General features: G+C 40.1%; 1 protein-coding gene across 1 annotated transcript; it reads right to left on the minus strand.

The window, feature by feature from the left end:
• Nucleotides 1-2,886: 2,886 nt before the first annotated feature.
• Nucleotides 2,887-60,087, minus strand: TGFBR2 (transforming growth factor beta receptor 2). Its single transcript, XM_050322043.1, has 7 exons — nucleotides 59,728-60,087; nucleotides 33,934-34,105; nucleotides 32,056-32,246; nucleotides 18,355-19,154; nucleotides 16,792-16,933; nucleotides 9,508-9,635; nucleotides 2,887-5,264 (listed from the first exon to the last, which is right to left on the minus strand). Exons 1-7 carry the CDS (start codon nucleotides 59,819-59,821, stop codon nucleotides 5,085-5,087), a joined length of 1,707 nt encoding a protein of 568 aa, XP_050178000.1. The 5' UTR covers nucleotides 59,822-60,087; the 3' UTR covers nucleotides 2,887-5,084.
• Nucleotides 60,088-126,432: the final 66,345 nt, after the last annotated feature.

Genomic DNA, 126,432 nt, shown 5'->3' on the forward strand with positions numbered 1-126,432 from the left:
CCTAATTTTTTTAAGAGTTTAGCTACCTAAATGAAACTGTCTGAAGAGATGGTTTTATCACCATTATAATTGAGCAAATAATTCACAATAGATAATTTATGAGCTGCCTTTTGCCTTTGCCTCTTCATGAAGTGATTAGATGGTGTGCAAAGTGTTCATTAGCCAAGAATTTTAAATCTATTTCCTGGGCTCGGTCCTCTCAGGAGCCTCACTATTTGGCTATATTTCAGCAATCCACTGACTGTCTCCTCAGCTTTCTGCCCATGAGCAAGGCTGTGCAGCTGCCAGAGGTCAAAAACAGGTGAGACCTGCCAATAGGTCAAGGCACGGTGAGGAAATGGGCTCAGGACAACCAGGTTGGGACACCACGGGCTCATGCCAATTTGGTCTTAAGGGTCATGCTGGGAAATGTAACCCAGTAGGACACAGCTGCCTGAAAGAAAAAAAAAAATAATCGAGCACCAAAATCCTGCAATGAGGTGCGTCACTTATACTGGCCCTGAATGAGGCTGGAATTTTTGCCATTCCCCCCAGCAAGAGCTTTCTCAACACACACATGGTGTGCACCGACTTGCAGGAGTGTTTGCCAAGTAATAAGCAGCATGAAGGCAGCCAAACTGCCATTCATGAGCAAGCAGACAGTCTGGAGCAGAATTCACTCATCATCTTTGTGGCCAGAGGGAAAAATTGCCACAGGCAGCATTTTATTAGAAACATAATGCCAAAGCAAAAAAAAAAAAAAAAAAAAGCAAGCAGGAGAGAGAGAATGAGCTAAGGATCAGGAAATAAATTAATCAATGTTCCTCTGGAAGCAAAGGAAGCCCTTGGGCCCCAACACAGCTGGCTTGACAAGAGGACAATATTGCAGGTGCTCTACATGTGGCCCAGTTTGTTTCCAGGAGCATTCAGAATAACAATGTCTTAATGCCTTTCTATTTCTTTTTTTCTCTCCTCAGGAGCTGGGTCATAATTTTTTTCTTTTTTATCATTCATGTCTATTCCAGTAGAATAAGGGGGTGAACTCCTCACTGTGCTGGAAGTTACATGAACTGGTAACACAGAGGCAGCCTACACTGGGAAACTTCGCTATCCAGTATAGACCACTGGTTGGTAGTAAACCCAAGGACTGCCTTCTGCATTGCACAGCTGGAGCCTCCTTGCTGTGAACCCTGGTGATAAAATGCTGACTGACAGGCTAATCAAGAGCTACTTACAGCAGGATGTTGAATACAATATTTAGGATAAGAAAGGTGGGCAAAAGCCTTAAGTGAAAAACAAAATTTATTTAAAGTATATAGTGTACTTAATTTCAAGGATATTGTGTACTTCAAGTCTAAAAGATCTGTGGAGTTTGCCCGCTGCATTTTTAAAATTCATTTTATACTTGGTTTTGCAACACTTGCTGTGTTATGCCAAAAGGACTCAGACTTTGAGCCAGTGTAAACAGAATGTCAGGGCTTGAAGATCTTTGCCAATACGTGGCCAGTGGTGAGCACATGCTGGGGCTGACCACAGTGATGCTGGGCTTGCCTAGGCCTCAGAAGGGCACTGTTGAGAACACAGAGGCGTGGTCACTGAGGCTTTGCGTGCCTCTAGGGAAGCTGAGAGCTGTTTCATACCTGGCAGAGGGCAGCTGACTTGAAGAAAGAGCTGGTCACCTGCAGCTGTCTGCTTGAGGGGCACCAGTCAGGGCCTTCTTCACAAAGTCCACATTTCGACAATTATAGGCTGGATGTGGCCACTGTGCTTTGCACCACACCTGACACTGGCTATGTGTGTTGCTCTGTTCAGAGCATCAGGTGCCCAGGGAGAAATCATTAGCATTGAACACGCTCAAAATTCCACAAGGTCTTAAGCAACCTGATTTAAGCTTCGTGTTTTGAATATGACCCTGGACCACAGGACTGGCAAGGACAGTAACTGAACTGGATATCCTTGTCAGCCTCAGTTATTCTGTGATTTTGCTTGACTCATGAGCAAAGACATGTGGGTGCCTGTTTGAGGCAGCCTCACTTGAAGGCTCAAAAGAAGGTATTCAGTGCAGCCAAACATGAATGCTGATGGAGGTTTTGGCACCAAAATACAATCTGTGAAAAAAATGGTGTTGTCCAGAGTATCTCAGACGCCCGCATCAGAGTATCTCAGATGGCCACTGGTGAATTGCACTCTATGTAAAAGGCAGAGATTCAACCTGTCACACTCGAGGCAATCTGAAGAGGGCAGGAGGAGGTATCTTGCTCTTTGTTTATGTGGTGCTTGTGTTCAGCACATCTTCCATGGGAGGAGTAACAGCTTAAAAAGGTGAAAGCTCTGAGTAGAGAGCAGAAGCTGTAAGGCACAAACACATTAATCATACACTTCTCAGTGACACAGATATAGTGGGCTGTCTTCTGGCTCATTTTAACATTAGCATCAAAATGACTGAGGTCTAACTATGGCCCCATCACAGAAGCACAGAATTCATTAGGTTAGAAAAGACCTTTAAGATCATTGAGTCCAACTGTTAACCCAAAACTGCCAAGTCCACCACTAAACCATGTCCCTAAGGGCCACCTCCACACTGAGAACTGAGCAATCTGCACACAGGAGAGCATCAGCTGTAAATACTTTTCTCCCTCCCCTTCTTTGAGACTAGTGAAGGTATAGCAGTGTAGGGGCTAAGGGGGCAGCAAGCTTGGATATCTGCTACTTCTGTTCTGCTGAAGGGCAGTATGGTGACTTGGAGAAGGAGTCATTAGCAAAGCAAGATATATGCACATTGGACACACTTAAGAATGACATTCAGGCCCCTGGTAGGAAGGAATAGATTTTAATCACTTTAGGATAGGGTTCATTTTAGGAAGAACCCTCTCCCTATTCTGGATGCTTCAGAGATGAGAGACAAGCTTGAGTTGGTGTTATTTTATTTGTTCCAATAAACATTTGATTTATACAAAACAAATCAAGACAGAAAAACCCCTCAAACAGTTTACAAATCAAGTGTTTGAAACTTTTGATATACAAGAGTATATATTGCTCACGTTCCTATTTCATACATGACGTACAGGTGAAATATTCCTTAAAAGAATAAAAATTTCCCTTTACATGTAGTGTTAAAAAACCCCATAAAAATGTCAGTATTGTCAGGAACTTCCACATGCCATTCCTTGACCTTCAGCACGGATGGAGGAAGAGAAACAGGCCCTGACATTCTACCTGCCTGGATATGCCCCCCTCCTACAGACCCCACTGTTGCCTGTGGCCCTGTGAGTTTACAAGAACATTTCCCCCCTATAAAATTTGACATAGTATCCATAGTATCCTCTGAATTCCACTGTAGATGTGGACATTTTGCCCTGCACTGTTAAGATACTTCTGAGTAGTTTGGTTAAAATGAAAAAAAAAAAAAAAAAGCAGTTACAAAACCATTTCAAATAAAATAAAATATTTTCCATCATAAATCTTAAGTCCTATTTGAATAAGCATGATTCCTATTGACTTGCAATGCAACATCTTTTAGTGACATATTGATGTTTATCTGTCAAATGTCTTTAATAAATCACACCAGATACATCTGCCCAGGACTGGTTTGTGCTGGCTGAATTTCTAACTTCCATGGTCTAATGACATCCCGTGGGGAAAAATGGATAAATCAATGCAAAACACCTAAAGACAAAGTTTTTAGCGCTTATTAAAAGCATTGCTGTCATTTATATAGGCCCAATGTGATGGGCCAACTGTCTTAAACATTTTGGGGAACTGAAAGAATGTAAACAACGTCCAAGGGATCCTGCTGAAAAAAGTCCTTCTTGGTTTTCGGTTGTGGGTTTTTTTTTTATTTTTCTTCTGTGAATTGCTGACTTGCTGAGGCAGCCCTAAATGCTGTGGGCAGGATATGCCATTAACCTATGGCTACAGAGCTTTCCCTCACCTCCCAGGTCTTTTTGCAAAAATAAAGGCACCAGCTGTTGTCTCTTACTTTAGAAAGTATGGAACAGAGTCAGACTGTGGTGTGTCAAGCAATTGGACACGCAGTACAGGGGAAAAAGGAAAAATTTGTTCTTACAGCAACACAATCAAGGTAAAAGGAAGGGGAAAAAAACAGTCCTGCCCACACTCAGAATGCACAGCAAATATAAAACATCTGCTTGGATTGTTGCTGGCCTTGTTGTGTTCTGTATGGCTTGGACATGGATGGGAGGAGGGGAAAACTCATCCTGCTCATATTTTGCAACCTGCTTACAAACAGCATGAATTCAAGGCAAAAAAAAAAAAAATCAAACCAACATTAATGACCTCTGTATCAAAACACATGTGGGAAGGACCAAACTTCCTCGCACTCCTGTTCTGGGGCACTGTGAGGACACTGGGGTTAAGGTGAGAGGGAAAAGGCATCCCAGAACTTTCCACAATGTGCTGCAGACAGGACCATGTAGGTACAATTGCAGAGTCAAATTAGCCTGTCTGCTGTGAGACTGTTCCTGTAACTGTGAACTGCAGGGCCACAGCCAGGTGGTCACAGCACATGCTTTGAAAGTCGTCTTCTTATTGCATATTATTCCTATATTTTTGGCAGAGCGCTTAGTGCACAATTGCTGATGTGGTGCTATACCAGTCTCCCCAGGCTCCTTCCCTAAGGGGAGGGATTTCTAATGCACTGGTAATTTCCTGGAAGCACTTCTTTCTTTCAGAGCATGGCTGTTTATAGATATATAGATAGATATATATATATACATACACACACATTTTTTAGATATATATGTATATATATATATATAAAAATAGCAATTTCGTAGTTATATACAGGCATTAATAAAGTGCATAATGTTATTGGCTATTTTCAAATCTCATTTCCTGAGGAAGTGCTAACATACATAGCTCCTCCTGTGACATGATGCCGGCTGCCAGTGCTAGGGTATGACAGCTACTCCCCAGCTTTTAATTCACAGAATACATCTCCCTGTCCAGAGTTGCAGCCTAAAGGGAGTAGTGACAGCCTCAGTCCTCCAGGAAGCAAGCCAAGGCACTGATCAAGACTTCTTCCTCTGCCAAGGCGAACATGTCTAGGAGCGACTTCCCTCCATTTTGGACCTTTCAGCTACATACTACTTTGCAGTGGTCACAGAGCCATCTTCAGCGATCTTCTCCTCCGAACAGCTCCTTCCCGACAGCCTGTCGTGGTGCTTGAGCTCGCTGAAGCGCTCTGCAACACACTGTGCTGTCAGTCGGGCCTCGGGGTCATGGTCCCAGCACTCAATAAGGGTTTCACACACCATCTGGATGCCCTGCAGGAAGCACAGAGAGAACAGCCATGACGGGGCCAGTCACCACCAAAGCCTGTGTGTGAGCTGCTTTAGTGCCCTCAGAAGTTCGGGGGGTTACTCATGTGTGTCCTGGAGGTGCTCTGATACACTATAACAAGCACAATGATGCTTTGGACTAGTGCTATAGAATCAAGTAGGAGGTTTTCTTAATAAATATAATCAGAATTCTTTGACAACATGACTTCCTGCTTAACCCATGCCTTTGAGTGCCTGAATTCTGTTTGGGTTTTTCATACAAAGTTCTGATTGCCAGCAATTTCAGGTCGTACATCAGCTTTTTATGAATTCCTTGTGGACTAGCTAAATCTATGTGCAAATACGGGCCACAGTCCCACAAACACTTAAACACGTTACTCACAGTTATAACTATTTAACCTTCATTTCAATTCTGATTCACATGTTTACAGGAGAAAAAACCCAGTTGCATCTGTAATGCATTTTATAAACATGAAGTATTTGCCAGGAAACTGTGTGTTTTGCTTTATGACACTAAAAGCCCATTAAGTAGGATTTATCTTAAATTTCTCATTTAAAAAACCCCAAAACATTTCACAACACTGCATTAATTGCATAATTTACCTAATTGGTGATGTTGACTGATGTCAGTGTTAATAGCAGAATGTTATTGTCTGTATACAAATAACATTAGTTTTATGCTGTCATTGAAATTACTAGCAGTAAATTAAATTAAATATTAAACATTAACTTGAAATCAATAGTGCAGCAAATCTCATTAAGGGAGGGGTGGGGGTAATTGTAATATGTAAATCCGTTCCAGAATTTTATCATGATGAATAATGAGTTCATTACAAAAACAACACTGCAGAGGAAGGAAATGAATATGGAAGAGCTACTACAGTAAGAACAACTTCTGTGGAGTTCAAAGCAGATCCTCAGCTGCTGCAAACTGTCACAGCCCTGAGGAAACTGATGCATCACTGCATTTTAGATAGTGCAATGTGAAACACTGAAAGGATTCAGGCAAAGGGGAATTAAACCCACTTTCCTTAAATGTCCTCTGCATGTGTTATTAGGCATCCATTCCCTGCCTTCAGCTCTTAGCTGAATTCTGTTGGAGCCAGTTGTGCCCACCTTGGTGACACACAAGCACAGGTTGATGCGATGCCTTGTACTGGGGGCAGACTGAGGTCTCGGTTTTATATAGGGAAGAAATCTCTGAAGTCAAATGCAGGATACCTAGGTCCGAACCCACCATCTTTTTACTTGTTATATAAACCCAGAGGTGATGAAAAGCACAGTGTCTCTTACAGTTCTACTCCAGTACCTCGAGCTGCAGCCCTCCACACACTCAGCCTTGTTGCCATGAGAGCAGCCACGAGCCTGCCCTGTGCCTGAGCACCATGGGATCCTGAGCCCCGTGTTTCTCTGGCCAGGTGCCCCGGGTAGGCTGGCACACCTGAGGCTGCCATTACAGCTGGCTGTGCATGCAGTGAGCTCCTGGACACTTCTCTCCTAACCAGCCTAACCAGCAAAGCAGTATTGCCTGGCTCTACTGCTGCGAAGCGCAGTGCCCTGCAGTGCCTGCAGGAGTAGCCCTGTCCCCAATCTAGACAAATCTCTGAGCCACTTAACACTGCCCCAGGCCTGCTTTAGGTTCAAACGACTTTTACTTTTAGGGGCCTTCCTCACCTTCTATTAGACGTACATCATCTGGCTCTTACCAAACACAGAACAGAAATATCTGCTGACCATTTCTGCCCTTGCATTAGCATACGCAATATCTCTCTTTTATATCCAGCAGCAGATCAGTACTAAGCTAGATTTCTTTTTGCTCTTGAGAAAACTCTGATTATCCTTGAGTTTGCTGACCACAGATCTTCCTGTTGTTCTTCTGTTTCCTTGAGCAGTTCTTTAACCCTCTTTACTTCTATTTTTTTCACAGGTGACACCATGTCTTTTGAATATCCTGAGAAATGTCTCACACTGTTCCTAATTTTAAGCATTTTCTAATATTTAATTTTTTTACTCCCAAATGAAAGGCTCAGTTAATTGCTTTGTTAATTGGGCTCTTCTAAAGTACTATACATGTATTATTAGTTTGGACTTTGTTTTGCCTTCGTGGAAAAAAAATAACTGCAGTCAACTCATGATCCCTTTTACTAGCTTATTGACAATTTTAATACAATTTCTGCAAAAAGTTATTTTTTCTGAAGATGAACAGCAGTATAATCTCTCCTTCCCAGCTAAACTTGTAATTTAGAAGACAGTTGTACCTATGGCTTCTAAAAATGTCAAGGGCTTTTAGTACTGGTAGTATCAGATATCCAGGTGTCCCTCAAAATACAGTTTACTCCCTCATTAAAAACCCTTCCTCAATAACCCTACTCTTCACAGCTGAGTACATAAGGAGCAAGACCCTGGAGTCAGGAAGGGATCACACTCTGCCACAGTCATCAAGTGGCAGGTGTTCATGGCTAGAAAGGTAATTGATTTTGGCCACTCAGTTGGCCATTTTTAAGTAGATGTTAGACTATGATTTTAAGTTCCCAACTGGAAAGAAAAAGGGAGTGTTACATTGCTCCTGATAGAAATACCAGATGATCTTGCTTGCCTGGGCTTTTATAAATGTTTGTAATACTTTTCTTTTGTCTGCATAGACCACTCAGCATATTTTATTGACAAGTGGAATGACCAAGCCTCATTTCCCTGATATGATTCACATTTTATCTCTACCGATAAAACTGCTGAGAGCAAAGGTGAAGATATGCATGCCTTTGGCTTGTTTCCATTCAGTTTCATCTACTGAGGAATCTACTGTTGCCTAGGAAGTGCAACCATGGTGCTTGTGAAGGGAGAAGGCTGACAAAGTGCTTCATGCTACACAAGGGAAATGGACTGCTAATGCATAACCTGAATAAAACCAGACTGGCTTGCTGAAGACTAATTTCCTATTTTCTTAAACCTGTCAACAGTTGGAATAAACTATGACTGATCTCCATAATAACGTTATCTCTGTAAATAGGGCACTCTTCAAGTTGTTTTACGCCATTCCAAGCAGAGCATCCTGCTAAAGACTCCTCAGCAAAGTTACCGGTGGTGAATAGAGAAGGGGGTCATGCTGCTCTTGGTGTTGAATAATGCTGAAACCAGTCTGACTCAAAGTTAAACATTCTGGTAGTGAGATGAAGGTGTGGTAGACCTGGTAAACTACCCAATAAAGGAACAAACTAGTGATGCTACTAGTAACTTATCTAAAGCTGCTGAGCTGACACAGCTGGCTTGGAAATACCTGACTGACAGTCAATCACTTTATGCTATAAAAGCCCAGTTGCACTTTTTAATGGTAGAGTCTTCTGACATATCCCTTCTTGGAGTGTATGTGGATATTCCTTCCCATATTGCCATTCCTGAACGCTACTCCTTGAGACTGAGTGGAAGACATTTGCCTGTGGTTGTTGGTATGGATGGGTAACATCAGTCTCTACTTAATTGTTTTTGATAGCTATAATATAATTGCTTTAATGTAGTTGCTTCAATATTGCTTCATAATGCCTCATACTAGTGCTTCTATTTTGTGTAATAAATAATTCTAAGATCTTTTTGTCTAGTCATTATCATAATAAATAATTACATTTATATAAATATACCTGGTTTACCATCCTTGATCCTGTGGGACAAAGTTGTATAAGGGTTCAATTACACCTACAGAATCCTTTAAACATAAACTGTTGACAAAATTTGTGGCTAAGACTGGATATAGCCACACCTACACTCCTCTCTGAGAAGGAGTTTGGAAAGCAAGGGGACCCTTTCTCTCCCCCTGACTCAATGGGAGGGTTTCTTTAATAAATTTTGTCTGAAGCTCTCACTCTGCCCGCAACAGAGGCCCATGTATGAAGTTGTTCTCTTTGACCTTTTAGAGCCTACACAGTGTGCTTTAAGGGTTTGATTATCCTGTGGCTCTCTGGATGATTGCTGAATTTCAGGCTTGCAATGTTTCTCTTTTAATCACTTTTAGATTACACTGGTGGGCAAGCAGGAATCCCAGGGCTTCGGGGCAGGCATGGTGCAGAGCACTGTGGTGCCTGAACCAAGGCAGCACCTGTGTCACCATGTGACAGAGGCTCTACCCGTGCAAAAGTGAGGTCCAGCCTTTGGGCAAGACACTGAGTTAAGGCTCAGGCTTCAGGCAGTTGCTAAATGTACAGTGTAGCTCCCAGTCACTCACACGGGGTGCTCTTACCTGATGGTTAAGCCAGGAGCTGGGGATCTCAGGCCGCCCTCTGTCTCTTAGGACGTTGTCCTTCATGCTTTCTACACAAGGGTGTTCTCGCACTTTGGAGCCGAATGGGGGCTCGTATTCTTTCACTTCTGACAAGAGAAAAAGAAAACACAAGGGTATTCAGCTGGGCTGTGCTGGTGCCAAGAGTGAAGAGAGCTGGCTGTTCTCTGGAGGAGTAGCAGCTACTGATTAGCTGCTCAGTGCCACTGTTCTGCTTGACCAGCTCCAAAGCAAAGCCAGTTGGCATTTTCAAAAATGTTTCAAATGTGTTTCTCCCACACTCCCCCTCCCTCCTCTTCTGTTTCCTAGCCAACAAAACAATTTTCATTTAAACCCTTTAGCACATAATCATATTAGCAACAGTTCAAGCAGCAGAGTAACCTATAATGGTTTGTGAGCCTTTCGATCTGTGCTGAAGTAAAACGCATAGGATTTTTAAGGTGAGTTTTGCTTGAGCCAGGCTTGCAAGAATTGGTCACCCTTAGGTCTCCTGGAGTCCACACACACTTACCAGGTGAAATATAAACTGAAATCTGTCTAGCTCATGATAGAGGCTAATGTGCAGATTGCTAGGATGAAATAGTTGCTTGAAAAGGACAAAGATACAGTATGGAGCAGTGCTGGAAGCTGGCACACTACTCTTGTTTATTCCTGAGCCACATTCCTTTGTAAAAAGTAGTAGTCTGCTCTTATTTTAGGCCTCTTTCCCAAAATAGGTCAGTTTTGGCTCATGATGCAGGGGACACAGCTTCCTGAAGGCACTGATGCCATTCTAGTTTTTGTTTGCATGTTGCATATTTTCTTTGCTTTTCTTTGGAGAGAGAAAGGAAGGGGAGACATATGGGACCTTTGGAGAAAACTCAAGAAATCTCTGAGAGCGGAAATATTATAGTAGATGCTGACACAGTGTAGAAAATGCTGTGGTTTCTTTGGGAACAGATGGAGACTTTACTCCCAGGCCTAATGACTTGCTGGTATTAGATAAAGATTTATGAAGTTGGCCTGTTCTGCTGCCTCTTATTTCTTTCTAGGAATTAATTGAGGGCAAGAAAAACTGAAGTGTAATCTACAAAGTAGTCCAGAGAATGCATGTGAGTGCCCAGATGATGTGTGAAGAGAGAGGAACGAGCTGGGAGATGCAGTACTGTTGCATAATGTTACAACCAAACTTCAACTGCAGTGTCCAGTGTTGCTCACTCCTCTCAAGGCATAAAAAGAAGGTCTGAAAAAGGTGATAATGATGATTAAAGGTCCAGAAGAAATGGAAAGGACTACTAAAGCTTGGCTTTGTTTACTTTGAAGAGAAAGGTAAGGATGGGATCATATAATACATTACTAAAAATAACTAATGATCAAGATACATGTCAGATCCTTCTGTCATGTCCATGATAAAAGCAAGACTGTACTGAAGATAATTAACTTTAGACTTTTCCCCAAAACCTTAGAGTCAGGCTTAGATCTCACTTCTATGTGATGGCCACGAGATGAAGACTTTATCAGCTATAATTTCTAATGCTGAAAAAGAATAGCCAACTTACAATAACAAACATTTTGGAAGGGATATTAAACCTTGTGCTTCAAATGTTCAGTGTTTAGAGATTCAGCTGCAAACAACAATGTGTGCAGTGCAGCAGATCACTCCACAGATGCCTCCTGCAGAGCTCTCCTTCCTTCTCCCTAACTATCTGGTGCTGACCACTGTCCACACAATGCTCTGAAGAATGGCTATAGTCCCAACACACAACTCCTATCTTCTCATACATAAATCACTTTCTTTAAGAATCAAGGGCCAAAGTCTGCTTTGTTTTCTTTCCTGCACAGAAAGGCATATCAGTTTCACCCACATTAATCTGAGTTTGAGATTACTTGGCCAAAGTAAATTTACAAGACTTTATCCCTAGAAGTAAATTGGGAAATTGCCATCTTGCTGGTCAGACCTCAGTTACCATGCAGTGGATGCACAATGATTACAGCGCAGATACCTCTACTTTCAGAGCTAACCAAAATATTAAAGCTTGCTGGGAAAATTTAAACAGCATTATCTAGACAGCCATTCCCTACACCATCTCCATCAGTTGTGGTTTAATTGTGTTAGTGGTCACGGACACCAGCCAAGGCTCTGAGATATTGCAATGTAAGAAGTCAGAGGAGTCTATATGTCCAACAGAGGGAAGCTGGTGCTGTGGTGCTGACCAGTGCCCACCCATTGACTTAAATCTGAAGGTTGCTCAGGTTCATGAGATGATTCAAGTGGGGGAAGGGAAAGCCTTTCCTGGAAATTGACATGTTCATAATAACATTTTCCCTGCCTGAGAAATTGTTTATATATTATGAACACTCCTTTCCAAATATAAAGATTGAATAGGTTTTTCACATTTGGACTTTTTATTTTGTTGTTGTTTAGTTTTTGTTTATGGTAAATAAAGAGAAATTTAGGCCAGATGCCAATTCACTGTAATGACTTTCTACTAATACAGTTCTGCCTTCCTTCAGTTTGAAAAGCATGAGGCACCTTCTTGCTATTTATTACTTCTTCTTTGCCTTGGAAAGAAAAAAAAAAGCCCACTAAATCCTCACACAGTAACTCATCCTTATGTTGTGGAATCCCAGGTGTCAGACACATTTTGCAATAATATCTGGGGTTGTTCATGGATCATGTTTATGTGCTACAGTAGATGTAAGAGATGTCAGTTTGAGGTAGGTTAAGATGTTTGGGCCTAGCTGCCTGTGACTGGCTGTATACAGATGCTGATTCTATTTTTCTTGCCTTATATATTTCTTTTGATTGGTTTTAGACCAGTTGGGCACTAAAAATGACAACTGGATGAAGCACCGTAAATACGTCAGGTACCATGAACTACAGCACCTTTAGCATTCAATATTGACAGAGGTTCTTCAACCTTAACTTCCAGCATTTAATGTTTATGGCTGAGAGCTGCCTTGCACTACTAACTGCTCTACCTCTAGTTTTCTTTGACACTGGCCTGGCTGAAACTCTCAGAAAGGCTGGAACTGGATTTTTAGCCCCAGAGACATTACTGAAAATCTATTTGTTTTATGTGAGGAATGCTTGGAAAGTTTGGCTCTGTCGTGGGGTCTTTTTCTACTGCAAGCTTTTTGCAGTGAAATTCTCTTCCTTTGGGTGATTTGTCTTACTGATTTCTGTGGGACCACCTCTCATGCTGGATGATGAAGAATCAAAGCAGGAGTGAGGTAAAAGGCCAGCTAAAATCAACTGTGAGGCACCGCCCACAGTCATGAGCTTTTGTTCAGGAACATCACAACCCTTTGAAATGCCCCTCCCTTTAGAATTAAGAGGGGACAGAAGGGAAAAATTAATCGATGGTGGAGCTATTGTGACAGCTCATGCACACACACAGGTCGTGTTCTTCAGATAGTGTCTTTCTTCATACTAGAGCAATTTGAGTGTTGGATCTACTAGCTTGCACTGGTTGCACAAAGGGAAAATAATGCCTAAAGCAGAGGCTCAAAAGCTGTTTCAAGGCCAAGTTCAAGGAGCTGTCAAATGCTTACTTCACAAATTTCCCTAGGTTTCCCTCTTGAGGTGAAGGATGCAATGGGATGGGTGAACTCACTGTACTGTTTCCCTCCCACAGACATATTTTAAGTGACTTCATATCTGATGATCAAAGACACAAGCACCCTTCTAAAGGTTTGGGAGTGCACGAGCTCTGCCACCAGTGTAGGGTTACAGGCTGCTTAGTCACTGTGTGTTGAATCCTGAGGTGGGAAAGTAGTGTAACACAGAGCACACTGGTGCTCGACATGAACTGTGGTAACCTTATCTACTGCTACATGGGCTTGTTGAAGGATAGCACTTGCTACCTTACACGTAGTACTGTGGTGACACTGAGAACTTCTAGGACCTGGGTGACTGTCATGGGGTGAGGCTGCACTGTGTGGATCTACAGCTGGGGCCCTAGTTGGTCTCCACTTCACAGAAGGAGAAATTTAAATCAGGCCCCAGCTGCAGCAACCTCAGGGCCCACTGTGCAGGCAGAACCCTACTGTACTGGTATCTAATTGCTCCCTGCTGCCAGAAATGTTACGTCTCCGCATCAATAGGATGAAAGCTAAACATTTCATGAGATACAGGGTGCACAGATGCCAAACTGTGGCTCTTGGCTGACTCTTTCCAAGTAAGCATAAGACTAATCCTGGTTTTATTCACACGAAACACAGCTCTGGTAAAGCAGCACTGCCATTTCAAAAAAAGCCCTGCTACTATACTGAAACCAGCCAGCACTCCAGGCAGTACAATAGTGCACGAGCAACACCACCATTTTCTGAAGGGTTTCTCTTCTCCCTCTTCACCAGACCTGTGTATCCAGAAGTTCCCTTTCCTCCCTTTCTCCCTTGCCACCCCCAACAGTCCCTCACCCATAGCAGTTGAGATACAAAACAGATGGTTTTCTTTTCTTTCTAGGAGGCTGTCAGAGAAATTACACTTGTCTCAGTCACCAAAGCCGTGTCACTCTGAAAGCAAGTGGTTGAGATGAAAATTATATTTCTTGCAACGTGCAGCATCTGGTGCACAGCTGTTGTGCTGAATGAAATACCAAGTTAACAGCAGCGTGGAGCAGTCAAAGTTCTCCCCATAGTAGTATTGCTGAGTTTCTAAATATGCCTCTTAAATTATACTCTGGTGAAAAATCAGTCAAACTCGATCTTTGCCTGTCTCCCTTTCCCTCGTGCCCCATTTCTGCTTCTCCATATTTAGCACAACAAAGTAACAATGAGCAGCACGGCCTTTCTCAAAAGCTGATCCCCACCTGCTTATTTACTACAGCAGCCTCACAGTACGGATTGTGCTGCTGGGTATTTTTGTTTAAATGTCTGCTGACTGAAAAGGCCTGGCACAGCATGGAGACTGTGTTTGGCAAAGCTGCTGTAGTGAAAGGACCTGCCTCCATCACCTCCCACACTCACTGAGCACCTGCATGCTGACAAACGAATCCCAAGAGCTCCCTTTGTAAAAGAAATAAGTCACTGTACCTTTACCTGGCTGAATGGCAATTAACCCCCCTTCCCTGCATGCTTCCCTCCCTAACTAAAATTGCTAATGCTGCTGCCTCTGCTTAGACTGCCCCTCTTGCCTTTTAAATTGCATCCAAGCCTGCCCTGCAAAGATGGTGCCTAGATCTTTTAGGCTCCTTTGGAAAGGCTGTCTGTAATCAGGTCAGCCTACTCCAGCGTGTATGCAAAGTCATTTCTCTCGTAGCCTGATAGTTTAGGAATTAAAGAGGGGTTTGTGCGAGCAGAGGCAGCTCCTTGGGAAGGCTGAGAGGAGAGGAGGTAGTCTCACAAGTGACAGATGGGAGAGAGAAAGCAGAGGGGGAGCTGCAGTCATGAATCACTGTAAGGGTATTTCACCAGCTGGCTGCAAAGATAGCCAGACTGCACGAACCAGGGGAAAATCTAAGAAGGAAATGAGAGAAATGGTGCAATGCTGTTGCAGCTCAGTACCACTGGCAAGTCAAGGGAGCTACACCCTGGGAGTTGTATATAACTGCTCTAGATGGAGATGCTAAGCCCAAGTTCCACTCCTTACAGATCTGCCCAAGTACTCCTCCTGGGGTTTTGCTGGGGAACTCACCTCTGAAAAGATGACTAAAATAGGGAAACAAAATTCAAGACATGTGATTCTGGAGATGAGAATGACTGAATGATGAAATGAATAGGGAAAATCAGGATGTAGGTGGGGGTTAACTATCACTTTGAAAGCAAAGGGGGTGCTGGGTAAGAGAAATCTTCACTTTTCCTGAAATAACTTCAGCTCTTCTTCTCAAGGTTAAAGTGGGTCAGTCTCTTCTAACTAAACATGCTGGTGATTTTCCTTCCTTATGAAACTCCCTTTATATCCTCTTTTAGGCAGTTGCCTTCTGAGAACAGCAGCAACAAGGTTTGTTTTTGCCACAATCTCCATTTCACCACACTCAGCAAATATGAACAGGGACTCAGGCATCATCAAAGATAAAAGATTCACAGTGAACAGCTCATATTTATATTAATAAGGTGAGTTCCTAAATGCAAGAAACAGAGAGAGCTCAAGAGGCAGAGCAAAGTTCCTTTTTCTCAGGTTTTAAATCTCCTCAGCCACATTTACAAAGTGCTAATGAAAGGCTGAGACTGTGCCAATGCTCTTAGAAACAGGCACGATCACGACTGTTAAATATGGATAGGTTTGCCTTGGAATATGTCAGACTGAGGTTCAGTTCCCGAAGCACCATATGTTTTTTCACTGAAATGTTTGACTAGAAAAGATTTTTTTTTTTCCCCCATGCTTTTAGGCTAGTGTTTTCTGCACACATACTCGCTTTGTAGCTTTCCTGGCAGGGTGCAAACAGGGGCAAATCTGTTGCCCACAATACAGCCCACCCAGCATGACCAAACGCTGGTCAGGCATAGCAGGAGACTGAGATGGATGCATTCCTCCCTCCTGGCACATGGACATCATGGTGCAGCCACACAGTCGTTGTGCAGAGTGGCTTCAGAGACCTCCCTTGTGGTATCCCACAGATGTTGGTAGAGAAACAGCTATGCACTTCTTCCCTTGGGATATTGGTTTCCCTCCTGTACACTGTGTTCCTCACAGCATACTGCTCTGGCCTGCAAGATTGTCCTGTCTCTGCGTTTATGGCAGCCCTTCAAGGTGGAACCGAGCCAAGCCCCATGAAAAGCGAGCCTTTGTGGTTTTGGAAGAAGGCTGATGTGCAGCAGCTGGTGATTTTCGGAAAGCAGGAAGTTTCTGTATCACTTTGATGGCTCTTACTGAAGTTATCAATTAGTAATTGTGACACTTAACTGGCCCTTACTACATTTGAGAATTAACATTCTATGACCGTAAATGGGAGGCAGTTATCGCTTCTTGGTTTAAATACTTCCTATTGACCTATGTTTCAAATCATTTTGGGTGATATCAACCATGGCTACTCAAGATATCAGAGGAAAACCAGACTTTAATAATCCTTAAAAGTGATTTACCTAACAGCAGATTTATCCTTACATCAACTGAGGAGCAATTTTCTCGTGTGCTCAGGTGCTTGGCCTTCAAGCCTGCTCATGCACGTGTACATCTCATACTGCTGAAGGATTGTTTATTTACAGCATCCAGATACACTAGAAAAACTGGTCAGAGTTCAAAAGAATCACCCTCTGCCAGACAACCACAAGAGCATGTCTGTCTCAACATACTTTTAGAGATAAGAAAACAGAGGCACTTACCTCCAACAGCATTACAGCGAGATGTCATTTCCCAGAGGACCAAAGCCATGGAGTACACATCTGTTTGTTTGAAGGACTCCATGTTCTCCAGGTTCATCCTGGACTCCAAAACCTCAGGGGCCATATACCTTGCTGTGCCAACCTATAGAAGAAGAGATCAAGGAGAGCTCATGAGCTGAAACTGTAGTTCATGTTTTGGGTTCTGCTGAGATTTAACTTCAGCTTTCATGAAAATGGTGCCATTTGACATGTATCCAAAAATTCAGGCCATAGTTGGCACAGGCCACGTTTTCTATTGCCAGGGGAATCTGGCATTGTCCTGACTACCAACTTACTTGCACCTCTCTTGGTAAGGAAAAACAGAAAGCAGTCAATTTTAGTTTCTTAATCAAATAATTTTGACACTGACAAGTTTTCTCACTCTTTGGCTATTCACAGATAAACTCTGCCCTTTGGGCCTGAGGCAATTGCTTCTGACCAAGTGCCTTTCAGATGAGCAATAAACATGCTGTATTGTTTTGCACTGCATATTACAGTGTTAGCTGTTTCTTTTCACGGTAGGCTTTAAAGGAAAGAACATGCAGGTCTGGGAGAAGAAACACACAGATACTGAATGCAGAAGCTGTTTTCAATTTGAATCGAAACCAGACTGAAGAGTTGTCCCTGAAACCATTCTAAACCAAAATATTAGTTCAATATGAGGCAAAAGTCAGTGTAAATGGACAGGCTTTTATGTGACCCATGTATAAAAATATAAATATAAAAATACACATACAAATATATGTAAAATTAAATAATTTGGAATTAATTAAGTTAACAAAAGGTCTGAATGTATACTACAGAAGTTTTCTTTTTTAGAAGAGACAATATTTAGAGATATACTTGAAATATGTAGTCTTGCAAGCATTCACAAACATCCCCCTGGCATCCCTGTCAAGTAGTTGAGTGTTATCCACGCTACTCAGTTGAAAAAACACAATAGGTAACTATTTTCACTTGACATTCTTAAATTTGCTTGCATGTAGAGAATGTACGATAAGCTTAAAGAGGTTTATTGTTGTTGTTTGTTTTTTTAACTTTTAAAATTATCATCTAATACTACTTACCTGCTTATACCTTTTGAGGGTAGAAGACTGACTTCACATATACTAGGGTACACCAGGAGTGGGTCTATTCACACAAAAGTATAATGCCATCAGGCATGAAAACTGTGTCAAAACCTCACAACGTGAAGCAGATCCTGAGTGTGTGTGCGTGTGTGTGTGCATATGCACTGCAGCAGCACCCTGAACAGTTACTAACAAGCTCACATGTGCTCACTACAAGTGGGAGGATGGTTGCATCATATGCGGCTCTCCAATCATAACAAAACCTACACTGCGCTTCTCTCAGTGTTGCTTTAATGTTTAGAGCCTCTTTGTTTATAAACCTATTCACATTAATTTTTAATGATTTTAAATGAAAGTTGCCATAGCAGCTTATGGTTTCTTTCATCTTTTCATCCCAGGAACTGGCATACCAACTGGTACAATACCCTCCCACCCCTTCAAACTTCTAACTTACCTGCCCACTGTTAGCCAGGTCATCCACAGACAGAGAAGGGTCCAGCCTCAGGGATAACCCAAAGTCACAGAGACAGCAGGTTAAATCATTTTTCACCAGGATATTGGAACTCTTTAGGTCTCTGTGTACAATAGGTGTTTTGGGACGACCACAGGGTGTGTGATCACTATGCAGATGGGCAATCCCTCGGGCCAAGGACCCACCCAGTTTCCAGAGGTCCTCCCAGCTGATAATGTGCCGTGTGAGATATTCCTGCAAGTTTCCTTTAGCGTGGAAGGCAGTGATCAACCAATACTGTTTACCAAGATCTGTCTTACGCTCCTCTGCTGTCAAGAACTGGAGGATGTTCTCGTGCTTGAGGTTTACATCTGAAAAAATGTCTTTCTCCGTTTTCCAGGAGGCATATTCTTCATAGGGGAAAATCTTGACTGCCACAGTTTCATACTGTTCTGATGTGTTTTGCTTCAATTTGGCTTTATACACTTCAGCAAACCTTCCTTTGCCAACAACTATGTCCAACTCAATGGGCAGCAGCTCTGTGTTGTGGTTGATGTTGTTGGCACAGGTAGAGCTGATGTCTGAGCGGTCATCATCTAACATAATGGCACAAACATCACTGCAGTCCTTATGTTTCCTGGGCTTAACATTTTTTTCCCATGCCTTGTTGAGTTTCCTCTTCTTATGAGTGCGGTAGGCATAAAAGATAACAATCACAGCAACAGAAATCACCAGTAATGGGACGAGACTTATGATTGTGACTTTGGAAATTTCATCTTTCTCCTCTGGCTCACGAGGGTCATCTGTAAAGAACATAAGGGAGGCACACATTAAATTATAACAGTTTTATATATAGAGGAGGCTGACAATAATTATAATTTTTATCCAGAATGCAATACATTATCTTCTCCACTAGCAATAAGAAATAAAAATTGTCACTGCCTTCTTGCTTCAAAATGTTATTTTGTATATAGGTCCCTGCTTACCAGGACTTGCTGTCTGCTTATTTTACAAAAAGCCGGAACTGAATGAGCAAGAACCTAATGTAATTTAGTAGCTTAGTTCTTCTCTGAGGCTTTTAATGCATTATGGATGAAACCACCACTTTCTTGAATACAATAGACTAAGCTTCTTGCACTTACTCTGTCAATGTATTCCTGAAAGATCTGCTCATTTAACTAGTCATTACTAGAACACGCTAATTTTTCTAAGATAAATAAATAGCAAATGCAGCCTGTGAACTCCCACTTTCCCAGTCATCACTCCGGATCCAGTACATTTTAATATATTTTAGTAGGTTCCATGTAAAGCCATCTTCAGGAAGCCTGTTCGCACACAACCTGCCAATATGTATGGCAATATTCAGACACAGTATGTATGCTTAGTTGAAAAGAAAAAGCTCATTCTCATACTTTGATGTATGTGAAAGAGTGTTGCTAGAACAAACTCAAATGCCTGCATGTAAACAGGTATGTCCAGAACTGTCACCACCACCCCCCTCCATGTACTTTTGCATGGATTTATGTATCTGAACACTTCCTCTGTCTGTCACTTGCTGATTGTACACTGGCTGTCCTGCTGTAAAGCAGTAGATGGTTCACTCCAAATTCCAAGCCTGGTGCAGTGCACACACTAACACATTCTGGGGTGTAACATATAGAAAAGAGAAGAAAACAGGGACCTATTCCAGAACAGGGAGATGTTCCAGGAAAAGTATGGATCATTATCCTAGAGATGGGAACTGCCCTGTCGCCTCTAAAAATTACCTTCTAGTTCAATATCTCTTATGAAAGATAAACAGTTCAAAAGGGAACAGTTTTATTCCAAAAATAGATTAAAAGTGGGTCAGAATTTATCCGAACCTGATTTGATCAAACGCATGGAAATGTACTCTCTCAGTCGATTTCTTCCTTTTGAGTTGGATAAAATGTACTATATTATCTTTGCATGAGGGAGGAGATTGATTGGAAGAAGTCCCAATGAAGTTGAATGGACTAAAACAACTGAAGCTGCAACCGCAGTAAAGCAAGGGGCTTGTGTTGGCAGCACGGTGCTCTGGTGGATTCATATGGCCATACCACTGACTCAGGTTCTCTGCATCAGGTCAGGTAAGTCAGTATGAAAAGGAAAAGCTCAATAAGCTCTGAAGGGAAGCTGTCACTAACTACATTAGCCACAAGCCTCTATTTCCCCTTCTTGGTGCCTCTCAAAACGAAGGTGAGCAGTGCTAAAAGGGGAAAACAGTTTACAATTAGAGCAAGTGGTACCTCTGACCCTCCAATTTCACTTGTAATCACTTTTCTGTTGTAAACCCAGTTGGCTAGCAGCAGGAAATGTGAGCTGTTCAAAGGCAGGTGACAGGACATCTGAAGAGTGTATTCTTTTTTCATTTGGAAAAAAGCCTGAATCCTGAACCAGGATGTGCTTCCTCTGTTTAAAAGGTTCTCCAGCCAGAATGCAGATCAAGTAATTAAATCCTAACCTCTCTCATAGGATTTCAGGGAAGAGGAAGTGCCTTTCTAACCCTGGCATTCCCAGTCTAGCACAGGTCAATGGCAGGCACTAGCAGCACCTACAAACAACATATTTCCTCCATTTATGCAAAAGATAATTTTAAGTCAATCTCTCCTTCCAGATCTATGCAAACCACAAATCCTTATTCTCCAGTGATTTCTAATGTCAATAAGATATTAATAAATTTTAAAATTATTAAATTTAAAATTAAAAAAAACCCCAAACCTAAAAGTTCATTGTAAGTTACAGGTACCATTTCTGCTTTTCAACATGTTGCAGAAGGGGAAAAAACCCTCATTTTTTTATGGCCCTTACAGGAGGAATCTATTTAGAAAGTTCAGTGTCACTGTCAGTGAACAGAAGATTTGCATTGCTTATTCCCATGTGCATTCTTTGTTTTCAGAAAATCTGCTTTATAAAGAACTTGGGAAACACCCCAGTGGAGTAGAACAGACTGCTGCGTGGGACAGCGGTTTTGGAGTTTTGGCTGCAAGCAGGTCACAATTGCATGACACAACTGCTCTGTAACAATGAGAGAAAATTATTTTATTGAACACTTAGGGTTCTGTTTTGTTGGTTTTGGTCTGGTTTTGTTTTTCATTGACCACAGAAAAACATGCTTGAAGTCTGGGCTCTGCTCTTGGGACAGAGTAATATGTCACCTATATTATGTGGTATACTCTTTTACAGAGATGAACATGTCTCTTTAGGGCCTTTCACACCCTTTTTCTTAGCCCCAGGGCTGCAATATGTAGACCAGATATTTGAAATACAAATGTCTTTCTAAATGAGTGAGAAAACCCCCAAGACGTGTTAGTTCTCTTCCAAATTTCTCCCCATGAGTCCAAGCAGTTGGGGGTAGCTGGAAGCATTTTCAGATTTGAGAAGCAACTCACCCAAAACCCTCACTCCTTGATTGTTATGGCTACCTGAATGAGGATCTCCGATAGTTACTATAAGGCCCTACAGCAGGCTGCGTTATTTTGGCCTACATCTGAGAACTCTCCAGCAGACTTCACAGCCTCTTCATCCCTTTCTCTTTTTACACAAGAGAAAGCTCTGCTTGTGGTGCAGGGTGATTTTTGGGTGGAAGGGAAAAAAACTGTTGATGTTGCAAATCTTACGTGAAAAAGAATGTGAAAAAAATTTAATCAAAGCAGAAGCTAAGCAGTTTGACCACTTCCCCTGAGCACTGTATCATGATGCACCCCTGCTGCAAAGTGACACATCCGCTTTGGCACGGTCCCTTGGAGGAAGCAGGGGGTGAAAAGCACACAGCTGCACATCCCCACCTAAAGCAGCAGGCTCTGCTAATTTTCTGCATTTAAGACAGTAGGCAAGTCCCACTCAAGGCTTGGGAAGTGCAAGAATGAGCACCCATCAGGGTATCAGGACCGACAAGGCTGAAGTCTGAGCTTAGGAAGGGACTGAGCTTCCTGACAGCAGAATTAAAGGGGATAGCAGGAGCAAAGAGCTGGTGGCACTGAGGTGTGGCCTGAGCAAGACAATTCCGGAACTACCTTTGATTTTGACTGATGATATGAGAAGAATCAAGTCAGCCATTCCAGCACAAGCTAAGGATGGGGTACTTCTCTGTTGAATTTGTGTACAAAATCAGGATAGGATCAAAATTCAGAGCATAGCTGTATGTTTTCACAGTGGCTAGCCAATATTTTCTGGCTTGACTACAGGAATCTAAGAATAAATACGTTCATTTGCTTATAAATAAATACACATGACTCAGACCCCATAATTTAAAAAATGGGTGTGCAGCTTCCTCTTTCTGAGCATGGAATGAGCAAAACCCAGCTGCACAGGCAGGCAAGGAACTGGTTAAATGAAGCAGCCTTTCATGTTTTGCAAACATGCTCCTAAATAACTTTCCCCACCCAGAACTATTATTTAGTCAGATCAGTCCTTTCTTAAGCTTCAAAAGAGCCTATTAATACCGCATAACAATAGAGAAGTTGAGCTAAAAGAAAGCTTCCTGTATGTGGTTTAAACTAAGCAGGAGCCATCTGCACAACCCTTAATGCTACCTAAGCCTCCAGGGAACAGAACTCAGGTGCCAAGGAAAATGGAAGCACTGTATAGCCCCTATTCAGTCAGGAAGCTTCAAAGCACAAGAGCCTGCAAATTCTTTAGGTTGGATTGGGTGCCTTTGATTGAGCTTTAGTGCCACTGAACTTGGGAAACAAGAAATAAAACAATGGCAATGAAATGAGGACAGGCACTTGAATGCTCGGGGCAGCAGAATGCCCAGCCAGTACTGACAGAACTACTTCCTTGCTGTCTGCTGCTCCTGTAAGTTCTAAGGTTGCTGCCTATTCAACTGCTAGTTAAAGCCACACAGTGGGGAAAGAATGTATTTCATATTAGCAGAATTCAGGTTCTACATATTGACACTGATGTATTGCAAGCTTGTCCAGTGCCTAAAAAGTCCCCAGAAGCACAAAGTCACAAAACTTGGTCCCAGACGCAGGACTGTGATCTAGTTATTTTGCAAGCTCCCAAGACACAAAGCAGCCCTTTGAGCTGACTGGAGGACAACTCCATTTTGTGGCAATTCTGAGGTTTCAAAGTTTGGTTTGAATTCCGCACTGGAATGAAAACTAACACTTTTTGAATGTTTTTGCTTAAACAGAATTTCTGTTCAAATGTTGCAATTTGGCAAGAGGTGTATGTGAGTGCTGAATCCCCTCCAGTGAGGGAACTGCTATGGGGTACAGGAGCTTCAAGTTCAAGACATGCTCTATTTGGTTCAGGAGAGAGCTTTTCATCCCTGAGTATTCTGAATTAGACAAAATGCAAGTTTGAATCTTAAGTGTGTACTGATTTCTGAGCAAGGCACAAAGCAATAAAATATGGAAAAGCCTGCCCATCTCTTTAGTGTTTCTAGATGAAAGCTAGTTCCACAAAATGCCTCATTTTCAGTGAAATGAAATTTACTCTGAGCAGCTGTTTGGGATAACTTAATTTATCTCTATTGAAGAATCCTCAAGTGAAAATGAAATTCTATAGCTGTCTCCTGTACCTTCCTGATTTTGGTGGGTTTAGAATTAAAATAGCTTGGAAATCTTCAGCAAAACATTTTTCGATGGAAAATGCTGATTTTAAGACAGAAACTCTGCTTCTGACATTCCTGTACTTTTCCCAGAAAACCCTATCTTCATGAAGAAATTAGTCCAAAAGTTGATATTTAAAAAACTTCTGCTAGTTTTACAGGCATTGTTTTGGAGGCTTTGTGAATGGGGTTGGGGAGTTGTGTAGGGATTTGAGAGGGTCTTTCCTTAGGAAAATCATTGATCCTGAATTAAAATACTTGGTAATAATCAAACTCAAATGCTGCATCTCAAACTAACCTGCAATTCTTTATCTTGATAGTTTCTTGGAAACATTTTAGTTTTCCATACTTGCTGGAGATGTTGTTTTTTAATTTAACAATTTTGTTGGGCAGGAAATCGGTTCCACCCCTCCCTCAGCTCTATGCTGAACCAACTATTGGCAGAAGACAGAGATTACTAAATTTGAAAATCAGAGTGGGCTCTATCTTGCTATCCAATGGAATATAAAACCTGACATTTCTTTTAGTCTTTCTTGAAAGTTAAATTCCTTCAGCAAATTACTGAATTTTACAAGACCTTTTTTTGGATTAGGTAAACCAAGTCTATCAAGGCCAGTAACTTGTGCTTGAGCTGTATGCCTTCATCTTTTAGTGTAAAAGGAATATTACCAGGTTATCCAAAACAGTATCTGTCTTCTGCAGTGGCGCTACCTCTGGTAGTTGATAGGTCTGCCTGGCCTGCTACAGAATCATAGAATTGTTTAGGTTGGAAAAGAACTCTAAGATCATAGAGTCCAACTCTTAATCCAGCACTGCCAAGTCCATCAGTAAACCACCTCCCTAATTGCCACATCTACAATCTTTTAAATATCTCCAGATATGGTCACTCAACCACTTCCTTGGGCAATCTGTTCAAATGCTTAACAACCCTTTCGGTGAAGAATTTTTCCCAGATATCCAACCTAAACCTCCACTGCTGCAACTTGAGACCATTTCCTCTTGTTCTGTTCCTTCTTAACTGGGAGAAGAGGCTGACCCCCACCTCACTACAACCTCTTTTCAGGTAGTTGTAGAGAGTGATATGGTCATCCCTGAGCCTCCTTTCCCCCAGGATAAAATACCCCAGTTTCCTCAGCTGCTCCTCATGTGACTTGTTCTCCAGATCCTTCACCAGCTTCGTTGCCCTTCTCTGGACATGCTGCAACACCTCAATGTCTTTCTTGTGAAACAACAGAAAACAGGACTCGAGCTGTGGCTTTACCAGTGCTGAGCACAGAGGGACAATCCTTTTCCCCCAGGCAACTTTCCAGCTACTCTTCCCCAAGCCTGCAGCACTGCAGGGGGCTGCTGTGATCCAAGTGCAGGACCTGTCACTTCACCTTGTTGAACATCATACAATTGACCTTGGCCCATTGATCCAGCCTGTCCACATCCCTCTGTAGAGTCTTCCTAACCTCCAATAGTTCAAAACTCCCACCCAAACTGGTGTCATCTGCAAACTGGTTGAGGGTTGACTCACTCCCCTTGTCCAGGTCAATGATACAGATATTAAACAGGACTGTCCCCAGTATGGAGCCCTGAGGAACACGAGTTGTGACTGACCATCAGCTGGATGTAACTCCATTCACCCACACTCTCTGGGTTTGGCCATCCAGAAAGTTTTCTACCCAGCAAAAAGTGCACTTGTCTAAATCATAAGCAGCCAGTTTCTCCAGGAGAAATGGTGTCAAAATTTTCTAGAGTCTAGGTAGACAGCATGTATAGCCATTCCCTCAAAGACAGTAGAAGTAGCAAGGTAAAGCAATCTCTAGAGCCTGTTTCTAAAGCTATCTTTCTAAAGTACTGTCATCCACATGGTTCAAAATTTTTGCCCTAAGGAGTTTACTAAAAGGTGTGGGAACTCATTCACTTGATCTTTCAGATGTTTGGCCACCTGAATGTTGCTCTGCAGTCAATAAATGGCTGGCAAACCAGACCCAGTTCTCAGAGCACTTAATGCACGTCCTTGCCCAATGCGACCACCAACCTCTTTTCCTGAGAAGTAGTAAGGCAAAAGCATGAGCAGTTTTGGAGACCTGTGGTGCACTCACTGCTGCTCTCCCCTGCAGGCCAGCAGTTTTGCCCTTGGCACATGACTAACGGAGCAGGATTCAAGACTTCTCTGTAACACCCAGGGAAAATCCCCAGTTACATGACCCAGTTATACGTGTTACATGTTGGAAGAGTCATGCATATCCATCTGTCACCTGACGGGAATTGCTGCGTCTTAGTCACAGGGGTGGGAGGCAGGCAACTTGATTGCCTCTGGGTGGCTTACTTCAGCAAAAAGGCTGGGCAGCGATGATGTAATGGATATTTCATCTATTGTAAGCAGAATTTCGTTTTTCAACTGATTGCCAAGCATGCTATTCAGCACCCAGGAGGTTTAAGAAACTCTTAAGCTCTAAGACAGAACAAATAGTTTGTTGCTGTTTTTGTTCCCTCACTGCTGGCTAGGAAGTGTAATTCCTGGATTTGCTGGCACAGCACTCCTTTGCTTAAAATCTCCCACCCCCAGATGCATTCCCTGCTTATCTCTCCCATTCTAACAGGTCACTTCACTGTGTCTACATGGCATCTCTCACATGTTTTGACTTTTGTAGCTGAGCTTTTCTACTCAGTTATATGAGAGCCAACATATTCTAAATTTACATGATGTGACTTTTTCTGTGATACATGGCTCAGTTATACAGCTTCGGTGCCTGCTGCTGTTTGCTGGTGGTTTTCTGGAACAAATCAATCTCTCCAGTTTCAATATGTTCCAACAGATGCCACACATTAACCACTATTTTTATTCTCAGCCTGAGTTTCACCCCTCCAACCTTTCCCAAAATATTATGTTGCCAGTGTTAGTTACAGTTTGTTTCTGTCTGTAATTATTAAGTCTCTTCCATGACAACCTGATAAAAGGTTGGCCACATTCCCACACTTATTAAGCTCTCAAGTAATGCAAATTGTAACAAATATGCCAACCAAACTGGAAGAGCGCTGCCTAGTTTGTTTTTATACAAATTTGTAACCAGGCTGGAATGGTTATTTTCCTAGGAAGCAAACAATATAAATAATACCGAGCAACCCAAAATTTTGGCTTCTTTAGCCTCTTTCCATTCTATTTCCTTTCTATCCCTCTAAGTGATTCAGACATGCAGCATTAGACAGCCTCTCCTTTGGTTACACACAGCTGCAGGCACTAGGTGGGACTCCTGTGCCTGCAAATACCTAAGAGGAAACATAGAGAACAAAGCCAATATACAAGCGGTGAGAGGCTGTGTGACACGTTATGTAATGCTACTGACCTCTTTTATGGGGCAGTTGGAAGACAGTTACCTTCTGAACATGTTAGTTGGATAACAAAAAAAGAAATTAATGAAAGCCTTTGTTAAAATCCACTTGGAAGCAGTCCAGCTGTAATCATCTCCCTTCTGTTGTTCCTTGAGCACCGGACAACTCATCACATAAGTATTTATGGTCTGGTGACTGTGCACAGATCTTAAGTCTGATCTTAAGTCTGAGATCCTCCTATGTAGTCAAGTAAAATCACTAACACTTTGACTCTAGTAAGGAGAGGAAGAGGAGAAAAAGAAAGGAAAAGACAGGGGTAACATGTTAGAGACAAGTGAGATACCAAGTTAAGGAAACTCTAAAACATTATCCGTATCTCCTGCGGTCTGGGCACAGGACAAGGCATTGCACAGGCATGCTTGCTGTGGTTCAGGCAGCAGAAAAATACTAGCTCTCCCAGGTAACAATCATACACAGTGAGCAATCACAGCACTTGACACACTGCAAATCCATAGACTGTAATTCGTTCAGGCAAATGACTCACCCACAATTGATTAATCAAATACTTACCTCTCCTACACTCTCAATTAGCCAACTTTGTGAAACCATGATCAATGTGAAGATTGTTAGCAGCAGAACTCTCTCCCTCCCTTGGCACACTTTCCCAATTAGCTTCATCATTCTCGTAAACTCTTGTTGACCTGCTATCCATGTCTATCACGGAAGTTTTGATACTTCAAGGCAAGTATTTGGATGACTCAGAATTTGTACACACTGTTGCTGCTAAAGATTTCTCCCATATTTGGGTGGGGTGGGAATGCCCAAAATAATGACCTCATCTTGCAGGACATGAGCAATAAACACAATAATCCCACAGACACTTTGGTTAGAAGTTGCATGAAGATCTGCATACCATGGCAAGATAGGTGATGATAAAAAATTACCACCATGTAAGTTATTAGAATGAAACAACTATAAACCAAACAGAGATGTGTTAAAATCCTGTTTCCAGATTTTGACTTCTCTGCATTGTTGTTTGGATTTGAATTTGATGCCCAGGATAACACCTGCATATATACTGACAACAGTACTTAAAGGATTTGTTTTCCTGTTTACAATCTCTACTGCTGTGTCACCCTTTTGCACTTCACTGAATGAAAGTGCCTGAATGAGCTGCATAAGAGGAAGAAGTTGCATGGCATAGCAGGTAGGTCATACATTTAAATAATATGCAGAAATCCCATTTCCTTGGCTACAATGAGTGCCTGGTCATCTCCACCCATGGAAAATGGGTGAGATGTGGGAGTGGAAAGGGCCCAGTCCTGCTTGGTCCTTTTGGGTAAACAAGCCTTGACCTCAGTCAAGGAACTCAGGATTGTTAATAAAACCCAGCTTTGTTAGAGAGTTGTCATGCTCGCACTGGCTGATGAATAGAGGCTGGAAGATGGTGTGGCAAAGGGAAGGCTGAGGAACAGAGCTTCCTAAACATCAAGGGAGGACTGAGACTGTGCAAACAACTACAGACAGACATGGTTCATCACAGTAGGTCAAAGCATAAGAAGGTAAAGCAAGATGTAGAAGATCCACTAGACACAACCAGACATCAAGGAGGAAAAAAACTCTGGTAGTCTAGCACTCATTTTTTCCATGACAGTAGGGCCAGGCCTCTGTCTGCTGCCTAGTCAACTTCTAGCCACACAGGGCCTTTTCACCCTGATTTTGGTTAATCTTTTCCAGTGGTTTTGCTCCCTGGCTTTGCCTTCTGGTAACACTGACATTAGACTTTTGAATAAATAATAATTACAACACATTGGCATTGAGTTTTGCTGTGAGAAGCATTTTTCCACCACAGGGGTGTAAGTTGCTTGCCAGTCACCCACAATTTTTTTTGGCAAAAAGGAGACATATTAACAAATGAACACAGAGTAGTCAGATTTACAGTGGTTACCTGTCTCCTGTATATTATTTCTCCAAGAACATTGTTTGCAGTGACTCTGCACACAGTATTTTCCATGAGGTGCCTGTGGCCTGAAAAACCAGGGATCTGAATCAGGGTCAGCCCCTAATACAGCAGAACTACAGGCATGTTTAGGTGTATGTCTGACTGTGTCTTCCTTGTTTTGCAAACTGACCATTTAAATGAAAGTCCATACAAGGAAAGGGATTTGATTTGAAAGTAACTATTTAAAACATTTCTAAAGCCACACATGGATGAGTCACAACACCTCCCAGTACCCAAAACCTTTAGGTGATTGTGTCTAAAAATCGAGTCAGGAAATTTGCCCTTCACGTTCAAGACTGATATGAGCCAACAGTGCTATAAACCAATTCTTCCATAAGCAGTAAGAGCCCAGCTGTGAATCACTGGAACATAGTGACTAACCTCAGATGGAAATTAGAACTTGTTGCTTTACCCACAATTTTCTTTCTTACCCCAGAAACAAACTATATCTGGTGTGTCTCAAGTGTGTACGCAGGAAGAATGCTACGATCATTTACAGCAACAGCTTGAAAGGAAAGGCTGTGATTAACAGGTGAAAAATTATAATTTTTTTAATCATCTCAGTTTATGCTAATAAATGAGTAAAATCATTGTTTGATCAGGCTTCTTTAGAGTAGCTTTTGTCTGCTCTCTAAAACAGAATATGCAAAACCACTGCAAAAAATTCTTGCTCTGGTGGACAAGAAATGTAGAGTAAAAAAAAGGCAAGAACAATGTACGCAATAGATTTGGATGACAGTCATTCCAAAGGCAAAATTTTTACAGGCTATTATCTAGTTGTCTGGAGGAGCCATGGACCAGCTGGCTGTGATGTTCTGCTCAAAGTTAAACACAGACAGGAAACCGCATGTCTGATACTGTAAAAATCGTTTGTCTTCCTGCCATGGCTAACCAGGCAAGCAACCCAAAGGGGCTGTTTTCATTTAAAAGGAACACTAATCCACAACAATAAAAAAGGAATGACAAAGCCTCAATTCTCTCCCCCTCCCGACTGGAGTTAATGCCTGCGTTTGTGAATGAACTCGAAATGTTACAAAGTAAAGTTTTACATTACTTTAATTTTTACCTGTAGTTATTCACTTAATACATATGAATGCAGCACACGGTTTTCATGAGTCACCTAGAGTGCTTACAGCACGTGACCTAGAAGGAAAAGCTCCACTCAGAAGAGTGAAAGGAATTAGGGTAAAAAGACTGGGTTTAAACTTATACTACTCCTTTTAGGCTACTCTGGAAGTGTGAGTGGGGCTGCAGAGTTGCTGAGAATTAAGGCACTTGGTGTTGAATTTCTAGAATGGTTTTCATAGATATACACACTGAAGACACACCTTTATCACAGTGATTGCCTTCAGCTTCACAGCTCCAGAAGAAACAGCCATAAGGTGACTAATTCATAACAAGTCAGCCAAAATCCACTAGGGTGTGGTTCATGCTGTACAAAAACACTAGACAGCTAACACAGAGTAGGATCTATTCACTGGGAACACGTTCTCTGTCAAAAGACAATCTGTTAGAATTAAGTCCTGTGTCTACCCCCTGTGCTCACATCAATATCAGTATACACTCCAAATCCTTTAAAGTTCACCCAAGTAAGGGCTGGTCACACAACAATAGATAAGCAGTCAGGTTGTCTGGTTTTAAATCAGGCTTGGGGAGGGGATGAGGAAGAGTGTGGGACCAGATATGGATAGGCTGGGCCAAAAGAAGCAAGGACTTGCTAGCTTTCTCTTGGCTAATTTGTTGTGGTTTTGTGACCTAAACTACTTTGCCTTCTCGGAGGACTGGGAAGTGAGATCTAGAAGTCGCTCACACAGTTGTCCACCTCAGTGCAGTCATATACCATGTTTTCCAGGAGTAGAAACAGTGTCCCAATCCTTTGTTATCTCAGGTAATGAGGATCTAATTATATCCTGTTCTGAGGAAGTTACAGATGATGAGGATGGGTTTTGTCTGCTGCTCTCCTTTAGAAGTGTGTGCACACACATTTGTCCACATAAGACCTCAAACTTGCCTGCGAGAGCCTGACTTTGTCTCAGTAAAAGAATCAGTATGGTATCCAGCAGGCAGGAGGAAATAAAACAAGGTGTTTGAGTGTGGACCCATGCACATCTGTGTGTGCAGCATGAGGTCCACCAGCCCTATACACATCTGCACTGCCTTTACTGTATTTGCAGTGGCCTGAAGCAGAATGGGAACAGGTTGAAATTTGGTCTATACTCAGATTTCCCTGGTTTAACTGAACTCACATAACTTCCTTGTGGCAATGGTAAGTATGAGGTTTCTCCTATTCCCCTGTGAAGTAACCTTCTAGCTACTTCACACCTACCACAGAACAAGAGCAGATGAGATGGTCAGCTACACCAGAAAAGCTGACTTAAAATTCACATCCTATCAAGTTATCAGTAGCATCTATATATGCAGATGACACACTATGACAATACAGCCTTTTAGAAGGAGCAAGACCTTACATTTGCCTCTAGTTTAGGTTTTATAATATAATTAGCATATGTTGCATTTTGGTGTGGCAACAGAACAACTGTAAATATCTTGCTTTCCTCCTTCATCAGATTTTAAGTGCAATGTCTTGAGCTGACTGTCAGACTTATTTCAAAAGGAAAATAGCCTGGCAGAAAGAAATATCCTCTGAACACACAAAAGGAAGGTTGAGATTTTGTAAGATTCAAAAGAGACCAAAATAGCTCCTGCCACTAGAAGTTTTGCTCCACAAAATGCAATTACAAAGTACATTGGTATTACACAGTTGCAAGGACTGTAGGACTGCAAGGTAAATTATTAAACTTACCTGATGTAAAAATGAGCATATCATTGCATTCTTCACCTGTACAGGAACACATGAACATCAATCCCCCATCTTCCTTTTTTTCCCTCATCAAACACCTCTCTGAGTCGTAGTCATCCAAAACGTGACCATATAGTGTTTTTTGGGGATCATGGCAAATTGTTTCTAAGGTCACATTTTCATCATTTTGTCTCCTAAAAATAAAAAGGAGAAAATTGAAATCAAAGAAGGAATATTTTACAAAGGGAGCAGACAGGACTGCACCTGACCAAAATTTGCCTCTTTTGAGAACATAAATGTCATTTAAAGAGTATCATATATTCTTCTCTGTCTTTCCTGAATGGGATGGTTTTGGCTGTGTCTGGGCTCCTCACATTTGTACAATGGTGCAGCTATTCCTGTATCATATTACCACAAAGCTCGGAAGAGTGCCTTTGAAAAATCTCATCCAGAATTACTCAAGCTAGTGCTCAATGAACTGCTGTGAACTTTGAAACATACTTTTGGTTTTTGTGGTCACTGAGCAGACAGTAAAAATCTGTGTGAAATTATGATAAAAACAGAATTATTTCCTCAAAATCTGAGGAATTTCTATTGAGTTGGCCTTTTACTTAATTTTTAAGCCTACAATCAACACAATTCCTGCACTGGAGGAGTTATCTTTATATTTTAAAAAACTTAAACAAACAAAAAGCAAACCCCACTCTAATACCAATCATAAAACTAATGCAAGCTAGAGTTGCCTCACTATCAGGGAAATATATACAGCTGATAACCTGAAACATATTCCTGTATTCTGTCCTGGTCCATATATTTCATTTCATTGACAAAAGACTGAAAGGCAAAGTGCCCTTTAAATACAGTTCTCAACTCGTTTGCCTTTTGGATAAATGACCATGAAAAACCCAGAACATATCTTAAATTGCACTACAGTCCCTTTTTATGGCAATAATAGACACTGATCACTTATTAAAGAAGCACAGGACAAATACAGAACAGCACACTGGACTGAATCCTGCATATCAAATGTCTTACTTCCAATTATGCTGAATATCTCTTCAAGTCAATGGACACAACTCATCCCTCAATAAGTGAATTAATTACGTCTCTGTGTAAGGGCTTCTAATTATTTTCCTAAATTAGCAGCAATGCTGCAAACACTCAGTTCTGCTCCTTTTGTCCAGTTATGAATTCATTAGGAGTGTTTCTTGTTTTCTTTGGTAAGATTGGATTCCCATTTATGGAAGGGCAAAACCTCAGTTTTTAGACTGAAACACAAGTTTAGAGTCAAGAAATCCTACAAAAGTATTACAACTCATTTTCATAAACTCTTGATTTCATTGAATTAAGCCACAGGCTATATAAAAGGCATCATGTCTCCATCGAAGTCACTAAATACAGATTTGTTTTTTTAATTAAGAGAAAGTATTTCTACCTATACATAGCAATAAACTTCCTGTTCTATCTACATAATAGCCTCCTCCTATCTAAATAATTTAGTTCACTTTGAAACCTAAGAGAGAATTCTTTCTTCAGCAAATGTCACCACAATCTTCTTTTGAGTCTCAAATCTGTTTCTACTCTGAGTGTTGTGGGTGGACGCAGCTTAATGGTTTAAACAAAACCATGCCTCTTTTCCAATAACAGCATAAGCTGCAGCAGAACTGTTTTAGAAGAAAAAAGTCCCTAGAACATTTCATATCAGAATTGTTAACCTCAAACAACTCTCGGTATGCTGACCACAGATATGGGTTGGAAAGGAGAGAGCAAAGCCTGGTGAGGGAACAGGCATATTGTGAATATCAGAGCAGTTAAGGAAAGTACTAAGCAATGGTGAATTAGAGTGTGCTCCCACCCCACCTGTATGACAAAATAACTTACCATATAGCAACACAGACTTCACTAGTCTCCTCACAGATAGCAGTGATGTTGCAGTTGCTCTTGCACTGATGTTGATTTGAGCAGGTTGTTACTTTAATGTCACAAAATTTGCATAGGTTTGGCATTTTCAATCCACTTTCCTTATTTCTGTCTACAGGTGACATAAATTCCGCTTAAGAAAAAAAATAAAGAGAAGGAAACTCAATAACGGTAAATTATCAGGTTGCTTATTACAAAAATAAGGTTTTCAGCAGCAGCAAACATTTTCTCCCACCTTAAATTAGAAAATCTTTGATCTTTCACAGCTACCAATTTTCTTTACAACAAGTCAAGTGCCACGGTGTCAAGACCAGGTTAATTAAAGTGAATTTGAAAAGTGAAATAAACTCCTATTGACTTCAGATGGACCAAAAGTTGCTTTGTAATTTGCAGAATCTACTTTTTCCAAGACCAGTTTGCACTAAAATAGCTCCTCTGTGCTCAACAACTGGCATTACTCACAGGCAGCATATCCCCATGTAGAGAATGGCATTATGGTCTGTGTGCTGATGTAACTGTGGATACCTTAGTGAGAATGCACATTGGGTGTGTGACATCATTATAACACGGATCATGACGAATTTTACAAGCTTTTCTTTACTAACCTAAGGCATAACATAGGTGCCATCCCTAATCTGATTACTGTTCACATAGAAGAACACAGAATTGGAACTGCCTTTCAGCTTAAGGTAGATGGTCTGCCAGAGGTCGCAGGTGAAACTCAAGCTGGATATGCAGTAGGGCATCTGTGCCTCTCACGTAATCTACTACAGGAGTCTTACTGGGCTAATTCAAGGGGCTTGAACTCAGACTAACTTGCAATGACAGCCTGTCTTGTAGAAGTCTACTTTGATCCAACAGCTACATTTCTGCACCCAGGCATTGGATAATTACTTGCTTACTGATTCCGAGTCTTAGTACTGACCATCTGCTTCAGTGTAGCAGCAGTAAGGAAAGAGGTATTTTTTGTACCAGTGCATGAATTTCAGGAAACATACTTTTAGCACAAAATCTATTTTGAAAAGCCAGTGTGACTATAAGGAACAGAAAACGCTGACACAAACTTGTTTCTAAAGCTAAAATGAATATGCAGCCATCTGAAGTGGAGCAGATAATCAACAACACTTTCAGTCTGACTCATTTTGTAATGTAATTTGAAAAGTAGGTTGGATGACTTTAAGAAGTTACTGGGCTTCATACAGCACAGGCCTCCTCTTGTAGCCACCTGCATGTTAAAACTATGTTCATATTGCTTTCTGTGGCCAAATGTTGCTAGTCAACCAGTTATTATCAACCAGGGATTTGTAATTTCCCCCTTTCTCCTCAATTAGCTAAGAAATCAATTTTTTCCTTCTAGAAATTCACTCTTTACTACCATTAGAATATTTTATTACAGGAAATAAATATACATGATTTTTCCAGAATTAAATAAAAAAGGCCTCTTGCTAACATTTTCAATGGATTTCTGAGCCTTTGTGAGGGACTGAAAGAAAAGTCTTCCCCCTCCATTCAGTCACACATCTTTCTCATCGCTAGCATGCTCTGGTACTGATCTTACTGCCATTGGAATCAGTGGTAAAACTCCCAATTATTTTAATGGTATAGAAGAAAGTCCTACACAGAAGGGATGGTTAGGGTGAGCTCACTGGGTGTGGCAGTGCACTTCCCCCACCCCCCAACCCTGTTTTTGGCTTAAGCAATAGCTAACAGCAGTGGTTGTGATGGTTGCACCTGGCTTAAGCTGGACTCTCAGAAGACAGATAACAACACAATAGCTGAGGGCCATAAAACTTACTCAACAGCAGAGGGCTAGTTGAGCATGCGCCAACCAAAATACAGCTGGTATGCAAATATTATTGTAAGTCAATCATCTTACTCCATAAATAGGGAACAGCCCAGGGTCCGCTGAGCTCTGCTGCGCGGCAGTGGGCTGCATGCCAGGATCTCCCCTTGAGCAGGGATGCATCTCAAGGTTGATCCCTGAGGTTGAGGGAATCCTTATTGCATTAAATATTCAGTAAGTGAATTGGGAATAAGCACATCGAAACTTTGAAATCTTAGCTAAGTGAGATAAAGTATTGCTTGTGCACATACAATCCTTTAGACATCAACCACTGATGAAGCTTGGAACTAGGTCTGAATTCAGCTACACATAGAAACCCCTCAGAAAGGGGTTTAAAATACAGGGAGGTCCTTTATGAACCTCATGACTCAACTGGAGGGTCTCTCTGACAGTTTTGTCTCACCTTGCCCTCTGTGCAGTAAATAATCAAGTGTACTTTGCCATCAAAGTTTGTTAAAGCACTGTCACATTTACAGTCAAACTTTGTTAAAACTCTGGTTTATGTCAATAAACATTGCTACTCCATACAAGGGAATTGTGCCACTCCATTCACGACACTGGGAGCACTTACATGGGTGGAGAATGCTGGTGCTATGTATTGTCTCACAGAATTTTAAGCCCCAGGCAAAAATTTCTTGTTCTTAATTATATGTGTTGCAACAACTCTCAGAAGCCATACAGAGGAACAAAGCCTCACTGAAGTAGGTGTGGTAGGATCTCAAAAGGTCTTGAATCTAGCGCCCTATGAAATATGAGTTAACATAATCATCATTATGGCAAATTGTTCATTTCTTCTGCATGGTACCTCTTATTCACCACAAGCTGAAGAGAAACTAATAGCTGTATCAAAGTTTTCTAGGTTGCAGTAATGATTGAAACAACTTGATAGTGATGGACTGTCCCTCTGCTCAGAAAGAAAAAAATCTATGGTCCTAAAAGCCTGGATGAACAATACAGACCAAAACTGAAGGAGAGATGAAGTGACTCACCCAAATTTACACAGAAAACATGTGGCAGAATGCCAAGTATCTCACAATTGAGCACAGGGGAAAGACATCTTCAGCTCAAACTGCAAAGACTTCTGCTGCATCTACACTGCTTTTAGCTCTGAGTTCACATGTTTCTGTACTTCACTGGGCAGCTGTGTCATGATGGATGCCTCTGCCATAAACATGACTCAGTTCTCTCTAGTGCCTGCACACTGGAGTCAAATGCCTCATGAAGGTGGGTCCTGGTAAACTGTTTCAAGCACATTGTATTTGTTGAGAGGCAGGGCTTGTTACTATGCTGTCCCCAGTTATGCCAGGTTCTGCCAAGACTCACCCACTGGAACAAATGGATGAAAAGATGTTTGGACCTCTTCCAAGGAGGGGAAAAAAAAAAAAAAGCCATCTGGAAATCAGCACTCTAATGTGAAGTCACAAACCGCACAAACCTTAAGTTTGTAAGTTAGTGTGGTAGGCCTTAATTTAATCACTAGCAACAGTAGCAAAAGTCTGGGCATTTAAGGCCGGGTAATTTCTGATCAGGTTAAATTACTATCAAAAGCTAATGGGGTTTTGGGACTTCCATAGCTGACTATATCCATATTTTCTCCCCAGAATTCTTGTAACAGAGGCTGACAGTTCAGTGACTCTCTATTCATGCCTCTGGCACTTCGTGATACTGGATAAACTGCTGAGGTGGACAAACTTTATTTCATGCTTCAACATTTGATTTAAAGTGAGACTGCAGTTTACTTTTCCTAATATTAACATAATGCTTTAACAAGTGTTGATGTGCTGCTCATTACTACAGCTTGGCCATGCCCACTGTGATAACACATCTTGTTCCAAGCTAAAGCCAAGTTTGACTTTTTCTATCTGATGCTGAAACCAAACACTGCAAAGGGCCTGAGAAGAAATCTGGAGTCAGATATGATGGAAAATGTATGCTCCGAGCTTTGCTTTTAAGACCTGGATACACCCTGACAGTTATTTTTAATTATATTGATTATGTTTAGTGCTGTAATACAAGGAAGAAAAGACAGAACTATAATCAATCCTGAAGATAAAAATTACGAGTTACAAAATCACAAGGCTAGCCAGACAGATCATGGAAATAAAGGAAGGGGGAAAAACCAAGAAAAAAGCCCTGAGCAATCAAAAAACAACTGCTGGGTTCTCCTTTATTTGTCGTTGCTGGCTGTACTCTAAAAGTGCTTTTTGAGACATATTTTGAAACTCTGGCCATAAGAAGAAAGGTTGTCTAACTAAAAAAAAAGAAGAGATAAAAAGAAAAATAAAGCACTGGAATCCATGAGGTTGATCTTCAAGAGATATGTCAGCTATTGTATTACTCATCATCGAATCATGGGAGCTGGCAACACTGCAGATCACCTAGTAACTCCCATCATAACACCTTTGGGGTAACCCTATGAAATACGTGTTTTCAATTTTTCAGTTACAGTTGCCAATTCTAAGCTTATTGCCTTCTGATTTGAAATGTAGTGTCACTGGTATATACCCCCATACTCGCTATGAGCTCACATAGTTCATACTGTCTTGGACGCTGCCTTGGGCTGCAGTCCCTTGTCTCAACTATGAGTTACCCCAGCAGGATTACCATGGGTACAGGACTCTCATGATTCCGTGTCTGTTTCTATTAAGATTAACAGCAATGATTATCAACAGTGCTGAAACAGCCGCTGTAAAGCCAAAGAGCTATCTTTTAAGTACAACTAAAATACGTCAGAGGAAAACAGGTTCCATGAATGTTTAACCCACCAGACATTTAACTATCTCTGTGGCAGGACTCCAAAAAACCACATTCTTACAGACTGTTTTGCAGAATCTTTCAGCCTCGATTTTAGTTACAGATCACTGACGACCAGGGAACACAACAGCTGCCTTAGCCAGTACTTAGAGATATGCCTTTAAGTGTGCTGGTTGAACTTTTGTTCAGCTGCAAAGTGGGACATTTGTGTCACTTTTGTGCATGATCAGACCACACCAGGGCTCAGCAAAGGATAAAAACCAAAATAACTTCCTTTTTGTGAACACATTTCTTTGTAAAGTACTCAGAGAAGATGCATGTCATGGCTTCTCCCTGCCACATAATGACTTTTGCCCATTATATGAAAAAAATGCAAGTCACACCTATCAGATGACAAGGTAACAACTGTGAATGCAACGAGATGCACGTACAGCCCTGAACCCCATCCTACCACAAAGCAGCCCCTATGAGTGGAGGGGAAAGAATGATTTGGTGGGGCCCACAGGCTTTTTTCAGGTGTGTGTGAGCTACAACATAGTCTTCAGCCATGACTGAGAAGTCTTCCATGAAAGAAGGGGGCAGACTAGGTAAGCCCTTTTTGACCAGCAGCAGTTTGGCCACCCCCAGCTGAAGGAAGGCCAAAGCAAAAAAACTGGTTCACAGCAGGAAGGCCACTGATGGACTGCACTGAATTTGGGAAACCACCATTTCTCACCTACCAGCAGGCAAGGCACAAGGGAAGCTACGTGGAGAGGGAGAAAACAAAGGAAAAGGAGCAGGAGTTGGAAAACTTCATTTAACCTGCCGTGGAAGTGCCTGGCTTTTAACAGCAAGTGGAACTGGCAAAACTTTGCTTCAGGGATTGCTGCAGGCATTGACATAGAAACAGAATCAAATCTGGCAGGAGCTGGGGGGAGGGACACAAGCAGAGAAAACAGAGAGGGAACAGCATACTAAGATGGAGATCTTGAAGATAAAAATAATTTTTGTATTTAAATAATTAAAATAACATTATTTTTATCTGCTGTTTCCAAAATGAGCTATCATTAGCAGTTTTAATCATGGGCTGGGCTCTTCTCTCTGGTACAGGGCACAGCAGTGATCTGCCTCAAACACGCCTAAGAACAGAGCTCGCCACCAGGACTCCTGACTGACAGTAGTCCAGGTCAGAGGAGACTCCAGCTCAGCACTTAACAATAGAAGCGTGACCACATTCTGAAAACAGGGAATAAAAATAACATTATTGTGATGCCTCAAATAATGACATGGATTTTTACCTGTGGATTTTTAACTTGAAGCTCTCTTGCACATTTTCTGGGCACAGTTTAGCACTCCATGGTAGGCGGAACAAAAGAATACTGTCTCTGGGCAAAGAAGCTGAAAAAAATCTAAATGATGGCTTCCCATAGAGCTCTTAAATGGACATTTCATCTTCCCCTGACTTTTACCCGCAGCCTCCCTAACACAGCTGGTAAACAGCACACAGCACTGAAGAATCGTAAGTGATATAACATGAAGATCAATTTATTCAACTATGACTACAGGCTCTAGCACTTTTTTCTGCATAATGCATTAAGTTGGGAATTTACTGGAAGTTCTCTTTAGTGTTTAACCCCTCCTGTATCTTCAGATATACAGTGCATATTGAGTACATCAATGCTCATCTGATTCTCAAGATAAGCAAAAACAGCTTTCCTACTTTGTTGGAATAAGCATGATTCATGGTTCAGAACTGACATTTGCTTAATTAATTCTGACCTGTGCAATAAAAAGCATCTCTTGCATCTTCATCTCCTTTTGTATTCTCATCTGCTCAATGAAAGCTGCCATTACTTCACTTGAAACAGAGCTGAAAGAGTATAAACACTTCAGCTTTATACAAACATTATTTTTCCAACTTACAGGGTCTGAAAATAGACAGCAGTGATTCAAGTATTATACAATTATTTCTGTAGCACTTTTTCATGACAAATGAGTCTCTGTGAAAAATCCTCCAACATTCAAAACATACACAATTAGGAATGATTCTGACTCAGAAAAACGCAAATGTATCTCCACTCTCTGCTACAGAAGCTCAACAATACAAACCCATGCAATTGTGTTTTCTAATCAGTTTGAATGGAGTTTCTGAACCCATTGTGCCTCTTCTTTCAGCCAGTTAAGAAAGCCTGTTTATAGTAACATGCTTCTTTCCAGTCCTGCTCCCTCAATAGTCACACTACCACCAGCAACCTATTTCAAAATATAATAAGGTTCATCATTCTTTGTAACGATGATGGGGAAGGTGATTCGTTTGTCCTAATGGAGGCACATATTCCCTCCAACAGCTTAATTTATATTTCTTCCCTTTCTCTCTCTTACTACAAGAATATTAAGGAACATCCACCTTAAAGAGTCATTTGACTCTCTTTTCAAGTGTCTATTTATTAAACTCCAGTTTCCAACAGGGAAATTCAGAATTCCACCCAGTACAGGTGGGACAGAGCTTTAGAACATTTTCTAATAACATTATGGTTCAGCTATTTCTATTAGCTGTTAAGTATTCAGAGACACATCCTGGCACTTCAGTTTATCTGCAAGGCTACTGAACGTGCTCAATGTCACATATAAACTGAAAAATTCTAGAGATCATAAAAAAATTAATCATATTCTTAATGTATCAGTGCTGCTTATCCAAAGACATTCCTTTCTAACTTACTAACAGTCCTAAATGTCTGTGTTGTGATATCTGCTTAATGCAAAGACAGTCTTGTTTGCCTTTTTAGGTGCACCCTTAGTGGAGAGGTAACATGTGGGAAGAAGGCAGAGAAGTTTTGAAGTCTCAGGGCAAACGGCTGCATCTTCTGCTAAACCTCTGGGCAGCAGAAAACATCAGGATCTATGGTAAAGGCAAAAAGGCTAATTTCAAAAGTGTTAGGAGTTTCCTGCTACATTGTATTGCCAAACCCTCTAGTCCTTCCCACAGGGAATTGCAGTTGTGGTACCTGGGATGGACAGAGTAGGTGGGCACATGGGTGCAGTTCTCATTTCTCCCTTACACAGACAGCTGTTGTGCTGGCTCATCACTGCAACACCACAGCATGCTGTGCAGATGGAGCCTGGCCCTCAGCTCCCACAGACCACTGCACAACCAAAGACACACAGAAATCAAAAATAGTAACATGCTTGGCCAAACACTCACAAATGACACTCTTACAGGGCTTTACTCATATTTAGTATATGGCCTCATCTTGCCTAACTTTCCAAACGGCTTCAAGTAACTACGTGCTGGCCTGGCATACACGCACAAGTTTAATGCATTAAATTAAAGGGGTGAAGGTTTTAAAGTTTTGCATGTGGATCCTTCAAATCCTTCTAAAGCTGATTTACCTCGATACAGGTTACATTAGGAGCAAGTCTAGTCAGTCTCAAAAATGAGAATAACCGCACACAAAGTTGTTGTGGTTTACTCAATTACTTTTAAATCAACTATAAGCTGAAGAGGACTGAATTCTGTATGAGAAAAAAATCTTTCACAATACTTGACTATCTACCTGCAGCATTTTCGGTTGGATAGACAGAAAAAAATCATCTCTTCCAAATGCAAAATGGAAGTTATTTGAAGACTGTTCTCTACACTGGCAGCATGTAGCAACTCAGGTGGCAAAAAGCCAAGTCCTTCTCCAGAAAATACAGTTGACTCCTCCTAAAGTTAACCCTTGATACAGTTAAACTCTTGCCAAATGTATGTCCTTCATTGTATTCAAAAGAGCAGACTAAGGTAACTAAAATACAGACAGAACCATGTAAATAATATCTAAAAGCAGCTGCTGTGCCTTACAAAGAGTTTATGCAGAGCAGTAGATGTTTATTAATACTGTTTGTTCACTGAGGAGACTGGCAAACACTTGCAAACCCTCTCTGGTCTCAGAGAAACCTCCAGGAAAGGTTATGAAATATGTTAGTTTGGGGGCAGACTTTTGCTTGCTTTTTAAAGTAGTGAAAATGATACACAGAAATTAAGACTGTGACAAATGACAAAAACAGGAAATTTGAAGTTATGCCTGACTCCCCCAGGTTCCCTTTGATACAGCTAGGTTACTTGGTGAATCAGGAAATGTATCACTCCTGTATTTGCCATTTTATGCTTTTAATTTTATTTTTTATTTGCTTTACAAATATCCCCTTAAAACTACGAACACACGCTTTCCTGGCAGGTTTGAAAGTCAGAAGATCATACTCATCCTCCCTTTTGAAAGGCTCCTGCCACATGTAGCTTGTCAGAGCCCTCAGTAGATCCCTCCTTTGGGGATGCCATGGCACAGCCCCTCTCACATTCACACACCTTTTCTGACATCTTATTTTTAATGTTGTTCTTTTTTGATGCAAGGAAACATATTTTGAGAACAAAAATTTTCTGCCTCATGGAGAAGTCTTCAGACCATTTTAAGAAAAATGACTAATTTGTTTCTTAAGCGGTGTGAACACAAAAGATCTTCCCTTTTCTCATTCTCTCTGGTGAGGCCATTGAGAAATATCTGCACAAACTGTTCCAGTTTGCAAAAAACAGCAGTCATGCTCCCCTTCTCATTATTTGTTCACATCCCTCATTGGACTTTCTCTTCCCCCTCAGAGGAATAAGACTGCACCTTACCACACCTCCCTCCCCCTCCAAAGGCCAACTTGACCCAGAAGAGTTCTCCAGTCTAGACGTCTATCTGACAACACAAACACAATGAAGAATGTGGTATGAGGAGCGGCAACCCACAGCTAGGGTAATGAAAAACTGCATATTTCAGCAGCAGTAGCACTGCTGAGGGCACAGAAAAGTCCCTGTGGATCTACGGCTGCAGTTACTTCTGGGCCAAGGTCATGCTGCCCAGCACACCAGGGACGTGGGAGAACCTGCTGTCTGCTACTGTCTCCAACCCTACAGTCTGGTTTCCAATGTTACTTGCCCTGAGACAGGAGATGTCACAGCCCTTCCAAGAGAGGAAACAGGGGCTCTGTGGTTAGTCTGTTCTGCCAGGCATAATCACTGCAAGGGCAGATGGGACTTGCTTAGGATTCATCCGCATGGGTTATACTTTGGGCAGCATTCCAAGGATTGATGTTTCTCCCCAGAAATATTTGCAAAAGCACCTCAGGCCTCATAGCTATTTAAATTCACTACGAAACTAGATTGCAGGTTATTTTGACTTCAAAGTATAGAAAAACTACTTATGGTGTCTCAAGTCAGAGACACCTAAGACATCTAAGAAGAGAGCTACTACTCTCTGTGGCTGTTTCTTCAGCTGTACACAGACCTAGGAGATGCCTCCTCTTCATGGGATGCTGAAAGAGTCGGAAAGAGTCTTGTTTTTAGAATATAATTTTTTCAAGAGGAAAGACATAAAATGGACAGAGAGTACTGTGAAGCACATATATCCTCTGACTGATGCGAAACATCTGATTTTGCTGTAGTTCTGTAATGTGAACACAAAAAATAAAATTCAACCGGTCACCCCAATTCTTCATTGTTTCAGGAGAAAAGCCTGATGAACGTTTACCTGACACTACCACTACTTTCAGAAAATGCTCTGCAAAACCAAAAAAAAGTTACATCTTTTGCTCTGAAACTTTTGCTGAACTGCAATTTGTATCTCTGTTTTCAGAGAGCCTGATTCTGCAATTTCTTTTCTGAAAACTGGAAACAAGATCCCGTGGACCAAAGAATGAAACTTTAGTCAAACAGAGCCAAACCTAAATAATAGACTTGGAATTAGAAAAAAACAAACACAAGGTAAAAATAAATCAAAAGCAGTCTTAAAATATAACACAGTAATTGGAATGGGCTGCATCTCTTCAAATATCAGTTTAAGTGTCACATTCACAAATAGGAAATACTTTATAATTATGTAGCATAAGGGGTACAAAGAATATAAGTGAGACATAAAAAGATTTTAGGTACAATGGCATGGTTTGGAGCACATAAATTGCAGGAATGCTGTTCAGTGTTTTAATTTTACCTAGGCAGAGGAATTCAAACTGAGGTTGCCCTCTCTTTTTCCATGCACAACTCCGTATTGAGCCTCTGTATTGGCCCTTCACAAGTGCACCTTTTGTGTCAGCTGCTGGAGTATGTTCAAGTCATGAGTTAAGGGGGTGCTTTGTGCCTCGAACCAGAACCCACATTCTTTCAGCATGATTTCAGCAACCTATACAGCCAGGATTGGAAGTGACTGAGCAAACTGGCTTCAGTCACAGCTCTGAAGGCCACCATAAGCAAGGATGAGGTCTGCATGGCAAGAGTCTCTATCCTGTACAACAAAACACTGTATGTGTTTACACCGGTTGCTACTGAACCAAATCAGAATTTCTGTGGCATTTTATAACACACCAATAAGCATGGGGAGAAGCTGTGTGCACACAAAGACTCACAGCTGCCCAATCAAAATAAGCATTTAAATGGATTAACCAGACAACTGCGCTTTCAAACTTGAAAACGTTACATAGTTACATGATTCAGAGGGATTTATAAATATTTGTTTTTCCAGATAAAAGGAGGATATTAACAGGATTTTTTTAAAGTGCATTCACTGCCACTATCTGTCCCTCCCAGCTATAAACAAACAAATAAGGAAACAAAACAAAAACAAGGATGGTATGTGTGCAAAATTTGTAGTCACAGTTTAGGATTTGGGGATTTTGGTTTAAGCTTAATATAAAAAGACAACTTACTAACGTACGGAGCATAAAAGACCTAATTTTGTTTAGCTTTTTGAAGACCTCCAAACTTGAGGAATATTTGAGAGATCTGGATTTAAGTTAAAGTACATCCTCTGACCAGAGGATGTTCCTACTATGGTACTAGTTTACAAAATAATCTAGAGATTCTGGTAAAACAGAATTCCAAGCAATTTCTTTCTCTAGACCTGAATATAATCCATGCTTCCTATCCTATTTGAAAAAATGTTTCCAAATAAGAAGTCTCATTTAGTAAGTCCACATCCTTAACACACACACAGGCTCCTCTGTCAGTCACTGATGGGCAAACATGTTTATGTGAAAGCTCTGTCCAGAGCTCCTTTTTACTGTGAGAAGCCATTTTCCTCCAAGAAAATAATGTTTATGAACCATTCTGTCCCCACACAGCAAGTTTTGAATGACAGATTCAGGAAAACAGTATTAAAAAGAAATTACTCATTCATAATCCATCAGCTCAGCTAAAATAGTAAACCAGAGGAAAGTTAGACTCAAATGTAATCCCTTAGGAATAGAATCACTTTGAATAGATTTGAGGAAAAATACACATCCTTCTCAAATACAGGAGCTTGGATGGTTATATTTGTCTCTGTCAAGTTACAAGCAAAGAAGTAGAATAAGAGAATTTAATACCCTGGGGATATGTTATCTTGATAGATGTATCTAACTTCCACAACTATTAATGGGAATTGTATATTGGGTATTGAGAAAAGGGTATATGCATAAAAACACACACTTCTAATGATATTCAACCTCAGGAAAGCTTTCTTTTGCTGACTTCTGTTGCAGAAATCCTACTGCTGTGGCTTGCTGTTAGTGAGTTATCAGATTTCTTGGTAAAGAAGTATCTCTCCCAACAAAGCAACATCTCCTTTATCTGCCAAAGGTAAATTTCCTAACATAGCCCCCCGGGTATTAGCTGTTTCTTTTAAAGCATTTGCAAATGACTCCCTCCAGTTACCTTTAAGACCCTGCATCACTAGCTGGCAATACCATCCTGCTGAAATAAGAGAACAAATAATGAGCTCCTTCATTTCTACTTGAGGCTGAAATTTTACTGGGCTTAAAGGAAAATAAAAGCCATGGGTGAAACCTGCTCATTCTGAAGTAAGTAGGTGTTTTATCCCTAAATCCATCTCTTGAAAGCTCACTGGAAGGTCCTTATCTTTGCCATTATTTCTAAATCACATGCAAACAATCAATTCACTATACTATAAAACAGTGTATTTCAAGGACAATTGCTTTTATCTGTGTGCATGGTCCAACAGGTAAGCCCCCACACTAAATAAATTAACCTGGACACTAAAAAACCTGCATGTAGGAATACAAACAAGAGTTCTCACTCCATGCAATTCACTGCTTGCAGCAACCAGCCCCCAGCAGGGCTGGCATTACAATATAAGGTGAGGACATTCCCCCATCAGGTGCTGTTCAGAGGGAAGGGACTTGCCAGTCTAAAATGTTTAGTCTACCTGCCTGAAGATGTGTGAGAGACTGCAGGCTCTTTGTTTATGATGAGGCAGAATAAAATTGTAAATTTGAAATGTACACATGGAGTTGGATTTCTAGGGTTTTGCCCTTCCAGCTGCTTTAGATACAGTCGTTATTACTGTAAATCCCCTATTTCAGTTCTCAAGCTACATTTTTAGTAATTCTTAAGACTGTAATCTTTCACCAGGGCTCCAAGACAGCATATACACTTAAAAGTTTGTTTAGAAAAAATATTACAAAGAAAATACTAATTTAAGTGTCCACAAAATGATTCCTTCTACTGAAGAGAAAGCTGGGAAGAAATAAGGCAGAAACAGAAGAGCAAGGGTATTAAGCAGCAGCTCAGAACCTATCACTGCCTCTCAATTTTCATCCAAATAACTCAAACTTCATGCAATTACTTCAACTATTTTTTTTCCTAACAACTGAGAACTATGAAAACAAAATCTGATGACACTTCATAAACTTTTACATGGTGAAGTTCATTTCTGGCACAACATAATGTTCCTCATTCTGTTACTGCAGGACAGAAGATGTTTACTGCCACATATCCCAGTTAAATTTAACAGGATAAGATCTTCAGCAGATGCTAATCTGTGATTTCTGAGTGTTGCTATGTCAAATTATACTCGCTGATGTTTAACAGTTTAGAGTCATTGAACATTTCTGGATTTTGGTCATAGCACATCATCATCCTTCATCTGGAGGCCACTTATTCAACTGTAGAAATCAGTAGTAGCCTGCAGGACATCTAAAGCCTTCTACAAAATTCCTAGATAATTTTAATCAAATGCAAAGTAGATTAGTAATTATGTCATGAAAATACTACTTAAACAACTGTCATTGAGGAGGCTGTGCATAACATGGTCATAGCAGCTGAGCCACTCAGCATCCCTTTAAACAACAAGAGCCAGTTGCATGTTTTGTTATGGTTTCTGGTGTAACTGTTCAGTGACATGGGCAGTTCATTCTCTAAAACTGTCACTTTGGCATTTTTCACAAATACTGCACTCATGTAGAACACAGCATGTTTCTAAAAGTGTTCTCATAAAAGAAAACAATTCCAAGCTTTCCAAACACAGTAATAGCTTAGGCTATAACAGAGGAAAGTGCTCTGTAGGAATAGAGACATTTTTTTAATTCCTTGGATGTAAAATTTTATAAGTGATGCATATTTGAAATATCTTTGTACAGCATTAGTTAGCAGAGCAGTTTAACTGTTTGTTACTTCTGGAGATGCTAGTCTTAATTCTGAGAGGGATGTGAGTGATACCAGCCTGGTGGTGGTAACTTGCTCTACCACCTACCCACAGGTTACAGGACCACTGTGACTCTATGGATGATATTCTCTGTCTGGCCTTCTGCAAGTAAAGCCATTCCATTCAGTTAGTTTTGCAAAGCCCTAACTTATCTCGGTATATGTTCAACAAGCAAACCACTCTCTTGATTTAGAGGTTCAAACTGGAAAGTCCATCACATCCCTTGCCAGGGCTCTAATAACGAAAGCATCCTGTTTGTTAAAAATGTACACTTTTTTTCTGGAGTAGCTTCATTCACCTACAGTTTTAGTTTGTTGGACTGGATCTTGTTGACCTTTAATAATATCCTCCCCCAGAGAGTCTAACATACCAAGTTAGCACAGCTTAATAGGTTGTTTTCCATCAACTAATAGCGGTAAACTTCCACGCAAGCTCTCCTACCCACAGTTTAACATACTAGCAGAGAAGATTTAGTTAAGATGCACTACTTTACCCTTACCTTCAGGCAAATGCTCCCAGTTGCTAGTGTTTGTTATTCGCCACCCCTTATTAAGGGGTGGCAAAGTGCCTGCATATCTGACCAAAACTGTACCCAGCCAGGGAATAGCACCTGCAGCTACTATTCCTAATTCTTTTGTTCTTCATGTGCTCAAAACCACAACAGTCCATGATTTTGAAAAAGCAGGCAATCCTTAACATTAAACTGTTATCTGAAAATGCTGAAAAGACAGCATGGTTCCCTAAACAAACAGTACCTCCTCCTTCCCTACCCACTTCAGGCCTAAGGACAATAGATGCTCCAGTAAAAGCAAACTACATGTCAGTTTCAAAAGCACAAAATGGAAACTCAAATCAAAACCCACCTTTTGAAGGGAGAAGTAGTGATTCTATAGGTAGTCTAACTACTTATGTTAAGCAACAGCTTGGAAAAGCAGGTGTCGGTGTTTTCTATTTCTAGGAATGTGGTAATGATAGTAGTACATGTGCCTTTCAAGGGTAAGATATTTCAAATAATTAGTGGTTTGCTTCTAGCATTTGCTACCCACCTTCACCCGTGAGAAAGCCAATATATTTCTGACTTCAAACCACCAGTAGGTATGTGCCTGATAATCATACTACAAGTCACCAGAACAAAAAAGCCTAGTTAGGGAAGGTACAAATTCATTGCACCATGAATAATATGTATGTGGACAACTGAGGAAAGAGTTAGGTCTTAAATGGTCAAACAGTGGCAAGTTTCCAAAGCTTCCTTGCACGTCACCAAGCTCATAGCACACAGCCTCTTAACCTGAGAAAAATAGGGGAGAAAAAAAGTGCTAATATCTTATTGAACTTGACAGGGTGTTTGATGAGAATTTCTGGATGCTCTGAGGGCTTTAATCAAGAATCTCTGTTGAGAAAGAACAGTGGTTATGACTCTCTTTGAACCTCAATTTCCAAATCGCAATAGACAAGTGTTGAAACATTCTCTGTTCACTACCCACAAGTTCTATAACTGTCTATAGAAGCTGTAATTAACACATCATTGCATTATTTTTTGCCATGTTAAGTAGCACTGGTTGAAACTGTGAAAATACTAATATAAATAACTGTACTGAAGTTTAATGGTAGCACCAAAAATACAGTAGATGAAATTGTTTGGGTCTCCAGAGAGTAAGAGGCCTCTCATTTCCTAGCTCACTGCTTTAACCATAGGTTAAGATGCAAAAGCTGTACTTCTAAGTGACAAACAAATCTTGTCTCCTCCCATGCAAAAGAAGGAGCCTCTAAACACCTCCAGTCTGTATAGGAGGAGCTTTCATGCCTAATACAGATACTTTGAAATATTGCATATTTTTAAACAATTAAATGGGATATGCCCAAGTCCTCATTCTGAATCCCAATTCTGGAATATTGGTGATTTAATTTGAATCACACTTTTATTTTCCTTTATACACATAAAAGGCAGGGGACATATACATACAAGAAGCCCTAGGCTGCTTCTTGCACTAATATTCATGGTATTAGTGTGGCTTCAGGGACAAGTGGGAACAGCAAAGCCCCCAGCTAGCCAGAAACCTCAAGGTAAAAGTATAAAATGTGGGAAGTAAGGAGTGTGTGAGCAAGAAGTCGATGGAGAAAGAAAAACGAAAATAAAGAAACATGTTTTGGTTGCATTTTCTTTTCCAGAGTAGTTTATCAATCTCTTCCTGCTGAATGTTTTCCTATATCTATTATGCAGAGCAAAGATAAAGCAGATATGGCTTTAGTTATAACCAGACAATGTAGTATTCCTGTTTACATGCAAACTTGAGCTGTGATAGCTTTGAAAGCCTGATGGTCTGGCACTGTACATACCAGATGAAAATTCTACAAATGCAATAAAAGGATCAGCTTCCCAGATTTTTGACTTAAGGTATTCCTTTGTGGTAAAGTTGGGTGAGGAAATGGAAGAATAGACTGAGGGGAAGAAGGAAAATTCAATAGCCCAGAAGCATGTATTGCTGACCTAGTTACTTTGTGAAAGCTTAAATAAAGAGGCTTACGAAGTCATGACTATTACATGGTCCCCTCTGATCTTTTCATGAGGATGAGAAACGGTTGTTTTCAGTTTAGAAAGGAAAAAAAGATTCTGTATGTAAAGTCTCTCTTTGTTGTGCTATGAACTCCCTGGAGAGAATATCAGCCACCCTGCAGGGGCTGGAATAATGAATGAATCCATCAGGGAACAGGCTTTCTTGTCCTGTGACATGCTTTGGGGGACCACCCACACACATGTCAGCCTTTTCTCTGCAAAGTGCTGCCTCTAAAGTCCTGCCCTGTCTTAGCCAGCAAGGATCCTTCATTCCAGAGCCCTTCACTGAAGGGGTTTATATACTCTCAGGCTGAGCAGTGACATGACCATGGGTCTCCCACTTTCAGGGCAAAAGCTCTAACCACTGTAGGAAAAGGAGGCAAGGCAACCGTGAAAATCGGTAATGGGAGCTGTGGGGAGGTAGAAGGGACACAGCAGGGCAGCTGGCCAATTGCCACAGCACAGTCACTGCAGAATCATAGATCTTGAATGCCAGAGACAAACGAGAAGGGTAATTGCTGCACGCTTGCAGGCAGAACCAGTCAAAGGAAATAAAAGATCAACCACTACCTGCAAATGGCAGCTCTCCTCTTGAAATCTTCATTGGTTCCTGACTGCAGATTGACAAATCTGTGCTGTTCAAAATCTCATTAAATTCTTCCCATTAGTGAAACACACAAAGATTTACTTCTTCATTCCTGCACTCTTTCTATAAGTTTCTCAGGAAAAATGGGACACCCTGAAATCACTACCCAGTCATGTTACAGCAAAGCTTAAGATAGTTATGGAGCTGAGAGTGGAGCATCCCAAGCGCAGCCTGAATTTACACAGTGGACGTTAACTGCATAGTAAGGAATATTTTAGGAGACTATACACTTGGAGAAAAAAACTGGAAAGGGAAAAAGATGTAATTCCATCTATCCTATTTCCCCAAGAATGCACTTTAATGTACAAAAGTTAGTCACACACACTACAGTCCTGCAGCACTTGAAGGTATGCTAAGTCCTGATGTAACTATGACTTCAGATTTATTCCAGCCACAGAGCTCCCAAACCCTATGGAAGTTTGTCAGGACAGTCAAGTAACACTAAAACCATGGTAGCAGCTGAAATGGTAAGATATTTCATTTTCCTTTGAGCACTAAGACCTTTCTGAAATTGCTACTGAAGCTGTGCTATCCAAAACACTGCTGCACTGCAACTTTATATAATGAGTTGTCAGTAGTATCTAAGCTAGTAATTAGACTCAGGGATCAGACCAGATCCATATCTCGAGACACACATGAATCCCAGACAGGTGCTTCTGCTTCCTTCCTTGAAAATAATCAGAAGTGATAAACCATTAGTAATCATCTGTGGTCTGCTTCAAAGTTCAGCCTCTTGTACAGCAACATTAAAGATGTGCTTATATTAGTTACTAAGATGAAATCTACAAAATTGCCACATTATCATCCAAAAGCCCCAGGCACCATCTAACCATGCCAACAGGTGACGTATACCCATGATAAACTTAATTCTATTCTGGGCGGCAGAATCCATAGCAGGATTAAAAACAGAGGGAGCTGGCTGACCTGTATCTCACGTCTAAAATATTTAGACCCAGCAGAACTACAGGTCAGCACTCAGTAAACATAACAGAATCCCCTTTTCTTTCTAAGTCAATACAATGAATGCCAGCTCGCTTATGACCCTCCTGGGTGAAATGATAAACAAAACTAAAAATCACATCCACATTCTGAGGAGGTATTTGCCCCTTAGTCCTCATTTCCCATTCTCTCCTTTCCTTCCTTATTAACTACACCAGTATTAGAAGCTCATCAGTGATGAGGGAGCTTCAGTTTAGGCAGTTGACAGCTTAGGAAATGTACACAAGTGTTTTCAAAGGAAAGGCCTGGTCTCGATAAGAACCTTACATATTTATCTTTTTTTGGACTACCTATCCCAAGTCAATTCATCTGCATCCTCCAAAGTTCTCCTCCCATGCCTTTTTCTGGGCAGAAATACTTAATGATACCTTACAAGAAGTTTAGAAGCATCCTTTTTCCCTTGACTGAAATCTCCTATTCCTAACGTTCTGAGGACTTCAAAAAACTGCAGGCAAATTACTCTTTTGCTCCAAGAAAGAGAACCAGATCACTCTGGCTCCTGCAAGACTGATATCACAAAAGCCCCCTCGAGGGAATTACAGCCTCATAACATAGAGTTGCCTATTATTTATTCTGTGGCCAGATCCTCAGATGGTATAAATCAGGGCAGGTTCCTTGCCTTCAACAGGGTAAGCTGATTTATGCCAGCTGACAGTCTGGCCCTGCATGAGTTCCACTTGCACAATGCTAGGTTTTAAAGAGACCTGTTAAAGTGCCCCAGGCACGTAAGAACCGTGCTTGAGTCTTGGAAAATGTTGCTCTGAGAAGTAAAACTGTGAGACCTTCCCGCTGCCCTCTGAGTGTTCAAATTCACTTTTCTAACAGAAGGAAGTCTCTAAGCCCTGACAGAGCCACCACAGACTTGGGAAAAAAATACAGATTTTCAGATGTCCCCTGCATAGACCACTTTTTTTAACTGAGCTTAAATGCTGCATTAAATGAAGCTCACAAGCAATGTTTTGGAGGAACCAATCAGCTGCACAGAGGGCAGAGGTGATCTTTCAAAACCTGTATTAGCAGTCCCTACAAACAAGCTATAAAGAATGTGGTGTGACTTTCAAATCACTGGCTGAACTTACGGCTTTGGCTGCTTGATAAATCTTTCCTTTTTACCTTAAAGGTTCAGATATCTACTTACAGAGAAGAGGGTGTGGGCTGTGGGGTACAAAGGGAGGATAGTAGGAAACAGAAAACAGCTTTCTAATACCTCTGGTTTCAGATTGCCATTTCAAAGGCACAATGTTAATCCCAGGTGTCATTGTAGTGATGTACCTCCTGGGTTGTAGGCTGAAGAATGATTTAGAGGAAGCAGACTCTTCTATCTGTCCCTGAAATCTATTCATTTCAGTCAAATTTTTGCAAAAATACCGCTTTGGATAAGTGGAGAACTGGAATCCTGGAATCAGATTGCAAGGACTGTTAGTAATCAAAACTGTGGTTCCTTTGCATGACAGAAATTTCTGAATACAGCTTATTATTACGATATGAAACAAAGACTAGAAGACACCAGTCATTCAGAGTACTGCCATTCCCACCCAACAAGGAGAAAATGAACACATGGCTACAGGTCAACTTTAAAAACTCTGTCAGGAAAATGTTTTTCCTGCCCCACAAAGTGCTTCAACATTTCATACATTTTCATATTCACAACCAGAGTGAAACCAAAATCATTTGAAGTGGTGGGTGTGGGGACGTCTGTGCATGTATGCACAGCAAGAGGGTTACAGCCCTCCAACATCCTGGGGAGAGTGGACAGGGGGAGCTCCAGTTTCAAGTGTGCATTCTGTGAGTCAGAATGCACACTTGATCTGCCTGTCTTCCACTGACCGGTAATTATTCTAATTATTGATTAATGATTATTGCTCTTTTTCTCTCTGTCTTTCTATATAAGAAATTTCGCTGTGGACTATGGAAGAAAAAAAAAGAAAAATAAAAAATAAAAAATAAAAAAAAAAAAAAAGGAAAAGGTTTCCTGATGAAAGTTTAATGGAAACTGGTACATTTCCACAAATTGTTTCAGTTTTGACAAATCAGCATTTTCCCATGAAAAACAGTGTCAAAAACTCTCAACCAGCTCTAATTCTAACCAGATTAACTCAGGGATGAATGCCAGCAGGAAGTTCTTTCTAAATACCAGTTGTTTGAGCAAAGGAAAACTCCTCCTTCCCCAGATGATCTTCCCAGAGGTGAAACGGCTTTAAAACCCATATGAAAAAAAGACAGGTAGTTCCAGTCCTAACAATTACAATGGCATTCACAGCAAGAGAAAGAGCAAGGAAATGGCATATTAAAAAAAATACACACAAACATGGACGAACCAACAACTAGTATTTCCCCTGACACTGCCAATGTTACTGTTTCTTAAAATATAAAACAGTTGCTAAACTTTGCAGCAATGCAAACAAACAGACATTAATCCATGTGAACTGCAGGGCAGATTCTTTAATATATGCTTCAATTTAAATTCTGCTTAAATCCCTAAAAGCTAATGGACACAAACAAACGATGGCATGTAATAAGTTGCTCCACTGTTTCTTAATACAATACTTAAATACTCACTTCCACCTGTCAGTGAAGTTAAACTTCGAAAGGACTTTGTCAAAACCAAAGCATACTCTTTATGATTCATTTTAGTCTATTTTAACCTTACAGAATTAGATTTCATAAAAAAGTACAAGTATTTTGTCATCACCTTTTGTTTTATTCTTACTTTAAGAGTTTAAAAAACAGTTCCCACTATCCTATAGGAAAAAAAAAGAAACAAAATCCCTTCCAACACCAAGAAAATTTAAGGGTAAAGACTTGGTAAGTAAAATAAAATCTCAGCACTAAGTCTCCTAGACTAGGACTCTGCCAACTTTTTTTTTTCTTTTTTTTTTTTTTTTTTTAATCAGGGCTGGCTCTCCACTACTTCATGGTGGAAATCCCTTGTACTCTCCAACATCTGCACAGACTGGTTGATCTCTTAGTTTTACTGAGTTTGCAATGCTCTGGTGACACAAACTATCTAATCTCCCTGGGATGTGCCTACCTCAGTATTTCCCCTGATACAAAGGGCTCCTATGTGGCAAAGGAGATGATGCACCACTGGTCTCCCACCTGCCTCACAACATCTTTTGATTCCTCAGCTCACCAGGTGCCAGAAGGGCTGTGGGAACCATGGGCAGATCACGAATGTAACACCTCTCTCCTGCTAATCCCAGGAACACAAAGGTGGCTGGAAGCCCTGCCTTTCACTGCGCCACCTACTCTCAACTGTGGCCATGCCAGCCAGTGTGGAGACTGCACGGATCACTTTCAGATCAAAATCTGTCACTGCACTTGTGATAATATTTCATACCTAGCTGATACAAATGCACCCTGTTATGCAAAACCTAAGAGTAACAGGTTAGGCCCCACCAGTTGGTGTTGCTCATTCTGGCTATACTGAAAGTAAGGCACAGCTCTTCTGAGGTCTGAGAAGTGACAGAGAATGCTAGAAAAGTACATACAGCACATACATACATTACTGACAAAAAAGTTCCTATGCTACAAATGCAAAAAATATCACTGTAAAAATATCTTGCAGAGGAAATATAAGCATCGGAAACTCCAAAAACTGGTGCTACATTGATACTATGCTCTTTTTTCTTTCCCCACAAAAGAGCAACACCTTCCTAAAAGCCTTTGAAAAAAACAAGCCCACAAAGAAAACCCACAAACCAAACCATCAGGAATTTTTCTACTGGTAAGAACCTGACAACATGTTTGCTCCTAAATTCTGAGTTAACCTTGTCACAGTGACAAGGGGACCTTTATAGGACTCTATCTTTGAAACTAACAATTCATTCCAGAAAGGAGCATTTCACTTTGAAGCAATGTTGTTTGGCTAAATGTAGGTTAAATAATAGTAAGTGTTCATAAAATGCAAGTGAAAAAATATTACAAATATGAAAAAATCTGAATTATTCCATTGCCCCTTTTTTTTTAAAATTGCTTCTGAAAGTGTTTCAGGAAACCTGTTATAACTCTATGTAACTCTACTAATGCTAATGGAAATATATTCACTTGCAGCAGCTTAAGATCCGGCTCATCATTTTTTAATAGAAACCATTCCTATATGGAATTCGCCATGTGAATATTATAGAAGCATGTTAATGCCAAGGACCTAAAAATAGCAATTAAATAAAAGTGTTTTTCAAAGTCTTAGGTATAAAAGCCTTAAAATTCAAGGATACCCCATAAATAGAAGAAAATGAAATAATATCTCTGATCTATTCCTACTTACCTCCTGAAATACCTGGAAAATTGCCACTTTTAATGGGGGGCAGGAATACATTTTAGACTCAATCTTGTTACAAACATGTTCCATCATGTTATAAGATGTTTTTTCTCCTAATTCCCTCTCGCAAATATCCGAAGCTTTAAATTTGATTTTCACACTATAAAATTAACTATGATATAGCTTTAAAAAACTTAAAGAGACACTAAGGCAAGTAGAGTTTGGCTGAATGGAAATATTAAGTTCCTGATGTTCAGAGATGAACAATTATTACACAGATGATTCCAAGAGACAAATTTCTGCTTATCATAACGCAAATATAAATTACAGATTGATATTCACTTGGACACAGCAGCATCAATTTCTTATGTGGGGAACTGCTGTTTTGCACTGCCCTTTATTGATTAAATCCTCAATATAGCATTCACAGTAATTCAAAGAAATCACACCTTGTCCCTTTACTCTATGGAAAAAATCTTTAATTGTTTGTGTACGAGACATGAGAGCATGTTTAGTACGGGACATGAGAGCATCTTTTTCAAAGCAGATCATTCCTACTGAGCCTCTTCATGAATTTGTGGGTTTGTCCAAAGTCTTTACAGGAATGTGACATTTCTGTCTAATATTTTTCTGTGAAGAACATTAAAATGAAATTTTGTCTGGAGCTTTATTAACCTATCTAACAAGAGTCAGCTGGTTGGGAGGTTTACCTGGGAACTGAGCTCCTCTGAGACTGATATCTCTCCTTTTTCAACCTCACTGATCTGCCAAGCTATTACAAAGTAAGAAGCTCTTTTTTTTTTTTTTTTCTATTTTGTTTTCCCCAAAATATTTGGCAGCTAGAGTTTTCATTTTGATATCAAATAACTACCAACCAAACCTCGTGCTTTCTGCCTCACAGAACCATTGTTTTCTGACCAACTCTGCCTGTCATAATCACAATAGAATCCTATGGTAATTATTACAACAACTTTAGGAGCTATAGGATAGATTGTTTGACAACAGGTCTGCTCAGTTTTGGTTATTGTAGGGTGCAGATGAAGAGCAGTATGAAACATTCTGAACCGTAGCCAGTCTACATACTTATTCCTCACAGGACCTACAACAAGAAAGAAGAACAAACTTTTAAGCTATGTTCACTTTTAAAAATCTTCCTGTAGTTTGAGACTGTCTGTAACTGGGTGCTGGGGGGGGAAGTATAATAATAAATAACACAAGACTAACAAAAGTGGAGCATTTTCATTTAAAGTTTTTTTGCAATGGGAATCTGTAAAAATTTTGGGCTGGGGTAAACCAAAAGTAATCACTAGTTGAAGCTGCATACCTCAAATTGAAAAAAAAATATAATTTTGAGTCCTGGGACACCATAGTGTCTTATTTTCACACTCCTTTTTATCTTCTGCCCTAAGCTTTGATTCAAAGGAATAAACTGACATATTGTCCACCAAAGGATCTTTATTAACACCTTGGTGGAGAGGACACAGGGTTAACTCCACAAATGTACCTCTGCCTTTTCACATTTTTGGTGGGTTTACGTAGCAACTTTATCATAAATGTCATACACTTTTACATTTTTGTGGTTACTAGCTGACAAACTAAATTGTTAAGCACACATTACAATAGCATTCTATTTTACTTACGCGTAAGACATATTTTCTGGCTTTCTTGTTAACACTTGTCTATGTGCCTAAAAGCAACGGTTAGTTACCTAACTGTTTGTCCAAGCTTGCTTATGTGTTTTTGAAGCAACAGTTAGTTAACTATCCACCTCTCTAACAAGGGCAGTTCCCTATTCACAGCTAGTAGTTCTGAATATTTGGTTAAGTTTTCTAATTTGCTAAGTCACACTAAACAAGGTGTGCTTATGCTAATCACAATTACAATATAAAGTAGACAATTCTTTGTTTCAGCTTCCATGAATAACTTTGCAGGTATGTAAAACCTGTTGACTTTGACAGGATTATCAGTGAAGCATGAAGTTATTCATAACTGTACATAGCTAATGGCAGTAGTTATACAAGGGTTATTTACTTCATGTCATTACGTTTCAGCCACAATTTTGACATCACTATGGACCATGAATGGACCACAAGGGACAATCAGAGAGCACAAAGTAAAATTTGTAGCAGCCCAATTGTCCACACATCTTACATGAAGACTAAAACTAGATGTGATATCACAGGACATCTCATAAATCTACTTAATTCTTCAAAAGTGTTTCAGATGCAGTTTTGCTGCAATCTGCTGTTCTCTCTTCAGGTTCACCAGTTGTGTTGCAACATGATTTAGGGCCTAACCTTGCTGTTACAGATATTAGTTCACTGATGAGGGTAACTACTGGTTGGACAGAGACGGAAAGCTCCTCAGGGCAGGGACCTTGTTTTTGCAGCAGAATTGTAAGCTCTTATTACCTTATAAATTATGATATGAAGAATACTGCAAGACACAGCCTCAAAAACCTATCTAACAATGCCTTGGTAAAAGCAGAGTAAGGAATGTAAAGTGTCATTAAGAGCGAGTCAACATGCGCAGTCAGTGCTACAGGAATGACTGCTACTCAGTCCAACAGCTCACAGTCACGGCTAAACTCAGCTGTTGGCAGAAACTCACACGAAAACCAACTGCAGATCCACGCGGAGCGGGCTCTCTGGCCACGCACAGGCCCTCGCCTTGCAGAGCCGGCACGCAGAGGCTCAAGCCATGTCCACCCGAGGCACCTTCCAGCCTTGCCCCCGTGGCTGTGCAGGGAGAACCGCTCCGAAGAGCTCGGGAGGCGAGGGCCGCGGGTCCCGCCGCCCCCGGGCACACGGTGCGGGCCGGCACCAGGTGCGGGAGCTGTCGCAGCCACCGCAGGCAGGGCCGGGTGGTCGTTCCCCTGGCGACAGCAGGCAGCTCCCGAGATGTCCTCTCCGGGCTCCTCCGGCCCCAGCAGACCCTGCTGATTTCCTGCCAAATCCGCTCTTTTCTCCCGCCCCCCCCCCGGCTCTTCCCTCCACGGACGAACCTCAGCTTTGGCCGCGAAACCCCGAGATTCCCAGTCCTTTCTTCCCCTCTTACTTTCCCGCAGGGCAATCAACAGACACGCTCACCCTTGCCGAAATGCTTCCAGCCTCAAAACTTAGCAACCGTCGCTCGTCCCTCGCCTCCTGCCCCCTCCCGCCCCGCTCCGCTGCTGCCTTCGGCCCCAGCAGCTGTCAAAGGCAGTCCGGGCCGGCGCGCACTTACCCCGAAGCAGAGCAGGGACCGAACTGCCCATGAGGACCCAGAGGGAAAGGCGCAGCAGCAGCCGCCGCAGGCTCCTCGGCAGCCGGGGAGTCATCGCGGAGCGGGATCGGCACGGCCGGCAAGGCGCGGGCGGGGCGCGGGGGCGGCGGGGAGGCCGCGGAGGCGGTAGCGGGGCCGGCCGGGAGCGGGGCCGGCCGGGAGCGGGGCTGCGCCGCTCCGCTGCTCGGGACCGCGGGTGACTCACTGAAAACTTCACTTCGGCGCTGCAGGGGAAACAGGAAATCTTAAACTTCGCAAACAGCTGGGCAGGACTTTCTTACTCTTACAGTAGTTCCTTCTCCCCCTTCCCACAGTCACCCCCTCCCCTGCGCTCGCCCTTTTTCTTTTTTTTTTTTTTTTTTTTATTTAACATGAAACCTCACCCAGTTTGATGTCAATCATCTGCTAGAGGCCAGCCCCTCTCAGGTCTGGCTCTCCCACCACAAGCGCGTCGGGGCCAGCTCCGACGTGCAGCCCAGATCCCTGCGCCTGCCTCCCTCCGAGGCGGGGACCGGGCATAGCCACCCGCCCGCGCTGCTGGGCCCCGGAGCTGCACCGGGGCTGGGGACAATGCTCAAGATCGAGAGCAAACGGCCAGCTCGGAGGGATCCTTCTCCCTACCACTTGAAAGAAGACCAAGTCATATCATTTGGGGCACGGGGACTTTCCAGAGTTCCTGCTGGCATCCGCATCTCTGATCTTAACGATGCTGCTGCAGCTGGTTTCCCCCTCTGCGGAACTGGTATCGGAAAGAAGGACGTAACCCCCAGATGAACTGAAGCAGGGAGCAGGGGAGGTTGAAGTCAGAAGGAAACGTTCACACAGACTAGCTGGGCACTCAGCCTGCAGATGTTTAAGCTGAGTGGAACAACTTGTCAGCTGCTTCTTGTTTTGCACTTGCCCCAAATGGGTTGGATGTGCACTACTTGGTCTCAAATGCCGCGTGTGTGACACAGATTAAGTTCTTCTCCAGCCCTCCCCAAAGCAGCTTTTACCAGAGATTTTGCCTTCTCCAGGAGGGAAAAATTGCACCTATGATTCAGGAGTAGGACCACACTGATGATGCCAGATTTGCATGGCCCAGTCAGAGACTGTAAGAACCATTAGACTTTCAATCTGAGTAAGTCTTGAGCTTTCTGCCAGTATAAATCCAGCCATTGCATAGCCAGCAGTTGTCTTGAGACTCATTTTTGGCTCACAATCTCCCTTCCTCTCTGAGTTAAATGGCTGGGCATTAATGGAAGGGCAAACCGATGCACATGGGGATAATTCAAAGGTGTTTGTTCATACGTTGGTGGTTCGTGGTTCGCTTTTTTCTCAGCTACAGCACTAGAGATATAGATCTGGGTATTTCAGAGAAAGGACTAAGCTCTCAGGGGGAATATATGTAATCATTCTCTGACTGTCCCAGATCAACTCTGCTTGAATTTGGAAATGTTTGCATAAAGAATTTAATTGGCCTATAACAGACGTAAAAAAATATCATTGTGATTTTATGTAAATTTAGTTTTAAAAGCTCCCTAAATGCATATTTTCACCATGCAGTCTCAGTTTATGGTGTAAAGCCTCATAAACCTCTCCAAGAGCATTTTCCTCTCTCTCACCCTCTTTAAATATAGTCAAGATTCACTCAAGCACAGTCTCCACCTTTCAGAGATAAGAAAAATGTTGGACTCACTTTGAGCACAGACTGCAGTGTTCTTATCAGTTCCTGTGCACTAGCTCTGTGCTATAAGCTTGTGTATCCACTTAAACAAAAGCATTTCTCAACCCCCATTAGTATATACAGTGTGCTGTACATTGCTGTCTCCTTGTAGCTGTGAAGCTGCAGGTGCCAAAGAGCTGCTGTTTGCTTAGAAAGTTGTCTGTGTACGCTGAGCTCTCCTATTAGTCTTTGGTGACGAACTTCCAACATGAAAAAGAAGTTTAAAAGCTGACAAATACAGATTTAATGTTACTATTCAAACCTGTCACAATCCAGGCACGACGTGGCAAGCTGGCCTCTGCCTCACTTGCATCTCTCTCCCTCACATGAGTTCACACTCTTCTCCTGCATGGGCACATTCTGATCAGTCTCTCTCATCCAGGGTCTGGCACTAGGAGAAGGGCTTGCAGGAGATGGAGGCCTTGGGAAGGGCTGTACTCAGGTCTCAAACAGTCTCACACCCTTGAATGTAGCCTGGCATCACAGCTCCTCTCTCTCACATGAAGTAAAATGGCACCTGTTACCCCGTGAGAGAGGACTCTACTACAAATGGACTTCAAAAGTCTGATATTTCCATGTAAACATCGCTTTTATTTTCACAGATACATCACGCAGTGAGGATTGTGCTACAGTTGTGCTTTGGATGTTCAGAGAACCCATGAGAGTGCTAGGTGCTACTAGAAAGTTTTTGGGTGGAAGGAAGGTAGGTATCCTCAGTGGAAAGTTAGTCCTAACTTTGTGGAAAGTACTAACTTTCCACACGCATAGCCTGTGTGGAAGTTGAAGTAACCCCCATTTGGTTCACAGATTTGTCCCAGACAGGCTTATTAGCAAAATCTCATGTTCTGCCCTTGAGTACTGTAAGCCTCCCTGTTAGGTCCCAAATGCATCTTGATCAGGATTTCCTGAACAACCAAAATATATAAAATAAGATAAAGCTGGTAATTTCTTTCCATTTCCTTGTTCATAGTTCCCAGTTCCCTATTTGCAGATAGCAGTTTATTACTTACTTCTAGATTGAAACTCTGAGCATTCAACCTCAGTTGAATACCTGACTGAGGTAGAGAAAGAGACCCCTTAGAAGAGCAGCAGATTAAAGACGTAAATAATCAACTCCAATTTGAGAGGGTAAGGAAGGGGCAGCTAATTTCAGTTCCTCACTCAGAAAGGCAAAATATTGAAGCACAGAATATTATATTTACTTTCTGAGCCTTCAAAAGATATGCCCAGAATACAAACAGTCTTGAGTCTCAGGGCTTCCTAGTGAAGAACTTCTTACCGTAGTTCTAGGTACAGCTATTTTAAAATAGTCCATAAAAACTACTGAGTATAAATGATCTCTCTTTGCTATTACAATAATTTTGTTTAGCTTTCAGTATAGTACTTTTGTCAAAATCCCATGAGAACTACAACATTATTCTATAGAAGAACACTTTCAACCTTCTACAAAACTTGTAGTGGTACTAAAAACTGTTGTTTCGCTGTACTTAACATACATTCCACTCAAAACCATTCTACTCACAGTCAAGAACTGCTGATGCATTCAATAAAGCTATTCTTTTGATTAGTTTATTAACATCAGTGTTGCTTTGTTTAAGAATCCCAGAACAAGATAATTCTGAGATCCACTGAATCAGAATTAAGGCCTATACTGTTGTACTAACATAATATAATATTTTATTTATGCCTATATAAAGCTTATATTTGTATAGGCTGAAGACATCTCACTTTGGCTGTCTAAAAGTAAACTTCCAGGAGATGACTGTGACAACTCACCACCTTTCCTGCCATCTAAAGGAGCAGTCTCATTTGTTTGACTGTTGTGGGATAGTCCCAGATCAGGTTCAAGAAGGAAAGGTTGGAGGACAAATGCCAGATGAACAGAACTGTCATTATGGAGACAGCAGGCTATTAGATCATCTACATTCCCTCAGTCATCCAAGGACGTAAAGGAGTGGAGATATTTTAAAAACATGAGCTGATGATAGAGAGCAGAGTTAGCCCAGACATCTACTTTTTAGGTATCTGATGTTAGATGGCATGAATCCTAAAGAAAATGCTCCTTGAATTGTATATATCATATAAAGTAAGCTACAAGATGCTTTACTGACTACCAGTCATTGGAGCTACTTCCTGTGATATTTGTTTGGAATGACACAAGGCAATAAGGTACATAGTATGCTGATATTACCTTGACAAAACTATTAATGACAAAACTAAAATAAGTAGTTTGATCCAATTAAAAGCACTGATGACTCTGAATAAGTTTTGTCATAACATACTTCCAAAACAAAAATAGGAAATCTGCCTGAAAAATTGACACGTTTCTTTTCAACGTTTTTGGTATTGTACAGTTCGCGTTTTGTTTTGAAGCAGACCATTAGTTTTGAAATTTTTGTTGTCTCTATGGATATTTAAAAAAAGGGACATGGGAACAACATACAAAACTTTAATTTCACTGTAGTGAAAATTTATTTTTCAGTGAAATTTTGGCATTTCAGTTCAAATCAAAGTAAAATTTTGTCAGCTTGTATAATTTGAAACTCAAAACCTCTGTTCCCTGCAGCCCTTTGTTCACAGAACTAACATTTGCCTGCTAATTTTCAAATTGAGGGTGCTTGGCATGGAGTATTGGCCTTTCAGCATTCTTAATAAAGCTCTGCCTGTCTTGTGTATCATTTGCTAAAGAACACATCCTCCTCTTTGGAGTAGTGTGAAACTGTTGTGCCTTGTATCACTGCTGGCATCGTATTTCTCTCTTAATTTAGGTTATCATAGAGCGCAGAATTATAGCTACTGTTAAATGCAGTTTTCTTCTTTTGCATAATCACTAGTTTTAACTTGTTAATAATGATTTGCACCATTATGAGAACAAAAGCAGCCTCAAGCAAGGACATTTCAAAAGGTTACATTCATTCTAAAATGTTTTGAAAAACTCATAAAAAGTGTTTGGACTTAACACAGCACTATGCTTATCTCACAGATATAATCAAATTAAAACATCTGTTGTGTGTAATCATCCGTCAGAAGGAGGAAATCAGCTTGTTATCAACTCCTGCATACATCAGAGGCAACAAGAATAATGTTATCTTCAAGATTTATCTTAGTAAAGCTTTCTGTACAAATCTCCTGAATGACACTTAGTAAAATAAAAGTTTGAAATATTATTCTCATTAGCACTAGACTCTCAGGGCACTGCTGTTCACATGATCTCTGACTTTTAGCTATAATGCAAATCAGCCATTTTTAAGCTTCCCTAAATTGGCTTGTTCTGTGTTTACTGTGTATGTATAAATACCCCCCAACAGTGAAAGCAGAAGTATGTTGGTGCCAGAGGAGATACCTTTCCACAGTGCTTCTGGCAGGAGGGACCACTAATCTCACCACACAACCTTTTAAAGGAAAATTTCCATTCTATTTTTTCAAAAACAAAGGGCATTTGGAGACTCTATACTGTTTTCTTCAGCTTCTTGTACTTCTCACAATGGGTATCTGAGCTGGGGGGAAATCTTGCACACTTCCATAAGTGTTCTGTATCTTTTGTCTTGAATCTTTTACATGTACAAAGAACTAATAAAATTAAGTCTAGATGATGTGGCACTTTTAAAAGACATGGAAGCAAATTATTACAGATGTACTATGGAGATAATTTCAATTACTCAAAAATATGGTTACCCATGGAACCTGTCTCCATTACCACATAATTTGTAATATCTATTATCATCAAAGCTTGTTTTTATAGGCTCTTCATTGGAAAGAATATGAACATTAGATGCCAAGCCTCAGACAATATCTGAAACTATCAAAGAACTTCAGTAGTATAACAGAGGCCCTTCTGTTTCATTTTTCCCACAGGAACAAAAGGGAGTTGTGAATGTAAGACAGAGTATATCCCTAGATCTAATCTGAAAGAATCTCAATACTTCAACCACAAAGCCCCAGAACTGAGGAAAGTATCCTCCCACCCCACCAAGAAGAAGATCATGTCTGTTATTCAGGAATGCAGCACACTGATGGATGTTAAACTGGCTCATTTGACTGGATCTTTAAACAAATTTATTTGCGATACCACAGCTGTTCCTCTCAGGAAGGAAATGCATGGTTCCATAATTTTTATCTGCAAGGCAACTTTATGGTCTGTGGTCACAGAAGGTGGCTACTGTGCTTTAGAGGTCAGAAGCAAGCAGTAAGGAGGATCCAGAATGCCTTGGGAGTTGGATATTTTTCCAACAGTGCTGACCCTGTAACAAATGAGCTAACTGCAGTTTCCAAATAACTTAGTTGATAAAATTCACTTTTGCTATTTTCCTCTTCTCTGACTAAGACCTTCATCAAACTAGCCTGTGAGCTCCCTTTTTGGTCTGTGCATACACAGTCTCCCTCATCTTCCAGCTGGTGTGACATCTCCCCAGCTGGAAGATGCATTCCGTGTAAATCTTACCAGTCCTGAATGTTGGGCAGGCATTTCCGTTCACAACTCAGGCCAGACTAGCTACCATCAACAGCTTCAGTTCCTGCCTGTAGCAGTCTAATACAGAGTAGTGCAAATTACATACTCCTCACCTGAAGCTCTCAGGTGTGAAGGATACCTACTCCATCTGGTAAGTTCGGACAAACCTTGGGGGCATTAAAGACCTCTGCAAGGCTCAGGGAGAGATTGCTAATTCACAGCTTCAGTGATATTCAGTGCTCCTTCCATCACTAGTACAATATAGGGGCTATTAGAGAAAAAGGTCTAGTGCAATTTACACCCATTTTGTTACCATTTTTCAATATTAAAGTGATAAAAATTTTCCTTCACTGAGAATTACATGCTTTGAAGCTAATAAAAGATGCATGACTGACTCCACTGTCTATGAAAAAATAACACATGCCTTTTCTGTCAATTTGGCAATTCTGGATCGCCAATTTCCTGAGTTCTATGCCCAGATACTGACTTCAGTGAGGGAACAAACGCACATTGCTGGTTAAGAGTCAGTTTTCCCTTCCATAAAAAGGTGTATAACATTTCTTGCTCAACTTTGCCCTGTCTGTAAGAATATTTTTGTGTCTCTGGTGACCTATGGCTGGAGAAAGTGATTTGGTAATTCTCCTACCTCTAACAAATTGAGGTAAAATTGAGAATGATGAAGGATGAGAGTGTGAGTGAATATTTGGTGTCTCTTCACATGCTTTGAAGCATAGATAAAGACACATCTTGTCCAGCGCTACTACGGTTTGGTTTCTGAATCATGCAGCAATTGGAACCCTCCTGTCCTAAAGGACCTCTACCCATCTAATATTAAAAAAAAATGCTTAGAAATTGAGGAATTTGTAGACTTTATGGTGAGGTAAACACAACAGCCAGGCAGCAGAATTAGATGTACGGAGAAGTGTAGTGATGCTCCTTAGGGAGTGAGAAGATCCTGTTGAAGTCAGACTGAATTTTCTGAAGAGCTTTTGTAGACTTGCTATTTGATGTATGTATTTGTTTATCTTAAGTATTAACTAATAAAGTCTACAAATTCCTCAATTTCTAAGCTTTCCTTTCTTTGATGATTTTTCACTGTGATTAAAAAATAAGAAAATAACAAAAAATCAACTTCAGCAATCTCCATCACAAATGAAAAATAATTTACAGCTGTCTGCATGACATTACTCTTATATGATTTCAATGTTTTTCCTTTAAAAGGCACGCTGTTCTGAATTAGCATCTGTCTTTTCTTCATTGTGTTTCCTTTTTTTGCCTCCATTCTTTGGGTTCCTTTCTCTTATTTCCCTTATTCTGTATTACATCTTTCTTTTCTTTCAGTTTATTTGTTATGAGTTATCCATCCCCATTGACTTTTTGTCTGTGTGTCAATTATAGGCTGCCACTAAAAATATTAATTATTTAACATCTTTGCTATTAGTGCTATTTCAAACTATGGTAATGTTAGACTTAACAAGCTGCTTCTTCAAAAGTGTTTTTGTGTGTGGACATTAACGACTGATTCAGAAAAAATCGTGACTATTTGTTTCACAGCTAGCAACCACTACACTCAGTTAATTTACCAGGGGTATAACTTTTGTATCTCATATAGTGCCTTTGAATCAAAGCCCTGAATAAAGGGTGCAGTGAAATGGGAGTGGCATAACATACTTTACAGCTCATTTATTTGCCCTGTTAACCACAATGAAGTGTCCCAGCTCAGGCTGGTCTCCATTCCACTACTGCCCAGCAATTTCTAGGTATTCTCAGATGTGGTGATAAGCTGATACGTAAAGCCCTGGAAAAATACCGTGGCACTGAGGTTCCACTTTTTCTAAGAGTGCAATCACTGGTGTGTAGGTGGTGCTGGCAGGGTATAGCTGAACTGGGGTTGGTGTTGCACAATGACCTTGACCTGTACAGAACGTTTCCATTCCTCTCTGGTCTGCTTATGAAGCTTAGTGGCATATTGGGGAGTGTAGACCTTATTTTCACTGTAAAAATGTGCTTGATTTGCAGCAAAAACACAAACTGACCCATGAGAGTGGTGAATGTCTGCTGGTGTTGTCCCATAGTTTGCCCACCTGCGAGCTCTTACACCCTCTTTTGGGACTGGATCCTTTTGTCAGATGAATGCTGTGCTGAGATCCACTCCCAGACTTTCTTGGCACACTATCCTGGAAGATCCAGAGGGGACAAAGGTAGATTTACACACCAAAATCCAGATTGCCAGAGCCTATGCTGAGTGCAGTGAAGACCTATCTTTCATAACTAAATGGGAAGCTAAAACACCAGCAGACTTCTATCATAAACCAGAGCTCTAGCAGGATGTTTCAGTCTCAGAGCATCTCCTTTCTGTCCTGCCTTCCCCTCTGCCTTCAGTGCATTATCTCACCTGCCCCTTTACTCCTTTCAGTTCCTGAGTTCTCACTCACAGTCACCCTGCAGCTATTTCTAGCCTTCTCTGAGTTCCTGCCAGCTGCCACAGCCTGCTCAGCCCACTCAGCACCACGTGCAGCTAGCTGGACAGCAGCCCCCGGGGCTGGCAGGGTTTGACATACTTGCTTTGGATTGTTGTGCCCTTCAAAGATATGCTGGGGTACCTGTCCCTGCCCATCTCATATGGGTCACCCTCTGTGCCTCTTGTGGAAGACTTTACTTGTTATTTCCTGTAAAGTTTCTTAAACCCAATAGAGATTCAAGGAAAAGAGTAATCTGAAACACCTATTAGGTCATTGTTTAGTTTCTTTCCTTACATATCTGCAGTGGGCAAGAGGATTGAAAAGGCAAACATGATTTTTAGCGCTTTTATACTGTGATTAAAGTTTACTGCTGCCATAGTCATATATTGTCAATAATCATTGACAAGAGGCTTTTCATCACGGACTTTTTACTGAGAAAAATGTGGAGTAAGTGCTGTCTTGGACTCTCTAAGAACTGGGATATCTAGCTGCTGCTTATTGATTAGTTTTGATATTGTTCATCCTCTTGGGAGAAGAATCTGTCAAAGAATGAATTTACACGGACAGCTCAAATATTGTTCCTTCTCTTCCCTACAGCAAGGCAGACATGGCTGTCAGCCCAATCATTTAGAACACAGCCTCCAAAAAACTTCAGTCACACAGAACATCCTTTGAAAGTCACAATTCCTTCCATGTGCCATGACAAATGGTGCCACCTGTAGTAGTATGCATAGAGCCAAGCTTTACTGCCTTCCTGTTTTCTGCTTACTGTACACCCATGTCAAAGCAAATGAAGCCATGCCTTTGAAGGGATTTCTTTGGCAACAAGAAGGCAGGTGGGTCATGGAGGTGATGAAGGGAGCCTTTTCTGCATAGACATGTAGACCTCTCTCTTACTGAACTGCAAGTCAAGTAAACATAACTCATAATCTTCTAATAATCACTAGAGGAATGTCAGTCTTTTTTTTTCCCCTGCTAATTTTTGCAAAAAGCTTTTATGTTTTACATTGGAATAAATTACTTAAGGTACAAATTATCAGAGTTGCACTACTCATGATACCAGCCTATTCCTCTTTCAGCTTTAAAAGTTTTCTAAGAATCACAGAAAACCCAATGATTCTTATAGATGAGGAGATACACCACTCCCTGTGAAGTGCTCAAAGATTCTCAGCTGGAATGCATGGTGGGGAAAAAGGTACTTGGGAAGCACAGGTAAATTTCTTTTCTCATAATGAACATTACGACCTAAAAAAAAAAGTTGCTTTGCTTACAGCACTTAGAAGATTTTTAAACAAGGAAGTATATTTATTCTTATTTCTGTTGTTTACTTTTGTGTGTGGCACATGAAGGGACAAACTGGGGGATAACTCATACCTCTGTGGATGTATTTTCTCCTGTGCAACATGGAAGTAGCAATTATTACCCCACAGTGTGGATTTATCTGTTAGGGTATATAAGTCAGACTTCACTTCCCAGGTGTAAAACACCATAAACGATATAGGTACTTTATAACTCTAGTATGTTTTCTTCTACATAGCCTTTCAGGTGCCAACACTGTTCTCTTCACAGTCTTCATGCTGATGTCTCTTAACAAGACATCTGCAGTATCAAATGTGATTTGTCCAAGGCATGCTAACATTATCACTTACTACTTGTAATGCAGTACCAATCATAGACTGGCAACGTGAGCTTCCAGGTGTGAAAGAAGTGGTGACAAGTGAGAACTGCAGGTGCTGACTGAGTGTGTAAGTCAATATGTGATAAGCAGGAACCAGTGTGAACTTTGGTTTCAAAGCCTAACACATATTTTGCAAAGGTTGCATTTGCAGCCCTAGACAGGAATTAGAGGTTGTTTTGCAGCACCCACAGAATAACCTTCTGCTATTGCCCTACAAAGGATGCACACTACTTTCAGCTTTTGCAAACCAGTTTACCACAGAAACTGCTTTGTGGGCTTCCCCCTGCTGTGCTGGTGCTATTGTATGCATGCAGCTAGGCTGCTCAGAGCACACAGCTGGTAGGGGGCTTGCTGCCTCCTTCCACAGCAGGCAGCCATTTCTGGCCTTCATCTACACCATTAGGAGATGGGCCCCAAATTGTAAAGTCTGAATCTGGACCCAAACACAATTTTCTTCAGCATTCACAGGAGATATTATCCTAGGTTTGGGCTTCCTCATTTCAAATCAAAGGCCATCTGCAAAACTTGCCTTTCAACAAAAACTTCCTCAAAGCTTTGGGGTCTGGGCTTGCAGTTCTGGTTTAGATCCATTTCTAGCTATTTTTGAAAATTCTGCATGTAGAAATTTAAGGCCAGACATTTGTCCCATTGAAGTCAGCAGGGTCTTGCTTTCTTGACACTGATTTAAAATAGGCACTTAGATTTGTAGAAATCTCCATTTTGTGATCTCAGTTTATTACATTAGACTCACGGTCATCTCTATTCTGGATACATGGCCAAAAGAAAGTCCTTGTTTAGCTTGACCTCATACATTCCAATAGTTGCTTCTGAGGTGGTGGGTTGTCTCCTCCAGTTGTCTCCATTGCTGGAGGAGATAAGAGTGGATCAGCAAGCCATCACAAGGCAATGATTTTTATGTTTCTGCCACTGTGTAAAACTCAAGCTGACCCAGGTAGGTGAGAGCTGGCAGTGCACTGAATGACTCAGGACACCTGTTTGTTGTCCAAAGGTAAGGACAAAACTGTAAGCAGAGCACAGCACTCCCCAGGCTCACAAAGGAGTTTTTAGAAGAGTTTTTGCTCTTAGCTCTATGTTGGAAATGGTTTTGGCAAACATCTTGCTCTAGGAAAAAGAGTCTTCCTAAAGCGTATGTTATTAGTTATCTTTGTTTGTTTGTTTGTAACGAAATTAAAATTGAATGGGTTCTGCTCACTGAGCAGCACAGAAACAGCAGTTGGCTTGAAACGAAATGAGCTCAACTTGAAAAAACCCTCAGCTTCTGATACATGTTAGGCAATTTCCTGGTAAAAGTGTGATAAAACTTATTTGTATAAACAGTTTCTTCTCCAGCCATGTAGAAAGAAACACTATCAATAGCAGGGGGTGGCTGTGGTCACAGTTAAGCAGTTCTCTGTGACCTTAGGTTACTAGCCTAGCGCTCCTCCACAGCACTGCAGGTTGCTCCTGGGCTCTTGTCAGCCTCTGAAACACACCATCAGTCTCTGTTCTGTCTCTGTGTGAAACTTCATTGTGTTGGATGAAGGAAATCTTCATGCATTTGAATTTCATTTTAGAGTCCTGATAATGACAGCTGTTTTTTAAGTGCTTAGAAAAGCAGCCAGAGCAAAAAGACTCTATCAGATGTTAGAAATCAGAACAGAGCCCTAAGAAAATTCGTAGTTGCAGCAGCACCTGTCATGTCAAGCTACTATGCTGTTAGGCTGAGTAAGGAAGGAAAGAATAAATTCCTGTGGTTACTTATGGTCACATCTCAGTTCTGTTTCTCCTCTTATCAGGTAAGTATAGGCAAGAGATTAAGATTTCAATATATAAAAAATTGGTCCTGCGAGGAACAAGCTATTAAGTGTCCAAGTTGCTGGAAAATTAGACCCTTAGAATGCTTTCACACTTTTGAAAGGGGCAGGAAGCATTTTTTATGGGGTCAACCTCACAGTACAACAGTGTTGTGAAGCTCACAGAACTGTGGGATGCTTCCCAGCACTGGACCTTGGGCAGAGAAATACCTGGGTAAGGTGTTACCAAGGCCATTTTTTTAACTCTTTCCACATGTCAGTTTTTCTATAGAAGAAGTTCCCTAGCACTGTCCCATAGTGAAGTGCTTTGGGCTTTTTTTTTTTTCCCAGAGAACATCTTCATTATAGTGTCTGCATAAGTGATGCAAATATTTATCACAGTACGTGAGGACCTGTGTGACTCTCTTTGACATTCAAGGGACTGGTATATTTACTGTCTAGATGAATTAGTCCTTTAGTCCTTTAATAAGGGAATAATTGAATTAAAACAAAAAAGAAAGTATGATGGTGAGTTGTTACCTCAAGAGAAACAGTAGCACACCCCTTCCAAAGCCATCAGAACAGTCCCCTGGACAACTTCTGCATAACAACCCACCAGCACTACATGGCAGAGGGAGAGGTGAGCCCCATTCGAATCAGTGAATCTTGCCCTTGAGTTGTACATTGCCTTTTCCTGGAGAGTTAGTGTCTCTACCATTTTCTACAGGAAAAAGATTGTTCAAGCTGATGGCAATGCTTCTGTATGAATATGCATACAATTAATGTGAATATCTTTCCCTACCTTAAAATTGAAAGGAAAAAGAAAGACATTGAAGTTCCGTGAGATGCTGGATATTTGGACACAAGGTGATACTTGGCTCATTTTCTCTTTCACAAACCACACCTTGTCCAGCCTTTTATATAATATGACTTTTACTTCCTGTACAGTACCTTCCAAATGTGCTTGAAGACTCTTAGTATGTATCATTTCTTTCATAAAAGTAAGTTCAGGCAAAACATTCTACAGTGGAATTGTTTAAATTAAATAGTTGTTGAAGGGATTGCCAAGGAAATTGAGAGAAAAAGTGCCACCCTTTTTAACTGGGTGGAAAGATGTTCTTGGAGAGTTATGTGCTGGGAATTCATTTGTAGCTAATATATGGGCACTGTGCAATATTTTGTTTGATTGCTGTGGCAGTAAACTTAGCTACAATGGTTTCACAGAGAGATTAAAGCAAGGTAAGTAATTTTTACTGTGGAAAATTATTAAACAATGCCTTAGCAGTGACAATAAGCATCTCTTCAGGGACTACCAATTTACACACAGATTAGCAGAGTTAGCAAGAGTTTTTGCAACAGTGCCACCTGGCCTTCCTTTGGAGGAGGAAAGTGCTGTACACATATGTCTTGTTCAGGTGGAGCACCACACAAATGCATTTTTAAAAATGACATTTGTAATGAGGTTAATGTTCAAGTTTAAGCACTTCTGCAAAATGGTTTGCACAGTTAATTCCACAGGTGACTGAGTCCACCTCTGAGATGTAGCCAAGAATAAAATCTAGGCAGTAAAATCTAAAGATGTCCAACTTTCTTCCTTGAACAAACCATGGCATTCTCTGAGGTTCTTGACTTGTAATCAGAATCAATTAAATTAAATCAGTGAGAGAGAGATCTGTGGATTTATTTACCTTTTCTAATGGAGATCTACATTAGACAATCAGGATTCAGTGTGAATCATCTGGAAAGGGTGAAGGCATTAGTACTCCTTTAGCTCACCTAATAAGTTGCTGTTTTTAATACTACAGCAAAATACTATACCCTTTCCCAGGAACTATAACTATTTTACTGCTATTTACTCTGAATGCTTTTATAATTTCCAGTGTAACTGCTCCTAAACTACTTAAGTCTCACTGGATAGGATGAACTCTTCTCGTGCTGAAAGTACAAGCAATTCATATTGCTCAGCTGATCAGGAATGTTGTTTTTCTTCAGTGTGAGCCATAGTCATTGGATTCATGTATTCATTTTTGTGACACCCCTGAGAAATTACTCCTCTGTACTGCTGTTCCACAAAGGAAGGAAAACAGGGAAGCAGCAAATATAGAAGCTTTCCCTGAACTGAGGAAGTTGCACAAAAAGTATTCTTTACGATTTCCCTAAGAGGATCTGTTGGATAAACCAGCTTAGTTCCTTATTCCCCAGGAGTTCTCCTTATTCATGACATTAGAAAGGATAAAAATTTGGTGAAGAATTTTTAGAAACTCTAAAGATATACACATTGTCTAAGCTTTGAAAGGGAACAGAATTGCATTCCCTAAGCACATTCTCTTAAAACACTTTTAAAATATTTAGAGTTTCCACAAGTGTTTATCTTGCTGGCTTTACTGTCACTCCTCTTCTCCCTGTATACCCTATTTTGCCCCTAAAGTGATCGAATGAAAGAATAATTAGGAAAACACTAAAGTTCAATTTCAGACTTCCCTGATAAATCTTCTCCAGATTAGAGTAATAACAACAAAAAGGAATATAATCTTCAAAATAATGCACATTTCTCATTAAAGAAAACATGCAATTTATTTTTTCATTAATTTTTTTTGGGTTTTAGAAGCACTTGCAATAACTATGGTGACTGTTATTACTATCCTATTATAGAGAACACATCAGCTGTTGTGGCAGGGTTCAAAAACTAATCAGAACAGCTGGTGACGGAAAGAATGACACAGGTAACTGTAAACAAGTTGCCACATTAGCTTCCTTTTCTTGTTGAAGTTTTCCACATACAATAAAAATTATCTTATGTAGATGAAAAGTGTGGCCAGTGGTTAGATTTGAAGAGCTTACAAACCCTATATAGGAACTGCCCTATATTTCCACCTGCAGAGGCTGAGGAACATCGGTATTTCCTTGTTCTCGTCAGCTTTCTCATCAGTTGTTAGCGTTGACTATTTCAAAAACACATAGATGAGATAAGGGTATTGGTGCTAGCTATTGTACAAAAATAAATGTAAGTACAAAGAAAGTACAGCTATAACCCTTTTGGATGGCAAAAGGGTTGTAGTCTTACAAGGCTGGATGAATGGCGAGGGACAGAATGACATGCCCATGTTCAGACATTAGCTGTATTATTCTATGTCTCTACAGAAGGCTGGTGATGGGGGAGAGTTTTCTGCATGAAATAAAATGTAAAATTAAAATGAATTATTTGAGTTAAACCAATGCTGTCTCTCCATGGACACTGTTAGACAGCTTTACTCCTAGCTTATGTTGTCATAGATAACTAAGGTGGAAAGTCACCTTCACAAGTAGGAAACAGCTATCCAGAATAAGACTGAGATGTCTCCATTGCTTATCTGGAAAAAATACCAGGAAAAAAATCCTATGAAATAAAAGACCAGAAACCTAAAGGACATGCCTGCAAAATGACATACTTTCTTTAAAAAATTGGAAGGATGACAGATCATTGCAAAAAAAACATGGTCCAGACAGTGGTAGATTCTGTATTTCTTGATGTCTTCAGATTGATGAAATGTGTTGCAACTAAATGCAAGTTACTGGACCGCTTCAGAATTTTAAAAAAAAAAAAAAGTGGGTCAGACTAAATTAATTAATAGTCTTTTCTGGCCATAAATTCCAGGAATCTCTGAAAGAGAATAGTAGGAAAAGTGTGGGCAGAAGCTCTATCTGTCTAGCTCCAGCTGCTTCTTGTCACTGGCTGTGGGTTCACGAAAGATCAATGCTCTAATCCATGGCTACTAGGAGAGTGAGAATCTTTAGCTTTCTTGTTTTGAACTAATCCCTCTTTCTCTCTGAGCTTCTCTGCCATTTGTTCCAGGCTCTTTTTACATGTATAAATCTGTATTTCTAGTGGAAATTCCTCCATGCATGTCAGGAAGGAAGAGCCATGGCTTCAGCTTCATAGGGTCTGTGTTGGGGAAAATAACCTTGCCTTCAGTCTGACAGGAATACAGAAATTTATGTTGAAGTATTTGTGTAAATGTTATTAATTAACCTCACATCAAATGTCTTGTCTAAACTCTCTGTTATGCCCACTCTCCCCAGCAATAATCACTATGAATGGCTCCTACAAGCAACACTGGTGTTGGATGTGCCTGCCTGCCTACCTACCTACCTACCTACCTACAAGAATGGCAATTTGGAATTATCATTTCTCTTATTCTTGCAATTGTGACATACATGAGGTAGAGCAAACCATTCATTTCTTTATAGAATCACAGAATAGCCCAGGTTAGAAGTGACCTCAAAAGATCATCTAGCCCAACTCACTGAAAGCATAGAACCAAAAGGCAGACCCTATTCCCAAAACACTGTCAGTCATAATAAATACCTATTTTCTACCAGCCTTTATTTCTTCTAATCTGTGAACTAATTTCATTCAACAGATGTAGATTTTAGGCCATGAGGTTGTCCCAGAGCATAGCAAGGCTTTTGCTAGTGTATGTCTCTTAGCCAGCAATGACTGCAGCCAGAACAGTGATGGAAAGAGAAACTGGGGGAGAGCTTTATAGACACACAACTGGTCTCTTGCTATATAAACAACCAATGCAACAACTCCTGATTGGTGTGAGTGAGCTTTTAATCTTCTTCTCCATAGAAACCTGTGCTGGCCACAGATTTACAGCTGGCTTTGTGTCATATGAGTTTCAGTCAGGTCTGTATCTCGGTTTAATGTGAAGCAGTTCCCTAATTTCCAACTAGTGCTTCACAACTTAGGCTCAAGCACATCTCCAAAGTCTGAGTCTGGTCCATACAGTCTGGTAAAACATTTGGCTATTGACCTCTTAGATCTATAAGATATTCTAAAATGAAAAGGTTTTAGGCAAGCCAGTTTGCCTATGAATTTTTCTTGTGATAGGAATATTAACTCAAGGGTGGTTTATAGCTTGAAAACCAAAGGCATTTTTGCTATGCAATTTACTTACACTTGCATGCATTTTGGCTTCAGTGAAGTAACAGTCTGCATATCCTCATTTCCATCTAAGACTTCTGTCCTCCCTTTCCAAAGAAAAGCATGCATTTTGATGCAGTACTACTTCCACTTTAGTTTACTTTTATTCACATTCCTTAAAATCATGTCAAAACCACCCTCTCTGCAGTGGTTTAACCTGTACTCCCTTGTATTTAGTAATTTGTCAAAATAAACCTAAATATTAAACTATTTCACTTTTTTAGAAGCAAGTTCTAAATACTACCTCCTTCCACCCTCCTGTGTTTTCATTCTAAATGAAACTGCTGCTTTACTTGACTAATTCCAACATTTTTGTTATCACATCAGAAATACAATATCTTAATGACCTCAAACTGAGTTTGAAGCAACAGAGAACTTCTCAGTATTTAAGTAGAAACAAATTGTATTCCACAGATAGCTAAGTGAACAAGCCACGTGAACTGCCTTTATGGCCTCCCTTGAAATAAAAGTAACAGAAGTTGGAAAGAGCCTGAAGAAAAAAAAATGAGCTATTAAGACTTAAATCCTAAACAGAACAAGGTATGATCTGAATGTGTTCCATGAGATATCAAAAGCAGTGGTACAGTCCTTGGTTGTCTCTGCATATGGCCTGTGGGATCAACAATCACTAATTTATGGGGCGCTCTTTTGGGGTTTTGTTTTTTTCAGATTTTTTTTTGTTTGGTTGGTTTTTCTTTTGGTGGGGGAAAGGAGGAATGGATTATGGAATAAAAACAGCTGTTGAACTGTGTCATATGTGGAAATAAGCTCCTCCCTTCCCCCACCCAATCACATAGGGAAAATTTAATATTTCATCAAGATGTTTAGAATCCAGCAGAGCATTCCACAGCAGGATTACCTTGGCAAGAGGTGCAGACATTGCAAAGCAAAACCAGATTGATACTGCAAGTGGTTCTCAAGCATTTTTTTCTGACCCCCCGATCTAAAGCACATCAGAGGTACGCAGCTGTCTCTGACATTTCTTCAGTTGCTTTGAAAATTATGGCCGAGGCTGTAAACAGGTACTGAGAGAAAGCGGAAGCCTGCTGAGGGACTTCAGTTCAGACATATGGTGCTAAAAGCACCTTACACTATGGAAAAAGTCAGCAGTTAACTTCTGGATCTATTCACAGATTTGGGATTCCACTCCTGTTACAGGAGTTCAGGGTGGAGGTGACAACTGCATGAATCACTAGGATGACATGTGCATCTACAAGGAAATGATGGAGTTTCCTAGAGAGCTGAAGGTGAGAGAAAGTATTTCTGGGAATTGCTGCAAATTTGATCATCCATGTCTAATGAGGAGTCAGCCAAAACTTGGATGAATAAGGGCTATATATCTTTGAGGAAAGGTGGTGACAATGTTTTGGTCAACTCTTCAAAGTGTTTTGCCTTTCAGCCAGATACACTTTGATCTTGCCTGGATTCAGCCTGAGCTGACTGTGTTTCATCTACATAGTTCCTATTAGGCATTTTTGCATGGTATAAGTGATGGTGGTTGCATTGTTCAGCAGTGGGTGTACAAGGAGACAAAGAAAACGAGCTAAGTTTGGGTGGATATGGCAATTGTGAGGTAACTTACATTAAGGCAGAATTCCCTTCTAGGTATTTCAGTAATACCTTAGCAAAACCAATAGCCTTGCCATGTACTCTGAACACTTAGCAAAAGGTGCCAACCTGCATCTCCTGGTAGGAGCTCACCTGGCAAGACTGAATTGAGTGGGGCTAATGGGGATCAACTGGCAGACCCTCCTAGTGTAGACTTTCTGTATAATGCCTTATGACACAAGGTACATCAGAAGACTCTCTTAACTTTGGCATAGCTGTACCTAACCTGTGTTGCAGGTTATTAACACGCTGTGCTGGCTATATGTACAGTCCTATATGAATATGTATGCAAATCACTGCAGTATGACCTTGCCATTCGGAGGGGCTGAACATCTCAAATAAAGGACCGCATTTTAAAAACCCCAGAGCCCACGCAGGAACCAGAAAGAGTTTCCAAACTGAATAAACTAAAACCCACTTTGGTGCCAGTGAGAGCAATAGGAATCTTAAACAACCTGTGACTGAGATAGCCAAAGGAGCTGAGCTCCAAGAACGTATTTCTGCACAGGGCTGCTAAATCTTTCCAGAATACATCCTTTATTGCCATCCTTTGGTATGGGAAAATCACCATGAGATGCCTATAGCTATATTATTATGACATTAATGAAACCAGTGGATTCTCAGATTGCAAATCAGAAACTGCCATCTGCTCGGTGTTCCTGCTTTCTGAGTGCTTGTGTGCTCTTCTTTGATTCTGCCTAACACATAATTCTTGCTGCCATTGAAGTCAAAAGGAGTTTATTGTTAAAGGTGGCCATGGAGAAAGTACTGCAGAAGATGGTAAACTGAGCAACCATAGTGCAAAGATGCATCATAATAAATCAAAGAAGAAAATCAAGGTTTAAGAACAACAAAACATATGCTGGTCAATATTCCTCTGCATTATACTATTGCCAAGAGGATGAAATACATGTGAAATATGTAATGCTGTTATGTGAACCACATATAACAGCATTCAAGAGTGCTGAATAATGTCTTCTTTTGCTTTAGCTGAAGAATTGCAAACTAAAAATAATGTTCCCTTTGTGTGAGGAAAAATGCTCTGATTTGGAATGGTTCAAGAAAATCTGCTCAAATTCAAACTATTCACAAAGACAGAGAGCAAGTCACTGAAGAACTTGTCCCTAAAATCACTATGTTGATTGCTCTTGCCTTCTACATCATTTTCCCTTCCTACAGTTCATCCATAGTCTTCAAACTTCCTGTACCAGGATAATTAGAGTTTCCTTCTCAAGAAACTGCTCATTTCACAGTGCATGTAAGCAGAATGCTCTGTGAGACTTAAGAATATGCTGAAAAAAGCAAGCTGTCCATTCAGTTGTTAGGTGGGCTGAAAATTTGTCAGTGGCTGCTGTGCACTTCCAGTTGGAAGTTTCCTTTCTGTCTTTGTTTCACAACACATCCTGGGATTACTGGATTCAAATGGGTGTCCATACTTTCCATACTTTATGTATTGTTAAAGAACATTTTAATACTTAAAGCTGAGACATCCAAACCCTAAGACAAAGAGCTCTAGCCGTTGTGGTTTTTTTTTTGGTTTTTTTTTTTTTTTTTTATTATTATGGATAGATTTTTTTCCAATATCAGATAATATAAACTGTGACTTCAACTGTACCATATCAGTACTTTCTTTTACTTGTTGTTTAATGCATATATAGGCAAGAAAGGGAAAGAGATGGGCGGGATTGGACAGATGATGGGGACTTTAAAACATCTGTTACATTTCCAGAATTCCTTTCCTGGTAAGACTTTGAAATGTCACAGCTGCTGCCCTTTTGCTTGCATGATTATTTTTCCAGCTGTGTGGAAATGCCGCAAAACCATTTTGTGACCTGTCACAGAAAATATTTTGACTCAAGAATCAATAACATAGAAGTTCCTGCTGGATGATATTATGTAACTCTGGAGTTAGAGTGTTTGAAAAAATACTGTTGATTCTTAATCATTGTATTTGGAGCTGAGGTGTTTAGAATGCATTTTCCCAGGAAAGCTGCATTCGTTGTCCTTTTAAGAGTTTAGAATTTGGTTCTTCATATCTCCTCTATGCTTCAAAGCCCAAGTTAAAGAAGGGGTTGCCAAGCAGTTAAGGGGGAGACTTTATCCTTCACTGGAGACTGATTTCTGTCTTTGTACTATGTGCGGGGATAAAACCCCTGCAAATCACAAAGAATTTTTTTGAGCAACAGACTTGAGAAGTGGTTACCCAAGTACCTGAGAAAAGAAAGATGGACAAGAGGGAAAAGTAATCTAAGAGAGCTGTGAGGCTGGAAAATTCTGGGAAAGCACTATAGGGAAGTTTTTCCTATTGCTCTATAAATGTTTCTTTTGGTAGGTTCTGGGTTCTTTTGCAAAACGTCTCAGTTATCAAACCCTGCAGAGAGACACAATTTTGCCTTTTCTCAGACAGGGCTGACCTGCTGACCACCTGACAAACTAGGGAGATGCTCTGATAGCAAGTGGTTGCTGAGCTGCCAAGTAAGGCAATGGTATGCAGCAAAATGAGGGACAAAGGGACACTCACTTCACCTTCCTATGTTGCTGTGAGAGGTTGCTCAGAGCCCCACCCAACCTGGCCTTGAACAATTCCAGTGATGGAACATCCACAGATTCTTGGGCAACCTGTTCCAGTGTCACCACTATCACAGTAAAGAATTTCTTCCTAACATCTAATCTGAATTTACTGTCTTTCAGTTCAAAGCCATTCCCCCCTGTCCTGTCACAACATGCCCTTGTGAATACTCTCTCCATCTTTCTTGTAGTGTTCCTCCAAGTACTGAAAGGTCACAGTTAGGTTACCCCGAAACCTCCTCTTCTCCAGGCTGAAAAAACCCAACCTCTTAACCCTGTCCTCAGAGGAGACGTGCTCCATCCCTCTAATCATCTTGGTAGCTCTGTTCTGGACTTGCTCCAACAGGTTGATGTTTTTCCTGTGCTGGGGACCCCAGAGTTGGATGCAGCCCATCAGGTGGGGTCTCATCAGAGAGGAGATCAGACAGGGGCAGAATCACCCCCTTTGACTTGCTGGTGATGCTGCTTTTGATGCAGTCCTGGATAAAAGTGGCTTTCTTGGCTGCAAGTGCACATTGCCAGTTCATGTCCAGTCTCTCATACCCCAGGGCCTCCAAGTCCTTCTCAGCAGGGCTTGCTCTCAATCTGTTCATCTATTCATCAACAGGCTGTGTTGATAGGGGGGGTTGACCCAATGAATGTACCTTGCTCTTGGCCTGGTTAAATCTCATGTGATTCCCATGGGCTCACTTCTTGTCCAGGTCCCTAACAGTTCTGTTAAAAAAAAAAAAAAAGGTAATTTCTACTTTCTCATGCTTGCCCTGTGTTAACACAAGTTAAAAGAGCCAAGCTCTCGACTCTCTAGCACAAATGTGTATCATGAGCCATGACAATGTCCGTGATTACTCCTTCACAGTTACATAAAATAGGGGGGGAAATAAAAAAAGAAAGAAGGAAGCATGACTGGTTGTTTCCACAGCCAGGTGTTTGCTTCTACCATCTTGTGATACGGTCCCACAAGATCAAACTATGACCTAAAAATGCTGCTTCTCTTCAGTCAGTCTTTAGGGGAAAAGCTAACGGCTAAAGAGATCAAGAGGGAATCCTATCAGACACACAAGTACAAGAACAATATTATACACCTGAATAATTGTACATACCTGCCTAACAACATTATATACTTGGCAACATTCATTATCTTAACTTATATCTCAAATTGTTGGCTGTGTCTGAAAGCTGGAAACTTTTTTTTTTGAGGGGAAATTAGCCAAAACTACTGCTGGTAACAACTGTCCACAGATTTCCTAGCCTGTCTTTACAAAGATATTGAGGAGGAGATACAAAATTTGGCAAAAGAACTGATTCTCACATAGATGCTTTCCCACTTCACTTCAAAAACATCTTTAGGAAGCACCATTCAAGCCACTCAGAAAACTCATGTTTTCTGGCTTTTGTTTCCCATAAGAAGGGGCTCTCAAGGGTCAGCTCTCTTGACTCCTTCCAGTAATATTTGTACATGTAAGAAAAACCCAGGATGACAGCTTCTAGACTACATTCTACATTGGATTAATTTCTTAGAAAAACATTGTATTTTCTGTAAATTTTTTCATAATCTGACATTAAGGTCAAATATTTACCCTGAAGAGAAAAGAAAAAAGGCAGCCACATTCATGGAAGAATTATATTGAGTTCACTGGGGTTTTGCAAGATATTAGTGAGTACAGAATTCAGCTATTGCCACCACTTTCAAAACCCTGTTTATTTGAAATAGTGTTGGGCTTCACAGTTACTCTCTAGGCTCTGTATGGAGTTAGGGTTTAGAACAATAAAAAAGGTATCAGAATCTGAAGTCACGTTGAGCTTGTTCAGTCTCTCAGATTTGCACTCAAACTCCTGACTGGGCTGCATTTTCACAGGAACTCATGTGGGAAACGTAAAATGAATCAGGGTTATCAGAGACTAGGAAGGGTAAATCACAAACTGAGAAATAAGGATTTAGTGCTATAAGCTGGATATAATCCTGAATGCATTTCCTTCTGTCAAGCCTCCTATGAAAAGTATAGTGAGATAAACCAGGATGTAGATTCAGCTATGGGTGATAGTTGATATGGGTCTGTCTTGAATATCCTTGTGATAAACATGGTTTATCCAGGGATAAACCTTGATGTGATAGAGTGACTTATTCATTTTTCTAGAACCCTTTCAATATCAGAAGTTGATACTGTGAAAAAATTTTCAAGGGGAACAACAGCTGGAGCTTCCCAGGCAATATATATGCCAGAGAGGAGACATTTGACAGGCTGTCTGGTGCCTGCAGACTGTGTATTTCTCACAGAGAACAAGGTTTGGCAGAAAAGAGGAAGAGGATCTAAAAGGAAACAGTTCACTTACCTAAACATGAATTTGTCATCACCAAATGGCACAGGCTCTATGAAAGATTTCAAGACAGACAACTGAAGGCCTTAAAAAATACCCTAAGGCATTGAAATGTCTCTGGACACCTGTGTTTACATGAGTGAATCCCACCCTCACAACCAAATGAAGCAGTGGAAAGGTTCTGGTGAGCAAAGAAATGTCTGACATGGAAGCACAAGCCCTTGAGGAGACAGAGCATATTCACAACATTCTCTTCTAGAAAACCCATGGGATTAAACAGCTTATTATAGAAAAGGAAAGACAAGCTAAAAGTGGAGGAGATGAAAAATGAAAAAAAGTTCTCTTTTTTTTTTTTTTTTTACTTCCATACCAAAGCTAGCATGTTCCCAGACAATGAAATTAAAAGGACATGAACCTGGCAGTCTTTAGGATAAAGGAAGAAACCACACAAGAGGGAAATGGGCAAAAAATTGACAGATTTTCATTTTTCCCCCTTAACAATCCAATGGGCAAAAGTCTCTCAGGAGTCCTCTCTCTGAAGTAAGGAAAATTGCAGTGCTGTAATTAAGACAGAAAGATTACCAGTTGCCTCTAATTACATTTTGACTTCTACTATTTTTATGGTTCATTTTTCCTTGGAAAGCTATTACTCACTGGAATGAGCCTGAACAGCTGTGAGCCTTTCTTGGTGATACGGTTTAGGAAGTACTATCATTTGAACTGATTGAGTGCACGTCCCACTTGTCTTTATCTCGTTAAATTGTAACACAGAATACACTGTACACATTGAAAACACACAGATCACATGCACACTTGCAGGAGACAAGCACTTGATAACTAGAGACACCAGGCTTGCCTAAAGGCCCCCGGGATTAATTCCCACATTGCACAATACATATCAGTTTAACAGACCTCATAAAAATGTGATTAAGATTTCAGCTCCACATTAAGGTATGTGACATATTTTCAACTGTTTTAAAAATGAAAGAGAGAGCAAAGAAAATTTTCTTAGAAGGAAACGTGGGGCACAATTTACATTCCAAAACTCCCCTTATCTAGGTAATATAGTATTTTGCTCAGTGCTCTATGTCAGAAGGCAGCAACCTATCTGAAAGGGTTACATCAGGATGTAATTTTCTTCCCCTGAAATAGAGATTAAAACCTGCCTAGTAAAACCATAGCAGAATCCAGGACATGCTGCACCTCCAAGAGAGAATGTTTTACTGAAGGCATTTCAGTTCTTTATGAGACAGTGGTTTCCAGTGCAATTTAAATTTAAACAGAAGCAGGGAGGTGTTGCCTTTTACAGATCTCTCTTTTACGATGTTGCTCCTACCTCTAGACCACACAGCATGAAAAAGCACCCGTGTGCCATCTTTGGCTTTCCTACCTTTCTTGCTGATCTCTGTTGTGGACTTTTGCAGCTCTTAGGTCTATTCTTGGTAAATGCAATAACTCAGAATAAAGTTTTACTGTGCACTGTATGTTTCCTATATGAATAACAAAACAACAAACTCCTGTTACACTCCGTATCCCTTATGGCATTCGATGCTTGGTTTGTTAAAGTGATAGGGACTAGTCAAATATTAACAACCTTTAGAGCCTTTGCAAATATCAAGGCTATTTTTTCTCAGGTCAGAAAGTATAAAAAACCATTTTATTAATAAAAAAAAATACTTTAAAAGCCTGATTGAGTGCCACATATATATGGGCATCAGGTTATTATCTAGTGAACTGCACTGAAAACTTCAGAGCCTCATTTAATAATGTCCCTGCCTCTCTTAGCCTGGGTCAATTGCCATGGCATCTGCACAGCTCTTTAAAAAGTACCCAAAGCCAATGTAAGCAACATCTGAGTCAGCTCAGTGCCTGATCTAACAAAAACATTGTTGCCTAAAACTGGGTGCTCCTAATAGATTTTACCTGAAACATACCAGTTTAATCCAGACAATAACAATACCAAGGCAAGATGGTGCACACAACAGTTATGAGCAATAAAATAATTAATTTTGCCGCTTGACAAAGAATTAGAAGATGCTCCTGTGTCATCACATCAGGTGTCAGAGAAGCTGGTAACTAAGGACAAAACAATACAGTAATGCTCAAGCAAGCACCTAGTACTCAGAGTAAAAGGACTTGACAGGGTTTTCTTTTCTCTTGGACAAAGGTTAAAACTTCAGTTTTGTCTTTGCTTTGATGTTTCCAAAAATACACAGACAGGAAACACAGGTTTGCTAGGAAGGAAGGGGGTGACAGAGACAGTGGTCACACAATTTTTGCTGATGTGGCACATTTACCTCCAGCAAAGTCATGGAGGAGGACTTTGTTCAGGAGAGGACCATGCTCACCTCCAAAGGGACCTCTGGGGTCCCTTTCTATTAGCTGTTCATTTCTCAGCATATATGGAATCTCGTTCAATGCCTGGGTTTATTATAAATTTTGTGAGGGCAGGAAAAACAGCATGAGAAATGGAGGCCAAAAATTTTTTTCTCGTCTCTGATCAGCCCCTGTCAAACTCCTTTTTCTGCCAATAAAAGCAAAAGAGTGTAGTGCTTGAGTGTGTAATAGTGCGAGTCAGAATTCATAAACACATGAAGAAATTCCTGCTAAAAGTTTAGGAGATACTAAAGATTTTGACTGCCACATTTCATGCAAAATATTGGACATCTTGTATGTCAGCACAACACACTATCTCTTCCTAAAGTAGTCACTGTTAAACCTTTTTTGCAATATGTGAAAGAGAAAGGGAGTTTTGTCTTGCCAATTTTCTTTTTCTTTTTTTTTTTTTTTTTACAGTATCATGAAGGTTTGTTTTTTTATTTGGTGTTTATTTTGTTTGTTGCTGCTGTTTTTGTTTGTTTTTATTTTTGTACATGAACAAATGCATATTTCTTCAGTCATTCACAACTGCTACAAAAATAATAAAAAATATGTTTGCTACATGGAAGTAGTAGGGAGTGTCCTGGGTCATTTGTCCCTGTTCCAGACTCCAGTTTTAAAAAGCAGGGACTGGGCATGTCCTGCTGCCAATTCCGATTTTCTTACCATTTGTGTCTAGAGAGCTAGAAGTGAGTGACTGAGTCTGCTAATGAACTTTCTTTTGCTCCCCAAAACCTTGAAACATCAGAAAATGCTCCTAGCCTTACAGCCAGGGCTCTAGTGGGAAAAGTGTCTCAGATACAATCTACCAATTACCTAATCTAGGAAAAATGATATACACATCAGGTGAATCAAACACTGCCCATTAGACTCTATGATACCCAAGCCTTCTGCATGCCTGTTGATGGAAAAAGCACACATGCAGACACATGCAGGTTCCTTTGGAACACTCTGCCCACTGGAAGAGAAGAAATCTGCCTTTCTCATGAAGTCATTTTGCCAGTGTTTTGAATAGTATTTTCCGCATGTTTTTTCTGTGAGATCAGCAGTCATGCCCTACTGTTCCACATTATCAGCCTTTTTTTTTCCACTCTGTGTTTTGCATTAGCAAATCAGCCAGCTCTGAGATCACATTACGTAAGTTTCTTATTTTATTTTTTCAATTTCTGTGTTTCTCTAATTAATAGGAAGTGGCTCTCCATTATGTCCTAGAGATGACGAATGGCTTCCTTTCCTCATTTGTGCACAGCTCAGCTGTGAGCCCATTGTTCTCTGGGCTGCTCTTTCCCAGTGCTGCCAGCCCCAGGGTTGTTGTGCTTTGCAGAGCAAGGACCACTCCAGGAGCAGGACAGCCATGTCCTGAATACATTTGTCCCTCACCAGCCAGAGGCCCTTGTGGCAAAATACTGCATAATACAAACATGCACACAATAAACTCTGACCTCTACTTTTGGCCCTCCTCTAAGGAGGATTCATCTCACTTAACGTTAACCTACTAAAAGATAGTTGTCTGAGCTATTAAGCTAGTTACTGAAGCTTCCTCTGTAATCAGTGGGGAGAAGTATTCAACCCATCTGAGGTGGATGAGGTTTTTCAGGAGGTTCCTGCTTGCCACTGGCTACAGAGCATACTGAGGCTGCTACCAAATTAAATATTTGCTTTCCAGATGACTGAAGTGATATGATATGAATTCCATCTTACATGTTTTTCTGCACCAGTTGAAGCTTGACCTGTATACGGAAATTTCTTCTTTACCCTGTAGTCTAAGACATTCAACACTACCTCCGTTTTCTCTGTTGAAGCTGTTGTATGACTTTCCTTTCTTTTCTCTTTCTCCCTCTCTCTCTCTTTCCCTCACTCTCTCGTCCCCTCTCTCTCTCTCATTAATAGAACCAGTAAACAATTTACAACAAATCATGTACTTATATGAAATGAAAATTTTGCAAAAAAAAAGCAGGCACCTTCCAATTTTCCTCCAATGCATACACTTTTTGAAGTTCAGTGACTGCATCTTCAGTGACTGCAGACAGTTGGGTGAGTACTGAATATTGAAAATTCTTAGACTGTGGGCTAGACTGGTTTGGGTACATTTACCACAGAGTATTTTTCCTGTTCTGTGGCAGAATAACAGCTAGTGGTTATTTGCAGTAACTAATTTGACTCTGCTTGGCATTGATTTAAAAGCATGTTGATGGTCTGTTACAATGACTCAGTTGTATGGCAATAATTTTGAGCTGTGGTGGAATTATTTCATCTGCTGAAATATGATTATCTTTTCTAAAAATTAGGTTTTATGAGTTGAAAATTTATTTTCTGCAGATGAACCCTAATATGCACTTAAAATTCATAGTTTCTAAGAAAGCTTTAGTGAATTTATTTGCTGCAATATTCCTGAAAAAATTATGTAAAGCAGAAGGATATATTGGAAATACATTTGCTAGTTTTGTTCAGCATGTTAGAAGCTGAGAATTAACATAGAACTAATAATGGACTGAAAAAAAAAGAAACATTGAATAGTTATTGCCTTATAATCATTACATTTCTTCTCAAAGAAAATATTGACAATCATTTGCTATGTCTGGCATTTAAGATGTTACAAGGGAGTGGTCATTTCAAGTCTAGCACTTTTTGCTTGCATATAGAAGTTTGAAGATAATTTCAGATTTTGACTTGGGGAAAAAAATGCCTAGGTCCTGCCAATTTTTTTTAAAAGAGGGTTGGAATAGTTAGAACTAGGTAATACCACAGAAAAGAACACATACGTAACAACTGTTAAAATGACATGTTCACAAAGCTTAGGAGACAACAGCCTGTAAGAAATCAGTCTGTGTTATACACATGGTTTTCCATCAATGTCTTCACTGAGAATCCTTTCCTGAGAGTCCTGGCCACAGCACCCTTCCAAAGAATCTCAAATCTCTTTTTCCTTCCTAGCCTTGTCCTCATGTCTTGCTAGAAAGCGGGTTGCCTTCCAATAGACAGTTCTAATGTGCTATATCTTTACTGTTCTACCTATGTTTAAATTTTGTTATTCCATACTGCTGTCCTGCATGGGCTGGCATTTCAAATTCTGCCTTCTTTGCAATGGAACAGACTAATCAGCCAGCTTTTAGTGCTTTCTATTTTCTACAGGAAAATGTCCACTGAATTATTGTTATGCACCTTGCATCAACAGAGGAAAACGTGGGGATTTCTTTGCAGTTGATTTAATACTGAATCCTTGTTGGCAATTTGGCAGTCTTTCGTATAAACTCCCACAAATTTCAGAAGCGACTGTTCAAAGAAGATGACAGGCATTAGCATACTTGGCAAAAAAAAAAAACCCCACACTGATAACTCAGCACATTCTTCCCTGTTTTCTTTGTCAGGTTCTCTGGAAGAAGTATGTTGTAACCACACCTACAGAAATTCCATTTTGGTTGCAAGACCTTTGCCCATGCTACAGAAACTATGCCAGCATTGCAGTGAAGTTACATCCAGAACTCTAAGGAAAGTAAAATATTGAGGAAAATTCCTCTTTCAAAAAATATCTGTAAGAATGACAGTCAGTGTCCCCTAAGTTTTAGAAAAGCTCTGACAATTTCTGTTGCAGTTTCCAAAGCTCCATCTCCAAGGGCCTGTTTGACTGATGCAAATCTGTGAGGTTACATATGTTTAAATATTTTCCTTAAAAAAGTCACACCAATAATACACTCTCCCCAACAGAAGCACTTACTAGCCAAAAGTAATAGTTTTCAGCAAACTCCAGAAATGAAAGGCTAGTTGTTTGAAAATATATGTCCATTCCAAATTAGTAGGGAACCAAAAATTCCTTAATCCCTTGAACAGGCATGTCCATCAGCCTGACAATTAGTCAGATGCAACAGATCCAATTTCTAGTTGAGTAGTCCAGAGATTTACATGATTAATAAAGTAATTCTAAGGTTTTGAGGCCACTAGACTTTATCAGGCCTACTTTGGTAGTGACTAAAAAGTATTGTCATCACTGAAAATGTGTTTACATTGAGGTCCACGGTGGGTTTACGCAATTTGCATGGACTAATTTTTTTTTTTTAATTGGAAAATGGTGATGGTCTTATTCCATTATGTGGAGAAGGTAGACAGCTACAACATAAAGAAATCAAGACAAACGAGAAACATGATCATAGATCAGAATGGAAAAGCCCAGTTATCAGGAGCATATGAGATCTGTGGCAAGGCAAATGAATATTCTCTAGGCTTGTCAGTCTAGTATCTTCCAAAACAGTCGCAAAAGTAAAAACAAAAAGGAAAGGGAGGCTGGGAAAATTTCTATCCTTATATTGTAAGCTTTGCACAACACCTGGAAATGCTTAGGATTCTAATAATGTCTCAGAATATAGCTTACTTTTTTTTTTTTTTTTTTTTTTTTCCGAGCAGTACTAGTATTATTCCCTCTACTTTTATTCTAAGCAACATAGACTTGCAAGTACTATAAACATTTCAGGAGATATTCACTCAAATTTTGCTTCACTCAGACTTAAAATATTTCTATTTATTTTCTTGGATTACTCTCTTCCCTGGGGACAGCGCCAGCGTCAGAGTAAATGTCACCCCCTGAGAATATTAAATGATTGATAACTTGGTTATGTCTACAAAACAAGAGAAAAGGACACAGCTAATGTGACTGTAATGCCCCAATATTACTCAAATATCTATGCGTACCGCTGAGAAGTAGTTTTATAAGCCAGACACCAAAACTAGGAATAGAATACCTGATTCCCCTGGATCAGCTGCACTTTTTCTTTGTTTCATGTTTCTTTGTTTTATTTTTGAAAGAGTTATTACACAAATTAATCAAAACAATCTATTAGGGACTTATTAGAAAGAAGGTACTGTAGACTCTCCCCCACAATATAGTATTTAAGCATCTTATCTGAGCTGGGCTCCCCTGAAGTAATAACTTGTGCTTTGTTTTGGGTAGTTTTTCTTATAAAGTCTACTGAAAACTTTTGTTTGCTGCAGTGTTCATAATGGCACAGTGCAACAAGAGCAAAGCTGCTAAGACCTACCATGCCACCCTCTATAGTGTTTAGTTGTGTCCTCGTGCTCTCCTGCTCATCCATCCTTTGCACCTGGAGAAGGGTTTATTTGATGCCAGGCTGCTTGTGTTAGTGTTGTGTTTGCAAAGTGCTCCCCCTTCCACTTATAAAATAAAGACAAAGAAAATTAATGGAAATAGTCACATACAAAATATTTACCAAAGGAGAGCTTTGAAGTTAGTTTTGAAGACAGGTGGAGTCACAACTCGCTGGAGAAGCCAAGCCCCTAGAAAAGAGACTGTCTCTAGCTCAGGCCAAGGTGCATTTTGGGTGGCAAACGGGACGGGCTCAGTGAAACAGGAAGGTTGGCAGTTACAGATGACAAAGGAAGATCCCTGCCAGTCCACACACTTTGTAGTCAGACCAGCTGGATTTGATGTCAGCCTGCTCCAAGAATCTGAAAATTCTGTGTCAGATAATTTCAATACAGATATGAAGATTTTTTACAAAATGAAACAGAAAAAGAATCACCACCCACTTTTCTTGTGTTCCTACAGTATTTACCATACAATATTGTTGTTTGCAGCTCACAGAGTACTACAGGTTTCTGAGTCTATGCCAGCTTCCAGAAGTTATGAACGAGAGAGATGAAGGTATTGCTAGATCACTATATAGCCAGTGGGGCAGGTGAGTACAGGGATGAGTGTGTGAGTATGGAGGCAATATGGATTTGTGTCATGTGCACAATATCAGCTCAAGTGAAATTAGTGGCAGTATGGATGCTTACACAATTTCTTCAATGGTGAAAGGTTCTGAAGTGATTGGAGCAGGTCACTTCTGAAACTTCTGTATTAGATTGCATACATATCCAGGAAAAATGCAAGTGGTTTGGTTTGACATAGTTTTGTTTTGGTTTTTTTCCTTTATAAGTAAGAACTAGAAATGGATTTGATATGAAAGCCCTTACTTTGGAAAACAGTTTTGTGCTATAGAGCACCCTCCATAGCCTGTGCCAAGGCTGCATGAGTGCAGTTCACCTGCAGCTGTACCTCTGGTATTAGACTACTAAGAACTCTTTTAACAACCAAACATGCTGTGACCATGTCTTTGAACAGGGTTTATTTCAGCATAGCATTAAAGTTTATATTTCAAAACAGCATATCCCTCAGTTAATGTTTCCTTTAGCCTTTGATGTCTGTTTACTATTCCACATACCTGTTCCTATTTTAGGTCAGAGAACATTTGTATGTAGGTAAGAGTATACATATCTGAGAGACTATTTCTGCAGGGATAATCCAGAGGGTAGTTTTAGGTCCAGGACACATACTGAGAAGTGGACAGGCTGCCAGAAGGATTATAAAACCAGTCCTATGTTTTTCGAATCTAAAGGACAGGTTTCAATTAAGAAAAGCTAGGTTCAGCTGTAACAAAAATCAGTGCCAGTTAGACAAGGCTTCTCTGATCCCTCTCCTGCCTCATTCAGCCTTCCCATTTTGGTCTTTTGGCCAGCTGTGAAATGAACATATTCTTTGAACTCTCACAAACCCTTGCTGTCTTTTGAAAAGAGTTCTAAGGTGAAAGGTTTCTATACAGCTGAAAGACTAGATTGGTGCAAGAGGCATGTCAAAGGCTGGCCCATCACCAGGAAGATAACCTTCCAGTTGATATTCTGTAACTCACGTTAAACAGGCAGGAAGACGCTGTATTTTGCCATTGTATAGGTATAAGCTCCTGAAATGGATGTACAGTGCAGCATCTAAAACACTGCACTGTCCCAACTGCGGTAAAAGGAAAACACTTCTTTCCCCGTTGCTATGTACTTTGGCAGATATCCCACCCAAAGAATTGTGCTCAAAGTACTCTGGAAACACCTGCCAGGAGACTACTTGGGAATGTTGTTTAAACAAGCGTACCTGCCAACTTTCCAGCACTGTTGACTCTGCATTACCAAAAATGCGTCCTATTTTAAAACAGACTTGATGGATAACAGGAACTGGGCCATAAGGACAAAGCACAGAATGTGCTTAAAATTTGCTTGTAATTTTTGAAGCTGCTCAAAGTAACTGTCTAATGTACAGACATTTCAATATGTAGCAGTACACATGGTTGGATTTGAGACAGGAACAGATATTTAATAATGGTATGTGTTGATGTTGTGTAAAGAGAGGAAGGATATGTTTTTCCTACAGTAATTTACTCTAAAAGGGCTTCCACATTATTTTATTCTGATAAGACATCTTTTTAAGTGTGTGTACAGTATTTTAGTAGAGCTATAAAAATTTGCAGGGCAAAGCTTTCACATACAGTGTTTGTTCTCAGGAGAGGTCATGCAGACTCATGCCAGATTTGTCTACTGAAGGAAGAGAAGGTGCAGAAAGATAAAAAAAAAAAAAAGTCCTTTTTTTACACTCACAGTCTTAGCATGCACGTATACACTGGCATGGCCAGAGTTACCAGGCAGTGATGAAAATACAGTCTGCTTCTTTAACATTAGGCAGCACATGACATATGCCAGATATTCTAATAGGAAAACTGAATTTCCTTCAATCCCCACCATGCACATACTTCTATTTCCTCATACAGTGTGTTTATTTCTAGATGTAGGTAGCTCAGTGACCATTTAGTTCAATTCCCTCTGGTCTCTTTGAGGGTTTCAGAGATCTGTTCATGTCTTTGTTCTTGGCCCACTCCTAATATGTTCTTGTGCTGGAGAACTTGAATCCCATAGCAATTTTCTGGGTGTGAAGATCTATGAGGTTCTTCCACCCCCCTTCACTAGTTCTAGTAATAGCCTTACTCCATAAATTTAATCTCTGCAGGAAATGTGAGCAAACACAGAAAATGGCTCTCTGAAGGATCCTTTCAGGCACAAGGAGGAGGATCAGCCTCTCTGAATCAATCATCCACACTTTGGAAGCTCAGTCACGCAATAACTCCAAGAAAGACCGCATCAGAGTTTTGCTGATACATGGATATGCCAAAATGCTAAAATCTAAAGCTGCAGTTAACCCAGAAGAACAGGCAGCGGTTCAGTGAATGTCCATCAACATGGCAAATGGCAAGTTTTTTCAAGCTCAAAACTTTCCAACAGTTTCACAGTGACTCACAGCACTGAGGAAATACATCTGTCACTTGTAATGCAGTATTTTGTGAATTTTAAAACTCTGCTCTAACCAGCTAAAATCAAGAAGCTGTCTGAAATACACTTTATGTCCAGATAAAAAGAAACTGTCTGCTGTGTCAGCACAAGTATATAACTCTATCCTGAAATATTTACAGCCTCATTGGGCTGCATTTTCCTCCAGCTGAAGCCAAAGTAGTATTGCCCGAAGACTACTGACTTTGTAGGTCTATTTATATCCAGCTTCTCTTGAATGTCTAAGGAAAGATTCTTGTTGACTTCAGTAGGAGCTGTATCAATGATCATATCATTGAAGTCATAATTCATGAGACAAAAAGCTCACAAAATTTAGCTGCAGCTATTCTGTCACCAATCAATGGGTAACATTTTTTTCTGATCTTTCCACTGCAAAGTCATCTGTGACATCAGAACAGTCTCAGCTGTTAATCAACAGTTTAGAAAACATTTACAAATATTAGATGTTTTTTCTTCATGCTCTGGCTCTATCACTCCATTTTACCTATGGAATAGGCATAGATGTCCCTAACAAATAGAGCAGGTTGAGTATTGTACAACCCAACTCCATGGAAAACATGAAATGCAGAGCTCTAGGCTTGGCTTCAGGATATCTAGCTTTTTTTTTTTTTTGCAAGCATCCATCTTTCACATGCAGTATACTGTCAATAACAGAGTTGATATCCCCAAGCAAGCAGTAGACCCATGACAATGCAAAAATCTGTCATATCCCTAATCAACCACTAAAATCCATAGATGTGTGGCAGGGACAAGGAAAGTCAATAGAATGCATGGGTATGTTTTGGTTATTTTTTTTATTCTGTGTACTGGGATTGTCTTAGCTTGAAATCTAGTTTCCCTTTCCTAAAGTGGTGTATGTGATTCCCTTCACTGCCATTACAATCTGATAGCTTAGCACATCTTTGCCTGCAGTGGTTTTTGTTTGTTTGTTTATTTACTTCTCTACAGGAACACTACAGCAGTTGCTTTATTTTCTGGCTTCCACTACACCAGAATTTCTTTTCTTCTTTTGAACAATACAGAAACCAAAACCAAAATTGTGTCTCTTAGAAATATTTTTTTGAGGAATAGTGCTCTAAGGTATTTATTTTTAAAAGCCTTTATGGTATTTAAAAATATTTAGTTTAGTGCACAGAAAATATATGCAGCACTTTGATATTCCTGCAGGGTTCAGATCTCTGACTTCATGGGAGGAAATTTTGTTTTAGTTATTATAAGCTCTTTTATCCATTGTCTAATTCTTGTTTCCTGTATTTTTAAGTACAGGAGACTGAAGAATTAAGCTGATTAAAATCAGAAAAATGTTATTTTAAAAAGCTAAACATAATTTCTGAGGTGAACTGTCCTATACATAACATTCTTAAGCATGAGATTTTTGCAGCACTGTGACACTGAAATGCTTTATATTATAAGGTATTGTCCTTACAGATTCTGAAAGATGCTTGAAATACTTGGCTCAGGTTTATCTTCTATGTGCAATGAAGTCTTTTAGGCAACACGGTAACAGATACTAAATTACTTCACATAATATGAGTGAGAGGTGAAAGCTGTATTCTGTGCTGTTTGTGATGTAGTGTTATGTTTATCAAGAACTCAAACAGTTCTTGTGTTTCCCATGTTAAATTTTGCATTTAAAGTTCTCTTTTCTGTGTCTGAACCTACAGAGTAGCATTCATATATAAAGCCCTTTCCATAAAATTGGTGTCTCTTTCTCCCAGAGGAACAATATTTTGCAAGCAGTTGATGAATGTACCTGTAATCTTCTTGATAATTTAGTCAGGAAAACTTTAGTCTTTCACATAGCAACACATTGAATTTTCTGAGTAAGCTCTTGAAGAAACAGGATCTTGGGAACTAAACGTTTCTAACCAAAAAGCCTTTCTAACCTTACCACAGATTTGAGGAGATCAGATTAAGCATTAGGAAAAGTTTCTTCACATTATTTTCGGTTTGACAGTTTTGTTCCATCGTAAATGTTCTAATTTTCCTTCCCTCTTCCTTCTCTCCCTCACTAACTTTAATACCTGAGATATTGCTACTAAGACCCAATCACTTCATTCAAGCAGCAACTGGACTCTAGTTGCTTTTAGAATTGACTATACTTGACAACAGCTGCAAACCGTAGACCTTAAATGCTGGTTTTACTTGCCAACTTTGAAACCCTAATAATAGGAAAAAACAAATTCAGCTAGGAATTACAGAGCAAGTTGCTGGAACTTCACCAAAAAATAGTGTCAGACCTGTCTGTGCTGGGCAACTGTCACTGCAAGAGACTGTAGAGCCCTTTGTGGTAAATGGGTCAGGGAAGGGTTGCTGTTAGTCTAGCAAGAACTGGTAGCTTTATGACAACTTGGTCAGCATGGCAAGAGGGAATGAATATGGAGAGAAGCATGAACAAATGTGACGTATTGCTTTCCTAATCCTGTGTTGGAGTTGCTCCAAGGTATACTATTGTTTAGTGCCTAATGCTCACACTGCAACATTTGACAAATCTTTGAAGGATGGGAAAAATCTGCACTGGACTTCATATCTCCATAGCAAAGAATTAAAATGAGTGGGTGTAAGAACCATCTACCTTGATCTTATGCCATTTGAGGACTTCTGGATGTTATATGTAATTTTGGCTTGTGTATTTACTAGAAATAACAATAAGGAAAAAGTGGTATGCAACGAGATAGTGGTATGCAAAAAGAAATGGTATGCCTAGAAATAGAAATACAGTCAGAAACAGCAGGCAACTGTATGTACACAGCCAAAATAACTCTTTTCTACACTATTACTTACCTAGGGTTGAGGCCAAGAAGCAAAAGAGCGAAGCATCAGGCCCAAAAAAAAGCAGACATGTAAGAAGTATTCTGGGACAAGAGCAATAGCCCCAACCAGCCAAATTGGGTGAAAAGACTCCACATGTGAAGGGATGAGCTCTCCCTCCCCCCTCCATGTGCTGTGCTTCTTCCCATCACCTGCCCTTGCCACTGGTTGTGATCATGTCAGGGTGGCTGTCGCATCCCTAAATGGCAGGAGAAAAGAGAGGGAAAGGGAGAAGAGGAACATGCAGCTGTAGGAGCAGCAGAAGCCCTGTGGGTCCAGGACTCTGCAGGTGGCATCCAGATAGGGCACTCCCATCTCTCTGATCATGGTATAGAGGCCAGGTGACATTTTGGTGACTTTTTCTATGTCAGAGTAGTGTTAAAGGCTTTTGTTGAAGTCACAACAGTTTGTTCTTCTTTTGAAAAGCGCTAATCACGTTCTTTTCCAGCAACAAGCTCCAACAGCGTTGGCATTCACCTTTTCATTTATGGCCACTAACCTGCTTTCTTGAAGTACACTTTACTTAGCAACCTACTGTTTTGTAATGGTGTCTGTTCCATTTTGATACAGGTGCATATGCAAAATTCAACAGTTCTCTTAATTCACAGATTTTACATCTTTAACACTTCTGCTATTTGCTACACTTTGACAGGCAATGTTATCACAGTTTACTGGGCATAAAATACCAGTCTTGAAACAATTCTGCTTTTTTTTTTTTTTTTTTTTTTTTAATGAAGATACTAATGAATGTGGAAAATGTCTCAAGTTAATTGGTTCCTCTCAGAGGGACTGGAATGGGAAAAGGAAATGACAAGGGAAATAGGTATAAAAATAAACCATTCTTGTGCTCTAAATTTCCTGATCCCCTGGAGTTTTTCATAAGCTGAAGTAAAGGAAAAACCTCACAGCTGGTGAATTTTTGCATTTTAGATGCATATGAATAGGAATATTTATGCTTTAAAATACCAACATAATTTTAAACCACCATTTTCTAATTACAGCTGATATATGCTTCATGTGTTTCTTGGCAGCCTCATTTGGAAAAGACACAGGGACCTCAAAAGATGTAGGGTTTCACTAGGGAAAAAAAAATAGCACAGACTGCTGTATATATTGAGGAGCTTGCCAAGGCTATGGGAAATCAGAGGAACAGATAGGCCAGCCTCCTTCCCCCAAGCTCCATCTCTATGAACTAAACCCAGGAACATCTTCTGCCTGGGACAGGACTATTTTATTGAAGAAAGTCTTATGTGCCTAGGTAAAAAAGAACAGTATGTGCTTAGGCTAAGCCAATTGCCCAAACTCATTTTCCATAAACAAGGCTCTGCTACAGAGACATAGCTGTTTTTAATCCTGTCTGGATGACTTCATTTGCTAAGCACTCCAGAGCTTGCCATAGACCATGTGATTCACCCAGATCCATTCACTCTGGAAAGTGGCTCTCCCTTTGAATCTGAAGTAGCAAAATAGTCATTTATCAAAGCACTAGAACTAATACTTGTCCCACTGGATCATGAATACCCTAAAAGGCACACCTCTCTTTCCAAACCATTGTATTTCTCTGATTTTTGTCCTTTTTCCTTTGTTTTAAAATAACCTCAAGCCACTTCCAACACGCATTCAGAGTTATTTTTCAATTCCAGCTGCTGGATACCATGGTGAAGATTTTAATCCTGAATACAAAAGAAATCCATGTTTTGATTTCTTATGAAAGTTATATTTTAGTAGCATATTATATAACTTCCCCGTGCAGCAAATAAATTTTAATTAAGTTTTATGCATTTCTTGTTTTCTCCCCCATTACATGGAAGAGATTTCCCTGACCATGACAGGCAGGTTGGAACCAGATGTTCTTTGAGGTCCCTTCCGACCCAAACTGTTTTATGATTCTATGATTCCATGTCCAGTAGCAAAGCTGAACAAGATGGATTTTGAGTCCCTTCACGCCTTATGTTGTAACTCTATGTCAGCAACCTCTAGCATGCAGACAAGTGAGAGGTCACAACTGACTCGAGGACAGTGCAGGTTTTGGCCCTTTCAAAGCTGCTAACAAATGTGAGGTGCCATCTGGTTTTCTCAGGCTGAACTTCTTTCCACCATATCCTTCAGCTAGAAAAGCAGGCCAGGGAGCAACAATCCCTGGAGTCTAGTTAAAAGATCCTGGCTTGTTGTGTGGGAAATGCCTCCACTATGAATAACGCTTGCTGCACTGAACAATTCTCAAAATACAAAATGGATGTGCTGATTGTAAACTGAGGATCTGTTTCAGTTTTATTTTTACTGAACTAAGGAGTATTTGGCTGCGTGATTGTGAATAGGGATGGGGCAAACCCCTAGAACCATTCAAAAGTGGGTTCCAGCAGTAATCAGTGGGCAGAGACTATTAGTGTGGAAAGAAATCTGACCTGGATCATAGCTGATGTGGACCTCAGCAAAATCTTCAAAGCCTGAATTTGTCATTGCTGTATAACAGTGTGCAGTGCAAGGGGGCTCAGATCTGGAACAGACCAAGGTAGCTCAGAAATATCCACCATGGTGCTGCACCAAATGCTGCTTTGGATGACTTGACTGCACTTTGTTAATATAAATTAATTCATGCTCACAGTTTACACCAAGAGGCCTAGAACAAGTTTTCTATTAGTCCTAATCCATTGTCAGATTCTTCTAACAGATCAGGAAACCAAAACAGGTACCGTGTTTTAAATTTGGAAAACCTGTGATCTCTTTCAAACAGGAGGTACCAAAACCCAGCTTGAAACAGTTTGGTATTCTCACACTTGGATCACAAGTTCCTGGAACTGAAAAACATTTTCCAATTAAAATTTTGTCATGAATGACATATTATCCTTTAAAAAAATCTAGTTTCAGTAGTTTGGGGTTTTTTGACCAAAAAGAAAAGAAAAAACAAACAAACAAACAAAAACCCAGTAGAGGATTCCAAACCACCATGTAAGAGCTGACTGGACTGTGTGGATTTGGAGGCCAAAAGAGGGATGAAGAAGGCAGGCAAATACAGACATTGACTACTAGAGATAACAGAACAGAAACAAGTCTCAGCATGTAAGGTGCTTTACAAAATACCAAGATAAGGTCAGACAATGCTAAGGAGGTCTTATAATGTATATTCATATTAGTATGTTCGGGGATGTACGGTAATTTTCTTAGGAGGTATGGTATGCTATAGCTTATGCAAAATTTTTGTTGTTTCTCCTGTTGGCTTTATATTATATGGCCTTCAGAATGGTTTTAAGTTTTTTATGATCCCAACTATTGTAAGCTCTGTTGGCTTTCGTTTGTTTGTTTATTGCTGCTCAGCTGAGCTGACCAAAATTCTGGAGCAGTGTCTCTTGCAGAGAGATCAGTATCTCATTTCTGCACTGCCTCCTTTTGTAGACTTGGCTTTTATTCCACTTGCTAATCTCACTGAGATTGCCTGTAAATCATTCCCACCGGGACTGTTTTTCTCATTTTCTTCTTTTGTTTCTAGAGTATTTTACTGGCTGCTTTCCTCTAAGGAACAATTCGTGCAGCCAGGCCAAAGAGCTTCTTCAAGAGGAACTTTTTTAAATGTCTCCAAAAAATTGAAAGGAAAATAACAACATATAGAAACTTGAAAGTTTGTACTCAACCTAGAAATAAGTAAAGGGAATGAGAGGTGTAGATGCCTCAAGAACTAAGCAGCACTGCCACAGGTCCCTACTCAGTCTCACAGCACAACATCCCCGATGCCCTTGCACAGGTTGGCAGGCAAGGAAGTACTTCGTAATTCAGCTGCCAACTCTCCTTCGGTGTCACAATAGCTAATTTACTTTCTTTTCAGATTTTACTATGCAGACATAAGTCCTTTTAGATAAAAAGCACCATGTTCTCTAACACACTAGAGTTACACATATACATATATGTATACAAATGTATACATGTACTGCATATACTTTTGCTGACAAATGCTGACAATAAAATTATTAGAAACAGCTATGGATTGGAAAGAAAGATATGTTCCATACTAAAATGTGAATTATGTACTAAATCTATTTCCTGTTGCATGACTACTCAGAGGAGTTCCCCACCCACAATGTCAAAGGCTGAGCGTATTCTGTGCAGAAAGATGGTTTTTAATCAGGTTTTGCAGGGGAAAAAAAAAAGCTAATAAAATCTGTTTGTCTTTTTCATGCCTCAAAAAATGAAATATCTTAAAAAATTTTAATAACAGATGGAAAAATAAAAGACCAGATTCTTGAAGCTAATAAAAAATAGTTACTGTTCCCAGTTAACCCTGCATTGCAGTGACAAGAAGTATCAGACTTGCTTAGGCATTTTGAAACTCCCAACTAAAAATGCTACAAACAAAATATGGGCTACAACCAAGTCGTCATCACAAAAGGATATTAGGAAGAGAGGAAAGAGAATTAGATTATTTTTAAATATTTTTTAATAATTAGACCATTTTTTAAGAGCTTAATTTGAGATACTGAGTTGGACCTTGAAGGACTTGCAATAAGAAGTCGAATGGTTTGTCCCCCAGTTAACACTCCCAAATGTGTTGTTCAAAATCCAAATTTTAAGAACTTGGCCTACTTTATAGATTGCCTTTTTTTCTCATATCAAGCTTATCTTACTGCTTGAATAAGAAAAAGAAAGCAACAGGCACTCTTTAAGCTAATGATATGTCTTTACAATAAAGATGGAAAGAGAAAGACCTACATCTTGATTAAAATTTACCTGTCACTGGGGTTGTCTCTCTGCAACTCTTTTGAGTCTACCATAAATCAGTTCAGTTAAAATATCACAGTATACATCTTGTTCCTTTTAGTGCCATGACATTTTGACTTTTGAAAGAATAATGTTAACCCCTGTCAACTCAGTTTGTTTTGTAATGTCTTTTTTCCTTTTTGGCCTATGTGTCTCACTTTCCCAGTGAGTGTCTTACTGATGTGAGCTCTTGTACTTTTGTCTTTTCCCCTAATATTTCCTGTAAGACTCTTTTTAAAATGATAGTTGATGTTGCAAAATAAATGAGAAAAGGATATACAGTAAATACCACATTTCAGTTAAAATCATGTTTCTGGGAAGAGATAGCACCATTCCATATGAAAAGTGAAACTGTCCCAGTCCCACAGCTGGACTGAATATCGATGAGACACAGAGCTTTCAGCAATTGCTGGGGTAAAACAAGCTGTAGTTCCTTGAAATTTTCCTAGAAAACCAGAATGGACAGCATTGTAAGTGAGAGGACATACATGCTGTCCCCCTACCTTTCCAGTTTGCTTCATCTAAAGATAATCTGTATTGTTCACAGCACAGGGCTTTTATCAAGAGGACTGAACAGAGACAGGGTGGGGATCCTGTTGTGTCAGGGTGTGGTTTTTCTGTAGTTGTAAAGACTCATCCCTCCATTGTACTAACAGGAAAAGAAAATCAATCTTATGAGCATGTCCTCATCCTAACCCAGTTGCTGCACACACAGATAAGAATAAAATTCAGATTCCCTACCTATCCTAGGCTTCATCTAATTGACTGTAAACCTCTAGATCTGCCACCTAGTATAATGCTGAAATATTACTTGTAGGTTGGTAAGAGAATTCTCAAGGAAACAAGATCTTTGTAAAGTCACAGATAAATCTGGATCAAAGTATTATAACAGATTTTGAAACAGGCAACCGAAGTAGCTAATAGTAGAAATCTTTTTAACTCTTAGACAATATTGAAGGCCAATAAGCTGAAAAAAAATCAGCCCCCTGCAGTAACTTTTAGTCTAAAACTGAATAATCCTTACTAGAAACATAGAGAAAGCTGTATCATCAAAGCTGCTCCTTCTGCTCAGCTTTGACATCAGATTCATGACCAGACCTTTGTGTTCCAGAGTTTTTCTTGGTTTCCTGCTCTAGATGCAGTGGAAGAGCCTTGAGAGCTGCACAGCAGAGGGGAGGAAGCAAGGATCATACCCTGGGACTAAGCTGCAAGGGGGTATTAAGGCTTCACCCTGGAGAAGGGAGGTGTCCAAGGAACAAACCAGATGTACAAGAGCTTTGGAGGAGTGAAGCACTTCCTCAGCCCTTGCCCCCTAAGAAAATTTTTCAATTTTTTACTGCTAAAAAAAAATAAATATTGACAAGTTGATCCCAGTCTGTCCATAGAATATGTCTCCAAAGTGCCTCATTCCTGCCCCACCAGATTTCTTCCTCCTCAAGTGTCACTCCAGACAATCCAATAGGAGCAATCACATTCTGTGTGCCAGTCAGGGTAAGGAGGTTAAGACGACTCCTCTACTAGTGACAGGGCTTTCTGCTGGGCCCCTACAGCATGAGCTTGGTTTGAAGGGTTGGCACACACCAAGAGCCCTGTGTGGCTCGACAGCTGCAACACCAGGCTACATCCCTGCAGAGTGCTGCTCAGATTGAAAAGGCAGCTTGATTTCTGGACTTTATGTCATGGCGGCCCAAACTGCACACACTTACAAAGAAACAGAAACATGATAAATACAGAAAGACCAGTATGATTCTTATTCTACAGAAGCTGCAAGAGTACAGTTCTCCTGGACTGTTCATACAACCATTACCATACAGGATTAACAGAACTTGCTGACAAATTTTCATGTCTTTAGGCTTCTGATTTTAGGGTGCTAAAAGTAGTTTCAATTAAAAAAAAAAAAGGTTTAAAGTGTTCTTTGCTTATCCATAATATTTTAAAAGTTATTAGAGAGGTGGTTTTGTTTTTTTTTTTTACGGACAAGGAAACCAAAGAGTGATACAGGTATTTTTCTTAAAATGGTGGAAGAATTATGGGGAAATACCTTATATAAAATATGTAATGGTAGGTGTATCATTAGAGCTATGGAATAATGCAGATAGATATGACCATTTTGGACAGGATATTTTGGGGGAAAAAAAGTTGTATCCTGGTTTTCTTTTTTTTTTTTTTTAATTAAAATTATGCCTTTTTCATATGGCCCCTCTTCCTTCTCCAAAATGAATGATTTTGATCAAAATATGCTTTTCCAATGAAAAAAAAATTAATTTGGTCAAAAGACATTTTTGCTTCTGTTGAGAAAGGTTTTTGCAAACACCCGCAGAATATCTCCAGTCAAGAAGTTTCATTCTTACAGTTAATACTACCTTGTTATTTCCCCTCACACGTAATGAGTACAACCATTAACAGTGTGGTTATGCTATATGGAAGATATATATACCATTTCATAAAGAAGCATTCCTTACCAGAATTTTACTACCCAGAATATTAGCAATTAAGGCAAGATAAGCTAGAAGCAGCCAGGTAACTGCTATAGCGACAGAGAACAAAGCTGGGAGGACTTTCCCTCCTGATGTACAGTGCAGAGGGAGGACAGGCAATGTGCTTGGCAGAAATGAAGTGGCTGCATTTTTTAAAGTGTGGGAGGAAGCTTGTGCGAAGGTACACAGCCAAAATGGGAATGAGAAGATGAAGGGAGTTGTCCTGGGGAACAAACATGCCTGAAAGCTTTTAGCAGCACTGCCTGATTTGCAAACTCAGCAGCCCACTGGTTAGCCCATCTATAGTGCATCTAACAGCACTGGTGTGTACAGTAGTGACAGCCCGTGGAATACATCCCCTTTTCTGCTCTGCTATCGTGTTAAGTTACGGGATGGACATGTTTGCATGAAAAGATTAAAATACAGCATTGAAAACATGCAGTATTTACCAGTAACTGTCAGCTTTCTATCTCCTACAGCCATTTTGCTTCCTCACATATAGATGTATTTACATAATTTTCAAAATGTGTATTATTAAGCTGACTGTTATGGTACCTCTGGAGTGGTTACCGTCTATTATGTAAACATATCACTGCTACAATTTATAACACTCCTGTTATTTACCCAACAGAATGTGTAACTGTTCCAAGTGAGCCATTACCGTCAGCCATGTAAAGTAAATTCATCTTCAGCTGCTTTTGCAAGCATGAGTTATAGTGACGCTTAACATTTCAGTAGTGCCATACACGTTGGAAGACCTCAGTGAGCCTTATAAACATTAATGAGGGAATTTAGAATTAAGAGAAGTCCCGTGTGGCAAGAATTAGAACTAACCCAATAATTCACAACGAGGCTTAATTGCGGGCACCAACTTCAGTGTGGCTACTTATGTGTCAGAAGCTTCATACCTGCCCAAGTTCCCAGGTGACTATGAATCTACAGGTCCGTGACATTCATTTTTCATCTCTTTCTGTTTGCAGAACACGATCAGCTTACAATCTTAACACAGGAGGTCTCTCTGCAAACGAGTCTTAATTCCGTAAGACATTTGGTTTGAATTTCATGCATACACACTCCCCTCAACCACACAGTGAGTTCATTCTTTTCACGTTCCTTGTATTTTGTGCTAACTCTTCCCAGAAGAGCGCTTCACCCGTTACTCACCCCACTGCACAGTGTTCTTAGAAGTGCTGGAGGGAGGCAGATGGTAAAGTTAAACTGAGCTTTTCCCAGCCAGGCATCAAGGACACAGCTCTGCAATCAGATATTTCTGCTTGCTGAGGGTTTGGATTCTTGAAAGTTGTTAACAGAGAGAAGAGCTGCAGGTGTCCTGAGTAGAATGTTAAAAACCAACATGTGTCCAGTGCAGAACAGTGACATGCTAGGCAATGGTAAACAAAAGTCACCTCCAGTTACTAATAATTTTTCATTTGAAATCCAAGTTTTTGAATTACTAAGACATGCCATGAACAAATGGTATTGCTCTAAACATACTTTCTCATGACAGCTCATCAGAGAATAAGGGAAATAGAAATTTCCTATTAACTTCACTATGAACATAAATATAAAAAGCCAGATCGTCCTCTTAATCACTGGATGCTGGAACAATAAAAATAATGGAGTTACAGCAACACAAACAATAAGAAAAATTTTGTCTTTTTATTTAAATTAACTAAAAAGTCCAAAACTCTCAATAAATTGTTCTAATAATTACAGTCCCTATAATAAATAGTAATAAATTCATTCAAAAGAACCCATAAGAGACATCAATTTTTTAAAGATACTGTTGATGGATATTTATTCATTCTCCTGTAACTGTGGGTTGATGTGGTATGACCCATGCATGACAGCATTTCTCCATGAGAGAAGGCCACGTGAAGTGATTCAGGTCTTTGTACTTTAAGAAATAGTGTAAGTACTTAAGCTCTGAAAACTAACCAGGTTGATAGTGATCAGTTATCCTGGATTATATTTTGTTCTGCTGGTCTGTTTCTAAACTGCATCAAAAGCATGCAAATATTCTCTGGAGCATATACACTGTGCAAGTACCCTAAGCAGCAGACACTGTACAAGCTAATTCTGATCACAGACACATTTTAGAACTGAAACTTGGGCACCAAAGAAGTTCTCAGAAGCATATTCCTACACAAGTTGTGCACAGGTATCAGATGATTTACCATGTTTCTAAAGGTACCAGACCACTGCAAGTGTCTATGAACAACATTTCAGACTCATATGCAATTGTGCCTTCTTAGATGGCATTTGGAAGCCAGATTGTGTGTATACAGTGCATCCAGCAAACACTGTTTGGAGAATTGATAGATGTGCTGAAACCGAGTGTCTTGCAACAGCTTGACATTCTTTGGGCTGGCAAACTAACTGCAGGGTAAAGCAATGTGTGGCAGGAAAAAAATTCACAGGAAGGGTACAGCTAACCTCCCTCCTACTTTATCATATACTCTTCTGTTATTTACTGCTGCTTACAGCTTCCCATTCACCCTGCAATGACATGGGAGAATGCAACATCTGGAAAATTGCTGGAAGTGACTCCCTTAACATTTACTGATCCTGGTTCTTGTCTGGCAGCTGATTGACCTTGCTGCACCTGCATTTAAATCCATGGAATTAGTTCATCCATGAAATCAAAATAATTTTGATTAACACTTACGTAACAAACAAGAGCATCATTTTCATAGCTTCTTGCACCTGATACTTAATTTTCTGTGGTGACTGAGAAGAGACTTCCATAGGAGTAGGACTCCCTTCTTTATAAGCTGAATTCTTGGTTGAAGATGATGACAAAATGCTCGCTGCTTCTGAATTTTTTTTCTGGTTTTTCAAGGATATCTAAGCAATTTAGAATGGACAAGAGAAGTGCACAGTCTTACAGTACAGAGCAACACTGACATGACAGATGAAGATGAACAATACGCTCAAAAAATAGAGAACTTTGAATATCCCTTCATCTGTAGATTTAATTTAAGTCAGATCCTTCAATATTGTATGGATGTGGTTTATATTAAAGAGTTTGAGAACAATCCCTAAGTAGCGAGCTGAAAACTTTATCACTCAAAAAAGTAATACAAAAATGAGTTAAAAAACACAAGATATGGAAGACCTGAGAAAAAAAATAGCGGTCATGCTCTCTTAGCTCCTAATGATAAATGATGTCTCACATGCAGATTGAAAATAGCTTGCCTTTTGCTTATGATGAGTTTTTCCATTTTATATTACTGAAATAGAAGATGAGGACTTGAAATATTTCTAATTACAGGGAAATTCTGATCTGGAACATATATCTAATTTCTTTATGTTCCTCTCATTGGTTTTCTGAGAGATATGTGAAATGCCAATTTGAAATTCAGCAGATATGGATGGATTTCAATGCGTTCCACACAGCCAAGATTTATATGCAGCTGGGCCCTGTATATTAGTAAACACAGTTATCTGAAACCTAAATGTATGGGTCCTTTGTACTGTCTCATTGAGTACAGCAAAAGATGTAAAAAAGGTTTGCATTTGATCTTTCAGCACGAAAGGTACTGTGGGACTAGGCGAAGGAGGTCCCCCTATCAGCACAGGTTGTGGGTAGGAATGACCGTATTACAGCTCTTCTCTCAGCTCCCTCTGAAATGGCAGTCCCCTAAAGTGGGAACAAAAGACACAGGCATAGTAGGGAATGCTAAATCTGTATTTTCTTTCTCATGGCCCGTTAACAAAACATACTTTAGAAAGGTCTCAATTTACAGTGGGAGCCAGGCAGACCTAAGAGCAAAAAAATACAGAAAAATCAAAGGGTTGGTTTAAAAATCTCTCTTTCTTTGACACTAACCACAGTGACTGAAATCAAAGAACACAGTTAATGGCACTGCCAGTGAAGGTTTTGAAGTTAGAAATTCTGAAATTTTTTGTTAGCCTTTTTTGAGCAGTAGTTTAATAGGAATAACTTCCAAGGGTCTCTTCCCAAATAATTTTTTTCTATGTTCCTGTGTTGATTGTATAACAATAGATCTACCAGTGAAAAGAACCAAGTGACATCAGATTTTCAGGGCTTTTCATCCGTCTTCTCTTTTGGAACAAAATATTTGTTCCAACATATATGAACACACTATATTTGGAGCAAAGGGGAGCAAATGAGAAGATGCAGATTACGATGACTTTCAAATGACCAGCTTCCAGAAAACTGACCTCCTCTTACATGTGTTTCCATCATAGTGGAGAGATTTACAGAGTCTATTTTCCTTCCTCTTGCAATTGTAAAACTTCACACTTAATACTCAGGCGTCTCTGAGTGGTGCCTTCCCATTTCATTCTTTCCCAAATGCTTTTCAGTCCCCACAGCAGTTTAACTGCTTCTTTTAGCCATGTAGTTTTGCAGCCTTGCTTCCCAGCACCATTCCGCTCTTCAGAAACAGCTCGTGTTTCTGGGTGGAGAAATTTCAAGGGCATGTCACACACACAGTGCTTTCCACACCCACTTTTGGACACCATGAGATTTGCCTCTTGACTACATGTAGCTGGCTTTTGATATCCTCCTGAAAAGTCTATAATTAGCTTTATTTCCATCCAAATCCAGGCATTTAAGTGAGGACACAGAATTAGGAGCATATTTACTACCTGTATTAGGTGAATAGCCTTCTGGAAGTCCTTAATCACCTCCACAGACAGAACCTTACTTAGGTGCAATGTGTCAGCCAGTAAAGAAGCTGCAAGTGTAGGTTTGATCATCAATTTGAAGGAAATGTAATGGAGCTAATAATTTCCTGTGACTACTCAGAGGCTTGCAACTAAGTTTATTTGTGTGTTTTGTGGGATCAGAGTGCTTGAAATTTAACAGGACTAGTACTGAGCATCTAAAGGAGTAGCATTTTTCTTCCTTTTCTATTGCTGCACAACCACTGAGACTAACAGAACTAATGTTTATTTACCTGAATTTGGATTTCTTATTCCTGATAGTCATGCTGTACCAATATAAGGTGCAATTGTTTGTACTGAACCATGCACACATTAGCCTATTAGCCTTGTTCATTTAAGAATACTACTGATTTTTTCTACTAAAACATTTGCTTCTATCAGTATACATTAAATCAACGTGCTTTGGATTTGCTGCATGTAGTCTTGGCTTGAAAGTGTAGATTGAACTTCTATCAGTTCCATTTCTTTTCACGTCAAATTAATTAGGGTGAATAGAGGGACATGAGGTAATCACTGAATATGAGATTTGGCCCCAAACTCATAAATGGTCCAAGCACTCCATCCAGCTGCAGAGAATGTCTATATGACAGTTTTCTTTTTGTCTGAATGGAGATGCCTGTAAGAAGAAGTAGCTTCCTGGTAAAATCTAAACAAAGGCCAAAGTCTAATGACTTCATATTTGTAGAAGTGGCCTCAGGTAAATTTATTGTTAGAAGTCTCAGTTTAATTACTGTAGTTACAGACTTTTCTAAGTAAAGACAACTAAAATGATAGACTCAAATAACCTTTTTTTTTTTGGGGGGCTGGGGAAACACCTGCTTCAAAATATCTAGATTAAGGTGTACCCAGAAATTACTGTTGTGGGTTTTTAGGCTCCTGGAAAGTGGTTAAATGCCTGTGAGACGCAGGGCAGGCTCTACTTATGTACTGAAATGAGTCAGTCTGCAGTTCTGATAAAGGCTGAAGGAAAGGATCTTCTGATGGAATCTGCAAAACTGCATCTTTTTCTAATAAATGTTGTTACTATGTATTTACTGGAAATGCTTTTGCAGGGTCCCGTGGCTAGGTGGCAATGAGATCCACTTCAGAAAGAGCACCCCATACATGAAGTCTACATAAGGGATCTCCACAGAGTTTGAAGGGCCACTGTTCCCCAGATCAATTTAGGGTAAGGCCACACCATGGCAAATACTTTTGGAAACCTAAAGACCATCCTCAAGTGGACTGTTCTCATCATATTTCACTGGTCTTGAAAACAAAGTTCATCTCATAACATTTTCTTTATAAACTAGAACAATAAATAAGGGATTGGTCCTACAAAGTACAAGCCACTTTGTGTCCTGCTAGTTCCATCAACATGGAGGGTGCCCTTGAGGCTTTAATACAACTGTAAATCGCTCCAAACATATTGCATTTACCAGTAGGATTCCCAGGATTAAGCTATCCAAATCTCCTCATGGAACAGCGATCCCCACTTTCCCTTCTTTATCAAAGTCACCAAAGACGTGGAATTGTATAGTCACTGAGTCTGGCTCTGCTTTACAGCACATCTCCTAGAACACTGCTCTAGTGTTGGTTACTGCAGCTCTAGGGCCCTTTGCAACACAGGGATAAATGCTTTGCATTTTATTTCTGCCTAATGTAGAAAACTCTTTACAGATTGTACAGTATAACTGGAGCTTTTTTTTTTTTTATATATATATATATGATTAGAAGAGAGTCATCATCCTGCAGGGATCCTGCCAACTGACTCTATATCCCCTTTTTTTCTCTTTAGTGCTTCTGAGAAAAGTAGATCAAATAATAGGAAGAGAGGATGGGGGAAAATCTAGGGTTTTACTTTGGGAAATAGAGGTCATTTCACCTAGGTTTAGCAACCTTGAAGAGTGGCAATTCAAAACAATCACACAGGACTACTCATCCTCTCCTAAGAGAGGTGGGTTGAATTAGTCTCAGGAGCTGCCTGTCTCTGTTCCTCTGTCTCCGGAGAGAACTAAGATAATTCATGTAGATTAATGGGCTAGACTTAAGACAGCTGAGGTCAAGAGGTAATTAATACAATCCATATACTGAAGTCCACTTCTCGCATGAGAGGAAAAATATAGTAAATTCCAGTGAGTAAATGACAGTCTCTGTTTTCCTTTTAATGCAGGATACAATTTCAAGCAGCTTTTTGTACTCACTTTTCCTAATGCGTGATTTAAATGGTGAATTCTTGCTTCCTTGATTATCTAGTAGATTTTGCTCTTATTTACAAACTGAAAAGTCTTATGTTTGGTCCTAATATTTTGTAAACATAAATACATTATTATGCATGCTAATAAACACCTTCAGGCTGGAAGGAAAATGAAGCTCTGCAGGGCTGAGGGAGTACGGCCTGGTGACTGAAACAAGGCAAAAGAGAAGACAGTCTTAAAGATGTCAGCTGATAAATACTTTTGTGACCCTGTTAAGCAATCTTACTCACTCTGGAGTAAAATTTTTGCAAGTACAAATCTAGGAAAAATGCCAATCAAAATTGTTTCATTTTGGGGAATTGTTTCTCAAGCAGAACACTAAAAATTTAAAGGACCCCTCCCCAGTTTTCTATTTTCTGTTGGTCTGGCGTCTTTACAGAAAGGATTACAACATGACAGTAGTGGTGTTTTTGTAGCCATTACCAGTACCAGTTACTGTAACTCTGTCTGATGCTTTTTCCTGAGACCACAAGAAAGGTTTGCATGCATGAAGACTTGTCTCTGTTCTTCAAGTGTTTCAGCTGGTCTAATGCAAAAACAACGGCCACTCCCTTCAAGTCTGTAGTTACTTTCAAAGAGAACGTGTAGACACCTTTATTGTCAGACATTACTGGAAAACACCGGTATCGATGCTTCCCCTCAACAAAGGCCTAGCAAGAACTGAATGCATGTTTCAGTCTCACAAGCAAAGAGGCAAGAGCAGTGCTGGGGAATGCAATAGCAAGCATGGAATGTGAAGAGGACTTTGGGAATAACACACAGCACCTGCAGTCTCACTAGCAGACAAATATTCAGTGCTCTGCAAAAATGACTCATACTAATTTGGAAGTGTAGAGGAAAAGCTTTGGCAGCACAGTGAAAGAGGCAACTCTCCTTCCATGAAGCCAAAAGGTTGTTCAACAGAAAACAGCATATTCAGCGTAATTTTAATCTTACTGGGATCATTTCCCAAGATCGAGAAAGGAAAGATCTGTGGGTGACTGGCTAATCAACATCCCCATGTTAACAAGCGCAATAGAAAGGCTATAGTGTCACTCACTAATAAACAGATTTGTTAAAAAGCTGTAATTATTCCAAGTCATTTGTGGAAGGTAAAAGCGACAATGGGATGTTGGGAAGGGGGTGGCAGAAGTTATTTTCTACAATTTCTGAGAGCAATGCTATTTCTTAATAGAACTAACAGTAGGAAAGTCCCAGTGAGAGAACAGAACAGCATATGGGCAAGGTTTGGCAGTACAGATGATTGCATCCAAAACTCACACCTCTTAGGATTTGCAGGCAGGTCTGCATCCCTATATTCACTACAGCTAGAGCTTATTGTGATTTTGGCTGTCAAAGCATTAGCACTCGGCTGCTCCCAGATAAAAATAAAATGACATCACAGAAAAAGGACACTTCAGATTGCCTCCAGCTACTGTATCCAGCTTCTGTTGCGCCTAAGGCTGCAATGTTGTGGCATCTAGCAAGGCTATATTCCTGAGAACACCACATTAAAAGTTGACATTTCTTTTCTGTAGGAAATTCTAGACTTCTTTTCCCCTTCTTTGGAATAAAAATGTAGACATTTCAAGAGTTTCCTATGAAAGTGAGTAGTTCCCAAATATTTTGTTTCGAAATAGCTAAAATGACACTGAAACAGGATAGTGTGACAGACTCTTGCTTAATGCCCAGCTCCTAGTGTAGCAACAGGGAGTCAAAGCCCCAAGAGTTCATGAGCGAGGCAGCAGATGGGGAGTACGGGAACCAGCATTCCAGCTCCTTGGCGAAGGTGTCCAGAGAAGGGTTTTCACACAGAGCAGGCTTTTTAGTTGGCTTAAGCCCTGCTTTCTACGTGAGCAGATCATCAAAAACTAGAAAATGTTTCAACATTTCCTTCTCCCAAATATGGAAGGAAGACTGCTCTGGGCAGAATGAAATGCTGGAGTTTGAGAATCTGTGGTGGATTTTGGTTTTTGAAGCTTTAAATTTAGGTCAATTTAAGAAAGAATTGAGTTGACTTCTTTTTTTCCACTCAAAGTATCTGTAAATTACTTGTATGGATATAAACAGCTATTTTTCACAAAAAAAAAAAAAAAAAAAAAAAAAAAGAAAAAAAAAGGAAAAAACGCAACTGTGTCTACAGGAAAGCTCTGCGAGAGGCTCCCAGTGTGAGCTCTCAGCTGCACAACAGTGGGCCAAACTCCAAGTTGACCCAAAGCTCCTTGGGCTTCTGGCCTCCAAATGCCTGTGAGAGATCATGACAGCTATAAAAACCCATAACTGTCCTGTGGTGCTGAAGAAGTTACTGTTGCTGGGGTCTACAGCCTCCTGCCAGGGAAACAGCATGAAATGATGAAAACCTCCTTACAGTTCTCTGTCAGTTTGCTAAACTGACAGGGTTCCACAAATCATTCCAGATGTGGTGAGTCACCATTTTCTGACAAAAAAAAAAAAAAAAAAAAAAAAAGGATGGTTTGACTGGAGAATATCTAACTCATTCTATTCTTGGGATGGCTAGAAATTCTGTCGTACTACACTTCCTCTTGTTCTTTGACCTACAACAAAACACAGCCATAGACAGTAGAGCCCAGAGCAGCATATTCCAGTCAGTCAAGCCTCCAAGCACATTTCCCACGAGTGTCTCATTTCAAGGAGTACCACTAGTTTCAAGATGAAAGCACCTTCAGCGCTGCCACACAAATGTGCCATCCCTTCCACTATGACTGCCAAAAATCTTTGCTCTCAGAAACAGCATTAAAGAGCAGAGATAACAGAAAAAAACAGTTTATATTGAGAATTCTTCCAAGTGCAGTTTACCTTTCAGAATTACTGGGTTTTTGGTTTTTTCTTAAACATCCTAAATTTGCTCCACAGTTGAATTCTGGCAGACGGAGAGGCATGTATCAGAGACTTACTGCTGACTGGAAGAAAGTTAACAATCCCCTGACAATCAGGTATGTCCTGAAATGCGAGTTTGACTAGCCTAGCTGTGAGCTACACTGTTTCCTACACTTGTCAGTAAGGTACCTACCCTCCTGTGACTTGTTAAGTGTTGTGCTTATCTGTCCGTTCAGTTCCAAATAACATGCTCAAGCAAGCATGGCAGTGAGAGGGCAGTTTGAGAGACTTTAAGTTCCTAGCAGTTCCATGAAGGCTGGGTAGAGTCAGGCTATCAGTGCCCCTCACTAGGGAAAAAAGTGCTGTGTTTATTGGATACCAGAAAGTCTGCAATATCAAAAGCCCCTCTAAATGACTCCACAGTTCGTAAGACTTGAGCAAAACCTCACATCTTAGGCCGTGAAGTCAATGACCAAAGAAATTCATAGGAAACTAAGTTTCCTGCCCTTTGATGCTTACAGAAAAATGGGATTTTTCTAATGGAGGAAAGCAAGACAACGTTATTAGGAGATGTAATTCTTTAATTAACTTTTAGCAAGCCAGTCTTGGACATTTGTTGCTTCTTCTTTAGTACCAGGGTTAATGCAATTATGAGTTTGCCAGTTTTGGATATTTACAGACTTGGAGTCAGACTGGCTGTGATAGTCTGTGTGAGACAAAGTGAAAACAGCTTGCGGAGGCAAGAACTTGGTTATCTTTTAACAACTCTATCAATCTAACAAGATATCTAACACCTCCATACAGAGAATGCTTCATCAGTCATTACGTTGGCATAGCTTCCAGATTTGAAGGAAGCTTTATAAAAACAATAGATGGCAGAACAACTGTAGGATTTTGTGCAAGCAGCAAAATTGTCACCCGTGTTGACTCTGGTTTTGATAAACTAGAAAATTATATGAAAAATGAACATTTTTGTCATTTTATGAAAGATTACTGTCATAAATTCCCTTCCATATTTTTGGTGAAGTGATAGACATACTCATGCCTTGCACAAAGGAGAAATAATGAAATGTGTAACCTCTTGCACCAAGCAAAAAGAGGCCCAGAGTACATATTTAATATACTATTATTTAAATAGTTTTATCTAATTTGGAGAGCGGAATGTTTGAATTGCTAAATGATAAGAAAGAATGCAAACCATGCCAGGATCCTTAAGTGAATCATTGACACATAGAGTAAAATCTGCAAGGACTCAGCAGCAGTGTAAATTTGCATTTCCATAGTCATCCCTGCTGAGATGATCTCAGATGAAACAGTAGGATCCACATAAGTAATTTAGTGCAGGAACTATTCAAGCCTGTTCTACTGAAATGTATAGTATATTCAATTAGTTTTATGCATCCTTATTTGCCAAATGCTGATGTTCCTTGAAAAAAAAGTTCTAATGAATTTAGTTTCATTCCTGTCAGGAAATTAGTATGAAATAACAATCGGATCTTTAAGAAGTGTTGTCTTGACTATTCTGATGTGTTTAGCAAGATGATGCAGTGCAGCAGATGCTGTTAGGACTAAAGCAAAGAAAAGAAAGTAACAAAATGGGGACTCTGACCTTATGTTCTTATTTAAATCCTTCCTGGTTTAGCAGAATGTTTAAACACCTGCCTTGCTGACTCAAGGGCCGCTGTGTATCTAGTACTTGTTTGTACAATTCTCTTTTATAATGTCCAAGTGCCTCTGAAATATTCACTTCACAACACACATGAAAGCCAAATACTCATTCTGTCACGGGGAACTGAAGTGTACAAGTTTCTCATTTTTGTTGTTTCTACCCATGTGTGGGCCCTTTGCCTTTGCCAAGGTGTCCACAGTAGCCCACGTTGTCACAGCTTTTGCCTACCCACACCCAGCACCAGTCAGTCAATTCCACACTGCACATCACTTAATGCAAACCCTGGCTCCACAGCTGCCTCCTGCACCTCCATTTGTCTTTTGTCAAAGGCATTTCTAGCCCCTGGTACTAGCACAATATTTGTCGCCCTGTGCTCATCGTGGCAGTTTCCTGTCTTGAACCTCAGTATAAATCACATTCAGTTTAAACTCTAGATTTTTTAAACTCTAGATGAAGCCACTCCATATCCCTGTAGGTGACCAATATCAGACATGAACTCTCCTATCTCACGTGGTGTATAAATATCCCACATCTCCTCCCGGTCCCTTGTGATCCCTTTTTGGGTTGAGACCTCTTGGAAACATTTTAAAGCTTCTCTAAGCACAATTCTCTCTATGATGTTGCAGGAGGTCAGGTGCCCAGATGATGCTTTATGGAATGGCAGTGGATGACCAGACTGGTTGAAGAACCCATACCAGAGGACCCTCCTGCTCAATAGAATGATCTTGTTCAAACCCCATGTAGCAGCTAATTTTGTCCAGAAAAAGACCTAGTTACCCCATTCCAGCTAAAATATTAGGATTAATCTAGCAAGCTGTGTACAGTCAGGAAGGTTGAACATGTGGCAAAAAGGATCCCAAGCAAGTAATTTTATGTGTTTTGCTCCATACTTGAGTTATCTCGTTCCCCAGAATGAATCTTGCCATATTTCAAGGTGGCTCTCTCCAGGTAAGGAGAGAGAGCCAACTCAACTAAGCCTGGTAAGTCTGCATAAGCCAGACACTACCAGAAAATCGCAACCTTTACTGCCTTTTATTTGCATATGACAATAAGGGATTTGTGGCAGGTGACCAGATACAGGTTCATGGAAAAGCTGTCCATCAAATTCAAATTTCAGTGTTACCAATGGATTATCTTTTCACCCAGAGAAGGGGTTTAAAGCTTTATCAGTGTGTAGGTGACAAATGGAACAAGTGGTTATCTACACACACAGAGCAAAGGTAGAAAATATGAACAGCATTGACATTTTAAGCCTTTTTGTGAAATGATCCATTACTAAATATATCTTTTACATATTATATCAGAAAGGAGGATTATGATCAAAATGTCATTTTTAATTGCATTTTCTACTCTTGACTTGGTAACATTCAGAGGAAACTCCAACTTTTTTCCCCTAAAAAAAAAAGCGTAGTCTTCCCAGGCATATAACATAAAATAAATTATTTATAGCTCCAGGAGAGAGATTTCTTTTTAATTAGAGGTATAATTAGTGAATCCTTAGTTTCTGGTTTTACAAATGGTTAGTATTTTGTAAAGTCTTAGAAAACTGATTTTTACATGATGATTTTAATGGTAGCCATGTAAACCTGAGCAAAAATGAGCTGTTTTACAAGACAGACAGAGAGGCAGAGAGAAAACATATACAAACTTTGCCATTACTTCATTTACGATTTGGTACATATGGTCCCACACGGAGTTTAGTACACAAATCAAAAGCTTTTTAAGATACTACTTTTACCAACGCAGATGTAAACCACAGAAAGCACGAACAGGAAGAGATGTATATGACGTGTGGCAGACAGTGCGAACAGAAGGTGAATTCCAGAAAAACCTTTTAAAGGAAATGTGCCACTTTCTGCCACTCAAGTATGTTTAGAAAGCTTACAGTTGATGCAACTTTATCAGACTTTTTATTTTTAGTAACGTGAAAACCAGAATCCCTAATTTCAGCACTAATTTTCCTGTAACTGAACAGAATTAGACATAAAGAGTGGCATATTTTTATCTTCTGACGTAAGGACAAGCCGCAGCTGTTTCAAAAGTATTAAAGCTTTCACATCTCTGATCAAGTGAAGTGGAGTAAGAGATTAAGAACTCAAAAAGGGAAGCAACCCTTGGCTATATTTGGACTGTTTTTATGAGCAAGGGATTCTGCTATGTTCATCTGCAATTTGGACTTCTTGATTAAGTAAATTTTAGGGCAGAACAGCCAGCACAGTACAGCATGCGCATATTATCTGGTGCTATCAGATAATATTTTAGGGGGTAAATATAGGGAAGGGAGCTATGGTCATGGTTTGTGCTCCTAAATACATCAGAAGTTAGGAACTTTTGCAAATATACTTCATAATAATTTATAATGTGCAAAGCAATCAAAACATTTCCTTTAGCACTGAGACTGTGAGGGAATTGCAGTCTTGTAAAGATTTTTATATTGACACCTATGTTATTCTGTTTGGATTTGCCCAAGAGCCTGAACTGAGAACAGCACCAAGTTTACTAACACTGTCTTCCCTGATTTGCCAGTGGCATAAAATCTGGGCCAATGTAGCACTTTAAATTTCAAATTTTAACGCTCTCATGAAGAATATGCCAACACATCAGGGAAAAAGCAGTTCATAAAACAGCAGAAGTAGTCTTTGAGGCAGAACAGTGACTATTATTCCCTTCCTGGAGGTGTTCAAGGTCAGGCTGGACAGGCCGTTGAGCAACCTGGTCTATTCGAAGGTGTCCCTTCCCATGGCAGGGAATTTGTTTAAGGTCCTTTCCTACCCAAACCAGTCATTGATTTTATGATTCTATATATCTAAAGTTAGCCATTTCAAGACACACAACTATCTACACCAACACACAGCAGCTGTCTTTGTTTTACACCACGCTAGACATCTAAGGAACAGGCAGAACAAAGCAAGCATGACCTGTGACAAAGAACCAGAAAGATGAAGGTTTGTTGGAAAGAGAGTAAGCAGCAAATGGGCAAGGATCCTATAGTTTACACTCCTAAGGCTTGAGGACCTGTTGAGTTATGATTTTTTTCTAATCTACCAGACATGGTCAGATGTTTGAAACCACCCTTCAAGTCAACAGTACTTCTGACATTCACCACCAGAGGATAAAGAACTCAGAATCTCACCACATTAATTCTGTTTTAAATTCAAACTTCTGGTTTGATGTCTTTGCATTGCATTTCTAGGTAAACTCAGTTTCAAATCCAGACAGTACAAGGTAGTGAAAACATACCTACACTAAGGTTATATTTTTTAAAAATTTCCAGATGAATTTAACAGCCTAATCTACCTGTTCCAAACATGACACAAAACAAAAGAGCTTTTATTTGTATCACTATCATTAATAGTGGTTTGGGAATCTGAAGAGATGGGCATCTATTTATAATTTTATGTGGTGTCAAATTCTGTCAAGGGAATACTAATGCTTACTGCTTTGCACCTGCTAAAGTCTGTATTTTGCAAAAATACTTTTTTTCTCTGTCCTTTTAGCAGCCAAAATGCTCATTGGTAAAATTACCATATATGTGACTGCAAATGCAAAATCAGGATCTAATTCATAAATTCCTTTGAGGCAGGTAAATATTTCTTCGATTACACAGAAAAGGTAATGAGTTGTGCTAGTTGAGTGACTTTCCTTAAAGGCACATCTCTAGAACTGGAGGATTCTTGTTTTTAATTTTGTTCATTTCTCTGCCATGCTGTACTTCAAACCAGAATTCACTGAGAATTTACAATAGGCCGTGTGTGGGCAATAAGAGAATAGAACACACAGATGCTTTATGGTCATCTTCATAATTGTGTATTCTGACATCTATTTTCTCCTTCTCTCTTCTACAAAAGTGACTGAGAACTCACTTGATTATGATCAACATGGCTATGTCAGGTTCAGAATCTTCTTTGGTGAAAGTCAGTTTTCTCCCTGATTACAACACCGAGTCCACCTTGTGTTGCCGCTTACTGCAGAGCTGAGGTAACTACTCAGTTTTGGTAAATCAAAATAAACCAGTTCCTAAAAACTAAGTAGATATTTTCTACTGAAGCACTGGTTTGCTAGATTCTTCCATCTCAGCATTACCAGATGAAACTTTTTGAAGTTGGTCTATATAAATTTTAACACTCTCATGTTCTTCCCCCATTTTAGTAAAAAGAGCATTTAAAAAGCTTTCTCCCTATAATGTAGCCAATAATTAGAGACTGCTCTTTCCTCTAAGGTATCTTTGTATTCTCCCTTCCCCTTGGTCACAAAAATGTAGCTTTCAGTACCTGACCATTCATTCACTTGTCTCTTTCATCTGAAAAGTTTATCTGTTCTAACATCCTTTTTAAAGATATTTGTCTTTTGCTGGCCATCTTATTCCATTTGGAAACAGTGGGATGTGTCAAATATTTATCTCAGTAAGTTGTGCCTTGGATACTTTGTAACTGAAATAGAGTTTCAATTTTTCAATGCTTACAGAGTCTTATCTCGGGCAGCTAGAGCGTATTTGAACATGTTAAGCACTTGGTTATTTCTACTGACAAGATCAATTTGGTACCAAATTAGAAACTGTCTAACTTTCAGTAGCTTGAACAAAATGAGTGCTAAAGAGACAGAGCTTGCATTTGTTGAACTCAAAGTGAAAAAAATTGTAAACTCTTAGTAACGTTCCTGAGCTCATTTGTACTCAGATTATCATCAAACATTATGGGCCAGATTTTGAACTTGTTCAACATAGTTAGAGAAGCTTACTAGCCTCTTAGAGAATTTTCCATAATGTGAGATTGATGCTAAACATGAATGTGAAACCTCAAGCCACTCCCTTAGAAGAGTAGCACAGGTGTGAGTCTAAAGAAGCTGCATAACTTCAAACATTCTAGGTGTCAGAGTTGTTTCTAAACACTGAGTCAAAAATAGCAGAAATTACCCAGCGGGCTGCTCTAACTTCCAATGTTGATAACATTATCATCAGGCTAGGCAAGGAATTTGGTGTGTTCCAAGCCAGAACATTAAAAAAAAAATCAAAAAGTGAATTTTTAATTAACCAGGAATGTTTAAATGGGAAGGTGGGTGGAGAGGGAGGGAGAGGCGGGAGCAAAATCTATATTTTGTGGAGCACAGTACTTTCTTAGAAAGTTTTCTTCTTCTAGAAAATGAACTCTGCCTTTCTTTTTTCAAGAATATTCTGGATGAGAAACTCCAATATTTTTGTGTTCAAGTCAACCTTTATAAAAAAAGGAATTCTGACTAGCTGTACATATGAGTACAGCTCGTTTCCCAAGAGGTCAAGTGTGATAAGTATCTTACAGTGATTTTTAGCCAAAGCACATCCTGTATCTTTCAGCACAATTAAGGAAGCACAACCTATTTTTCATCAATATTATTTGGCTAAATGTTTTTGGAGCAATGTTGTAAGGATGTGCCCACATCCTCAAGAGCCTGAGTTTTAACATAATGTGAGTGTGGGCTATGGCTAATGTGAACGGCACCTCTGTTCTTGCTGAGGGTTTTCTGCAAAGTACGTTTTCTCATGCATTCTGACTTCAACCTGAATTATTCTTTGGGAAGAGGCCTCTTTCAGAGGTGCTGAGAATCCTCAGTTCCTCTGAGAGTTAGTGAGCTAGTGAGATTTTGCATAGTGCCATGGGATGCTAACATTTTGAGTGCTGCTTCAAACCATACCTATCTCAGCTGACATTTTTCTGCTCTAATTCGGGAATTGGCTAGAGCACAACATTCATATCAGTCCTATCTTGACATCAACAGTTACTTATGTTTCTTCATTATTCCACTTTTACCAGCTGGCCTATTATATTATATTATGGCATGTCACAAGGGACTGTCTCAATTACATGAGGTTATGCTACATCTGTGAGCATAATGTAAAATTGGGTTTGGGAGAATGGGGCTTTCTCACAGCTCTGGGTAAGCAAAATGGCAGTTTTACAAGAATGGGTGCTAAACAGTAAATTAGAAACCTAGAGATCTCTTGATTTCTAAATTACCACTACATGAATGAGTTATGCTACCAGAAATATATATCAAGCAAATATGCAGTTAAACTGCTTGAGGAAGTCAAGGACTCTCTTCGTTTATCTCTCCAGAAGCACTCTGGAAGCTTAAGTTTAATGTTTGAAGTTGAAAAAAAAATAATCCTCAAAAGCACTTCAAATGCTCTGTTGTATAAAGTACAGTGAAAAGAAGTCTACTAAATGAAAGCATCCTGATAGGGTGGGCAAAAAAAGTACTCAGTTTCTGTATTGACTTCAGATCACTAAAAAGGCTGTCAAATTCTCTAGGCAGACAAATCCTGAGCCAGGATAAAATTACTGTGCTAAAATATTTCCCTTAAACTTTATAGGGGCATATGACAAAAGAAATACTTCAACAAATCTGATTTAATTGATACCAGACAGGAGTTAGCTCTGAAAATCACTGTTTTCATTCTATTTTACAAATCATGAAGCTGTATTCACATTTTGTGAAGGTGTGTTTCATGCAGTAATACCTTTATGCTCACGGACATTATAAAAAAACCCATACATTTGGTAAGAGAAACTCGGACCTGCCTCTCCTATGAACATGGGTGCAGAAGAAAATGGCACAATACATAGAACCTTACTGTGGCATTTAGTCTGCTACTATTCAACTACTGCAGTGAAGGGAGCTTTTGAGAAACTAAAACAATAATGTTATTATTGTCACCAAACAATACTGCTCAAAGAGTCAGTGCTATATATAAACTCCTAAGAATGTTTTCATCAAGTTGGGAAGCCAAGTCTTTGTGAGGTTGAAAAGAAGTTTTAGTAACTGAACAAGTGTCCATTCTGCACTGAATTTCCCAAGGATTAGAAAAATAGCAGAAGGCTGCATAGTTTATGGCATATCAGCATTTTTTTCGTATACAGAACTAGAAAAATGAAAATATATCTTTGTTTTATGTGGATTTTCTTTAGCCTTCAGACTACTAAGCTATTCTTCAAATGCCTTTCACTAACAAAGACTTAACATTTACCAGAGGACCGGGCAAATTCCGCAGGCATTAGAAGCACAGTTGATTAAAAAAGCCTGTATTTAGTAATTAAAACAGCACAACTAATCCACAACTTGAAATATTTTGGAAGAATATCATAGGGTGAACAATGCAGCTATCAAGTAAAGAAGAGCTTTTCTCATAAAGGATTACTTCACAATTTGAGCATCTCCAGATCCCCTTGAGCTTATGTGTACTTTTGCATGGTTGAAGATTTTTAATATTTCTTAATATCCAACGTAAATCACAAAATTCGATAACAGTGCAAGATTTCTTAGGAATGGTTTTCCAGAGAGCAGTAATTTGCTGTGTTATCGAGCTAATGCTTACATGTGAGTGGTTGTGATTCAAACAGTGTCATTAAGATGGGTTTTATATATTGCTGGTCATGCTTTTGTAAGAAATTTGCCATTTCATATTATAAGTGGCTTAAAACTTTAAGTTATGTGATTAGTCCTGACAGACACATCAGGAGGGCTGCGGAACCACCAGACTGAAATGAAACGAAGCAAGGCTCAAGGACCCAAACATGGTGAACTTCACAGGGGGAAGGCCCCCTTTCCTTTTCTGTTGTCTTTCTGATGGACATGGTCTGCTTTCCTCACATCTGTACTGCTTTATCAGAACATGCAAGTCTCATAGAACTTTTGTGGCAGCCTCAGTAAGAGCATCTGGTATTTTACAAGCCCGAAAAAACTAAATGTATTTTCTCACATCAATTTTCAGTCAAGAAAGTAATAGTTGACTGCTATTCACAACATTTCCCCCCCCCCCAATTTCTGTTACTTTAGTCAATAAATATGTTAATCTCTCTCAGATATGTTCCTCTCTATCAGTCATGGAGGAAAAAATGTGTTGTTTACTGTAGAGGAAAATAACAAGGATACTTATTTTGTGTCAGGCATGTCAGAACCCATGACTGGGACAATGATCACTGGGGAAACCACTTCATCTGTGGCTGCCATCAACCATAGCTCTCTCTTCATACTCATTCAGTCTTCAAAACAAGAAGCCAAATGTGCCACATTGGAGCTACTGAAAGCTGAGGAGCAGCCATTGATTCCAACATTCCCCCAGCAAAAGGGGAATTACAAGTGAAGGGAATTCCTGGGTGTAACACTGATGTCTGAGGCAGGGAGGGGCTCAGCAGCATCCTAACAGGCAGCTACTACCTCGTCAGCTCTCCTCTTCAAGTTGCATCAATGCTATTAGACCCTCAGTCACAAGAGGAAAACAATGAGAGGGTCTCAAGGCTCACATGGAATTCAGTTCAAGAGATAACTGACACATAACTAGGTAGCTTGTCTAGGCCTGGCTGGGAGGACAACAAATTACTCGGTTGTGAACTGGAAAAAGGTTACAATGCATTTTATTGTGGATTTTACTTTCAATATCTTTACTTATAAAGACTGAAGAAAGAAAAATATGGGAGATTTCATCTCTGTTATCTCTGTATTGTGAATATTTATGTAATGAACTACAACTCGCACATAGTATCTGACAGGACCTTCTTATTTAAGCTAATCCCATGTAAATTACTTGGGCTCTTCACAAAGGATACATTACTCCTTACTTTCATCTCCTACAAAATCACCTCTACAGATATTTTCAAATCAGACAAGAATACAAATGCACATAATCAAATTGGATCAAACTAAGAAGATTATGTCTTCATTGATTGAAAGACACTAGTAAATCTGTCCAGTGTTCCTACCGTCCTCCAAGAAGGTAAACACAGTTTTGCTGAGATGTTTCCCTTGCATTCCTAGTTATCCTCCTGGCACTCAAAATTACCAAAAAAAAAAAAGAAATATAAAATATAAAGCTGACGAAATATGAAAATATAACACAATGGATATTTCTAAAGAAATGATGCAGATGAATCATCAGACTATTAACTGACATTAAACTTAACCTAGAGCTTTAAGAATAAAAAGAAATTATTATTTTTTTCCTCAAGATTACTTTTAGCCAATTTAAAGCCTTAACTCTGTTACAGTATCACAAGAGAAACACAAACTGCATTTCAATACGTTAGTAGAAAGGTAAGCATTGCAGCTCCTAACTAGTATTAGACAGCAGAAAACCTTAATTGATGTTTATAACTGCAGTAGGAGACTATTGTTGATCTTGGATATTACAGAACACGCAGTGAACATTTCCTTCCTCAGCATATAGTAAATTGTGTATGTACGTTTCTGCACGTATTATTTTGACTACATCAAGTAAGAAATCCTTGTTTCAGGAAAAAAAGGTATGAATACATAGACACCTCTGTAAAAAAATCACGGGAGGCTGGTGGTTGTGGTACATCACAGTTTGTATGAGAGGAGTTCTCTCACAGCCAAACAAACTGCACCATGATGTACCTGCTTTCAGTTCACTATGGAGGCTACAGAGCCTCAGATATTCACACTTCCTTTTTCTCAGAAGCGGTGGCAACCTGTTAGTTTTAACCCAGGTAAGAACTGCTTAAGCCCAGACCAACAGTTGGCTGGCTGACCAGACTCAGAGATCACCTGTTCTTAAGCACTTGATTCAGGATTCAGCTACTATTGTAGTAGCCTTGTTCTCTGCATTGTCTTTTCATAGAATCATAGAATTAACTGTGTTGGAAGAGACCTCCGAGATCATCAAGTCCAACCCTTGATCCAACCCCACTGTGATTACTAGATCATGGCACTCAGTGCCACATCCAGCCTCATCTTAAAAACCTCCAGGGACGGTGAATCCACCACCTCTCTGGACAGGCCATTCCAATGCCTGATCACTCTCTCTGTAAAGAACTTCTTTCTAATATCCAACCTAAACCTCCCCTGGCAGAGCTTAAGCCCGTTCCCTCTTGTTCTCCTGCTGATTGCCTGGGAGAAGAGACCGACCCCCATCTGGCTACAACCTCCTCTCAGGTAGTTGTAAGAGTGATGAGGTCATCCCTGAGCCTCCTCTTCTCCAGACTAAACAACCCCAGCTCTCTCAGCCTCTCCTCATAGGACTTGTGCTCAAGTCCCTTCACCAGCCTGGTTGCTCTTCTCTGGACCTGCTCCAGCACCTCAATGTCTTTCCTGAACTGAGGGGCCCAGAGCTGAACACAATACTCAAGGTGTGGCCTCACCAATGCAGAGTACAGGGGAAGGATCACTTCCCTGCTCCTGCTGGCCACACTGTTCTTGATGCAGGCCAGGATGCCATTGGCCTTCTTGGCCACCTGGGCACACTGCTGGCTCCTGGCCTCCTGTCAATCAGCACCCCCAGATCCCTTTGTGCCTGGCTGCTCTCCAGCCACTCTGTCCCCAGCCTGTAGCACTGCAGGGGTTGTTGTGGCCACTATATTTGTTTCAGAAGATGGGACTGAATTCTTCAACTGTATGAAGTCACAGCAAGCTTGACTTTTGCCTTCAGTGGGAGCAGTATCCTGTGTAATTATACTATGAAATCCATCTCCTTTTAACTTACAATATGTCAACATGTTCTTGCAGTTCTATAGAAAGTACTGTAATCTTAAAACAGATGCTTGTTGAAGATAAGCAGGGAATGGCATGGTTCTAAATCAAAACAGTGATATCTCTGTGAGCTGCTAAAAACACTTTGGTCTTCTTCACTAGCCAAGAGCAGTGAAAGGGATTCATTGCTGCCAGCATGAAAAACTGTCAGCCATTTGTTTCATAGAACCAATATTACCTGCAGTTTTAATATTGTGTTTGCAATACACAAGGAGGGGAAATGGGAAAACTGGGACTTCTCCAAACATTTCTACTGTGTGCTCATTTTAATCCCCGAGAGCCATCAAATAAAGAGGGTTTTGTTTTTCACCCTGATTCCCAACTTGCTTTGTTTTTAAATCAGAGAAGTGTCACTGCCTCTTCATTCTGTTTAAATCCAGTGACAGCTTTCCAAGCATTATTTTAATTAGGCTTCCAAATTTGTTCATAAGCTGTGCAGGTCACAAGGAGAATTAAAAACAAACACTGGTAATGTGTTTCTGCATTACTTCTACAGACATTTATATTTGACTTGTATCCAGAAGCAAAGCTAGCAGGATGCACATGACTGGAGAGGGCATCAGTGGACTTTGACATTGCTTAAGCTTCTGAAAGCCCTGCTCTGAAGTTGG

This window comes from Myiozetetes cayanensis, unplaced genomic scaffold (assembly GCF_022539395.1).
Source record: "Myiozetetes cayanensis isolate MyiCay16 unplaced genomic scaffold, myiCay2020 scf1, whole genome shotgun sequence".
In the NCBI taxonomy this organism is placed as follows: Eukaryota; Metazoa; Chordata; class Aves; order Passeriformes; family Tyrannidae; genus Myiozetetes; species Myiozetetes cayanensis.

Excerpts from the sequence above, each read along its gene's own strand:
- TGFBR2 (XM_050322043.1), bottom strand. The coding sequence starts at position 59,821 with ATGACTCCCCGGCTGCCGAGGAGCCTGCGGCGGCTGCTGCTGCGCCTT. Across the intron at positions 34,106-59,727 it reads GGTCCCTGCTCTGCTTCGGG|CGGAATTTATGTCACCTGTA; the intron begins GTAAGTGCGCGC and ends TTTTTTCTTAAG. Across the intron at positions 16,934-18,354 it reads ACCTGGCTAACAGTGGGCAG|GTTGGCACAGCAAGGTATAT; the intron begins GTAAGTTAGAAG and ends CTTCTTCTATAG.